General features: G+C 42.0%; 2 protein-coding genes, 2 non-coding genes and 1 pseudogene across 16 annotated transcripts; 3 read left to right on the top strand and 2 right to left on the bottom strand.

Annotated features, from left to right (window-relative positions):
* Positions 1-18,043: 18,043 nt before the first annotated feature.
* On the top strand, positions 18,044-18,116 carry TRNAK-UUU (transfer RNA lysine (anticodon UUU)). The gene has a single exon. It is a non-coding gene; the product is annotated as a tRNA-Lys (tRNA).
* Positions 18,117-29,219: 11,103 nt separating this feature from the next.
* On the bottom strand, positions 29,220-29,291 carry TRNAA-UGC (transfer RNA alanine (anticodon UGC)). Its single transcript has one exon. It is a non-coding gene; the product is annotated as a tRNA-Ala (tRNA).
* Positions 29,292-54,384: 25,093 nt separating this feature from the next.
* Positions 54,385-97,743, bottom strand: LOC129483175 (septin-7-like). Of its 10 annotated transcripts, XR_008657930.2 has the most exons (11): positions 97,422-97,743; positions 94,439-94,545; positions 92,697-92,831; positions 91,549-91,632; positions 86,521-86,636; positions 73,156-74,553; positions 68,054-68,364; positions 66,787-66,975; positions 65,239-65,336; positions 56,218-56,314; positions 54,385-55,448 (listed from the first exon to the last, which is right to left on the bottom strand). XR_008657930.2 is itself a non-coding variant. In XM_055280189.2 (8 exons), the coding sequence occupies exons 3-8, from the start codon at positions 92,779-92,781 to the stop codon at positions 55,249-55,251; spliced, it is 702 nt and encodes a 233-aa protein (XP_055136164.2). In that variant the 5' UTR covers positions 92,782-92,831; positions 94,439-94,545; positions 97,422-97,743; the 3' UTR covers positions 54,385-55,248. The 10 variants fall into 10 exon arrangements, 6 of the variants coding, with proteins under 6 accessions (XP_055136164.2, XP_055136165.2, XP_055136166.2 ...); XR_010121129.1 differs by lacking the exon at positions 73,156-74,553; XR_008657933.2 differs by lacking the exons at positions 68,054-68,364; positions 73,156-74,553.
* On the top strand, positions 62,497-63,685 carry LOC129483173 (pantothenate kinase 3-like; annotated as a pseudogene).
* Positions 97,744-97,821: 78 nt separating the features above from the next.
* On the top strand, positions 97,822-123,482 carry LOC129483176 (general transcription factor II-I-like). 4 transcript variants are annotated; one of them, XR_010121137.1, is made up of 7 exons: positions 97,822-98,158; positions 102,407-102,542; positions 104,239-104,297; positions 105,705-105,810; positions 115,027-115,211; positions 119,689-119,773; positions 122,178-123,482. XR_010121137.1 is itself a non-coding variant. In XM_063640398.1 (4 exons), exons 1-3 carry the CDS (start codon positions 98,115-98,117, stop codon positions 115,206-115,208), a joined length of 285 nt encoding a protein of 94 aa, XP_063496468.1. In that variant the 5' UTR covers positions 97,856-98,114; the 3' UTR covers positions 115,209-115,211; positions 119,170-119,280. The 4 variants fall into 4 exon arrangements, 1 of the variants encoding a protein (XP_063496468.1); XR_010121136.1 differs by lacking the exon at positions 105,705-105,810 and having other exon boundaries at positions 97,856-98,158; XR_010121138.1 differs by lacking the exons at positions 105,705-105,810; positions 115,027-115,211; positions 119,689-119,773; positions 122,178-123,482 and adding an exon at positions 104,923-105,021 and having other exon boundaries at positions 97,856-98,158.
* Positions 123,483-144,179: the final 20,697 nt, after the last annotated feature.

Raw genomic sequence — 144,179 nt, 5'->3', positions numbered from 1 at the left:
GGAATAGCTTACAGCCTACAGCAAGCGACCTACCAATAGGTTTTAAAAGTTAGGTCTTGGCTGGGCACGGTGGCTCATGCCTGCAATCCCAACACTTTGGGAGGCCTTGGCGGGTGGATCACTTCAGGTCTGGAGTTCGAGACCAGCCTGGCCAAAATGGTATAAACCTCTTCTCTACTAAAAATTTAAAAATTAGCCAGGCGTGGTGGCCAGCGCCTGTAATCCCAGCTACTCCGGAGGCTAGGCAGAAGAATCGCTTGAACCCGGGAGGTGGAGGTTGCGGTGAGCTGAGATCGCACCCCTCCAGCCTGGGCAACAAAGAGAGACTCCGTCTCAAAAAAAAAAAGAAAAAACTTAGGTCTTGGGTTTTGGCAGCAGTTATTTTTATTGCACGTTAAATCGACTTTCACAGGAAATGTACACAAAATATGTAATAGAAGACACCAGATAACTCCTCACTGTTCCCCTAACCAAAACATCTAGCTGAAGTAAAAATCTCAGAAGCATTGCCAAATAGCGTATTTAAATTCTTTGCCTTCTACATTTCCTCTATGAACTTCGGAGTTTTTTGTTCTTGAATCTTTAAACGAATTAATAATACTTCACACATCACTGTACCAAAGGTCCCAAAGGCCGGTGTGGCCAAAGGTGTGTGGATGAGGAATGGGACTAAAGTTGCTTGAATTTCTAGAAAGAAACACTTGTTAAAGCGTCAGTAAAAATCATGGTATATCATTGTTCTGCACTTTCTTTTCTGTACAAATCGTGTGTTGGTGAATGTATCAAAATCGATACCAGTTTTCTTTGTCAAAGCCTTTGCACGCTACCTTTTGTATTAGAAAATGATATTTTAAACGTGAAGTTGAAATTCCAAATATAGCGTCAAATTTCCTTCATTTGAAAACACTAAGAGCATGCTCCTCCTACTTCCTTAAGGAGCAGGAGAGGGAGCAGGGATGAATCACAAGTTCAGTTTTCTCTGAGACCCAAACCCAGGACAGAGGTTTTAACCAGCTAAGTCACAGAGTCCCCTGGCAGGGCTATCCCCATCAGGTATGTTACAGTCATGTTGCTGTCTGAATTATTTCTGGGCAAAGACAAAATGATAGACCTTCTTTCCCTTTGACCTTCATTTCCTTGACTCCTGATTGGCCCACAGAGTCACCAAATCAGTGAAAAACAGCTTGGATCACCTTCCATTTTGCCAAGCATGGATTCTCAGGGCATCTTTTACCTCTTGCTGTTTATAACCCCACAGTATTTGGTGTGGAGCCCTCAACACATCTCTCAGGCAGCTATCAAAAACCATGAAGGACAAAACATCCCCATGAAGTAGTAGAACTCTGGCCATTGTAATCCATGAGGAAATCCAAATTTTGGACACCCCTTTCCAAGAAAACAGAATAGCTAAGCCCTATGACCTCAAAGCTTCACCCACAAACAAACCTGGTCAACGTTAACTCACTTGGCTTCAGGCTGGAGCTCCAGTGTGTTTCTCTTTCTCCAGGTAGTCTCCACCCTATCACAGATTTCCTACACCATTGCACCAGGGCCCCTGAATTTTCACTGCTTCTGGCTGTCCACACAATTAGAAATGCTAGGAGGAGAGTACAAAAGAGCAGAACTCAGAAAGTTGTCTGGGGAAATCTAGATCCAGGTGGAAGAAGAAAACAAGTCCCAAATGAAAACCTATGTGTGCGTTTCCACGCTACCCACAGAGGGGTCTGTACGGCTTTGTTCTGGATTCCCATTGTAACTTGAAGGGAAACTTTCACAATGTCTGGAGCCCTTGATGCCCTGCAAATGAAGGAGGGGGATGTCCTTAAGTTCCTTGCAGCAAGAACCCTCTTAGGAGGCACCATTCTTTACTTCCAAATGGAACAGTACATCTATAAAAGGAAAAGTGATGGCATGTACGTCAGAAATCTGAAGAGGACCTGAGAGAAGCTTCTGCTGGCAGCTCATGCCATTGTTGCCATTGAAAACCCTGCTGATGTCAGTGTTATATCCTCCAGGAATACTGGCCAGAGGGCCATGCTGAAGTTTGCTGCTGCCACTGGAGCCACTTCAGTTGCTTCACTCCTGGAAACTTCACTAACCAGATCCAAGCAGCCTTCCAGGAAGCACAGCTTCTTGTGGTTACTGACCCCAGGGTTGACCACCAGCCTTTCACAGAGGCATCTTATGTTAACCTACCTACCATCGCTCTGTGTAACACAGATCCTCCTCTGCACTATGTGGACATTGCTATTCCATGCAAAAATAAAGGAGCTCACTCAGTGGGTTTGATGTGGTGGATGCTGGCCCCAGAAGTTCGGCACATACGTGGCACCATTTTCCGTGAACACCCATGGGAGGTTATGCCTGATCCCTGCTTCTACAGAGATCCTGAAGAGATTGAAAAAGAAGAGCAGGCTGCTGCTGAAAAGGCTGTGACCAAAGAGGAATTTCAGGGTGAATGGACTGCTCCAGCTCCTGAGTTCACTGCTACTCAGCCTGAGGTTGCAGACAGGTCTGAAGGCATGCAGGTGTCCTCTGCGTCTACCCAACAGTTATCTACTGAAGACTAGAGCACTAAGCCTGCCACAGAAGACTGGTCTGCAGCTCACACTGCTCAGGCCAATGAATGGGTAGAAGCAACCACTGAATGATCTTAAGCTGTTCTTGCACAGGCTCTTAGACAACATGGAAATAAGGTTGATGGAAAATAAACATCAGTTTCTAAAAGGAAAGGAAGAAAAAAGAAAGAAAGAGAAAGAAAGAAAAAGAAAAAAGAAAGAAAGAAAGAAAAGAAAAAGAAAGAAAGAAAGAGAAAGGAATGATGGAAAAGAAAAGTAAAGAAAAAAGAAGAGAAAAGAAAAAGAATAAAGAAAACCTAAGTGTATGCTGTCACAGTGACTGCTCTAGCAAACTCTTCAGTGGATCATCATGATCAGGAAACTCAGCAGCGACTTTGTCTCAGGGAAGCTGCAGTTCCGTTCCTGAGACCTACAAAGAAACACATAGGAGGCATTTAAGTTTAAGTGACTTAAACTTATGTTACAGCCTCCTTAGTCTTACCCCATGCTCCTGGAGAGATTCTGAAACCTCAACAATCACAATGCCACAAATAATAGACACTTTCCTCCTGTTGTTAAATTTTGGGGTGTCCAAATATGTCCACATAGATTTTAGGAGGTAATCCTAAACCTTTGTGTCTTCTCTTTTACTTTTAACTTTCGCTCTAATATTTTTCTTATTTGTGCAAAATCTGTATCTTCCTAAATATGTGAATAAATTATGTATCAACTTCTTGGTTCCTTCCCAACTTTTGTCTCCTGTCCCAACCCCCGCTAGAATTAAATGAGTGAGGCTCAGTTGGGGCTGGAAAGTCACTGAGATGGGCGTTTAGAGGCAAGGCGACATTTATAACATAGCCAACCAGAAACAACCTCCAATAAAGAGTCAAAAGGTTTCAGACTGGAATGCAGTGTTTCCTGAGCCTGAGGAACTGCCCTGAGAACTTGACTGGTGTAGCCGTTTGTAGCTTACAGCTCTATAGTGGACTGATAATCACCGGATAGGGGAAAGATGCGGATCTTTACAATTGAAAGGTCTCCCTCAGATGATTATCACCCAGGCTTGAGAACGCCAACCTAGAAAGTGAAGCTGCAGGAACTGTAGTGAGCTGAGTTCCGAGGGGAAACTTAGCTAGGAGGAAGCAGTGGAACCGAATCAACGGGAATGGGAGAAAGTGGAGGTGACGGTCACGAGAGATGGTGAAGAAAACGAGTGGGGAGATAGGAGGAGGCAGGTGGTTGCAGAAGAGGAAGGGACGAAGGAGAGAGCTTGAAGCCAGATCTTTACGGAGGCCTAAGATTTGGATGGCCCTGAAAGTGCCCACATTGCCAATGTCTCCTCGGCTCCTCTATAATGTTTTGTTTTGTTTTGAGACGGAGTGTCGCTCTGTCGCCCAGGCTACAGTGCAGTGGCGGAATCTCGACTCACTGCAATCTCCGCCTCCTGAGTAGCTGGGATTACAGGCGAGGGCCACCGTGCCCAGCTAATTTTCCTATTTGTAATAGAGACAGGGCTTCACCACGGTTTCAAGCTCCTGACCTCAGGTGATCTGCCCACCTCGGCCTCCCAATGTGCTGGGATTACAGGGGTGAGCCGCCGCGCCCGGCCCCTCGTCTCCTCTTTGGCTGTAGGAAACCAGAAGGTCTTTTCCTCCCAAGGGTGGTGAACAACAAGCTTCTGTTCCACAGGAAAACATAACCCTTTTTGTCCAAGACTGACACTGCTTTGAGAGCGACCAAGCGGCTTTTTCCATCTCTGAAAATAATTTTCTCAACTGTGGATTTTGAAAGCCTCGGAGTTTCGCCAGAAGCATCTTTCTTTCGAACAAAATTCTAAACATTCCTTCTTTACAGAAAGCTGGGATCACAGCGCTCCCATGACTAGAAATAGGACCCACCTTTTGCCGCCCAACCAAGATTCTGTTAGTGGTGGAAATGTAGGGGAGAATGAGAAAAGGAAAGTGGAAAGAAAATTTTCTCCAGAGTCTGTAGTCTGTCAGATATGGGTGAAGTGAGGGTGGCAGGGAGGAGAGAAATCTAACGGATGTTTTCCAAGGGCGACTTTTTTTTCTTCTCTTTCTTCTTTTCTCTCCCTGACTTCTGACTTTTTTTTTTTTTTTTTTTTTGAGACGGAGTCTTGCTCTGTCGCCCAGGCTGGAGTGCAGTGGCGTGGTCTTGGCTCCCTGCAAGCTCCGCCTCCCGGGTTCACACCGTTCTCCTGCCTCAGCCTCCCGAGTAGCTGGGACTACAGGCGCCCACCACCACACCCGGCTAATTTTTTGTATTTTCGGTAGAGATGGGGTTTCACCGTGTTAGCCAGGATGGTCTCCATCTCCTGACCTCGTGATCCACAAGCCTCAGCCTCCCAAAGTGCTGGGATTACAGGCATGAGCCACCTGACTTCTTTATAGTCATGAGAAAGGGCAGCAAAGGAGAACGAGTCTTCTATGGCCGGCATGACTGTTGCTTCACTGTCAGGGGATCTTGAATAAGCAGCTTCTCTATTTCAGTAAATGACTTAAAGCTGTGCTGAAGCAGTCAGCTTGGGAGGCAGAAGGACTGTTAGGACCCATAGTACAAATGAATGATTACCAAATGGCTTACCTCAGCTGTGAGTAGGAAAAACACAAGCTAGGGTATGCACAAAGAAAGAAGAAAAGACTGAAACAAAGTATTCAAAGACTGAAACGAAATGTTCAAAGATATATAGGAAAATGTTTGCGGAGGTGCTGGGGATCGAACCTAGGGCCTCATGAATGCTGAGCATGCACTCTACCATGGAGCTAAACCCCCACTTGGCGTTGACCTATTTTACTGATTTATTATATACTGTTGTCTAAAGGTGAGGGCTTAGGGCATGATAGGTTAAAGTCCGCTATGTTTAACTTCTGCTTCTGAAACTTCTGAGTGGAATCTTGTCTTGATGCTGTGTCAAGAGGAGAAAGGCATTCTGGACCGAAAGACCCTTGAATCCTCCCACAGCCATCATCTATTTCAAGGACTGCTTTTAGCCAACTGTCTGTGTCAGTTTCCGTCCACCTGGAGTGAAGTCCCAAGACTGAATCTTCTAGTATGTCCTCAGATTCTCTCCTTTTTTTTAAAAAAAAAACAAAAACCTTCTCTGCCTATGAAGCTGCCAACACTCACACCCACACACACACCCACACACACACACGGTAGTGCCGGAGAATATAAAGACTGGTTCTGTGAGTGCTGCAGAGGAAATGTAGATCCAGGTGAGGAGATAAGACGTTAATGCACAAAAGTCAACTAAAAACTAATTTAAAACTTAAACTTAAGCCCCTAAACTGTAAAATGTCTTGAAGAAAACAGGGGGAAATCTTCTTGACAGTGGTCTAGGCAATGATTTCTTGAGTACGACACCAAAAGCACAGGCAACAAAACCAAAAATGGACAAATGAGACTACAGCCAACTAAAAAGCTTCTTCATAGCAAAGAAAACAATCGACAGATGAGAAAGGCAATCTATGGAATGGGTGAAAATATTTGCAAATCATTTATCTGATAAGGGGTTAATCTACAAAATATTTTTTTAAACTGCTAGAAGTCAATAGCCAAACACACACACACAGATACACACAAACTTAAAATCCCAAATAACCTGATTTTAAAATGAGCACCTGAATAGACATATCTCCAAAGAAGACATACAGATAGCCACTAGATATGTGAAGAGGTTATCTTAACATCACTAATCATCAGGGAAATGCAAATCAAAACCACAATAGATACCACCTCACACCTGTTAAGATGTCTATTATTAAAAAAAAAAAACTCGAAAGATAAGTGTTAGCTAGCAAAGATGTGGAGAAATTGGAACCCTTCTACACTGTTGGTATGTAAAACGATGCCACCGCTATGGACATTAGTATGGAGTTTCCTCAAAAGATAAAAATAGAATTAACATATGATCCCGCAATCCCACTTCTGGGTATATGTCCCAAAAAAATCAAAACTAGAATCTCAGAGAAACATATGCACTCCCATGTTCGCTGCAGCATTATTCACAATAACCAAGGAAACAACCCAAATGTCCATTGACAGAGTGAACAAAGAAAATATGGTATCTACATACAATGGAATATTATTCAGCCTTTTATAAAAAAGAAATTCTGCCATTTGCACCAACATGAATGATTAACCTGGAGAACATTATGCTAAGTGAAATAAGCCAGTCACAGAAGGACAAATATTTCATGATTCCACTTGTACGAAGTATCTAAAATAGTCAAACTCATAAAAGCAGAGAACAGAATAGTGGTTGTCAGGGACCAGTGGCAGAGAGAAATGGGAAGTTGTTGCTCGGTGAGTTAAAATGTTAGTTATGAAACATGAATAAGTTCTGGAGATCTATTGCACACCATGGTGCCTTCAGTTAACAATACTATAATGTATACTTAAAAATTTGTTAAAAAGATAACTCTCACTTTTAAGTCTTCTTCCCACCCATGCTCATGAAAGAACACAAAGAAACTTGTGGAGTTGATAAATGTGTTTATTACCCTGATTGTGGAAATAGCATTATAAATGTATGCATATGTCCTCACTCATAAATTGCTTCCATTCAACACATGTAGGGGTTTTGCATATATCAACTGTACTTCAATAAAGTTGTTAATAACTCCTGAAAAACAATCAAACAAGCAAAGAGAAGACGTTAATTTGCAACACTTGACAAAAACAAAGAGTGGCAAACGTGGCAGTTTTGCACACGCTTGCGTCCAACATCTGGGTTTAGAAATGTGGCAGCGGCTTCATTGGCGACTCTATAGCTCTGTTTTTTTTTGTTTTTGATTTTTTATAGAGACGGGATGGGGGGAGGGGGGAGGGTCGGTCTTCTCACTATGTTGTCCAGGCTGGTCTTGAACTCCTGGGCTTAAGAGATCCTCCCACCTCGGCCTCCCAAAGTGCTCAGATCACAGGTGTTTGCTGCCAATCCTGGCTAGCTCTGGTTTTAAAGACAACACAAAAGAAGCCAAAGGCAGAGGACTCTTTCAGAGTAAATTTTTTTGAGCAAGGAGGAAAGCACAAAGAAAGCTGGGTTCAACCTAAGAAAAAAAAATTCGGCCATTGTGAAACCCTCCTTATACCCGCACAAGTGAGAAAATTTGATCAGTCCCTGAAGTTCAGAAAGTAGACTCTTCCCATCTTTAGCTAAAACGTGGTGCGACTGTTTAATCCAGATACGAATTTTGGAGAACACTGTAAACCCGGCAGGGGCATAAGGGAGAGTACGGAGAAGTTTATCCCTAATCTACAGGTTATGTTCTTACTATACTAGAAAGACAAGTGGCTGGGAACTGAAATGAGCTGAGGAGTGGACAGAAGCTGAGGAGTGGCTTTGAGAAGGAAGGAAGGGCTCTTGGCTCCGGAAAGGATGAAACTGGGTGGAGGGGAGAAGCAGCAGCGGAGAAGAAGGCAGACGAAAAATCGGGGATGTGTCTTTAAAGACGGATAGTACTGGGACAAGCGTGGAGGAAGAAAGCAGCCGAGCGCCGCGTCTCTTCCAAGCATTCTCTAGGCCCTGGGGTAGACAGAAGGCTCTAGGTGAGTGGTTTCAAAGTGTATATCCCACAAAAGGACACGACTCGTTGTTGCCCAAGATTTTGTGACTCTGAGAGTGCCACACTGCACTCTCCATTGCAGGAAACAGGCTGAGCATTTTCGAGGGCGTGTGGTTAAGTATTCCTGGAGCAGTAGCCCCTGGTATTGGAGGTTTGGGGAAAGTGAAGTTGTATCAGTTCTCAGGTGGGAGCAGCCTGCAGCTTTGATACAGGCAGCAACAGTTTTGTTTGTGCTTCTTTTTGTTTGTTTATTTTGGCGTGTTTGGGTTTAAAATACAAGAGAAAGAATGAGGAAGAAAGGTCAAGTAGTGACTGAACGTTTTGGGCTAGAGTGGATACCCACTAAAACCATCGTACTTATGGCTAGTTCAGCTGGAAATGCATCAGGCCCTTCATCCGGAAATTTAGGAATCACTGTCCTATTCTAATGTAGATACTTTCCATTTTCCCATGCTTCTTTTTGATTCATACTCAACAAGCTACTGAACCCAGCTTTCTCTTGGAGCAACCCGGAGAGTATTTGCGGTGCATTTTGCTACTTATATTCTCTCTTGTCTTAGCAGGTTTCTGAAGAGCAAGATTTGAAAGGGAAAAGTCGGATTTGCAGAGAGCTATTCATTCAAGACTCTTCCCTGCAGTACTGTCAAATGGACGAACAAAACACTGACTTAAGGTATGAGGAGGATCGCACAGTGTTGAGAGTGCAAAAAGTGTCAAGTCAAAACATAGACATATTTTGCTCATAATGCAGATAAATTATTTTGGTTGACATAAATTTTATTTTTTTGTTTAATTTAATTAATTTATTTATTTTGAGATGGACTCTCGCTCTGACGCCCAGGCTGGAGTACAGTGGCACAATCTCGGCTCACTGCAACCTCCACCTCCCGGCATCAAGCGATTCTACTGCCTCAGCCACCCAAGTAGCTGGGATTACAGGCCTCCGCCACTAAGCCTGGCTAATTTTTGTATTTTTAGTAGAGACAGAGTTTCACCATGTTAGTCGGCCTGATCTCAAACTCCTGACCCCAGGTGATCCGCCCACCTCGGTTTTCCAAAGTGCTGGGATTACAGGCGTGAGTCACGGTGCCTGGCCATAAATTTATTAATATAAAAAATTATTGGTCAGGAGAAGTGGCTCACACCTCAAATCCCAGCACTTTGGGAGGCCAAAGCAGGAGGATCAATTGAGTTCAGGAGTTGGGAGCCCAGCCTGGCTAACAGGGTGAGAGTCTGTCTCTACAAAAAAATAGAAAAATTAGCCAGGTATGGTGGTGCACACTTGTGGTCCCAGCTACACCAGAGGCTGAGGCCGGAGGATTGCTTGGGCCTAGGAGTTTGAGGCTGCAGTGACCCATGCTTGCAGTGCCACTTCACTCCAGCCTGGGTGACAGGGTGAGAGGTCAATTCAAAAAATAAATAAAATAAACTTTACTTTAAAAAAATTATTGAAGGGACAGCCAGAGTGACTCACGCCTGTAATCCTAGCATTTTGGGAGACCAGAACAGGAGAACTGAATCCAGGAGTTTGTGCTCAAGTAATAACAATACTATCAGCACTCAATCTTGGTATCTTAAAACTTGACATTTAAATGAAATTTTAATTTGAGTCAATTAAGAATAGAATATTCCACTTTTGCATAATTAACCATGAATTCACAGCAACAAATTGGAATTTATTTATTTTATTTTTATTATTATTTTTTGAGACAGTGTCTCACTCTGTCACCCAGGCTGGAGTGCAGTGGCCTGATCTCAGCTCACTGCAACCTCCACCTCCTGGGTTCAAGTGATTCTCCTGTCTCAGCCTCCTGAGCAGCTGGGATTACAGGTGCATGCCACCACACCCAGCTAATTCTTGTGTTTTTAGTAGAGAAAGGGTTTCACCATGTTGGCCGGGCTGCTCTTGACCTCCTGACCCCAGGTGATCCACCCATCTCGGCCTCCCAAAATGCTGGGATTACAGGCGTGAGCCACCATGCCCGGGCCAAATTGGAATTTAGCACCCACATTTATTTTAACTCAGTAGTTCCTAAGTGAAAGAGATTTGTAAGGCCGGGCATGGTGGCTCATGCCTGTAATCAGAGCACTTTGGGAGGCCGAGGTGGGAGGATCACAAAGTCAGGAGATAGAGAACATCCTGGCCAACATGGTGAAACCCCGTCTCTATAAAAATTACAAAAAAATTAGCTGGGTGTGCTGGCATGCACCTGTAGTCCCAGCTACTCAGGAAGCTAAGTAGGAGAATCGCTTGAATCCAGGAGGCAGAGGTTGCAGTCAGCTGAGATCACAGTTTGCACCATTGCACTCCAGCCTGGGCGACAGAGCGAGACATTTAAAAAAAAAAAAAAAAAAAGAGCTTTGTTTGTATGTCAATCTAGGAACAATTCACACCCGTCTCTACTTTGTACCACCCAAAAGGCTGATTTATGTGAATTTAATTTCACTTCAGAATTAAACTCCTATGCATATCCTGTCTTTTTGTTTTGTTTCTTGTTTTGTTTGTTTGCCAAGAGACTGCATTTCTGTTTGTAGTTCACCCCTGCTCAAGCAAGGCATACATTCAGTTTTGTTTTTTCAGATACGAGTAAATGCCACTTTTCCTCAGCAATATATGGGTCCTGTGAGATTTCTTAGAGGGCCCTGGCTCATTTTGCTGATAGGGTTGCTACACTCTTACTGTGATAATAGTGCATTCTTTGAGTACTTGGTTTTTGAATTCTGGACATCCTTCAAAACTATGAGCTTGAGTGAGTGTCCCAACCACATGAGTTCCAGGTTGTTGTAACTGAGCCTTTATCACGACATTTTCATGAAAGTTTTTTCTCCTAGGATTTGGATTTGTGACCTTCAGATTTTTGTGGAAATTTATTAACAAGGTTTGACTCTGGAGTTTTGAGAGCCCAAAGAAAGTTTTGGATAGAAACTTCCTTTTCTTGGTAATATACTTTCGTTGATTGTGACTTCTTCCTCTTTTTCTTCTTCTCTTTCTCCTTCACCTTCTCCTCCTCGTTCTCCTCCTTGTTTCTGCTTTTATTAACCAAGGTCTGGAACGATTTTATTTTTCTGTTTACTGTTTTATTTAAGATTGTGTGAGAGTAATAAGGAAATCGTAGAAATCAGAGAAAATGGCATAGGCCCTGTAAGTCATCATCATCTTTAACGTGGATATTAACCAGTACAAGAACCCTGTTAGAGTTACATTTGCTTTCTAGGGCAAAATCTTTGCTCTAAGTTTTTTAAATACATGACTGTGTATCTTTTAAAAAAATCATTTATATTTTATAAATAGAGTATAATTGTCGAACAGTCTTAGACTTACAGAAAAATTTAGAAGATATTAGAGTTCCCATATACCCTGCACCTAATACTCCTACTATTATGAGAGTCCTTACTATTAAGATGGTACTTTTCTGCCAGGTGCAGTGGCTCACGCCTGCAATCCCAGCACTTTGGGATGTCAAGGCGGGCAGACCACTTGAGGTCAGGAGTTCGAGACCAGCCTGGCCAACATGGTGAAACCCCTTCTCTACTAAAAATACAAAAATTAGGCCAGGCGCGGTGGCTCACGCTTGTAATCCCAGCACTTTGGGAGGCCGAGGCGGGCGGATCACGAGGTCAGGAGATCGAGACCATGGTGAAACCCCATCTCTACTAAAAATACAAAAAATTTAGCCAGGCGTGGTGGCGGGCGCCTGTAGTCCCAGCTACTCGGAGAGGCTGAGGCAGGAGAATGGCGTGAACCCGGAAGGCAGGGCTTGCAGTGAGCCGAGATTGTGCCACTGCACTCCAGCCTGGGCGACAGAGTGAGAATCCGTCTCAAAAAAAAAAAAAAAATACAAAAATTAGTCGGGCGTGGTGGCCTGTGCCTCCTAGCTACTCGGGAGGCTGAGGCAGGAGAATCGCTTGAACCCGGGAGGCGGAGATTGCAGTGAGCAGAGATTGTGCCATTGCACTCCAGCCTGGGAGACAGAGTGAGACTCAGAAAAAAATGAAAGGCGCGGTGGTTCAGGCCTGTAATCCCAGCACTTTGGGAGGCTGAGGTGGGCGGATCACCTGAGGTCAGGAGTTTGAGACCAATCTGGCCAATATGATGAAACCCCATCTCTACTAAAAAAAAAAATACAAAAATTAGCTGGTTTTTATGGCGGGCGCCTGTAATCCCAGCTACTTGGGAGGCTGAGGCAGGAGAATTGCTTGACCCAAAGAGGCCGAGTTTTCAATGAGCTGAAATCGTGCCACTGCACTCCTGCCTGGGTGACAGAGCAAGACTCTGTCTAAAAGAAAAAAAAAAAAAGGTACTTTTGTGTGTGTTTGTTAAATTCATGAAACAGGTAGGACAAGACCATAAATTGGAAAAAACAAGCCCATTCCAAATTACGAATGCCTCTGGTAGTACCCATGCCAGGTAGAAAGTGCACTTTAATAGTCAGTACACAGGTTGCTCACTGGGTTGGGTTCTTGCTTTTTGTCAACATTCTCTTCATTTCAAGTTTCCAAAGGCCTTTTTTTTTTTTTAACCAGCTTGTAGAAAGCTCAAGGAAACATGCAGAAAGTGAAGATGTTTCCTGACAATAGAGCAAGGACACGACCACGAGGGGACTCAAACCCTTACTCTTCTGATCTGGAATCAGACGCCTTATCCATTAGGCCACACTGGCCACACACAAATGCTGGATTTCAAATATGAATACGGAAGTGCAGTGAGGAAACTATGAGTTTCTGTTTTCAAACCTTTAACTTCTTAATTGGAGATTTAACAACTTGAAGAGGGGTGGGGAAAGGCGGGGGAGGAGGCACCCAGGAGGAATAAAACTCCATCTAAAATTCCTAATAGCAATTCTTTAGAATTATAAACTGCGAGATGATCAAAAGTGACACCTTTGCCTTCTTTGAATGCTCTCTTCTCTAAGTTACCATAAATTGATGGTACCATAAATTGATTACCATAATAATGATGATGCAAGTTCGGGTACAGAAATATGAGCCAAGAACTCAAGTCTGCAATGAAGGAGTGGACATGACAGCATAAGAGGGAACGTCGTTGTTTGATATATTTTGACCTTTTCCATCTTAAAGATACGATGGTGCTTCCCCCAGGGAGAAAATCCTGTAAGCTTAAGCAAGAGCTCCCCCGGGAAAAAAACACTGGCGACAGTAAGAGGTGGGAGGTAGGGAGGGGGGCAAGGATTGAAAAACTGCCTGTTGGGTATTATGCTCACTACCTGGGTGACAGGTTCAATCGTACCCCAGACATCAGCAACATGCAATACACCCTTGTCCCAAACCTGCACTGTACTACCTGAATCTAAAATGAAAGTTGAAATAATAAAAAAAAGCTCCCCTTTGTCAGAAAAGCCCCAAGTATTTTGCCTAAAGGTTGTTTGCTCTAAGTTCACCTTTGGATTCATCCAAAAACCATCCAGGGTGATTTTTTGTGACTCTTTCCCCAGCTATGTCCCGTGTATTGATAGGGTAGCAAAGATAAAAAAAAAAAAAAAAAAAAAAAACAAGTTTGTAAAGTAAACCAAATGAAGATTCCCCCAGTTTTCACATCTTCTTGGCTTCGTGGAAATGACGAGTTATTGGGAAGAAACTATTTCACTTTTCCAGTGCCCAGTCCTATTTCCTTTTCACAGAGGGATGCATCTCTCAGCCCTAAACTTCTCCTGGATCCTTTGTACACCATTTTCTCCAGCTTTCTCCACTCAAAATTCAAGATTTGTTTAGGCCATATTTTGGATGGTATATCCTATGTACACTAATTTATCAAGTAATGACCCATGTTTGAGACCACTGAACGCTAGTTCTGTGGCCGGACTAGATGGGTCTGGGTAGACCAAGGAAATGTCTTCCGCTGTTCCCTATGAAACTGATTTAGGTAGGTCGGTTTCTTTCTCAGAAAGCATCCTATGAGGAGCATTGGATTGAATAATGGTTTCTGGTGTGATCCAGTTTGGGGAGGCTACTTGCTCTAATCAATGCTGAAGAATCCAGCTCCACTTTGGGCAAGATGCCCTATCAGGACTTTTGTTCCAACAGACTCAAACTTATTCAGGTGTTTTGAGATTGTTCTCAGTTTTGGTTCCTCACCTTCTCGCTTGTGGATTTTGTGCCCAAAGAATAGCAATACAAAATCTCAAAATCTAAAAAATTTAAATAAACTGGCATTTTTTGTTCAGTCTGGAGGAGGAAAAGTTAACTGGCAGACATAGGCAGCAATTAGTAAAGTTGGCACAGTTAGTAAGGTTGGCAGACTGAGCAAAACCATCGAAATTTATTTATTTATTGTTATAGTTATTTATTTATTTTTACCCACTCTTTGCGGAGCAGGGCTACCCTATGCAAAGTATATCCAAAGTAGCCTGAATTTTCTTTCTTCAGGAGGATGCTAAAAAGGATTGGCACTGAGATTTGAAAGAATAATACTAAGAAGCTATTAAATTGTATAAAATGTTTGTTTATACCAGTGATACCATTTCCTCTCCAAAGCCTTTCAATATTTTCTCTGGTGACTTTTGATTTTTATCTGAAGTGTTCCAGGCAAGATTCCTTTAAACATTTTAAATATTTCTAACAAAAGTATTTTGTGAGGAATCCAAGAGATATTTGAAAGCATGACATTCTTAATCTCTCTATATCAGTCTGTCTAGATAATTTCACTGAGGAAATGGATGGAGGAGGGTGTCTGTAGATAAAGGCTTCTATAATTGAGCTTTGAAAAAAATAGCATTTATTTATTTATTTAGATAAAACCAGACAACATGCCAAGCCCTGAATCAAATTGGGGGATGTATTAGACTTTTAGACAAAGAATCTTCCAATGTAGCTACTTTAGCCATTTTACAAAAACCCGTAATAAAAACCCGCATGACCCTAATAATCTTCTTAACTTTAGAATTTGGAAAACTCAGCATTTCCTGTGAGGTGTGATCCAGTGTACAGCAAACGTTCACTCTCACACACAGAAAGAACTAAGGTTTGCAGCCCCTTATGGTCTGGTTATTAACCTGACGTGTGTGTGTGTGTGTGTGTGTGCATGTGTGTGTGTGTGTTGGGGTTGGGGGCTACTGTGAAAGGAAAGGATAAAGAAAACTCAGCAAATAAAGGTTTTCTACTCATATATCTATTTGCAATTCTTTTGTCTATGTGTCTTTTAAAAGAAGACATACAAATGGCAAATAGATGTATGAAAAGGTGCTCAACACCATTGATCATCAAATAAATGCAAATCAAAACTAAAATGAAATATTATTTCACCCAAGTTAAAATGACTTTCAACCAAAAGACAGGCAAGGATGTGGAGAAAGGGGAACCCTAGTACACTCTTGGTGGGAATGTAAATTAGTACAACCCCTGTGGAGAACAGTATGGAGGTTCCTCTGAAAAATAAAAATATTACCATATATTCCAGCAATGCCCTTGCTAGGCATGTACCCAAAAGAAAGGAAGTTTTTATACCAAAAAGATATCTACACTCTCATCTTTATTGCAGCACTATTCACAGTAGCCAAGATTGGGAATCATCCTAAGTGCCCATCAACAGATAAATGAATAAAGTAAATGTGGTATGTATACACAACGGGGTACTACTCAGCCATGAGAAGAATGAGATCTGGTCATTTGCAAAGTGGATGGAACTATGTTCTGTGCGGGAAACGCGAGGGGGGAGAAGAAAAGACACACACAATACCTTTAAGGGTAAATAACCTTTATCCCACATAAATGGCAATGCAGATATAATAAACAAATGATATAATAAGCAAATTGCAATGGGAATGGGAGAAGGGAAATATATATATATATATATATACACACTCACCAGACTATGAAAGATTCATCACCAGACCGGGAAGCAACAGCCCGGGTTCCAGAGTCGGCCACTCGTCTGTCCACAGAGGAAAAGAGGTCTCATGAAGCTTTGGTGCGGTCTGGGACCCTAGCTCTTATTGTAACAAGTTGTTTGGCATGAGGCCCAGTCACGAGGGCCTTTCGAGACTGGGCTCAAGGAACACAAAAAGGTCAGCTTTTTTTGCAATTGTCTGTTATTTTTCAATAACTAATAAATAGGAAGAGATTGAAATAGAGATTTCTCCACAACAGCACTGGATGAACACCTCAAGGGGCTCATACAACATGTTCCAGGATTTGGTGACCATTGTTTGTGTCCATGTTCAACTGAGTTCAAATTTAATATGTAACTTTTCCTCCACAAACTAGAGGATATTATGTTATGTAAAAGTCTATGCATGTTAAGGACATGCACAGAAAGTAAAACTTCACATATTCTCTCTCATTTGTGGAAGCCAAAAATAAAACAATTGAACTCATGGAGACAGAGAGTAGAAGGATGGTTACCAGAGCTGGAAAGGGCATTGGAGGGGGCAGTGAGATGGTTAATGGATACAAAAATAGAGTTAGCCTGAATAAGATCTACCATTTGATAGCACAACAGGGTGACTACAGTCAACAAAAATTTATTGTACCTTTAAAAATAACTTAAAAGATTATAACTGGAATGTCTGTAACACAAAGAAATGATAAGGTGTTGGCGGGGCTCGGTGGCTCACACCTGTAATCCCAGCTCTTTGGGAGGCTGAGGCAGGTGGATCACGAGGTCAGGAGATCGAGACCATCCTGGCTAACATGGTGAAACCCCGTCTCTACTAAAAATACAAAAAAATTAGCTGGGCGTGGTGGCGTGCACCTGTAGTCCCAGCTACTAGGGAGGCTGGGGCAGGAGAATGGCATGAACCTGGGAGGCGGAGCTTGCAGTGAGCCGAGATCCTGCCACTGCTCTCCAGCCTGGGTGACAGAGCGAGACTCTGTGTCAAAAAAAAAAAAAAGGAGAAGCAGAAGAAGAGGAAGAAAGAAGAAGAAGAAGAGGAAGAAAGAAGCAGCAGCAGCAGCAGCAGCAGCAGCAGCAGCAGAAGAAGAAGAAGAAGAAGAAGAAGAAGAAGAAGAAGAAGAAGAAGAAGAAGAAGAAGAAGAAGAAGAAGAAGAAGAAGAAGAAGAAGAAAATGATATGGTGTTGAGGTGATGGATGCTTCGTTTTTCCTAATATGATTATTACACATTGTATACCTGCATTAAAATATCCCATGTATCATATATATATATATACACACACACATATATTATACAACCATAAAAATTAAAAATTTTAAAAAGATCCATAGATGAAGAAAAAATATATTTAAAAATAAAACAAGGAAAAAAGAAAGAAAAGATCCATTATTAATTACTGCCTTTGTCTATCGGTGTTTGGAGAATGAATATCTGGCAGAAAAAGGCCTGCTGTGTTTAACATCACTATTTCTAAAACCTTCAGACTGTGACCAGCAAAAGTGGCACTGAATGCTGAACCAAAAGACACGCGGTTTTCCCTCTCTGGCCAGCCAGACCGCGGGTCTGAGGTCCACTTGCCAACGTGATGCCTGGCTGGCAGTTTCATCTACCAACAGAAAGGGGTCCATTATGGAATGTTCTCTTGCATCTTCAAACTCTTCTTCCTTCGTCTCTCTTCCCCTCTGCCTGCAAAGCCTGCAAGAAAGACCTAGAAGATAATACTGAGGGATACTAACAAAAGCAGCTCCACTATTGCCTCCAGAAGTTTAGGTTGCAGCTAATTGGCGAGAATGAAACCCTCTGTATCTAGCAACTCCGCAGTGCTTTACGTAGAAGACGCCCCATCTCAGGTTACGAAAATCTACAGAAAGGAGATGTTTAAAAAGAGAAAAGGAAAATGTTCCTAGCGATTATAATGTCTCTCTTAAACAGGGTCTTCGAAATGAGGAGAATTCAAGTAACATGATTTACAAATCCCAACATGAAACATAAAATGAACGGAACAAATGAAGAAATTTAGATTAGATACTCCGTGGAAAAAGATGAGCGAGTACCTGGATAGTTCAGTTGGTAGAGCATCAGACTTTTATTCTGAGGGTCCAGGGTTCAAGTCCCTGTTCAGGCGAACTCTTTATCTATTTTACTCTAGATCAGGAGTCCCCAACCTCCAGTACACAGACCAGGTACCGGGCAGCGTGGCAGGACAGCCAGTGAAGCCTCATCTGTACTTATACACCAACTCCCCATAGCTCTTATGACCACCTGAGCTCCCCTGCCTCCTAGGTAAGCGGAGGCATCACATTCTCATAGAAGCCCAAACCCTATTGTGAACTGCACATGAAAGGGATCTAGATTGTGGGCTCCTTATGAGAATCTAATGCTTGATGATCTGTCACTGTTTTCTATCACTGCCAGATGGGACCATCTAGTTGCAGGAAAACAAACTCAAGGCTTCCAGTGATTCTACATTACGGTGAGTTGGACACTTATTTCATTATATATTACAATGTAATAACAATATAAATAAAGTGCACAATAAATCTAATGTGCTTGAATCATCCCCAATCATCCCCCCAGGCCCTGCTCCCTCATCCATGGAAAAAATTGTCTTTCATGAAATGGTCTCTGGTGCCAAAAAGGTGGGGCACTGCCGCCCTAGATAGTTTATACCAATTAAGCACAGGAAGAGGTTCAGATACTTGTTTGTGCAGTGACTAAAACTTTATTACTTTATGCTTTACAAATGTGGAATGATTTACATCATGAAATTACCAGCCCTAAGGGATTGCCTTAGTGAACTTGTTTTCCAAACACCAGAATACAGAAATCTAAACTATTTTAGAGATTGTTGACCTGGAGATTTGCATTTTTATTTATTTTTTAGAGAAGAATCTCCTTCAACGGTTGACTGAAAACAAAATCAATCAAAATTTCTAAACTCTAAAAACAGATAAAGAGATATTAAAAGCAACAAAAGAGACAAAACACCTTACTATAAAGAAAACCAATTTGCCTAACAGTGGGTATCTTATCAGAAATCACAGAGGTCAGAAAGAGTGGCACAACAGTTTTCAAGGATGGAAAGAAAAGAATTGTTAATTCTGAATTCTATATCCAGAGAAAATATCCTTTAGAACTGAAGAAGAAATCAAGACATTTTCAGAGCAAAGAAAACTAAGATAATTAGCTGCTAGCAGAATTATCCTTTAAAAAATAGCTAAATTTCTCCAGACAGAAAAGAAATGATAAAAGAAGAAATCATTGACATCAGGAAAGAAGAAAGAACATGGTAAGCAAGAAAAAAATGGGTAAAAACAATAAATTTTCCTTTTTCTGTTGAGCTTTCTAAATTGTATTTAACAGTTGAAGCAAAAAGTGTAACATGACCAGGTGTGGTGGCTCATGCCTGTAATCTTACCACTTTGGGAGGCCAAGACAGGCAGATCACAAGGTGAGGAGATCAAGACCAGCCTGGCTAACATGGTGAAACCCCGTCTCTACTAAAAATACAAAAAGTTAGCCAGGTGTGGTGGCACATGCCTGTAGTCCCAGCTGCTCGGGAGGCTGAGGCAGGAGAATCACTTAAACCTGGGAGACAGAGGTTGCAGTGAGCCGAGATCGTGCCACTACACTCAGGCCTGGGCGACAGAGTGAGACACGGTCTCAAAAAAAAAAAAAAAAAAAGTATAACATGGTCCCGTGTGGTTCTAAATGTATGTAGAAGAAATAATTTAAGACAATTATATTACAAATGGGAGAAGAAAAGTGACAAAAAGGGAGGTAAATATGACACATGTCGCTTTAACTGATAAAATAATGACACCAGTACACAGTGATAAATTAAATAAATACCATGTAATACTTAGAAAAATCACTAAAAGAGTTATATAAAGAGATCATTTAAAAGCACTACAGATAGGATGGGCATGGCAGCTCATGCCTGTAATGCCAACACTTTGGGAGGCCAAGGGGATCACCTGAGGTCAAGTATTCGAGACCAGCCTGGCCAATATGGCGAAGCCCTGTCTCTACAAAAACTACAAAAATTAGCTGGGCATGGTGGCACATGACTGTAATCCCAGCTACTTGGGAGGCTGAGGCAGGAGAAAAAAAACACACACACAAAAAAAAACACTACAGATAAATGACAACGAAATTCTAAGAAGTATACAAGTAGTCCATAAAGAAGGCTTTAATACATACATACATACATACATGCATACATATCCCCACAAAATGGTAGTAACAGGGTACAAATAGAAAACAAACTGCTAGATTTAAGCCCTAACATATCAATAATTACATTCAATGTAAATGATCTAAAGGTACCAATTAAAAGACAGAGATTAAGAGTAGATTAGAAAATATGATCCAACTAAATGCTGTCTACAGGAAACTTATTTCAAATATAATTATACAGACAGTTTGAAATTAAGAGTATAAAAATGTATAACATTCAAATGCTAATTAAAAGAAAGCAAAAGTGAGTATATTAATATAATATGAACTTTATTTATTTATTTATTTTTTTAGATAGAGTTTCACTCTTGTCACTGAGGCTAGAGTACAATGGCGTGATCTCTGCTCACTGCAACCTCTGCCTCCAGGGTTCCAGTGATTCTCTTGCCTCAGCCTCCCAAGTAGCTGGAATTACAGGCATGTGCCACCACGACTGGCTAATTTTTGTATTTTTAGTAGTGACACAGTTTCGCCATGTTGGCCAGGCTGGTCTCGAACTCCTGATCTCAGGTGATCTATCTGCCTCAGCATCCCACAGTGCTGGGATTACAGGCGTGAGCTACCACGTCTGGCCTAAAATAAACTTTAGAACAAAGAAAGAAATTTAAAAATCCACCAAGAAGACATAACAATCCTTAATATGTATAAACCAAACAGAGTTGCAAAATATGTGAAGAAAAAAAGAATTTTAAAAAAATAGACAAATCCACAATTACATTAGAGACTTCAACACTTCTCTCAAAATAATTGGTAGAAGAACTAACAGAAAATCAGCAAAGATATTGAAGAACTCAAAATCATCTTCAGCTAACAGAATTCAGTCAACATTTAAAGAAGAGTCCACACAAGAAAAGCAGAACACACAGAACACAGGTCAAGATAGAACATATCCTGGGCCATAAAACAAACCTCAAATTTAAAAGCATTAATTCATACGGTATGATCCCTGACCACAATGAAATCAAACTAAAAGTCAATCACAGAAAGACAACAGAAAAATATCCAAAACTTGGAAAATGAACAACGCACTAGTAAATAGTACACAGGACAAAGAGAAAGCCTTAGTAGATATCAAAAAATAAATTAACCTGAATAAAAATGAAAGCACCATATATCAAAATTTTCAAGATAACCTAAATAAAAACACTGAGAGAGAAATGTATACCACTAACTGCATACATTAGAAAAAAAAAAGAGTCTCAAGCTCTTACTTGAAGAGCCCAGGTGGGAAAAAAGCAAAATAAACCCAAAGCAAATAGACAAAAGATAACAATAAAAATAAGAGCAAACTTCAATGAAACTGAACACACACAAAAAAAGAAAAACAAACAAAAAGCTAGTTCCTTTAGAAGATAAATAAAGGAAGACCTCCAGTAAAACTGAGAAATTTTAGGAAGAGAGATGACACAAGTTACCAATATCAGGAATAAAAAGGGGATACCACTATAGATACTGCTGACGTCAAAAGGATATGTTTTTGGATGACTTGCTTTGAAAAACTTAGCTGGGTGCGGTGGCTCACGCCTATAATACCAGCATTTAAAAAAACAATTACCTGGGCGTGGTGGTGGGTGCCTGTAATTCCAGCTGCTCAGGAGGCTGAGGCAGGAGAATCGCTTGAACCAGGAGGTGGAGGTTGCAATGAGCAGAGACAGCACCATTTCACTCCAGCCTGGGCAACAAGAGCGAAACTCTATCGCAGACCTTTTTCTCCCCCTTGTAAGGTCGGAGGCTTCCCAGGCAGGAAACAACATTTCTCTACTCTAGGTTTATCTGGCCTCACATCTCTCCCCAGTTGGGCCCAGACTCAGCCTATGCTGCAGAAATGTTTAAAGTCGAGCATGTGGAGAAGGAAAAAAAAAATGGAAAGTGATGTGGAAATTAAAATAACAGCTACATCTGAATCTCAACATAGTGCTTAAAATGTACATAAACGATACTAGGAGTGCCCTGCACTTTTGTGAAAAGTTCATTTAGAAATAAACAGGAGAGAAGGTGGAGAGGAGCCAAGCACCAGCTGTCAGGGAAAGGGAAGAGGGAAGCTAGGGTTAAAAAATTAGGAAAGAAAAGCATCCTCAAGATTATTAGGAATATATACATATAAAAAATATATTATATCATAATAATATATAAGGATATATTATATCCTAATAATATAAATAAATAATATATAATATAAATTGTTAATAAGTAAATATTTATAATTATGTTATTTATTATATAATATTAACATAATATATTATTAATGTAATATTTTATATATCATATGTAGTATGATATATTATATCCTAATATTATTTTTATATATTAGGATAAGAGAATACTACTGTTATGGTAAGCTGACGAACGGAGAGGCTGATATGGGAGAACAGTAGGATCTTTATTTTAAGGTATGAACCCGCTCAGTGGATTCACATCCAAAAAGCTGAGCACTGGCTGGGCCTGGTGGCTCACGCCTGTAATCCTAGCACTTTGGGAGGCCAAGGAGGGCAGATTACCTGAGGTCAGGAGTTCTAGACCAGCCTGGTCAATAAGGTGAAACCCCATCACTACTAAAAATACAAAAGTTAGCTGGGCATGGTGGCACACACCTGTAATCCCAGCTACTCGAGAGGCTGAGGTAGAATTGCTTAAGCCCAGGAGGCAGAGGTGGCAGTGAGCCGAGATCATGCCACTGCACCCCAGCCTGGCCGACAGAGGGAGACTCTGTCTCAAAACAAAGCAAACAAAAAAAGCTGAACATTGAACAAAGACAGAGAGGGAGTTTTTATAAGCAAAACAAAGGCAGTTAATCATACAGTGCGTAACTTGTGGCCTTGCAGCTGCATCAAAAGAAAAACAAGAACTGGCTAAATACAGACATTTGTAAAACATAGTTATGCTTAAGAAGCCAGGGAAAGGAGTAACACTAAAGGAATTTGTCTTTCTCTCTTTTTTTTCCCTTCAACCTTGCTCTTGGGGGGCAGGACAGGGGTTGCGTGTGTCTGGAACTCATTCCTTTGGCCTTGGCTTTTCGGACAGTGTTATAACTGTCCTTGAAATGAGCTGCTAAGCAGAGGAAAACTTGTTTCTTTTCTTTTTAACCTTTGTTTGCCTGTTACTTTTCTTGGAGTGAATGAATGCGTATTTATTTTTAAATTTCTGCCTCACTATGAATAACCCTTTACACACAAATTTGAAAATTTAGATGAGATACATTAATTTCTTGAAAAACAAAAATTAGCAAAACTAACTCAATATGCAATACATTTTTTATAACCCCGTAACTATTAAGGGAATTAATTTGTAACATAAATTTAAAAAATAATCAGGAATCTGGCTGGGCTCATGCCTGTAATCCCAGCACTTTGGGAGGCCGAGGCAGGTGGATCACGAGGTCAGGAGATTGAGACCATCCTGGCTAACATGGTGAAACCCGGTCTCTACTAAAAATACAAAAAATTAATGGGGCATAGTGGCAGGCACCTGCAATCCCAGCTACTCCGGAGACTGGGGCAGGAGAATGGCATGAACTCAGGAGGCAGAGCTTGCAGTGAGCCGAGATCATGCCACTGCACTCCAGCCTGGGCGACAGAGCGAGACTCCATCTCAAAAAAAAAAAGAAGTGCCTAAAGAATCAAAACAAGATCTACACAATCTATTCTGAAGAAAACAGAAGAGGACAGAAAACTTTCCATTTATTTATGAAGGTAATAGCATCCTGATGCCAAAACCAGGTAAATACGGTACAAAACAATGAGTATTGCATAAATACTTACCAAAATATTATTAAATGGAATTCAGCAATATATAAGAAGCATTATACACCATGACCAAGTGGGGTTTATTCCAGAGATGTAAGACTAGGTAAATTTAGAAACAATCATTGCAATCCACTATCAGGGGAACCAGCCCCCAATATTTCAATGTAGGTTATTTTCTATTTTTCCCTAAGTGTCGGCCTGTCTGAGAAATAAAGAGAAAAAGTACAAAGAGAGAAATTTTACTGCTGGGTCTCCGGGGGTGACATCACATATCGGCAGGTTCCGTGATGTCCACCTGAGCCACAAAACAAGCAAGTTTTTATTAGGGATTTCAAAAGGGGAGGGGTGTAAAAATAGGGAGTGGATCACAGGGATCACATGCTTCAAAGGGCAATAAAAGATCACAAGGCAAAAGGGCAGAGCAGGATCACAAGGCAAGGGTGAAATTAGAATTACTGGTGAGGGTCCATGTCCCACTGGGCATGCATTGTCTTGATAAACATCTTAATAGGAAACAGGGTTTAAGAGCAGACAACAAGTCTGACTAGAATTTACCAGGCTAGAATTTCCCAATCCTAGTAAGCCTGAGGGCACTGAAGGAGACCAGGGCATATTTCATCCCTTCTCTCAACCACATAAGACAGACACTCCCAGAGCAGTCGTCTATAGTCCTACCCCTGGGAATGCATTCCTTCCCCAGTGTTATCAATTATTAATATTCCTTGCTGGGAAAAGAATTCAGTGATATTTCTTGTACTCACACACCTGTCTATAGACTCCCTGCAAGAAGAAAAATATGGCTGCATTCTCCCCAACCCTGCAGGCAGTCAGACCTTATGGTTATCTTTCCTTTTTCCCAGAAAATTGCTGTTATTCTGTTCTTTTTCAGGGTGCCCTGATTTCATAGTGTTCAAACACCCATGTTTTACAATCAGATTTCATATTGTTCAAACACACATGTTTTACAAACAATTTGTACAGTTAACACAATCATCACAGGGTCTAGAGGCGACATACATCCTTAGTTTATGAAGATGATGAGATTAAGAGATTAAAGTAAAGACAGGCATAGGAAATTATAAGAGTATTGATTGAGGAAGTGATAAATGTCGATGAAATCTTCACAATTTATGTTCAGAGACTGCAGTAAAGATAGGCATAAGAAATTAAAAAGTATTAATTTTGGGAACCAATAAATGTTCCTGAAATCTTCACAATTTATGTTCCTCTGCTGCAGCGTCAGCTGGTGCCTCTGTTCGGATCCCTGACTTCCCGCAACAATCCATCACATTAACAGGCTGAAAAATAAAATCACACGATCATATTAAAGTAGAAAAAGCATTTGTCAAACTTCAATAGCTACTCATGAGAAAAAGTCTCAGAAAAATAGGAATAGAGAACAGCTAACAATGTACGTCATGAAAAAGACAGGATGTGTATTAGTCCGTTTTCACACTGCTATGACAACACTATCCGAGACTGGGTAATTTTGTCTTTTTTTTAGATGGAGTCTTGCACTGTCGCCCAGGCTGGAGTGCAGTGGCACACTTTCAACCTCTGCCTCCTGGGTTCAAGTGACTATTCTGCCTCAGTCTCCTGAGTAGATGGGACTACAGGTGCAGGCCACCACACCCGGCTAATTTTTGTATTTTTAGTGGAGACGAGGTTTCACCATATTGGTCAGGCTTGTCTGGAACTCCTGAACTCATGATCCGCCCGCCTCAGCCTCCCAAAGTGCTGGGATTACTGGCGTGAGCCACTGTGTTGGGCGAGACTGGGTAATTTATAAAGGAAATAGGTTTAATTGAGTGACAGTTTCACACAGCTGAGGAGGCTGCAGGAAACTTACAATCGTGGCAAAAGGGAAATGGGAAGCAAGGACCTTCTTTACATGACAGCAGGAGAAAGAACTATGAGCAAAAGAGGAACTTGCCAAACACTTATAAAACCGTCAGATCTCAGAGAACTCACTCACTGTCACCAGAACAGTATGGGGGAAGCCACCCCCAATGATCCAATTACCTCCCACCAGGTTTCTCCCACAAAGTCAAAGGAATTAGAATAATTATTTAAAATCTAGGAGGAACAAGCAGTCTACCTGATTTCAAGACTATTGTATTACATGGTTGTATTCTTGTACTATTGTATTATTACTACAGTAATTAAGACTGTATAGTATTGGCAAGGAGATGGGCATGTGGATTAATAGAGAGAATGGAAAAATAAACCCACACAAATATTCTCAACAGGTTTTTGACAAAATTGCATAAGTAGTAATTCCATGAAAGAAAAATAAGTCTCATGCCTTCACAAAAGTGAACTTAAAGTGGATCACAGATATGAATGTAAAATGTAGAACTATAAAACTTTAAGGAAAAAACATGGAAGATAATCTTTCCGAACTAGGGCTAGGCAAATAGTTTTACTGTTGACAGTGAAACATGACGCAGAGATCTTATAAAAGCTGGCTCATGTGTCCTCGTTTCATCTCCTGCTGTGTCAGTTGCTTTGGCTGGTACAGAGGCTGACCAAATAGAAATAGAAATAAGAGAGCACTAAAGGCAATGAATTGGGTCATGTTTTTACTTTTTATGTGACAAAGGAATGACAGAATCGGTGGCCAGGCACAGTGGCTCATGCCTGTAATGCCAGCACTTTGGGAGGCCAAGGGGGGCAGATCACCTGAGGTCAGGAATTCGAGACCAGCCTGGTCAACGTGGTGAAACCCCACCTCTATTAAAAATTAGCTGGGCATGGTGATGCACACCTATAATCCCAGCTACTCAGGAGGCTGAGCCAGGAGAATCACTTGAACCCAGGAGGCAGAGGTTGCAGTTAGCCGAGATCATTTCACTGCACTCCAGCCTGGGTGATAGAGTGAGACACTGCCTCCAAAAAAAAAAAAAAAGAAAGGAAAAAAAAAGAAATGAGAGGAAAGGAAAGAAAGGGAGAGAGAGAAAGAGAGAAAGAAAGAGATAAAGAGAGAAAGGAAAAGAAAAAAGAAATGAGGAAAAAGAAAGGGAGAGAGAGAAAGAGAAAAAGAAAAAGAAAAAAGGAAAGAAAGAAAAAGAAAGAGAAAGAGAAAGAAGAGAGAAAGAGAAGGGAGGGTAGAATGATAAGAAAGGAAAGAAATAAAGAAAATTGTCTTGAAAGAGTATCTTGGCTCACAAGAACTCTGGTGAGTTCTTCTACAGGAAAATCAGAGTCTCTTGTGTGTGACCACAAAAATCACCTAACATATTGACGGTGTCAAAGAGATAATAAATCCACCCCCATCCCTTATGTAAGGCAAATACAAACCTCATTGGCTTTCCTAGGTGGTTTGAGTTTTTGCTTGAGAATAGGCAGAGAACCCCGGGAACAACTCTTCCTCCTCAGCAGGTGCCTGGTCCTGGACCCCCTTCTTAAACCTCTAGAACAGTGCTTCCCAAACTTTAGCATCAGAGTCACTTGAGGGCTTATTCAAGCACAGGCGGCTGGGCCCCACCCTCAGCAATTCTGATTCAATAGATCTGAGGTTGGGCCTGGAATTTGGCCTTCTGCTTGTAGAACCCTAATCCCTCACCCCTTACTCTCCTATGCAGTGTCCACTGTGACTAACATGCTGCTATTTGCTTAAAGTGCCTGGAGAGAACCCGTCGATAGAAGGGAAAAAAAAAAGTATGAAATGAAAAGAAAATGTCTGCATTACCTTCCTTAAAAAAAAAATGTATCTTATAACAAACATATGATTGGCCCCTGGGGCACACAGCCAGTCTTAAGCTAAACAGGTTTCACTAGACAATATCCCTCCTGTATGCTTGTTATGGATATTTCCACTGAACAAAAGAATCAAGAAGTAAGGACAGCCTAGCCTGATAGAGTGTTAGACTGGTGGACTGATGACAAACGTCGTACTCTGTTGCCTCTCAAAGACACTTTTTATTCAGCAGCAAACATATACACAGAGGACAGCAGTTTTGAAACATGCAGCACTGGGAGCCCCTAAAATGTGTCATCAGTAGATAGGATTTCCTGGAGTTCCCTGGTCATACAAAGCAGATGTGATAGGAATAACAGAGAAAGAACTGAGAATTTTTTTTTTAAATCAGAAGAAGTGCCAACACACCTGCAATTTACTCACCTTTACTTTGCATCTATTTTCCATTGTGGCAGAAAAGCTTTCTCTGCTTTTTCATACAGGGCCTCTGTTTGCTGTTAACAGAGGTTTCCAGGCAATGTTTTATATTTTGTTCTGTTAGATTTTATTTTGAGACGGAGGTTCTCTCTTGTTGCCCAGGTTGGAGTGCAATGGCGAGATCTCAGCTCACTGCAACCTCCGCCTCCCGGGTTCAAACGATTCTCCCAACTCAGCCTCTTGAGTAGCTGGGATTGCAGGCATGCGTCACCACGCCGGGCTAATTTTGTATTTTAGTAGAGACGGAGTTTCTCCACGTTGGTCAGGCTGGTCTCGAACTCCCGACGTCAGGTGATCCCCCCTACCCGCCTCTGCCTCCCAAAGTGCTGGGATTACAGGCATGAGCCACCGCGACCGCACCCCAAGGTTTTATTTTAATGAGGAAAATGGAGTGACTGAGGAAATACAGGAAAATGAATCAATAGTATCGAATATCAGTAGGGAATGTGTTGATCCATGTTGATTTCCGCTCCTTCCGTGTTGAAGGCCTCTAATCCCCCGACAGTCTTCGTTCGGTTGTCCAGAGTCCTGCCACTCCCATCTCAAGCGGCTGGAGAGCCACAGCAGTCCTTTTCTCAGTATTGGATCGCACTTGTGGCTGTGCTGTCTGCGCAGGTCAGCAGGGAGAGAAATCAGTGGACAGATGCTTTGACTCTGGATTTGGCTCAGAAAACAAAAACAACGACAAAAACAGAATGCCTGCGGGGCACTTTTCTCCCCTTCTTCTTCTCAGTTAATCATAGTACAAAACTTCTCTTTAATCATAGTACAAAACTGCAGGCAAAGTGAGCCGCCTGTGGATGTGCACGCTTTTGTTTGCGTTCAAGAGACCCTGTTGGGACCTCATTCCTTTTTCCCCCTCATTTCTTTCTCCTCTTCCTTCTGCCATTGCAATCGCCTTAGGTGATGTCCAGGCTTACAGTATAGAGATGGGAGATAAGTGAAGGTAATCCATTGGATTACGTTTTTACTCTGTATACGTGCAGAAATAGGATAGAAAAAGGTGAAGAGGCCGAAGGCTATGTTGCTTGAGAATTAGCTTTGAGCATTGCCAGAGAAAACCACCATTTGGGGGTGCCGGGTATCGAACCGGGGGCCTCATACATGCAAAGCATGCACTCTACCTCTGAGCCACACCCCCTTCCTGAAGGGCCTTTTTGTAATAATTTTCAGGAGGTAACTTTCATTTTCTGAGACTGGCTCCGTGAGCATGCTGGAAGCAGTGGTATTATGGAGCGTCTGCTCTGAGAAGAGCTGCTCTGAGAAGAAGATAGTAGGTACTAATGAGAGGACACAGATTCTTTAGTATACTGTATAGGACTTGAAATTGAAAGCAAAATGTTAGAAAAGTGTCAGATAACCGCCACAAGAAGTTTCCATTGTGGCTTTAAAATGTTGACTTGTTAGGACCTCCTTCTTCTGCTATGCTTGGCAAGGAATCAAATTCTGGTTTTTCATTCTTTTGATTTCTTTCAGAGATGACACAAAGCTATTGAAATTCAGCTTTTTCTTACCTAAAATACTTCATATTTGTCGTTTACTCAGCTGGAATATTAAAGGTTAGATTTGATTGAGGAAAGTCACAGTCAGAAGAAAACCTGAGAGAGATGCACTCAGCATTTCATCATAAGGGTCTTTAGCTGGCATGGTGTCCTGCACCTGTACTCACAGCTCTTCCAGAGGCTGAGGCAGGAGGATCACTTGACCTCGGGAGCTGGAGGCTGCAGGGAGCTATGATCACACCACTGCACTCCAGCCTGGGTGATGGAGTGAGACCCTGTAACAGAAACAAAAAGAAAAGAAAAGAAAAATTCATAAGGTGTGAGGGAAACAACACCTCTGGGGATGACCAGAAGCGTTGAATTATGAGGGTGAGATCAAAAATAAGTAGAAACAGGATTTAAGAGGTACAGGGGGAAAGTGGTTTAGAAAAACAAGCAGGCTATTACCAAACAGAAGGAGGTGCAGAAAAGGGGAGTTTTTTAACAACTCTTTAAGTAATGGGAGAAAGATTGGATGATGAAGACGATAAGTTAGCTTGGCTCATGCTCAATTCAGTGTGTCTGTGGGGCACACTGTGAGGATGTTACACAGAGAACTCAGGCAATTGACTCTGTCTCCAGCCTGGGATTTGTATTAGTAGTAGTAGAAACATTGCACGGAGGGTGGATAAAGCCTAAAAAGGGTCCTTTCAGATTTGGGAATTACAAACCTATTCATGATATTTGTTAAAAAAAATTTGCTCCTCTATGTTCTTGAACCCTGGTATTTACCATTATTTATCATGATTAGGACTGTGTTCTTTGAACTACGTAAGAAGATGAGAAGAAAATCAATTTCCTGACAACAAATTTCTAGTGACTATTAACTCTTTCTCATTCTGATTTACCTATATATGAGCCTTTGCCAACATTCATAAAATAATGTTGATCCCTTTTTAAATTGGCAGAAAATAGCAGGTTACGTGGCAGGCTTGTCCTTTCGGTTGGCTGATGGAATTTCTAGAATAAAAATAGGAAGCACTGAATGCTAGGTTTCACTGAATAAGAGATAAGAGAAGTGTTACACACAAAACTGGTATGTGTGCATGTGTATTTGTCTGCCTGTCGGTGTGTGTGTGCATGTAAATGCTAGGGAGATTATCTTGACTCTTTGATGCTGTAGAAGTAATATTAGGACAGTTTGCAGAAACACTCCATCATTATGTCATGTTGCACAAAGAGAAACCTGGATGTCTACTGGATTCTTTGGAATTCATCATAACATGAAGGTGTGCTTTTTTGTTTGCCTCTTGAAAAGGGGAGAATTTTAAATACTTAAATATCTGTAGCTCTCTTCTGACTACCAACAACATGATTGAAACGCATTTTTGTGTGAAAACTGAAGGATGATCTCATTTAACACAGAATTCCTCTGAGGAATTAAACATTTAATTCTGAAGACAGAACACCCTCATGTGAAACATACTTAATTCAGAAAACCTAAAAATATATAAGGTATCTGTTTAAACCCGCACTGTCCAATATGGTTACCATTAACCACATTGGCTATTGAATACTTGAAACTGCCCAGTCCAAGTTAAGATGTGTTGTAAGTGTAAAGTATATATCAGATTTGGCCAGGTGCAGTGGCTCACGCTTGTAATCCCAGTACTTTGGGAGGCCGAGGTGGGTGGATCACAAGGTCAGGAGTTCAAAACCAACCTGACCAACATGGTGAAATCCTGTCTCTACTAAAAATACAAAAATCAGCCAGGTATGGTGGTGGACGCCTGTAATCCCAGCTACTTGGGAGCCTGAGGCAGGAGAATTTCTTGAACCCAGAAGGCAGAGGTTGCAGTGAGCCAAGATCATGCCACTGCAATCCAGCCTGGGTGACAGAGCAAGACTGCCTCTCAAAAAAAAAAAAAAAAAATATATATATATATATATATATATGCATCAGATTTCAAAGATGTGTAACATTATTTTTAAATATAAAATATCTCACTAATAATTTTATAATTGATAGCTTCTTAAAATAAGTTTTTGGATATACAAAGTGGTTTAAATATATTATTGAAACTGGACATAAAAGATGGCAACAACAAACACTGGGGACAATGGGGAGGGGTGGGAAGAAGGGCAGAAAGGCTTGAAAAGCTACTTCTTGGGTACTGTGCCTACTACCTGGGTGATGGGATCAATTGCACTCAAAACGTCATGCAATTTACCCAGCATCACGTAGTATACCCTTGTAACAAACCTTCACATGTACCCCCAAATCTAAAATAAAAATTGAAATGATATAAAAATATAAATACTGTTTTTTTTTTTTAATGTGACTACTGCAATAGCTAACACTACAAAATGGCTGTCATTTATGACTTGTATTGTCTCTTGATTGGACAAAATTGTCTAGAGATGATGTTATCTATTTAGGTGCTGTTCTGGGAGAATCCCAGAGGCAAGGAACATGGAGCATGATCTGCCAGTAATTAAGTTTCATACCATCAGTGAACTTGACGGAATGCATTTCTATGCATGATCTCCTTTGATCTTTACAACATCCCATCTTACAAAATCATTATTAACCTCATTTTTAAGCCATTGAATGGCAGACAAATCATGCTTGGAATTACACTAGGCCTTCCATTTCAACAGAATGTAAAGGACTCATTGCTGCATTAAGCAAGAAAACATTCAATGTTACTCTTTGTCTAGTCAAATATTTCTTAATGAAATAAAACACAAGCTTCTGAGTTGAGAAAGCCTCAGTGACCTAAAGGATAAAGTATCTGATTCCCAGTTTCTGTAGTCAATGTCCCTACCCTGAGGTTGCTTCTCATTTGGTACTAATTTTCCTTTTGCAACTTGCTGCAGTTCTCATGGTGGAGTACTGCAGATTATTTTCTCCTCACAGGGTATGCAGAAGTTAGGGAAAAGCAACACTGAAACTGAAGCAGTAATTTGAAAGAAAAAAAATCAAAATGACCAAAAAAAGATCTATTATCCCAACACAGAATTTCAAGAGAGGAGTTGAAGTGAAAAAGGGAAAATAGGGCATATGCACCTGAGTCTTGATGACTTTGCTGCCCATTTGTTTTCATTTTCAGTATTCTAGGGCCCCTCGTGAATGTTTGATAGAATAATTCATATAGAAATACATATATTTCTTTTTTCATGGATACAAAGATGGAAACAGCTTAAGATTTGGAAATTCCAGAAAAGGTTGCCAGGCTGAAGAAATGTCTTCTCAGCCAGAAAATTTAGAATGTTCTTGTAACTGGGCCTGGTGCAATGGCTCCCACCTGTAATCCAAGCACTTTGGGAGGCCTAGGCAGGTGGATTGCTTAAACCCAGGATTTCAAGACCAGCGTGGGCAATATGGTGAAACCCAGTGTCTACAAAAAAATACCAAAAAAAAAAAAAAAATTAGCCAGGGATGGTAGTGCTTGCCTGTAGTCCCACCTACTCAGGCTGCTGACATGGGGAGCCACTTGAGCCCAGGGAGGTTGAGGCTGTAGTGAGCTCTGATCGTATAACTGCACTCCAGCCTGGATGACAGAGTGAGACCCTGCCTAAAAAAAAAGAAAGAAAAAAAAGTTCTTTTTCCAGCAGTTTAATGATGGAGTTGACTCAAGACACAAACCTGGGTTTTTCTAATTTCAAAGTGTTTCTTGCATACAGCACATTCCCATATATATGCTCATACAGTATAATAGTTACTTCATTGTATGTTTCTTTTTTTTATATTTCTCGTGTTTTAAAAATACCCCCACCCAATACATATAAATAATATCAAATCAAAAGTGACTTGTAAATGCCACAGCGTATAACACATTGGAATTTCTTAGGTTTTAAAATTAATAACTTCCTAAGTTTAAGACTTAAATAAGGCCGGGCCCAGTGGCTCACGCCGGAAATCCCAGCACTTTTGGAGGCCGAGGCGGGTGGATCACCTGAGGTCAGGAGTTCAAGACCAACCTGACCAACATGGCAAAACCCCGTCCCTACTAAAAATACAAAAATTAGCTGGGCATGGTTGCGGGGGCCTGTAATCTCAGCTTACTTGGGAGGCTGAGACACAAGAACAGCTTGAACTCGGGAGGCAGAGGTTGCAGTGAACCGAGATCACGCCGTTGCACTCCAGCCTGGGCGACAGAGCAAGATTCTCTCTAAAGTCTTTTTTTTTTAAATAATTTACGTAATGGCAGCACTTCGTGGAAGACATCAGTGGAATATACAAAGAAGAGAGTGATACAAACATGTACACTACCTTTATCAGACTTTCAAAAACCCCTAAAAATTGGATATACGTATGCTTCTGGGATTGGCGTGCAAGTATTGTATAAGGGAGTGATAACTAGGCAGAACGCAAAATATACTGGTTGAAACCTAGAGTTGAACCAGGGACCTTTAAGATCTTCAGTCTAACGCTCTCTCAACTGAGCTATTATGGCTACTCTAAGCACACACCCTTAGTCATTTCTTCAAAATATAAAAACCGTCATTTGTAGAGTGAGTGTATTTTCTTTCTTTCTTTCTTTCTTTCTTTCTTTCTTTCTTTCTTTCTTTCTTTCTTTCTTTCTTCTTTCTTTCTTTCTTTCTTTTTTTAATGAGACAGAGTCTGGCTGTGTTGCCCAGGCTGGAGTGCAGTGGTGCGATCTCCGTTCACTGCAACCTCTGCCTCCCGGGTTCATGACATTCTCCTGCCTCAGCCTCCTGAGTAGCTGGGACTGCAGGCGCCCGCCACCAGGCTGGCTAATTTTTTGTATTTTTATTAGAAATAGGGTTTCACCGTGTTAGCCAGGATGGTCTCGATCTCCTGACCTCATGATCCGCCCGTCTCGGCCTCCCAAAGTGCTGGGATTACAGGCATGAGCCACCGCGCCCGGCCTAAGTGTATTTTCTAATGCCTAATTCTGTTTTGTTCAATATCAGTACAAAAATTAGCCAGGGGTGGTGGCGCGCGCCTGTAATCCCATCTACTAGGGAGGCTGAGGCAGGAGAATTGCTTGAACCCGGGAGGTGGAGGTTGCAGTAAGCCGAGATCACGCCACTGCACTCCAGCCTGGGTGATAGAGCGAGAGTGTCTTAAAAAAAAAAAAATTAAATGACAACAAAAGGAAGAATAAAAGGATCTCTATATCCTCCAGTACATTCTGTCTCTTCCGCAGTGTTTTTTTTTTTTCTTTTTGAGATGGAGTCTCGCTCTATTCGCAGGCTGGAGTGCAGTGGTGCGATGGCGGCTCACTGCAACCTCCACCTCCCAAATTCAAGCAATTCTCCTGCCTCAGGCTCCTGAGTAGCTGGGACTACAGGTGCGCAGCACCACGCCCAGCTAATTTTTGTATTTTTACTAGAGACGGGGTTTCACCATGTTGGCCAGGATGGTCTCGATCTCTTGACCTCGTGATCCGCCTGCCTCAGCCTCCCAAAGTGCTGTGATTACAGTCGTAAGCCACCCCTCCTGGCCTCTTCCTTAGAGCTTTTAAAATTGTGGTCTGCCCACTGGTGCATAACAACTCTTTGTTGTTGTTATTTTCGAGACAGGGTACCGCTCTGTTGCCCTAGGCTGGAGTGCAGTGGTGCAATCTCGGCTCGCTGCAACCTCGGCCTCCCCGGCTCAATCGATTCTCACTTCAACAGAGCGAGATGGAGTCTCTCTCTGTCGCCCAGGCTGGAGTACAGCGGGGTGGAGTAGCTGGGATTACAGGCGCGCGCCACCACCCCTGGCTAATTTTTGTATTGATATTGAACAAAAAAGAATTAGGCATTAGAAAATGCACTCACCCTACAAATGACAGTTTTTATATTTTGAAGAAATGTCCAATGGTGCGTGCTTAGAGTAGCTGAAATAGCTCAGTTGGGAGAGTGTTAGACTGAAGATCTAAAGGTCTCAGCAGATTTTTTTTTTGAGTTCTGCCTAATTATCACTCCCTTATACACTTGCACGCCAATCCCAGAAGTGTGTCTATCTCAATATAAGAAATTCTTACGTTAAGTCAAAAGTGGAAAAACACTGGACTTCTCTGTTTAGACACAGAAACAAATTCAGACGTTTACAGAATTTCAGAAACACCCTCTCTGGAATGAGGAAATTGCTGAGGCCGACGATGACTTGCAGACTGAATTTTAATAAAACCCCTTCTATGTCTTCACAGTTTTCAAACTCAATCTCCTATTCTGAGAGTCGAGGCTTTCTATTTTTAGCCAACATACGATGGGAGGGTCAACTAGGATATGTTTTCCGATGACTTCCTCAAAAAATGTTTTAGATTCTCTTACAGATTTTTTTCTCCGCTTGTAAGGTCCGAGCCTTCTCAGACAGGAAACAACATTCCTCTGCTCTAGGTTTATCCCCACCACACGTGTCTCCCCAGCTGGGCACAGCCTCAGCCTATGCTGCAAAAATGTTTAAAGCTGAGCACATAGAGAAGGAAAAAGAAAGAAAGAAAGAAAAAATGTAGGGAGACTGAGGCAGGAGAATCGCTTGATCCCAGGAAGTGGAGGTTGCAGTGAACCGAGATTGCGCCACTTCACTCCAGCCTGAGCGACAGAGCGAGACTCCGTCTCCAGAAAAAAAAAAAAAAAAAAAGTAAACGGGAGGAGCCGAGCGCCAGCTGGCGGGGAGAGGGAAGAGGCGGGGTGCGGTGAAGTGGAGGAAGATAAGGAAAAAAGGGAGAGGGGCTAGTGGGCAAGGAAAAGCATCCTCAAGATTATTAGTACTTGGGTGGACTGGATGGTAGAGTGAGTCTAAGCGCCACATCTCTCCGTCGCTTCCTCTGGATATGAGGGAAGAGAGGTTCCTTTTTTCCCTAGGGAGGTCGGCTAGACCAGGAAGGGGACCTGGTGCATTTCGCCCAGGCTGTCATGGCTTCAAGAGCGCCTCGCCGCTCTTTCCGTTGCTAGACAGACTAGCTGAGCTGTTTGGGTACGCGCATAAGGTCGCATTTTTATTTTCGGTTCAGGAAATGCTGATACTGGAGCTTCCCAGTGAGCTGCAGTGATTTCCCGGTTTCCTGAGTGCCTGTGTGGAGAGCTAGAAGCGGAATCTACTGGCAGCTTTGAGACTAAGCATGACGGTGGAAACATATAATTTTATTAGCATTTGCCTGAAATGCAAAAGATGAGAAAGACAGTTCCCGCTTGTTTGCTCCACATATTTCTCTTAGAAGCCTATGGAAAGCCAACTTTCGCCCTGAAGAAACTCCTCCTGGCATTTGCAAGGAGCTCCTTTACTCCTCTTGTCCAGCTCTTGGCTCAGAAGGACTCTGTAGAGCCGGACAGCGGCTGAGGAAAGGTGAAGTTGAGGTACAATCGGTGTTAACTACGTGTGCAGCCACCGTTTTCTTAGTCCTATTAATGAAGGAAATAATGTATACAGTGGTCCATTTCCAAGACAAAGTACCTTGAATCGGCTTAGGTCAGCAAAGTACAGAACAAACAGGATATACTAGGCCCCTGCTTGGATAGCGGATGCCTGCTTGTCAGCATCCCCTTTCCTCCCCCTTCCCCCGCCCCATCCTTAGTTGCCCTCACCCAAACCAAAACAGTTTCCTCTAAGATATAAGTTTACTAGTCTGCAAAATAGCTCACTTCGTCTGTTCTTATCAGCCTGCCCAACTACTTATGTCATAACTCAAATACTTAAAGAGCCCCTGAGCTAACCAGGATTGCAATGCATTGTGGGCTGCAACAAAATACTACTTGCTTCTATAGTGAGTGATCCGCCTTAGTAATTTGTGGAACTACTTAGTAGGTGGATAATCCTAAGCAACAAATAACTGTAAGTGAGTGAACACGAATTACCCCCCTGTATGACAGAGAAATGCAGAGGCCAACACAATTCACTTTGAATAGGTGGAGAATATCATGGAGAACTTCCTATCATGGCCTACAGGAAAAAAAGAGTGGAAATACTAGAAATTGAATCCAGGACTTCACGCATGCTAAACAAGCGCTCTACCCCTGAGCCATACCCCCTCGCAAGATCAGGGGCTTGGGAAAATGCTTTGGTGATCGCCATTGTCTGAGTCTCCGCTCTATGTCATCAAGATAATCACTATGTTTCCAATTCCACTGTTTACGAATTCCCAACACTAAGCACTCTCTCTCGGGCATGGCTACACCTGGAGAAAGATATCTTAGTGGTAAAAAGAAAGGTATTGTTCCTGATTTGTGGTCAGTCCAAGATCAATTCACCCCAAAGTGGTCTCCCCATCGTATTAGACTTTCTGGAGCATACTTCCATTCTATCCCTTGAGTGACCCCCGGCATTCAACATTCTCTTGCAAATTTTCTGATGATAACTTTTTTCTTTTGACTCTGGGAAGCATGTTAGTGTTTCACATAGTCAAAAAATAAAACTCAGGTGTGTGTGAAAATATCCTAAAATTCAGTACAAATAGAGGCAAATTAACTGCATTTCAAAAGAATAACGTAACGACATTGAAGAGGAGAGAACTGATCTAAGAAAATGGTTTACACAGATTGTTGTTCTAATTGTAAGATCAAAAGAACACCAAACAAATCTTAAACTCTATGTAACAGGATTCTTTTTTGTAGAGGGAAGGCTGTAGCAATTCTGATATTTTGTTTGAATTCTAGGATTGGGAAACCAAGTGTCTGTTGTTGGAACCAGATTCTCACTATGGGAGAAGAAGGAAGGTAAAGAATAGTCCTGTTGATATTGATGGGAATTAGAGGCATCAGTACGAAATTGCACATATGAAATTGTAAAATTTCCCCACATATCTATCTGCTAACTGGGACCAGAAGAAATGATACCTGAGAAGGAATGAGCAAAGATAATTCTGTATCTTGATTTTCAAATACCATTCCCTACTAAAAGGAACCAGAGATACTAACAGAAAGTAGCTACTAGTGTCAACTACACTGTCTCTAGGACTGTACCAGGGAAACTACAAGATGAACCTAAGATATCTTGCTGTGCCAGAATGTAAGTGCTCAGAAATGATGGGGGTGACTTAAGAGGGCACAGAAGCCAGCTTGAAGGGAATCTCACTGGCCAAATCTGACACACTGTGAGCATCAATGATGACAATAACTGACTGTCAATCTTGGGAATTTAAACAAATAAATGTGGAAGATGGGACGATTTTCCTTACAGTCGTTTGCCAAATGATAAATGTGAAAGTGAGGATAAAATTTTACAATCCCCATTTAAACAACACCATCAGAATGATGATAGATGCAGGCAAACTTTGTAAGTCAATGTCAAAGTATAGGTAAAATTTTGATGAGGATCAGGATATTTATGTAGTCTCAAAGTATCTCCCTGTGGATTGCTTGTTAATTACAATGAGGAAAATGATAATCTTTCAAGGAAGAAACAGTAATTACGAACTTAAAATCAAGTGATCAAGCTAACTTTAGTCAGCTCATGCCTCTTGGTGTGAGAGAGGGTAATAACGTCATTTCTGTGACATTTCTCCCAATTTCCATAACCCGATGTAATCTTATCATGACTAATACAGATTAAGAGATGTTACACAAAACCACTGGAAAAACTCTTCAAAAACCTGTCACTATTGTGAAAGACAAGATTAAGAAACTGTTCCAAATTAAAGGGCACTAAAGAGTCAAGACAACTTGATTCATACATGATTCTGAAATGGATCCTAGCTTGGGAGAGAAATTTCTATAAAAGTTTTTATTGGTACAATTAGACAATTTTTAATAGACTTTACATTAGACTATATTAACATTTATCAATTTTTTTTTTTTTTTTTTTTTTGAGATGGAGTCTTGCTCTGTCACCCAGGCTGGAGTGCAGTGGCGCGATCTCGGCTCACTGCAAGCTCCGCCTCCCGGGTTCACGCCATTCTCCTGCCTCAGCCTCTCCGAGTAGCTGGGACTACAGGCGCCCGCCACCACGCCCGGCCAATTTTTTGTATTTTTAGTAGAGACGGGGTTTCACCGTGGTCTGGATCTCCTGACCTCGTGATCCGCCCGCCTCGGCCTCCCAAAATGCTGGGATTACAAGCGTGAGCCACCGCGCCCGGCCAACATTTATCAATGTTAAATTTACTGAACTTGATAATTGTGCTGTGTTAAGGAATTGACCTTGTTCTTAAGAAATACACATTGAAGTATTTAAGAATAAAAAGATGCAATGTCTGAAAATCATTATCAAATAGTTTAGAGAAATAATCTGTGTCTGATATATATATATATTATATATATATTATATATATATGATATGTATTCCAGTGTTGTTGATTGGTTATTGAGGAAAAGGTGTTCTGAAATTATCCCAAGATTTGAATAATATATGCTTCTCAGATGGTTCCCATTTCATTTTAAATGTTCCTAGTCAGAAACAAAGATACAAATTTCTCAATTTGTATTAGAATTTAGAAGGTGTTTTATTCTTTTTTTTTTTTTTTTTTTTTTTGAGACAGAGTCTCCCTCTGCAGCCCAGGCTGGAGTACAGTGGCGTGATCTCGGGTCACTGCAAGCTCTGCCTCCCAGGTTCACGCCATTCTCCTGCCTCAGCCTCCGGAATAGCTGGGACTACAGGCGCCCACCACCACGACTGGCTAATTTTTTGTATTTTTAGTAGAGATGGGGTTTCACCGTGTTAGCCAGGATAGAAGGTGTTTTATTCTATTTTCCAGGCGTGGTGGCCTGCATCTATAGTCCCAGCTACAGCTACTCAGGAGGCTGAGGAGGAGGCAGGAAAACAGCTTGAGGTCAAGAGTTGGAAGCCCCAGTGCTCTAGGATTTCCCTGGTGAATAGCCACTGCACTCCAGTCTGCTCAACAGAACAAGATTCCGTCTACTAAAAATAGAAAGAAAATAAAGGAAGAAAGAAAAGAAAGGAAGGACGAAAGAAAAGAAAGGAAGGAAGAAAGAAAGAAGGAGTGAGAGAGAAAGAAAGGAAGGAAAGCGAGAGGGCAAAAGGAAGAAAGGAGTGGAAGGAGGGAGAGATTGACAGAACAGATTACAAAACATAATCCAACTATACACTGTCTAAAAGAAACTCATTTCAAATATAATTATGCAAGCAGGCTGAAATTAAGGGGAAAAATATATTACATGCAAATGTTTATCAAAAGAAAGCAAAAGTGACTATATTAATATAAACATCAGAACAAAGAAAATCTACCAAGAAGGCTTAACAATCCTAAATATGTATATACCAAACAGCAGAGCTGAAACATATGTAAAGCAAAAAAAAAGAAAGCGACTGGGCGCGGTGGCTCATGCCTGTAATCCCAGCACTTTGGGAGGCCAAGGCATGTGGATTATGAGGTCAGGAGTTCAAGACCAGCCTGGCCAAAAAAAAAAAAAAAGAAAAGAAAAGAAAAAGTCTCAAGTCAGTCCTCTAAGCTGTTACTTGAAGAACTCAGGTGGGGAAAAGGGCAAAATAACCCAAAGCAAATAGAAGAAAGGAAATTAGCCAAAATCAATGAAACTGAACACACACACACAAAAACAGAAAAACAAACAAAAAGCTAGTTCCTTTAAAAGACAAGTAAAAGAAGACCTCTAGGAGGACCGATAATTTTTAAGAAGAGAGATGACACAAATTACCAACATCAAGAATAAAAAGAGGAGTATATCACTATAGACTCTGCTGACATCAAAAGGGTAAAGGAATACTATGAACAACACTTTACACACAAATTTGAAAACTTAGATGAGATGGACTAATTCCTTGAAAATCACAAACTACCACAACTCACTCAATATGAAATATATTTTTCTATAACCTTGGAACTACTAAGGGAATTAAATTTGTAATATAAAAACTTAAAAACAAAACAAAACAAACAAAACAGACTCTTCAGGTTCAAGAAAGTTTCACTGTATAATTTTTTTTTTCTCCCTCGAGAAGGAGTCTTGCTCTGTCGCCCAGGATGGAGTCCAGTGGTGCGATCTCAGCTCACTGCAACATCCGCCTCCTGGATTCAAGCGATTCTCCTGCCTCAGCCTCCTGAGTAGCTGGGATTACAGGCACATGTCACCACACCCGGCTAATTTTTGTATGTTTAGTAGAGATGGGGTTTCACCATGTTGGGCAGGCTGGTTTCCAACTCCTGGCCTCAGGTGATCCACGTGCTTCGGCCTCTCAAAGTGCTGGGATTGCAGGCATGAGCCACCGTGCCTGGCCAATGTAGGCATATCTTAAAAGGATACATGATCTGGGGATATTTTGAGTATTGAGATTAATTAATTTTTAAAGAACAGCCAGGCACTATGGTGGCTCAGGCCTGTAATGCCAACACTGTGAGAGGCTGAGGCAGGCTGATAGCTTGAGCCCAGGAGTTTGAGACCAGTCTGGGCAACATGGCAAAACCCAGTCCCTACAAAAAATACAAAAATTATCTGGGTGTGGTTGTACGGCCTGTAGTCCCAGCTACTGGGGAAGCTAAAGTGAGAAACCCTTGAATATGGGAGGCAGAGGCTGCAGTGAGCCAAGATCGTGCCACTGCACTCCACCCTGGGTGACAGAGTGAAACCCTGTTTCAAAAATAAAATAATAACAATAATAATAATAAGTAGATTTCAATTCATTGAATAAAAAAGATTGAGTCATTACTATTAGTAAATAAATTACTGAAGAGGAACGTGGGGGATATGTTACTGCACCATGGTATACCAACTAATAAATGTAGAAGAAATGATATATTTAAAATATCGTGATATCAACACAGTAATGATTAATTAAGGCAAAATTCATCGATCAACCCATAAAACTATGAGTAAAAGTTTGATGAAGACTGGAATATTTGCATGTCCTCAAATATTTCCTTACAGATTACATACTAGTTACATGGGGAGGAAATTATGACTTTACATTTAGTTAACATCACCAAAAATGGAGGAAAATATCCTTATGTGATGTACTAAAAACACAACATCGCTTATGTTATATTCTTGCCAAATGTGCATAACCTGAATCTAATCATGAGGAAACATCAGAAAACTCAAACTGAAGGACATTCTACTGACAACTGGCTTGAATTCTTCAAAATTAATATTATAAAATACAAAAGAAAGGTTGGGAAACCACTTCAGATCAAAGGATACTAAAGAAATAGGAAAGGAGATGTTAGGCCAGGCGCAGTGGCTCACACCTGTAACCCCAGCACTTTGGGAGGCCAAGGCATGTGGATCACAAGGTCAAGAGATCGAGACCATGCTGGCCAACATGGTGAAACGCTATCTTTACTAAAAATACAAAAAAATTAGCTGGGCATGGTGGGGCATGCCTGTAGTCCCAGCTACTCAGGAGGCTGAGGCAGGAGAATCTCTTGAACCTGGGAGGTGGAGGTTGCAGTGAGCCCAGATCATGCCACTGCACTCCAGCCTGGTGACAGGCGAGACTCTGTCTCATAAAAAAAGAAAGAAAGAAAGAAAAGATATGTTGGAATTATTGGTGAAATTTAGGTATATACTGCATATTATATAATAGTATTGTATTAATGTTTAATTTTCTGACTTTGAAAATTTACTGTGGTTTACAAGAGAATGTTCTTTCTCGTAGGAAGTACACATTGAATTTCTAGAGGTAAAAATACATGATGTATGCAAGCTGTAAAAAACAGATCGGGAAAAATAATGTGTGTGTGTTTATATTTGTAGAGACAGATAAAGGAAGAAGAACCAATGTGGTAAAATATTTGAAATTGCTAAATCTGTGTAACGAGTGTATGGTAGTTCTTTGTATTATTTTTGCAACTTTTCTATAGGCTTGAAATAATTTCAAACTAGTTTTTATTTTTTTAATTCTCCTTCTTACATCTTCTTTTCCTTCTGCCTTCAAGGGCTGTCACATGAAGAATAACGTAGACGGATACAAAAACAGAAGAGTCAGTACCGCCTGGGGGGATTTAGGTCCAGGTGAAGAGGTGAGAAAGTGGAATTCCCAGCTCTTAGAAATGAAGACCCAGGAGCGTGGGTCGCTGCCCGTCCTTACCCTCCCAGCCCCTGGGCGGGCACCGTGGCTGAAACCCAGCATGGATTTCATCTTGGGGACGCTGTGGCTCTAATTCTGAGACTCAAGAAAGGACGGATGGAGAGGAGAAGAAGACTACCTGAGAAAAGAGCTCGAGGAGGGAAGCAGGGACGCGGTGGGGTGCGCACCTGCGGCTGCGGCAGCAAAGGCGGAGGAGGCGCGAAGTGGGCGAGTGCCCGAGGCTGCCAGAGGATCTGGGTGGGCCGGGAGGCGGGGGCAGCCCGGGTGCCCATCTCCGCTGCGTTTCCTCGGTGTCCGCGGTAAGCGAGAGGGCTCATTCCCTGTAGGAGAGGTGAACTGAAAACACTTTCCCTCAAGATTTCCCTCGTTTTGCTCAAGGCAGTTGCAGCGTTGAGAATACCTCTCAGCTCCTTTACTGGCTGGGGCGCTGGGGAGCATGGGTACCCTTGAGTTTTGGTAGAGGCGGGTGGTATTGGTGGCTTCCAAGGAAACAACAGAGAAGCTGCCTATTTCCAATCCCTACAGTTCGTGAGGGAGAGAGTGTTGAACCAGGTAGAGAGACCCTCCTGCTTAAACACCTTTGTTATAGGTAGGAGAGTGTTTTCTGTTTTCATTTTTGAGTGTGGGTGTGTGTTTGTGTGTGTGTGTGTTTAGCTCCTTGAGGTTAGAATATGTCATGAAAAACAAGAAAGGTCAGGGAGTCTCAGTATATTTTAAACTTAAATTGGTTTTCAGAGATACTTCTACCTTGTTCCTAAGGAATTCAGGGTGTCCAGATTTCAGCCTACCTAGCAGTGTGCAGCTCTATGAGTCAAATATCCTAGGCTTTCTTCCACATCAGCAAGCGTCTGAAATTTAGGTTTCTTTCTGGACAATATCACCTACACTTTGGCAGTGGGCTTCTACATTGCCTACATCCAACTCTTGGAAGCAAGAAGAGTGGGGAAAGCCAAGGCCACCACACAAAAGAATATCCCTACACGAGATAAGTGGAAATAAAGCACTAGCTTAGGTGTGGACAGGGAGAGAGAAATGTGAAAACACAGAAGGTGGACAGACAGAGAACGTCTTCCAAGGAGGAAGAGGAACAGTCTGCTAACAACAAGGAACTCTCTACTTAATGCTGCGAAGATATTTTAATTACATTTTATGCATTAGGCTGCGTTTTTTTTTGTTTTTGATGGCGTTTCGCTCTGTCACCAGGCTTGAGTGCAGCGGTGCGATCTCGGCTCACTGCAATCTATGCCTCTCAGGTTCAAGGTATTCTCCTACCTCAGCCTCCCCATAGCTGGAACTACAGGCACGGCAACCATGCCCAGCTAATTTTTTATTCTCCTGCCTCAGCCTCCCTGGCCACCATGCCCAGCTATTTTTGTATTTTTAGTAGAGACGGGGTTTCACCATGTTGGCCAGGATGGTCTCAATCTCTTGACCTCGTGATTTGCCCGCCTTGGCTTCCCAAAGTGCTGGGATTGCAGGCATGAGCCACCGCCCTCAGCCACATAGACTGGGTTTTAACAACTTGATCTTAGACCAGAACATTGGCAGAATTGGTGGGGGCTGGAGAGACAGCAGGGTGAATCTCAACTCTGAGAGTGGAGAAAGAATGATTGCAGTTTCTTCCTTAGGGCTTAGAAACTTCCAAGCCTGGGTTTCAAATTGAAAGGCCAAAATAGCTTGAGAGGGCTCCAGGTATTTTGGCTGGAAAGAGCCTCCTGGCTCTAAAGAACTCCTGTGAGTTCTTCTTCAGGAAAATCAAAGGCTCTTGTGTGTGACCTCCAGTTGTCTAAAATATTGAAGGTCTCAAAGAGATAATAAATCCACTGTCAGCCCTGATGTAAGGGAAATATAAACCTCACTGGCTTTCCTAGGAGGTTTGAGTTTTCTATTGAGAATAGGCAGGGAACCCTGGGAGCAACTCTTTCTCCTCAGCAAGCGTCTGGCCCTGGGACCTCCTTCTGAAACTTCTAGAGCAGTGCTTCTCAAACTTTAGCATCAGAGTCACTGGAGGGCTTATTCAACACAGGCGGCTGGGCCCCACTGTCATCAATTCTGATTCTGTAGAGCTGAGGTTGGGCCTGGAATTTGGCATTCTGCAGGTAGCTCCCTAATCCCTCACCCCTTGCTCTCCTGGGCAGCATCCTTTAAACATGACACTGTTTCCTTAAAGTGCCTGGAGAGAACCAGTAGATAGCAGGGGGAAAAAAGTAAGAAGTGAAAAGAAAATATATGGCATGTCTTCATTACCTCTCTCCAAAAAATGCATCTTAAAACAAACATATGATTGGCCTTGGGGCACACAGTCAATACTCAGCTAAGCCGGTTTCACCAGACAGTATCCCTCCTGGAGGCTGGTTATGGATATTTTCACAGGATAAAAGAATCAAGAAGTAAGGACGTCCCAGCCTGATAAAGTTTTAGACTGGTGGATGGTGACAAACATCATACTCTGTTGCCTCTCAAAGATGCTTTGATTCAAGCCGGGCAGAGACACAACCAAAAAAGAGAATTTTAGACCAATATCCTTAATGAACATTGATGCAAAAATCCTCAATAAAATACTGGCAAACCGAATCCAGCAGCACATCAAAAAGGTTATCCACCATAATCAGGTGGGTTTCATCCCTGGGATGCAAGGCTGGTTCAACATACGCAAATCAATAAATGTAATCCAGCATATAAACAGAACCAGACAAAAACCGCATGATTATCTCAATAGATGCAGAAAAGACCTTTGACAAAATTCAACAATGCTTCATGCTAAAAACTCTCAATAAATTAGGTATTGATGGGACATATCTCAAAATAATAAGAGCTATCTATGACAAACCCACAGCCAATATCATACTGAATGGGCAAAAACTGGAAGCATTCCCTTTGAAAACTGGCACAAGACAGGGATGCCCTCTCTCACCACTCCTATTCAACATAGTGTTGGAAGTTCTGGCCAGGGCAATCAGGCAGGAGAAGGAAATAAAGGGTACTCAATTAGGAAAAGAGGAAGTCAAATTGTCCCTGTTTGCAGATGACATGATTGTATATCTAGAAAACCCCATCGTCTCAGCCTAAAATCTCCTTAAGCTGATAAGCAACTTCAGCAAAGTCTCAGGATACAAAATCAATGTGCAAAAATCACAAGCATTCTTACACACCAATCACAGACAAACAGAGAGCCAAATCATGAGTGAACTCCCATTCACAATTGCTTCAAAGAGAATAAAATACCTAGGAATCCAACTTACAGGGATGTGAAGGACCTCTTCAAGGAGAACTACAAACCACTGCTCAATGAAGTAAAAGAGGATACAAACAAATGGAAGAACATTCCATGCTCATGGGTAGGAAGAATCAATATTGTGAAAATGGCCATACTGCCCAAGGTAATTTATAGTTTCAATGCCATCCCCATCAAGCTACCAATGACTTTCTTCACAGAATTGGAAAAAACCACTTTAAAGTTCATATGGAACCAAAAAAGAGCCTGCATTGCCAAGTCAATCAGAAGCCAAAAGAACAAAGCTGGAGGCATCATGCTACCTGACTTCAAACTATACTCTAAGGCTACAGTAACCAAAACAGCATGGTACTGGTACCAAAACACAGATATAGACCAATGGAACAAAACAGAGCCCTCAGAAATAATGCCGCATATCTACAACTATCTGATCTTTGACAAACCTGACAAAAACAAGAAATGCGGAAACGATACCCTATTTAATAAATGGTGCTGGGAAAACTGGCTAGCCATATGGAGAAAGCTGAAACTGGATCCCTTCCTTACACCTTATACAAAAATTAATTCAAGATGGATTAAAGACTTACATGTTAGACCTAAAACCATAAAAACTCTCGAAGAAAACCTAGGCATTACCATTCAGGACATAGGCATGGGCAAGAACTTCATGTCCAAAACATCAAAAGCAATGGCAACAAAAGCCAAAATTGACAAATGGGATCTGATTAAACTAAAGAGCTTCTGCACAGCAAGAGAAACTACCATCAGAGTGAACAGGCAACCTACAGAATGGGAGAAAATGTTCACAACCTACTCATCTGACAAAGGGCTAATATCCAGAATGTACAACGAACTCAAACAAATTTACAAGAATAAAACAACTCCATCAAAAAGTGGGCAAAGGACATGAACAGACACTTCTCAAAAGAAGACATTTATGCAGCCAAAAAACACATGCAAAAACGCTCATCATCACTGGCCATCAGATAAATGTAAATCAAAACCACAATGAGATACCATCTCACACCAGTTAGAATGGCAATCATTAAAAAGTCAGGAAACAACAGGTGCTGGAGAGGATGTGGAGAAACAGGAACACTTTTACACTGTTGGTGGGATTGTAAACTAGTTCAACCATTGTGGAAGTCAGTGTGGCAATTCCTCAGGGATCTAGAACTAGAAATACCATTTGACCCAGCCATCCCATTACTGGGTATATACCCAAAGCACTATAAATCATGCTGCTATAAAGACACATGCACACGTATGTTTATTGTGGCACTATTCACAATAGCAAAGACTTGGAACCAAGCCAAATGTCCAACAAAGATAGACTGGATTAAGAAAATGTGGCACATATACACCATGGAATACTATGCAGCCATAAAAAATGATGAGTTTATGTCCTTTGAGGGACATGGATGAAACTGGAAATCATCATCCTCAGTAAACTATTGCAAAGACAAAAAGCCAAACACAGCATGTTCTCACTCATAGGTGGGAATTGAACAATGAGAACGCATGGACACAGGAAGGGGAATATCACATTCTGGGGACTGTTGTGGGGTGGGGGGAGGGGGGAGGAATAGCATTAGGAGATATACCTAATGCTAAGTGACGAGTTAATGGGTGCAGCACACCAACATGGCACATATATACATATGTAACTAACCTGCACATTGTGCACATGTACCCTAAAACTTAAAGTGTAATAATAATAAAATAAAATAAAAACAAAGAGAAATTAAGTAACTTGCCCATAAGTAAAACCAAGATTCAGATTAAGCTACATAGGCCTTTCTGAATAAAGAAAAGTGAACCAAAAAAAAAAAAGATGCTTTGATTCAATAGCAAACAGGTACACAGAGGACAGCAATTTTGAAACATACAGCATTGGAAACACCTAAAAGTTATCATCAGTGGATAGGATTTCCTGGGATTTTCCTCGTCATGCAATGTAGTTGTGATGGAATTGACAGAGAAAGAACAAAAAAAAGTTTGTTTTGTTTTTACCTGAGGAAGTGCTCAACACACCTGCGATCCACTCACCTTTTACTTTGCGTCTGTTTTCCATTGTGACAGAAAAACTTTTCCTACTTTTTCACATGAGTCCTCTGCTGGCTGTTTTTTGGATTGTTTTGTTTTTTGTTGCTGTTGTTGAGACAGAGTCTTGCTCTGTCGCCCAGGTGGGAGTGCAGTGGCGCGATCTCGGCTCACTGCCAGCTCCGCCTCCTGGTTCACGCCATTTTCCTGCATCAGCCGCCCGAGTAGCTGGGACTACAGGAGCCCGCCAACATGCCTGGCTAATTTTTTGTATTTTTAGTAGAGACGGTGTTTCACCGTGTTAGCCAGGATGGTCTCGATCTCCTGACCTCGTGATCCGCCCGTCTTGGCCTCCCAAAGTGCTGGAATTACAGGCGTGAGCCACCGCGCCTGGCCCATTGGCTGTTAAGAGAGGTTTCCAGGCAATGTTTTATTTTAACAAGGGAAATGGAATGGCTGAGGAAATGCAGGAAAATGAATCAATTTTATGGAATATCAGTAAGGAATGTTGATCCGTATTGGTTTCTGCTCGTCGCATGTTGAAGGCCTCTAATTCCCCAACAGTCTTTGTTCGGTCATCCAGCGTCCTTTCACTTCCATCTCAAGAGGCTAGAAAGCCACAGCAGTCTTGTCTCAGTATTGGATCACACTTGTGGCTGTGCTCTCTGAGCAGGCTGACAGGGAGAGACTGGAGGATAAATTAGCGGACAGATACTTTCGCTCTGTTCTTTGGCCCAGAAAACAAAACTAATGTAAAAAAAAAAAAAAAAGAAAGAAAACAAAGATGATGCCAGGAGCGGTGGCTCACGCCTGTAATCCCAGCAATTTGGGAAACTGTGGCAGGTGGATCACCTGAGCTCTGGAGTTCGACACCAGCGTGGCCAACATGGTGAAACCCCGTCTCTGCAAAAAGTACAAAAATTACTCAGGCCTGATGGCACGCGCCAGTAATCTCAGCTGCTGAGGCAGGAGAATCGCTTGAACCCGGGAGGCAGCGGTTGTAGTGAGCCGAGATCGCGCCACTGCACTCCAGCCTGGGCTACAGAGCGAGACTCCGTCTCCAAAATAAATAAATAAATAAATAAATAAATAAATAAATAAATAAATAAATCGAATGCCCTCGGGGCACTTTTCCACCTTCTTCTTTGTCTTTCCTTCTCTTTAATCATAGTACAAAATGAGAGTGAATGTGAACCGCCCGTGGATGTGCACAATTTTGTTTGGGTTCAAGAGACCCTGTTGGGATCCCATTCTTCATTCTTCCTCATTTCTTTTTCACCTTCCTTTTGCCGTCGCAATCGCCTTCGGTGATGTTGAAGCTCACAGCATTGAGATGGGTTATAAATGGAGGCAACCCATTGGGTTACGTCTTTACTGTCTATATGTGCAGAAATAGGATAGAAAAAGGTGTGGAGGCAGAAGTCTATGTTGCTTAAAAATTAGGTTTGAGCACTGCCAGAGCAAAACCACCCTTTGGAGGTACCGGGGATCGAACCTGGGGCCTCATTCATGCAAAACATGCGAGCTACCACCGAGCTAACTCCCCTTCCTGAAAAGCCCTTTTTGTAATAATTTTCAGGAGGTAACTTTCTTTTTCTGGGTATTATGGAGCGTCTGCAACTGTTTTGAGTAGAAGATACTTGGTACTAATGGGGGATACAAATTATTTAGAATACTGTATACGACTTGAAATGGAAGGCGCCTGTAATCCCAGCTACTGGGGAGGCTGAGGCAGGAGAATCTTTGAACCTGGGAGGCAGAGGTTGCAGTGAGCCGAGATCACGCCACTGCACTCCAGCCGGGGAGTCGGAGTGAAACTCAATCTCAATCTCAATAAAATAAAATAAAATAACTTCCTAGGTTTAAGACCTTAAATAATTTATTTAATGTCAGCACTTCATGGAAGACTTCAGTGGAATATGCAACCAAAGGAGAGAGTGATGCATATATATGTGTGTGTGTGTGTGTGAGTGTGAGTGTGTGTGTGTTTATTACCTTTATCGGATTTTCAACAGCAAAAAATTGGAGTTCTGTACACTCTTCTGGGATTGGCATGCAAGGGTTGTATAAGGGTTGTATTAGCTGGGCGCTGTGACTTATGTCTGTAATCCCAGCACTTTGGAAGGCTGAGGGAGGTGGATCACCTGAGGTCAGGAGTTCGAGACTAGTCTGACCAACATGGAGAAACTCTGTCCTACTAAAAATACAAAATTAGCCAGGCACGGTGGCACATGCCTGTAATCCCAGCTACTCGGGAGACTGACGCAGGTAAATCGCTTGAGCTCAGGAGGTGGATGTTGGGGTGAGCTGAGTTCGCTGCATTGCACTCCAGCCTGGGCAACAAGAGTGAAACTCCATAAAAAAAATAAATAAATAAAAATAAGGGTTCTATCAGACAAAACTGAAAAAAAGACCTACTGAAACCAGGAACCTTTAGATCTTCAGTCTAACGCTCTCCCAACTGAGCTATTTCGGCTGCTCTGAACCTATTCTTCTAGCTATTTCTTCAAAATATAAAAACTGTCATTTGTAGGGTCAGTATATCTTCCAATTCTGTTGTCTTCAGTATCACCTGTCATTCACTCACCCCTTCACCCCAAAAATACAGATTCTTCTCCAATTTATGTCTCAAAATAGGACTCAATTTTAAGGACAATGAATGGGTTAGCAAAAGTCGGGGAAAGAAAAGGCAAAGGTGAAGAATAGATCAAAGCAAGAACATGCTTCCCTACATGGTCACTGCTCAGAAAACCAAGGGAATTCAAAAGAAAATTTGCTAGCCTTCTCCTTTTCTCTGGGCTCTTGTTTTTCTGTCTTGCTCTTCAACAATATGGCAAAAAGGAACAGAGGATTATTGGGCACATTAATATGGTGGTGGGTTTATAGCTTCCAACTAAAGAAATCCTGAGCGAGAAAATTCATTTTCGCTATTCCCTTCCTTTCACTGGTCTCGTGCTGGCACATCCACCTTGGGTGATACAGAGACCTAGGGAGTGGAAATGGAAAGTTTGTTTATTTTAGTGTGACCATGCGAAACATGTTTTTAAAAGGAGAAAAGTATAGAATGGTGAGAATTGTGAAAAACAGATGAACGTGTACGCTTTTGAACCCTATGCAAGCCAAGGACACACTACTACTGAGCCACGCCTCTCGCTACAGAAACGTGTGAAGATCTTTTTTGACACATTAGTCATATTTCTGAGAGGTCTTCAAAGACATGATAAGTTGGCCGCATAGAAAATCCACTGTCTCGTATCTCACTATTTCTTACCTCTAAATTATATCCCTTGAAGCTGCTAGGAGAAATGTAAGAGAATCACAGACCAAATCACACTGTTTCTGCTTCTAGAACATTTCTTCCCATCAGTTTTATTCTGAGGTTTCCTCTCCAGCAAACTGCCTGGGGGCATTTTCTCCCACAGCCAACAGGTAAGATGTCCAGATGGAACTTTCTCTGGGGTCTTCAACCTGTCTGTCTCCATTTCTTCTCTTTCATCTGCTTACAAAGTTTTTCAAGCCCCATCCTCTTTAAGTACAGATGATGAGCCACAGTCTAGGAGAAGATATTTCAATACTTATATTTTACTAAGGATCTTTATCTGGAATATGCTAAGAACTTCTACAAAGCACTAAGAAAAAGACTAAAACTTCAATAAGAAAGAGCAAATTAATATACACTTCACAAAAAATTGCTATTGAGTAATAGAAAATATGCTTGACATCTTTTGCTATAAAGGAAATGCAAATTAAAAACACAACAAGGCTGGGCACGGTGGCTCACACCTATACTCCAGCACTTTGGAAGGTCAAGTCGGGTGGATCACCTGAAGCCAGGATTTCAAGACCAGCCTGGCCAACTTGGTCTCTACTACAAATACAAAAATTTATACGGCCGCGTGCCCCAACTACTCAGGAGGCTGAGTATCTCATGAGATTATCATGAGAATATCATATCATGAAAACCTCTTGATCCTGGGAGGCAAAGGCTACAGTGAGCCGAGATTGTGCCATTGCACTCCAGCCTGGACAGCAGAGAAAGACACCATCAAAAAATAAACAAACAAACAAAAAACCACACACAAAATAATACTGCTATTCATCAGAATCATTTAACCTAAAAAGTGGATAATATCAAGTGTTGCTGAGTATGTGAAGCAATTGGAACATGCATACATGGCTGATGAGACTGTAAACTGCTATATCTACACTGGGAAACTATCTGAAAATATCAACTAAAACCGAATATATATATATATATATATAAAACCTATGACCCCAAAACTAGACAGTTACATTTATACCCAAGAGAAGTGCATGAGCACTTCCCTTGAAGGACATGTATAAGAACATTTACAGCAGGATTAGACATTTCAGCCAAAAACTAGGGGTGCTGCAAATGTACTTGGACAATAAAATGAATTACCAAATCATGATGTACAGTATTCAGATAACGGAATACTCTAGAGCAATAGAAAATAACTATTGCTACTAGCAACAATATATAGAAAATGAATCTAATTTTTTTTTACAAAAATTCAGTGAAAGAATCCATACCCGAATACAGATTTGCTATGGTTTGAAAGTGTCCCCTCCAAAGCTTGGGTGTCGCCATGTGATAATTATCAAGAGATAGGGCCTTTAAGAAGATTAAGCCATGAGGGTTCCTTCCTCATGAATAATATCAGGTACCCTTATAATAAGACTTGACAAAGGAAGTTCATTTCTCTATTGCCCTCAGTTTTCTGCCATGTGAGGACAAAACAAAAAGACCATTACGAGACACTAGAGCCATTGCCTTGATTTTGGACTTCTCAGCCTCCAGAACTGTAAGAAAATAAGTTTATGGGCCAGGGGCCATGGCCCTCTCCCGTAATCACAGTATTTTGGGAGGCCATGGTGGATGGATCACCTGAGTTCAGGAGTTCAAGACCAGCCTGGCAAACATGGTGAAACCCCATCTCTACCAAAAATACAGAAAAATTAGCCAGGCGTGGTGGCACTCGCTTGTAATCCCAGCTATCCAGGAGGCCGAGACAGGAGAATTGCTTGAACCCAGGAGGCAGAGGTTGCAGTGAGCCAAGATCACACCACTGTACTCCAGCCTGGGCAACAAGAGTGAAAGTCTGTCAAGAAGAAGGAAAGAAAGAAAGAATGAGAGAGCGAGAATGAGAGAAAGAGAGAGAGAGAAAAAGAGAGAGAAGAACGAAGGAAGGAAGGAAGGAAGGAAGGAAGGAAGGAAGGAAGGAAGGAAGGAAGGAAGGAAGGGAGGGAAGGAAGGGAGGAAGGAGGGAAGGAAGGGAGGAAGGAAGCAAGTTTTCGTTCGTTACAATATACCAGTCTTGAGTGATTTTGTAGCAGCCCCAAATAGACTACCATCATTTGATATGATCCATTTAAAACATAAGAAAAATAATCCATAGAGGTGGAGGTCAGATTTAGGATAATTGAGATGAGGCAAAAGGCAGCTGTTGGTTGCTGAAAAATTCAGTATCTTGGTCATATATATAATAAGCCATAAGCTGAATAGGTTTCATGCGTTTTATTTTATATAAATGAAGGCTTAAATTTAAATACAAGAAAAAAAAAAAAGAAGGCTCTCCTAGATACTTCCTATCCTCCAGTACATTCTCTCTCTTCCTTAGAGTTGTTTTGTTTTTGAGACGGAGTCTCGCTCTGTTGCATCTTGAAGATTATTAGGACTTCGATGGACTGGATGGTAGAGTGAGTCTAAGCGCCACATCCCTCTGTTGCTTCCTCTGGGTATGAGGGAAGAGAGGTACGTTTCTTGTCCCTAGGGAGGTAGGCTCGACCAGGAGGGGACCTGGTTCATTTCGGCCAGGCTGTCATGGCTTCCAGAGCACCTCGCCGCTATTTCCGTCTCTCAACAGAAAGGCTGAGCTCTTTGGAGGAGTACGCGATGTTGGGTTTTGGCTTGTGCTTCAGGAACTGCTGATACTGTAGCTTCTGAGGGAGCTGCAGGGATTTCCCGATTTCCTGCGTGCCTGTGTTAAAAGTTAGAAGCGGGATCTGTTGGCATCTTTGAGACTGAGCCTGACAGTGGAAACATCTAATTTTATTATTAGTTTTTGCTTGAAATGCAAAAGATGAGAAAAAAAGTTCCTGTTTACTCCACATATTTCTCTTAGAATGAAGCCAATTGAAAGTTAAGTTAACCCTGAAGAAATTCCCCCTGGCGTTTGCAAAGAGCTCCTTTATGCCTCACGTCCAGCTTGGCTCAAAAGGATTCTAAAGAGCCGGAGAGCTGCTGCAGAAAGGCGGAGTCACAGTACAGTCGGTGTTAACTACGTGTGCAGCCACCGTCTCCTTAGTCATATTACAGGTGCAGAGGCAGTATAGGTGGATCCCTCACAAGTTGAGTGGGTTGACCTCAGATTGACTTTAGAGATGGTTTGTGACCACCTGATAGATGGTAGCCGTTACAGCATTTAGAAAGTGAGTAAAAGAAAGGATGCATACGGAGGCCCACACTCTTGCTTGGCTTCTGCAGATGGAGAGAGAGAGGTCGCTTTTCTGCCTTCTGGGTGTTGAGTAACTTTTTTTTTTTTCCTTTGTTGGCATGAAATAGAGCTGAGAATAAAAGCAGACTTTCTTTTAACAAGATAGTATTAACATACTTGCAGATTATTTCCCTGTGGATTTCTTCTTAGCATGGTGATACCACAAAGAGCTCTAATCTGGAGGTACGGGTTGTTCCCTAGCTTAGAAGGAGGTCAATCCTGGAGAGTAAGTACAGTGAGGTAGAAAAGGATCCTTTGGGATTGGAAGAATAAGCGTTCATTACTTTTATTTATGTAAAACAACAAAATGAACTTTCTCCTATACTGACTGACCTTGGCCCCTGGAGTTCAGAGTGTTTGCATCTCACACCAGAAGCTTCCTCGGAGGACCCAAAGAAGTACTTTTTACTTCCACCAAATTTCAGCTGAGGTGACTGCTATCTTTTCATCATTTGCTGTGTGTTTGTAGTTAAATCATTTAAGTTTCAGAGTTTGCGGATCTCCAATGGAAAAAGTGACCACCAGCACATCAAATAGTCAACCCCTGGCAGTGTAATCTTTTAGTGAAAGCTTGTAGGACTTCTGCAACCTGGTTAGGGAGAGTTAGAAAAGGAAACAGAAAAGGACTTGAGCCTTTTAGCTTCCGATCTGAAATCAGACTTGGGCCACACAGTTCTATGGTTTCTGATGATTTCATTTGCAGCTAGAAATAGGCTGGATGGCCAGGCTACTTGCTTCCCCCATGCGTGGTCCATGTTAGTGGTTGGTGGGACTGCTTAGAAAGAATAGGTGGATAATCCTAAGCAGCAAATAACCTCAAGTGAATAAACATGAGTCACCTCTGTGTATGAGAGAGAAATGCGGAGGCCAACACAATTCACCTTGACAGAAAATTCCAAAGTTGGGGAATATCATGGACCGCTTCTTCCTGGCGTCCTGGGGAAGAAAACAAAACCTGGCGGTACTGGGTATTGAGCCCAGGGCCTCATGCATGCTCCACCACTGAGCTCTAACCCCTCGGCAACCTAGATCCTTCAGAAAACCTTTTGGTGACTGCCAATATCTGAGACTGCCCTCTGTGTCAGGATAATCACGATGTTTCCAATTCTGCTGTTAATTCCCTACATGAAGCGCTTCCTCTTTTAGGCACGGCTATACCAAAAGAAAGGTAGCTTAGCCCGGCACGGTGGTTTATGCCTATAATCAGAACTTTGGGAGGCTGAGGCGGGTGGATCACAAGGTCAGGAGTTCAAGACAAGCCTGGACAAGATAATGAAACCCTGTCTCTACAGAAAATATGAAAATTAGCCAGGCGTGGTGGCAGGTGCATGTAATCCCAGCTACTCGGGAGGCTGAAGTACAGAATTGCTTAAATCCAGGAGGCAGAGGTTGCAGTGAGCCGAGATCATGCCGCTGCACTCCAGCCTGGGTGACAGAGTGAGACTCTGTCTCAAAAAACAACAAGAACAACAACAAAATGTAGCTTAGTGGTAAAAATAAAGGCACTGTTCCTGATTTGTGGTCAGCCCAAGATCAACTCACCCCAAGGTGGGCTCTCCATCATGTTAGACTTCCTGGAGCATACTTCCATTCTATCATTTGAGTGTGTCCTGGTATACGACATTCTCTTGCAAATTTTCTGATCATAATTTTCTGTAATCTTTTGACCCTTGGAAGCATGTTGCTGTTTCATATAGTCAAAAAATAAACCTGACTCAAGTGTGTGTGAAAATACCCTAAAATTGAATACAAATAGAGGCAAACTAAAATTGCATTGTGAAACAATAACATAATCTAACTGAAAAGTAACGAACTGATCTATGAAAATGGTTTATACAGTTTGTTGTTCTAATTGTAAGATTAAAAAGAATTGCAAACAAATCTTGAACTCTGTATCAGGGCTATTTTTGTAGAGCTAGAGTGGTAAGAATTCTGAGATTTTGTGTGAATTTCAGGATTGGGAAAATGAGTGTGTGTGAGCAGGTGTGTTGTTGGAACCAGACTGTCACTGTAAGAGAAAGAAGGTAAAGAATAGTCCTGTTGGTGTTGATGGGAATTGGAGGCATCAGTATGAAATTATACATATGTAATTTTATAGGCTGGGCACGGTGGCTCACGCTTGTAATCCCAACACTTTGGGAGGCCGAGACGGGCAGCTCCCTTGAGGTCAGGAGTTCGAGAACAGCCTGGGCAACATGGTGAAACCCCGTCTCTACTAAAAATACAAAAATTAGCCAGATGTGGTGGTGTGTGCCTGTAGTCCCAGCTACTCGGAAGCCTGAGGCAGGAGAATCACTTGAACTTGGGAGGCGGACATTGCAGTCAGCCAAGATCCCACCACTGAACTGCAGCCTGGGCAACTTAGCGTTTTCTCAAAAAACAAAAAAAAAGTAAAATTTCCCTGCAGATCTGTCTGCTAACTAGGTCTAGAAGAAATACCTTAGAAACTATGAACAAAGATAATAATATTTTGATTTTCAAATACCATTCCCTACTAAAAGGCACCAGAGATACTAATAGAAAGTAGCCACTAGTGTCAACTACACTGACTCCAGGATTGGGCCAGGGAAACTACAAGGTGATCCTAAGATATCTTGCTGTGCCAGAATGATGGAGATGATTGAAAAGAACACAGAAGTGGGCTTGAAGGGAATCTCATTGACCAAATCTGACACACTTTGAGCATTAATGATGATAATAAATGATTATCAATCTTGGGAACTTAAATAAATAAATATGGAAGATGGGAAGATTTTCCTTAGAGTGGTATGCCAGCTAATAAATGTGGAAGGAAGGATAAAATTTGAAAATCTCCATTAGAAAATTAGAAAATCTGGACACCATCAGAATGCTGATAAGTGCAGACATAATTTATAAGTCAATACTAAAAGTATAGGTAAAATTTTGATGAGGATCAGGATATTTATATAGTCTCAGAGTATTTCCCTAGAGCTTACTTATTGATTACAATGGGGAAGATGATACTTTTGCAGGGAAGAAATAGCAGCTACAAACTTAACCAAATGATCAAAGTTAACTTCACTAATAATGGGGAAAACTGACATCACATACCTCTTGGCGTGATAGAGGATAACATGATTTTTGTGACATTTCTCCCAGTTTCCATAACCTTAAACTTATCATAAGTAGCACAAATTAAGAAACATTCCATAAAACCACTAGCATATACTCTTCAAAAACATCAATGTTGTGAAAGACATGATTGAGCAACTGTTCTAAATTAAAGGAGACTAAAGAGTCAAGACAATTAGATTCATATGTGTCTGTGAAAGGGATCCTAGCTTGGGAGAGAAATTTCTATAAAAGATTGTATTGACACAATTAGTTAAATTTTTAAAGATTGTGTATTAGATAATACTATTTTATCAATGTTAAGTTTACTGAATTTGATATTGTGCTGTGTTAAGGAATTGATCTTGTTTTAAGAAATACACATTGATGAATTTAGGGATTAAAAAGATATAATGTCTGAAAATCATTATCAAATAGTTTATAGAAATAATCTTTGAGATATATATATCTCAAAGTATGTATATATATACTTATATATATATGTGTGTGTGTGGGTGTGTGTGTGTATATATAAATCTATGTGTATGTGTGTATATTCCTGTTGGGAGCAAGCCCCCAAAATCTGGCCATAAACTGGCCCCAAAACTGGCCATAAACCAAACCTCTGCAGCACTGTCACATGTTCATAATGGCCCTAATGCCCAAGCTGGAGGGTTGTAGGTTTACAGGAATGAGGGCAAGGAACACCTGGCCCACCCAGGGTGGAAAATCACTTAAAGGCATTCTTAAGCCACAAACAATAGCATGAGCGATCTGTGCCTTAAGGACATGCTTCTGCTGCAGTTAACTAGCCCAACCTATTCCTTTAATTCGGCCCATCCCTTCATTGCCCATAAGGTATACTTTTAGTTAATTTAATATCTATAGAAACAATGCTAATGACTGGCTTGCTGTTAATAAATATGTGAGTAAATCTCTGTTCAGGGCTCTCAGCTCTGAAGGCTGTGAGACCCCTGATTTCCCAGTTCCCACCTCTATATTTCTCTGTGTGTCTTTAATTCCTGTAGTGCCACTGGGTTAGGGTCTCCCTGACTGAGCTGGTCTCAGCATATTCCACTGTTGCTCATTGTTTGGTTGAAGGGGGAAGATGTTTGGAAATGATCCCAAGATGTGGACAATATGTGCTTCTCAGGTGGTTCCCATTCCATTTTAAATGTTTCCAGGCAGGGACAAAGATACAAATTTCTCAGTATGTATTCAAATCTACCAGGTGTTTTATTCTATTTTCCTGCTTACACTCCCTGTTTGTGAGTCAATCAACTAAGGACATCTGAAGGAGACAGAATTTAATTCTCAGAGTCAGGAAGTGATGAGAGACTGCTTTGGTAGGGAAAGTAATAGGAAACTTGTTCTTTCTTGCATAAATAAAGAAGAAAAAGAAAGAAGAGACAGAGACAGGGAAAGAAATAGAAGGCATAACAATCCTAAATATGTATCCACCAAACAGCAGAGCTGCAACATATGTAAAGAGAAAAAAACAGTTAACTTTAAAAAAAAATAGACAAATCCAGGCCGGGCGCGGTGGCTCAAGCCTGTAATCCCAGCACTTTGGGAGGCCGAGGCGGGCGGATCACAAGGTCAGGAGATCGAGACCATCCTGGCTAACACAGTGAAACCCCATCTCTACTAAAAATACAAAAAATTAGCCGGACGTGTTGGCGGGCGCCTGTAGTCCCAGCTACTCGGGAGGCTGAGGCAGGAGAATGGCATGAACCCAGGAGGCGGAGCTTGCAGTGAGCCGAGATCGCGCCACTGCACTCCCGCCTGGGAGACAGAGCAAGACTCCGTCTCAAAAAAAAAAAAAAAAAAAAAAAAAAAAAAAAAAAAAAAAATAGACAAATCCACAATTACTTTGGAGACTTCAAAACTTCTCTCATAATGATTGATAGAACAACTAAACAGAAAATCAGCAAGAATGTTGAAGAACTAGGCGGGGTGTGGTGGCTCACGCCTGTAATCCCAGCACTTTGGGAGTCTGGGGCAGGGGAATCATGAGGTCAGAAGATCAAGATCAACCTGGCTAACATGGTGAAACCCAGTCTCTACTAAAAAATACAAAAAAATTAGCCAGGCATGGTGGCGGGTACCTATAGTGCCAGCTACTCAGGAGGCTGAGGCAGGAGAATGGTATGAAACCAGGAGGCAGAGCTTGCAGTGAGCTGAGATCACAGCACTGCATTCCAGCCTGGGCAACAGAGTGGGACTCCATCTCAAAAAAAAAAAAAAAAAAGAATGCTGAAAACTCAAACTCAAAATCATCTTCAGCCACCAGAATTCAGTTAATATTTATAAAACAGTCCACACAAGAAGAGCAGAACAGACATGTCAAATCCACACAGATTATAGGTCAAGGTAAAACATATCCTAGGCCATAAAACAAACCTCAACAAATTTAAAAGAATTAACCAATATGGTATGATCCCTGACCACAATGAAATTAAACTAAAAATCGGTCACAAAAAGACGACAGAAAAATATCCAAATGCTTGGAAAATGAACAACACACTACTAAACAGTTCATAAGACAAAGAGAAAGCCTTAGAAGACATCAAAAAATAAGTTAACCTGAATGAAACTGAAAATACAATATATTAAAAATTCCAAGACATCCTAAAGGAGTGCTGAGAGAGAAATATACAGCACTAAGTGCACATATTAGAAAAGAAAAAAGTCCCAAATCAGTCCTCTAAACTTTTACTTGAAGAAACCAGGTAGGAAAAAGAGCAAAATAACACAAAGCAAATAGAAGAAAAGAAATAATAAAAAATAAAAGCAGAAATCAATGAAATGGAACACACGCACACACACAAAAAATAGAAAAACAAACAAAAAGCTAGTTCCTTTCAAGGATCAATAAAAGAAGAACTCTAGCAAGATAGAAATTTTCAGCAGAGAGACGACACAGTTTACCAACATCAGGAATAAAAAGAAGAGATCAAATTAGCCGGGCGCGGTGGCGGGCGCCTGTAGTCCCAGCTACTCGGAGAGGCTGAGGCAGGAGAATGGCGTGAACCCGGGAGGCGGAGCTTGCAGTGAGCAGAGATTGCGCCACTGCACTCTAGCCTGGGCGACAGAGCGAGACTCCGTCTCAAAAAAAATAAAGAAGAGATCACTGTAGACTCAGATGACATCAAAAGCATAAGGGAGGCTGGGCGTGGTGGCCCACGCCTGTAATCCCAGCACTTTGGGAGGCTGAGGTGGGTGGATCATTTGAGTCCAGGAGTTCCAGAGCAGCCATGGCCAACATGGCAAAACCCCATCTCTATTAAAATGTCAAAAATTAACCAACCATGGTGGCGCATGCCTGTAATCTCAGCTACTTGGAAGGGTGAAGCATGAGAATCACTTAAACCCGGGAGACAGAGGTTGCAGTGAGCAGAGATGGCAGCACTGCACTCCAGCCTCGGCAAAGAATGAGACCCTGTCTCACCAAACACAAATAAAAAAACAAACAAAAACCTCTATGAGGGGAGGGGAGGAGACCTCTTAGAACTAAAAGTGTAATACAGCAAGGTCACAGGATAAAAGTCTACAGAAATAAATTATATCTCCAAATAACGGCAATGAACATGTGGAGAGTGAAATTTAAAATGTAATACCCTGTATTTCCTAATAGCTAGAAGAGAAAATTTGGAATATTCCCAATGCAAAGAAATGAGAACTTTCTGAGGCGATGGATTTGCTAATTCCCCATATTTAATTATTATACATTGTATGCATCAAAACACCTCTCTGTGCCTCACAAATATGTGCAATTATTATGTGTCAAGTAAACATAATTTAAAAAATATAATTTTTAGGGCGGCGGTGGCGGCTCCCGGGACCGTGGCCTTTTGTTTGGAGTGGCTGCATGTTTGTGTGTTGGCGGGGGCCGGAGCCACCAGGTAGTCGGCCTTCCCAAACTTGCTCCCTCCCAGCCGCCCCTCGCTGGGGTGGGGGACCGCCCTGTGGGCCGGGCATCCCCTCAGGCGCTGCCGCCCAGCCCAGCCTGAGGGGAGGAACCCGCCGGGCCTCACCTAGCAGCCCAGCCACCTCTGGAGTTGCAGCCTCTGCTCTCAGTGCTCCAGACCCGACGCTGTCCCTTGCCCCTCAGGCCGAGGCCATGAAGATCAAAGATGCCAAGAAACCCTCTCTCCCATGGTTTGGCATGGACATTGAGAGAACTCTAGTAAAACTCTCGTACTTTGAAACTATTGCTATCACAGCACAGGAAGAACAAGAAGAAGTTGAGAGTTTAAAAAGTATTGGAAAATATTTGATTTCTAATGTAGCATATGGATCCACCGGCATTAGGGATGTACACCTTGAACTGAAAGATTTCACACTTTTTGGCCAAAGAGGGAACTTGCACTTTATCAGGTTTCCAACCCAGGACCTGCCTACTTTTATCCAAATGGGAAGAGATAAAAGCTTCTCAAGATTGCAAACGGTGCTATGTGCTACAGGAGGTGGTGCCTACAAGTTTGAAAAAGATTTTCGCGCAATTGGAAACCTCCACCTGCACAAACTGGATGAACTTGACTGCCTTGTAAAGGGCTTGCTGTATATAGACTGTTGGTTTCAATGGACATGCGGAGTGCTATTGTTTAGCTAATGCCGCAGAACCTCAGCAATGCCAAAAGATGCCTTTTAACCTGGATGATCCCTACCCACTGCGTGTAGTGAACATTGGCTCAGGAGTCAGTATTTTAGCAGTCCATTCCAAAGACATCTATAAACGAATGACTGGGACAAGCCTTGGGGAGGGTACATTTCTGGGTTTATGCAGTTTATTGAATGGCTGTGAAAGTTTTGAAGAGGCTCTTGAAATGGCATTCCAAAGGTGACAGCACACAAGCTGACAAGCTGGCCCATGATATTTCTGGAGGAGATCATGAAAGATTTGGTTTGCCAGGTTGGGCTGTAGCATCTAGTTTTAGGAATATGATTTATAAGGAGAAGCGAGAATCTGTTAGTAAAGAAGATCTGTCAAGAGCTACTTTAGTTACTATCACCAATAACTTCGGTTCTGTGGCATGAATGTGTGCTGTTAATGAGAAAGTAAACAGAGTTGTCTTTGTTGGAAACGTTTTATGTGTCAATACCCTGTCAATGAAACTTTTGGCATATGCACCGGATTTTTGGTCAAAAGATCAACTGAAAGCCTTGTTTCTAGAACATGAGGGATACTTTGGAGCAGTTAGTGCACTTCTTGGGCTGCCAAATTTCAGCTAAAGCACCACGTCTCTCTCTCAGCTAATAAATGTCATCCAAGAGGAACTGAAACCAGAAGCATTATTACTGCATTGTTTGTCATTGGCAACCAAAGGATAAAAGAGTAGCATAAGCTGCTGAATGTTGCCATATTAAGGGAGAGAATTTATTAACGTGAAAAAAAAATAATTTTAAAAAGACAGTAACTGTATAATCTCTGACAAAAGGGAAATACTTAGACGTAAATCTAACAAAATCTGAATAATGCTGAAAAAGACACAATGCAATGTAAGGCGGGCGTGGTGCCTCCAGCCTGTAATCCCAGCACTTTGTGAGGCCGAGGCAGGTGGATCACCTGAGGTCAGGAGTTCAAGACCAGCCTGGTCAACATGGTGAAACCCCATCTCTACAGAAATACAAAACTTAGCCAGGTATGATGGCAGATGCCTGTAATCTCAGCAATTCAGGAGGCTGAGGCGGGAGAATTGCTTGAACCCGGGAAGCAGAGATTGCAGTGAGCCGAACTGCACCATTGCACTCCAGCCTGGGTGATAAAGCAAGACTCTGTTAAAAAAAAAAGAAACTTACACGATGTAATGTACACAATGCTGAAGAAATAAGTTTAAAAAAACCAAAAATACAAAAAAAAAAACCTAAATAAATGGAGAGATGTACAGTGTTAACAGTTTGCAAAACTCAACATGGTAAAGATGGCAGTTCTTCTCAAATTGACATATAGGTTCAATGAAATTCCTATCAAAATCCAAGCAAGATTATTATTCTAAAATTTATGTAGGAAGTTAAAGGAATTAGAATAGCTAAAATAATCATTAAGAATAAAAATATAAGGGGAAGAACCAGTCAACTTGACTTCAAGACTATTGTATTACATTGTTGTATGTTGTATCATTGTATATAAAGGCAGGAAGCAAGTCTGGGCCCCCTGGCTCATGCCTGTATCCTCGACAACACTTTGGAAGACTGAGGCGGGAGGATTGCTTGAGCCCAGGAGTTGCAGATCAGCCTGAGCAAAAAAGGGTGATCCTGACTCTACCAAAAATAAAAGAAAAAAAAAACAAAGCTGGTCACAGTGGGCTTGCGCCTGTGGTTCCAGATACTCAGGGAGGCTGAGGTGGGAGGGTCACTGGGTCCCTAGATGTTGAGACTGCAGTGAGCAGTGATACTACCACTGCACTGCAGCCTGGACTACAGAACAAGACTCTGTCTCAAAATTTTGTTTTTTTGTTTTTGAGACGGAGTCTTGCTTTGTCGCCCAGGCTGGAGTGCAATGGCGCGATTTCGGCTCACTGAAATCTCTGCCACCTCCCGGTTTCAAGTGATTCTCCTGCCTCAGCCTCCCGAGTAGCTGGGATTACAGGCACCTGCCACCACACCCAGCTATCAATAAAAAAATTTTTTAATAAAAAAATTAAAAGAATGTCAACATTATGTCTTATACAAAAATGAACTCAAAATGGATCAAGGGTGTAAACATAAAATGTAAATGTATAAAACTTTTGGGAAAAAACATGGAAGAAAATCTTTTGGATCTAGGACAAGGCAAAGAATTTTACAGTTGGCATGGAAACATGATCCAGAGATCTTGTAAAGCTGGTTCTTCTCTTCCTCCTTCTCTCTCCTGCTGTGTCATTTCCTTTGGGTGATGCTGAGGCTGGAAACAGGAAATGCAAATAGGATAGCATTAAAGGCAACTAATTGGGTCGTGTCTTTAGTTTTTTTTTTTTTTTTTTCAGACGGAGTTTCTTCCCTCTTGTTGCCCAGGTTGGAATGCAATGGTGCAATCTCGGCTCACTGCAAACACCGCCTCCTGAGTTTAAGCAATTCTCCTGCCTCAGCCTCCCAAGTAGCTGGGATTACATGCATGTGACACCATGCCCAGCTAACTATTTGTATTTAGTAGAGACAGGGTTTCACCTTGTTGGTCAGGCTAGTCTCGAACTCCTGACCTCAGTTGATCCACCTGCCTCTGCCTCCCAAAGTGCTGGGATTACAGGCGTGCACCACCGCGCCAGGCCTGTTTTTACTTTTTATTTGATCAAGAAATGAGATAAAAAGAAAGAAAAAAGAGAGAGAAAGAGAGAAGAAAGAGAGAATGGAGAAGAGAGAAGAAATGAAAGAAAGAAAATTGGAAGAGTTGAATCATAGTTCTTTGAGGAGTGGATTTGAGGAGTGAGTCAGAGAAAAGTAAAAAATAAAAGTACACAGAGTTGAACCCAGGGCCTCAAAAATGCAAAACACAAGCTCCTCTATCACTGTCATATACAGAAAAATCCAAGCTAAAATAAGAAGAGACAACGTCAAAAGAAAGACTATTGCAATAGGAGAACACTCAGAAATCTATGCATCTCAAAATCAAACAGAAAACGCTTTTCTTTTCTTTTCCTTTTTTTTTTTTTTTTTTTTTTTTGAGATGGAGTCTTGCTCTGTCACCCAGGCTGGAGTGCAACGGCACGATCTTGGCTCACTGCAGCCTCTGCCTCCTGGGTTCAAGCGATTCTCCTAACTCAGCCTCCTGAGTAGCTGGGATTATAGACGCAACACCACGCCTGGCTAATTTTTGTATTTTTAGTAGAGACGGGGTTTCACCATGTTGGTCAGGCTGGTCTCTAACTCCTGACCTCGTGATCCACTCGCCTTGGCCTCCTAAAGTACTGGGATTACAGGGGTGATCCCACCATGCCGGCCTATGCTTTTCCTTTATAGGTAGGGAGGGCTAGGCAAAACTTTAGCAAAACTTTTAAAGGAAATAGGTCAAGGAAGGGGGATAGGACTAGCAGGGTCTGACACCGCGTGTCTCCCTTGTGGTCAGCCAAAGAGAATAAGGAGATAAGGGGCAGGGTCTGCTTTTTAGTGTTTACCCAGGCTTGGGCAAGCAGATTTCAGGAGCCTGCAAGGAGAACAGTAGAAGAATGGAAGCAGTTTAGGGGCCTGACTAAAGTTTGGTTAAAACACAGCAGAAAATAAGAAATGGTTTCCCCTTGGCCAGCACTTGGTCATCACTAAGCTACACACCTAACTCTTCACTGAGAGCACTTTGATTTTCTGAAGCCTTGAATCCTTCATGATTTGTTATTCATGTTAACTGTAAAAGATGGACTTACCACTTTTTTTTCTGCATAGGGCTTGTGATGGAAGAAAAGTAGTGGAAATAAAAATCAGGTAATAGCTGCGTGCAGTTTACATTGCAGTTCTAAGCAGATTAATTGTTAAAGCTTCAGTCTTCTCTTATGAGTAATAAGAATCAAGTCTTGATTTGGGGCGTTTCTGATTTCCTTCAGAAATTTCTTACCCTAGGAGGCAAGGATATTACAAGTAAGGTTTTCCCTGGCTAAATACTTTGTGTTTTTTTTGCTCAACAAGATTTGACAAGATTTGTTGGCAAAAACTGACATTGGGGGAGACAAAGAGAAACTCATTTAGCATTTTCTTAAGAAGGGTCTCCTTTCCGGGAGCGATGGCTCATGCCTGTAATTCCAGCACTTTGGGAGGCTGAGGTGGGCAGATCACTTGAGGTCAGGAGTTTGAGACCAGCCTGACCAGCATGTCAAAACCCCGTCTCTACTAAAAATACAATTTTATTATTTTCAGTATTTTAGTACAAATACTAAAAATACAATTTTTGTATTAGCTGGGCATGGTGGCTGGCGCCTGTTACCCAGCTACTCAGGAGACTGAGGCAGGAGAATCGCTTGAACCCAGGAGACAGAGGTTGCAGTGAGCCGAGATTGCAACACTGCACTCCATCCTGGGTGACAGAGTAAGATTCCCTCTCAAAAAAACAAAACAAAACAAAAACAAACAAACAAAGCGATGGTAAATCCAACCCCACCCCCGACATAATGCAACTACAAACCTCACTGGCTTTCCTAGGTGGTTTAAGTTTTTGAGTGAGAATAGGCAAGGAACCCCAGGAACAACTCTTCCCCCTCAGCAGGTGCCTGACCCTGGGACCTCCTGAAACTTCTAGAGCAGTGCTTTGCAAACTTTAGCATCAGAGTCACTTGAGGGCTTATTTAAACACAGGAGCCTGAGCCACAGACTCAGCAGTTCTGATTCAACAGACCTAAGGTTGGGTCTGAAATTTATTATTCTGCTTGCAGCACCCTAATCCCCCACCCCTTGCTCTCCTGTGCAGTGTCCACTGTGGCTAATATGCCACCATTTGCCTGGAGAGAACCAATGGATACCAGGAAATTAAAGAAGAAAAAGTATGAAACAAAAAGAAAATACATGACATGTGTGTATTAACCTTCCTCCAAAAAATGTATCTCAAAACAGTTGTAATCAGATGGATCGAGAAAGAACATGAAATGTTTGTTCGGTTTTTTCGAGCAGAGGAAGTGCCCAACACAACTGTGATCTACTTACCTTTTACTCTGCATGTATTTTCCATTGTGACAAAACCTTTTCCTGTTTTTTTCATATGGGGCCTGGGTTTGCTGTTACCAGAAGTTCCCAGGCAATATTGGAGTGACTGAGGAAATACAGGAATATGAATATGAATCAGTCTTATGGAATATCCGTAGGGAATGTTGATCCGTATTGGTTTCTGCTTCTCGCATGTTGAAGACCTCTAATTCCCCGACAGTCTTCGGCCATCCAGCGTCCTGCCACTCCCATCTCAAGCGACTAGAGAGCCACAGCTGTCCTTGTCTCAGTATTGGATCACACTTGTGTCCCTGTGCAGGTCGACAGGGAGAGACTGGTGGAGAAATCAGCAGACAGATGCTTTCACTCTACTCCTTTGCCTAGAAAACAAAAATAACTAAAAAGAAAAAAAGATGCCCACGGGCATTTTTCTCCCTTCTTCGTCTTTGTGTCTCTTTAATCACTGTACAAAATGGAGGGCCTGGCGCGGTGGTTCATGCCTGTAATCCTAGCACTTTGGGAGGCCGAGGCGGGTGGATCACGAGGTCAGCAGTTCGAGATCAGCCTGACCAACATGGTGAAACCCCATCTCTACTAAAAATACAAAAAAATTAGCTGGGCGTGGTGGTGGACGCCTGTAATCCCAGCTGCTTGGCAGGCTGAGGCAGCAGAATCGCTTAAAAATGGAAGGCAGAGGTTGCAGTGAGCCGAGATTGCGCCACTGCACTCTAGCCTTGGCAACGAGAGCAAAACTCCGTCTCAAAAAAAAAAAAAAAAAAAGGGAGCGAACGTAAACCTCCTGTGCACGCTTTTGTTTGGGGTCAAGAGACCCCAGTTGTGATCCCATTCTTCTTTCCCCCTCGTTACTTTTTTGTCTTCCTTCTGCTGTCGCAATCGCCTTATGTGATGTTGAGGCTCACAGCATAGAGGTTGGGGATAGTTCAAGGCAATGCATTGGAGTACATTTTTACTCTCTATAAGTGCAGAAATAGGATAGAAAAATGTGAGGAGGCAGAGAACTGCCAGAGTAAAACCATTACTTGGACGTGCCGGGGATCAAACCCGAGGCCTCACACGTGCAAAGCATCCGCTGTACCACTGAACTACACCCCCTTCCTAAAAGGCCTCTTTGTAATAATTTTCAGGAGGTAACTTTCATTTCCTGAGACTCTCTGTGAGCATGCTGGTAGTACTGGTCAGAACTGTAGAGCACGGAGAGCTACTCTGAGCAGGAGATATTTGAAACTAATGGGGGATACAGATTCTTTAGAATACTGTGTAGGACTTGAAATGAAAAAAGATTAGAAAAGTGTCAGATAATAACCACAAAACGTTTCCATTGTGGCTTCAAGACGTTGAGTTCTTAGTGTCTCTTTCTATTATGCTTGGCAAGAATCAAGTTCTGGTTTTCGTTTCTTTTGATTTCTTCCAGATATGACACAAAGCCATTGAAATTCAGCCTTTCCCTACCTAAAATGCTTCATATTTGTTGTTTACTCAATTGGAATATCAAGGGTAAGATTTGATGGAGGAAAGCAATAATCAGAACAAAACCTGAGAGTGGTGCACTCAGCATTTTTTCATAAGGGTCCCTAGCTGGCATGGTGTCTTACGCCTGTACTCACAGCTATTCCGGAGGCTGGGGCACGAGGATCGCTTGAGCTTGGGAGTTGGTGGTTGTAGGGAGCTATGATTGTAATACTACCCTCGAGCCTGGGCAACGTCATGAGAAAAGCAAGCAAGTAAACAAGACAAAGTGGGATTAAGGGAGTGAGGGAGGGAAGAAGGGAAAGAGGGAAGGAAGGAAGAAGAAAGAGAGAGGGAGGGAGGGAAGGGGGGAAGGAAGGAAAGGGGAGAGAGAGAGAAAAGGAGACGGGAGGGAATTCATAAGGCATAAATGAAAAACAGCTTTGGGGGTGGAGAGGAGGGTTGAATTATGAGAGTAAGACGAAAGATAAATAGAAACAGGATTGAAAAGTAGTTCAGAAAAACAAACATGCTATTGCCAAAGACAAGCAGGTACAGAAAAGGCGAGGTTTTAACAACTTTTAGGAATGGGAGAAAGATTGAAAGATGGAGAATATGAGTTAGTTTGGCTCACGCTGAATTTAAAATATCTCTGGGGCACGCTTGTGAAGATATTACACAGAGAACTCAAGCAATTAACTCCGTCTCCAGCCTGGGATTTGTAAGCATTAGTAGTAGGAGACACATGACATGCAGGTGGATAAAGACTAAAAAGTATATTTTGAGATATGGGAATTACAAACCTATTCGTAATATTTGCAGGCAACAAACAAGTTTGCTCCTAAATAGTTCTCGAATCTTGGGACTTATCGCGTTGAGACCGGGTTCTTTGAACTATATAAGATGAGAAGAAAACCCATTTCCTGGAACCAAATTTCTAGTGACTGTTAACTCTTTCTCATTCTGGTTTGCCCACATATGAGCCTTTGCCAATGTTAATAAAATAACAGTGATCCATTTTAAAAATGGCAGATTGCAAGTTGTATGCCAGACTTTTCAGTTGGCTGATGGGATTTCTAGAATAAAAGTAGGAAACACTGAGTAATAGGTTTCACTGAAGGAGAGACTAGAGAAGCTTTACACACAAAATTGATGTGTATTCATGTGTGTGTGTGTCTGCCTGTGTCTGTGTGCATGTGCATGTAAATGCTGGGGAGGATTATCTTGACTCTTTGATGCCTTAAAGCAATATTAGTAGTTTGCAGAAACACTCCTTCGTCCTTATGTCATGTCACACCCAGAGAATCCTGGCTGTCTATCAGATTCTTGGGAATTCACAATAAGAAAGTATGCTTTTTTGTTTGCCACATAAAAGGGGGAATTTAAAATAACTAAATATCCATATCTATCTTCAGACTATCTACCAACATGATTGAAACACTTTTTTTTTTGTGTGTGTATAATCTGTAGGATAAGCTCATTTAACACAGCATTCTTCTGAGGAATTAAACATTTAATTTTGAAGACAAAACACCCTCATGTCATACATACTCAGTTTTGAAAACCTAAAAATATATAAAGTATCTCTTTAAATCTGCACTGTCCAATATGGTTACCATTACCACATTGGCTATTGAATGCTTCAAATTGCCCAGTCCAAGGTAAGATGTGTTGTAAGTATAAAATACATACCAGATTTCAAAGATGAAATATCAATTTTTAATATAAAATAACTCACATAATTTTAAGATGGATTAGTTAAAATAATTTTTTTGTTATACAAGGCGATTTACATATATTATTAAAACTGGACACAAAAGATGGAAACAGTAAACACCGGGGACTACTAGGGAGTAGCCAGGAAGGGGAAAGCCTTGAAAAGCTAACTATTGGATACTATGCTCACTACCTGGGTGATGGGATTAATCCCACCCCAACCCCAGCATCATGCAATATACCCATGTAACAATCCTGCACATGTATTCTTTTGACTCTCGGAAGCATGTTAGTCTCACATAGTCAAAAAATAAAACTGACTCAAGCGTGTGTGAAAATACCCTAAAATTCAATACAAATAGAGGCAAATTAAAACTGCATTGTGAAAGAATAACATAACCCCATTGAAATAACTGATTTAAGAAAATGCTTTACACAGTTCGTTGTTCTAATTTTGTAAGTACAAAAAGAAGAGGAAACAAATCTTAAACTATGTGAATGAGGGTTATTTTTTGTACAACTAAGGCTGTAGGAATTCTGAGATTTTGTGAGAATTTTAGGATTGGGAAAATGAGTGTGTGAGAGTAAGCAGGCTGTCACTGTAAGAGCAAGAAGGTAAAGAATAGTCCTGTTGGTGTTTATGGGAATTGGAGGCATCAGTAAGAAATTATACATATGTAATTGTATAGGCCAGGCACGGTGGCTCACGCTTACAATCTCAGCACTTTGGGAGGCTGAGAGATGTGTGGATCACTTCAGGTCAGGAATGGAGAACACCCTGGCCAACATGGCGAAACCCTGCCTCTACTAAAAATACAAAAATTATCGGGTGTGGTGGCCACGCCTGTAGTCCCAGCTATTCGGGAGGCTGAGGCAGGATAATCGCTTGAATTTGGGAGGCGGACGTTGCAACGAGCCAAGATCGCACCACTGCACTCCAGCCTGGGGTACTGAGTGAGGCTCTGTCTAAAAAAAAAAAAAAAAAAAAAAAAAAAAAAAAAAAAAATACATTTTCCCTACAGATCTGTCTGCTAACTGAGCCTGGAAGAAATACCTCAGAAACAACGAGCAAGATAACTCTATATTTTGATTTTCAAATACCATTCTCTACTAAAAGGAACCAGAGATACTAATAGAAAGTAGCTACTAGTGTTAACTACAGTGACTCCAGCAGGACTGTGGCAGGGAAACTACAAGATGAACTTAAGATATCTTGCTGTGGCAGAATGATGGGGATGATTTAAAAGAACCCAGAAGCGCCGGGGTGGCTCACGCCTGTAATCCCAGCACTTTGGGAGACCTAGGCGGGCGGATCACCTGAGGTTAGGAGTTCCAGACCCGTCTGGCCAATATGGTGAAGCCCCGTCTCTACTAAAAATACAAAGACTGGCCTGGCGTGGTGGCGCATGCCTCTAATCCCAGCTACTTGAGAAGCAGAGGCAAGAAAATCACTTGAACCCGGGAGGCGGAGGTTGCAGTGAGCCGAGATTGCACCACTGCACTCCAGCCTGGAAAACAGGGTGACACCCGTCTCAATAAATAAATAAATATATAATAAAGTCCATAAGAAAAATCATTGTGTGTTTAGGCGTAAAGAGAGGAGAATCATTGTGGCAAAATATTGGGAATTGCTAAACCTGAGTAACGTGTGTACAGTAGTTCTTTGTATTATTTTTGCAACTTTTCTGTAGGCTTGAAATAATTTCAAACTAAAAGTTTTTTAATTCTCCCTTCTCAAATTTCTTTTCCCTCTTCCTTCAAGGACTGTACTCTTCCATCAAGAGTAACGTAGATGGATACTAAAACAGAAGGGTCAGTACCACCTCGGGGGATTTAGATCCAGGTGAGGAGGTGAGAAAGTGGAATTTCCAACTCTTAGAAATGAAGACCCAGGAGCGTGGGTCGCTGCCCATCCTTACCCTTGCTGGCGCCTGGGCCAGCACCGTGGTCGCAAAACCCAGCATGGATTTCATCTTGGGGATGCTGTGGTTCCAGTTCTGACACTCAAGAAACAACGGACAGAGAGGAGAATGAGGACCACCTGCGAAAAGAGCTCGAGAGGGAAGCAGGGACGTGGTGGGGTGTGCACCTGCTGCAGTGGCAGCAAAGGCGGAGGACAAGCGAAGTGGGTGAGTGCCCGAGGCTGCCAGAGGATCTGGGTGGGCCGGGAGGCTGAGTGCAGCCCCGAAGCCCATCGCTGCCTTTCCTCGGTGTCCGCGATAAACGAGAGGGCTCATTCCCTGTAGAAGTGAGCTGAAAACACTTTCCCGCAAGATCTCCCTCGTTTTCCTCAAGGCAGTGGTGGCGTTGAGAACGCGTCACAGCTCCTTTACTGGCTGGGGCACTGGGGAGCACAGGTACCCTTGAGTTTTGCTACAGACGAGTGGTATTGGTGGCTTCCGAGGAAACGACAGAGAAATCACCTATTTCCAATCCCTACTGTTCCTGAGGGAGTGTTGAACCGGGAAGAGAGACCACCCTCCTGCTTAAGCACCTTTGTTACAGATAGGAAGTGTTCTTTGCCTTTGTTTTAGCTTTTCAAGCTTGGAATACAACTTATGAAAAACAAGAAAGGTAAGGCAGTCCCAGTATATTTTAAACTTCAGATGGTTTTCAGACGTACTATCTTGTTTTTATGGAAGTCACAGTGTCCAGATTTCAACCTACCTAGCAGAGTGAAGCTCTACAAGTCTAATATCTTGGCTTTCTTCCACATCAGCAAGCCTCTGAAATTCAGGTTTCTTTCTGGACAGTATCACCTACACTTTTGCAGTGGGCTCCTATATTGCCTACATCCAACTCGTGGAAGCATGAACAGTGGGAAAAGCCAAGGTTACCACATAAAAAAAGATCCTTACATGAGACATGTGGAAATAAAGCAGCAGCTGAGGTGTGTGTAGAGGAAGAGACAAACGTGAAAAGGTAGAAAGTGCATAGAGATTTTTTTCCAAGGAGGAAGAGGAATTGTCTGCTCACAACAAGGAACACTCTGCTTAGTGCTGCAAAGATACTTTTATTACATTTCATGCATACACTGGATTTTAACAACCAGAACATGGTGTAATTGGTGGGGGCTTGAGAGACAGCAGTCACTCCCAACCCTGAGTGTGAGTCCCCACCCTGAGGGTGAAGAGAAAATGATTACAGTCTCTGCCATAGGGCTTAGAATCGTCCAAACCTGGGTTTCAAATTGAAAGGCCCAAACAGCTAGAGAGGGCTCCAGGTATTTCAGCTCAAAACAGTCTCCTGGTTCAAGAGAACTCCTGTGAGGTCTTCCACAGGAAAATCAGTCTGTTGTGTGTGAACTGAAAAGTTACCTAAAATATGAAGGAGTCAAAGAAATGGTAAATCCAACCCCACCCCTGACGTAAGGCGAATACAAACCTCTCTGGCTTTCCTAAGTTTGAGTTTTTGATTGAGAATAGGCAGAGAATCCCAGGAACAACTCTTCCTCCTCAGCAGATGCCTGACCCTGGGACCTCCTGAAACTTCTAGAGCAGTGCTTTGCAAACTTTAGCATCAGAGTCACTTGAGGGCTTATGTAAACACAGGAGCCTGAGCCCCATACTCAGCAGTTCTGATTCAACAGACATAAGGTTGGGCCTGAAATTTATTATTCTGCTTGCAGCACCCTAATCTCCCACCCCTTGCTCTGCTGTGCAGTGTCCACTGTGGCTAACATGCCACCGATTGCCTGGAGAGAACCAATGGATACAAGGAAATTAAAGAAGAAAAAGTATGAAACAAAAAGAAAATACATGGCCTGTATTAACCTTCCTCCGAAAAATGTATCTCAAAACAAACATATGATTGGTCTGGAGGCACACACACAGCCAGTCCTCAGCTATGCAGGTTTCACCGCCAGTATCCCTCCTGGATGCTGGTTATAGATATTTTCACTGGACAAAAGAATCAAGTAAGGGCCCGTCAGCCTCATAGAGTGTATCTATCATGCCAGCCTGATAGGCTGGTGGACTAGGAACGAACAACATACTCTCTTGCCTCTCAAAGACACATTAATTCAACAGGAAGTAAGTACAGAAAGAACAGCAGTTTTGAAACCATACACCATTGGAATCCCTAAAAGGTATCTTGAGTGCATAGGATTTCTTGGGAGTTTGTTGTGGGAAGTCAGGGACACCAAATGGAAGGACCAGCTGGAGCCGTGGCAGAGAAACATAAATTGTCAAGATTTTATTTTAATATGGACATTTATCAATTCCTAAATAATACTTTCATAATTTATTACACCTGTAATCTCTTAATCCTGTTATCTTCATATGCTGAGGATGTACATCACCCCAGGACCACTGTGATAACTGTGTTAACTGTAAAGATTGACTGTAAAACCTATGTGTTTGAACAATATGAAATGAGTGCACCTTGAAAAAGAACAGAATAACAGCCATTTTTAGGGAAGAAGGGAAGACAACCATAAGGTCTGACTGCCTGCGGGGTTGGGCAAAAAGAACCATATTTTTCTTCTTGCAGAGAGCCTACAAACAGCCTTGCAAGTAGGGAAGATATCGCTAAATTCTTTTCCTAGCAAGGAATATTGATATTAATACTCTGGGAAAGGAATGCATTCCTGGGGGGGAAGTCTATAAACAGACGTTCTGGGAATGTCTGTCCTATGTGGTTGAGATAAGGACTGAGATGCCCTGGTCTCCTGCAGTACCCTCAGGCTTACTAGGATTGGGAAACTCTACCCTATTAAATTTGTGGTCAGACCGGTTCTCTGCTCTCAAATCCTGTTTTCTGTTAAGATGTTTATCAAGGCAATACGTGCACTGCTGAACATAGACCCTTATCAGAAGTTCTGCCTTTTGCCCTTTGTCCTGTTTCCTCAGAAGCATGTGAACTTTGTTATGCTTTTTGCCCTTTGAAGCGTGTGATCTTTGTACCTACCTACACCCTGTTCATACACACCCTCCCCTTTTGAAATCCTTAATAAAAACTTGCTGGTTTTGAGGCTCGGGTGGGCATCACAGTCCTACCGATATGTGATGTCACCCCTGGTGGCCCAGCTGTAAAATTCCTCTCTTAGTACTCTTTCTCTTTCTTTCTCAGCTGGCTGACACTTATGGAAAACAGAAAAAACCTATGTTGAAGTATTGGGGGTGGGTTCCCCCGATATTTTTTTCATTTTTTTTTGATACAGGGTCTCGCTTTGTCGCCCAGGCTGGATGGTGTGCGGTGGTACAATCTCAGCTCACTACAACCTCTGCCTTTCATGCTCAAACCATCTTCCCGCCTCAGCCTCCTGAGTAGCTGAGACTACAGGCATGCATCAACACGCCCAACTATTTTTTGTATTTTTAGTAGAGATGAGGTTTTGCCATGTTGTTCAGGCCAGTCTTGAACTCCTGAGCTGAAGCAATTCTCCCATCTTGGCCTCCCAAAGCACTGGGATTATGGGTGTGAGCCACTGTGCCTGGCCTAATTTTAATTATTATATATTACATGCATCACTGAAAAATCATTAAAGGTTCTAAGGAAGAATACTTACATGAAATGAAATGTTTGCATCAATGTGTAAAATAAAAGTAAGGTGAATATACTAACTGTTAAGCTATTTTTGTTAGTCTCATCTAACATTTCAGATAATGATTTTCCCTTTCACTAAAATCACTTTCACTTCTATATGACTACATAATTCTGATTTTTCCAGGTTATAAAAGTCTTGATTTCCATTTAATTAAATATGCTTTATCCTTTTATGATTCAACCCACTCCTCCATTCTCAAAATAATTTGGTAATTAGCAATACAGTTTCCCCAGTTTCAGGAATTTGTCTCTTCCATTTCCCATCGCTGATACCGTAACTCTCTTCTCCTCTTGCTTTGTTTCCCTATTTGATTTCTGAAACACCCATCTCCACACCCCAAAAATATTTGTATAGTTTTCCTCCTTTCCATTGTCTTCCTTGGTTTACCTGGAGTAAGTCTCTTAATTAGCAAAAACTTCTTTGAACTTGCCTCTTTCTTAGAAGAAAGCACTATTCCTTTGACCTGCAAAATTTCAATTACTTGGGATTTACAGACATCTATCTGCAATACTGGTATTGTATTTCCTTCCAAGTATTTATTAAATATCCACTAGATGCCTTTGTCATAAAGACATGAGCTAAATTAAATATACACCTTTTTAATAATATATAACTTTAGAATTTTTAGGCATAAAAGTCTTGCTGATCTGCTGTATTAATTCTTCCTGCAGGCATGGTCAGTTTGCTCTGGAATGCTTACACTAGGGAGGCCCCTCACTAGCTGCCAGGCTGTGAACTTTTGAATATTCAAAGTAGCCTCTGGGCCGGGTTGGCGTGGTAGCTCATGCCTGTAATCCCAGTACTGTGGGAGGCCAAGGCAGGTGGCTCACTTGAGGTCAGGAGTTTGAGACCAGCCTGGCCAACATGGTGAAATCTCATCTCTACTAAAAATACAAAAATTAGCCAGGTGTGGTGGTTCATGCCTGTAATCCCAGCTACTCGGGAGGCTGAGGCAGGAGAATTGCTTGAACCCGAGAGGTGGAGGTTGCAGTGAGCCAAAATCATGCCACTGCACTCCAGCCTGGGAAACAGAGCGAGACTCCTCCTCAATAAAGTAGCCTCTGGCTCAGTAGATTTCCCCTCTACGGCGTTTTAGGTATGTAGGAAATTATTGACTGTATACTTTTAAAATACACAAGAGAAAGTTATAGAAAACCACCGTGGCAAGCACTGGGCAAGTACGATAGAAGATTTAAAAACAAGAGGAATGCAATGGCAATTAGGATTTATTAAACATTATCTACTTATATACTGTCATAGCAGATTATATTATTAATAGTTATTCTTTTGAAGTCACACCTTAAGAATGGAAGAGGAAGCGAATAGTTCATAATAGAGCCTGAAGTTGTATTCTCAAAACCCAGAGGATGACCTTCTCACGCATTTGCTCTTCTCTATTAAGTGAGGCCTGGTGACCCCAACTGCTGAATCAATCCTATCATGTAGTTCCTACCAAAAACACCTGCTCCTTTGAAAATAAAGATAACTACATGCCAATTTCTTTAATTTCAAAATTCACTCTCATCTCTACTGTATTTCTTAAGGTAGCAGTTTGACTCTCTTAAAATTTCCCCCTCACTTCTCACTTGTGAGAATGACCTTCTTCTTGTTCCACAATTTCCAATTATTATCCAGATTTATGTTACTACCTTTCTTTACACAGCTAAAGAGATTCTTATGTTTTGGGAAAGGGGGTAGAGGTATGAAAATGAATAGACATCAACTTAAGACAGACATCTAAAGCTAAAGGAAAAAGAGAGTATGTGGTAAAGATGTAGAGAAGCAAGAGAGAGAAGTGGGAAATGAGGAGTGAGGTAGGGAGAGGAAGGAATGTGTCTCAACATGAAAACACTGAGGATTATTTTGATGCCCTTTCTGTTCCTTACCTACTAACATCTCTAGTCCTATTACACTATTTCTTCATGATTTCCTCTCTGCTGCTGCTTTTCTAATTCATTAGTAAGAGATCCTCTTTACTAGTCCTGGTCCTCTAATCAGGATGGCCTAAGTGTCCTGTTCCCGTAGGCTTTCCGTCTCTTTTTCAGCAGGTGTGCAAGACACAATTTAGGCATTTTTTTTCTCACCTGGTAGGAAGACTGATTTTGTTTGCTATGTTCCGGTACATAAAATGTGCTCTACTCACCAGCTACCAGGCCGTGCAACTTTTAACATTCAAATTCTAGCTTTTGACTCAAAAACTAGCATTCTCTTATATAGTTTTCACACATTTTTTACATTAAGAGTCTCTTCTATTTCACTTTCCATAGTTATTTCAGTATTAGACCTCAATAGAAAGTATAATGATAAAGTACAGAGACTAATTTTCCTATGTATCCCTAGACACACAAATTATTTTGTAACTTTTGCTCATGACTTCAAAACCTTGGAGAAAGAATCATCTACATGTAATGCCTACTTCATTACTAGACTGATGATATAAATTTAAATTAGCTACATTTATAGTAGGCAAAAAGTAAATCTGTCCAACTCTTATTTAGGGAAAGAAAATCTTATGCTATTTCCATCATTGCTTGCACTTACCTTATCAAAGTATTTCTTAGAATTGTAAAATAACAATGTTCACCGTGTTCAACTGTAAGAAAAAAATAGACCACATATATTTCCACTAAGCCCAGTCTTTTCAAAAAATATTTCACCAGAACTTGGGGGGTAAAAACAAGGAGAGGAAATGCAAAACAGCTTAGATCAATTTTTTTGACATTTAACACAAACATACTACTCAATGTAAGGGCGTGACAGAGAAGTTTACTATATTATTGCCTTATTGTAGTTTAATCCTCAGAAATAGATACATAAACCTAACAAATGAGCTCTCCGGAAACAATTTTGAAATTCTGTAAGGGGAAACCATGTATTTTCTCATTATTGGTAAAAAAAAATATATTTATTCTATCATACATTTAAAAAATTCAGTGGTGTAAATGAAGGGAGAATCACTTTAGAAAAAATCTTAAGGTAACCAAAATGAAACAGGGAGCCAAGAACTTTAAGGTTCTTTACTTTTATTTTTAAAGAATGTATCACAAATACGAATATTACTTGAGAGTAGAGGGGTAAACTACAAAAGAGAGATGGAAATCAATTTCTCCGTTTCCTGTTTTTAAGCAGTATGTAAGTTCTAAAGCCTCAGCTCAGCAACTGAAAGTGGCCTGGTCATAGCAGAGGGAGCTGGGAACAAGGTACAGGGGTCACTGGTGGGAAAATTGCCAATAAGGACAGTAACTTGAAACAATATCCTAAAAATTAAAGAACTGTACAAAATAAACCAGGGGCAGTGGTGTGTGCCTATAGTGACGTGATAAGGGAGGAGCATGACGTGGGAAGATCACTTTGAGCTCAGGAGTTTGAGGCCAGTTGGGCAACATAGCAAGACCTTGTCTCTTAAAAAAAAAAAAAAAAGTTCAAAGATAATAGCAACAAACAAAACAATCATGTCTCAATTTTGGTTTCAGCTTACTGTAATGCAGAAGATTAAATAGATTAAACAAACACAATAAACCTATTGCCAAGAGGAAGGACTTCTGAGGTTTGGTGTTATAACTAAGATTTTATTGGTATTTAAAACTCCTTACTTAATGCTTAATAATTTAAGATAGCAAGTTAAGAAACAAAAAACTCCTTACAAAACTAGTAAAAAGGATTTCTTACTAATGAAATTTTTTTACTCTAAATATGCAATGTCAAAAAGGGCAACTTTTGCACTGACGAAAGGATACTGTGAATGTTTTAACTGGGCTTATACATTTTTAAAATAATTCTTGAGGGTCCATGACCCATCTGACATTCCGATAAAAGTGACTGGCCTTCTCTCCAAAATGTTTGATTCCAGAAGGTTCATTAGATTCCCCGGGAGCAAACTTTGGGCCCAAGGTAAGGAACCCCTGAATTTTACGTTATGTTTTCAAATAAGAAAACAGAAATAGACTTAATGATGAGGCAGGGATGCCAACCTGGGTGGGGCAAGTTGATTATCTCTTATTTGAAATGCTTGGGACCAGAAGTGTTTTGAATTTTTTTGGAATTCTGGAATATCCGTGTTACACTTACTGGTTGAGCATCCTTAATCCAAAAATCCAAAATTCAGAACGCTCCAGTGAGCATTTCCTTTGAGCGGCATGTCAGTGCTCAAAACGTTTTAGATTTTGGAGCAATTTACATTTTGAATTTTCTCTTTAAGAATGTTCAACCTAGGTGGGGTGAGGTGGCTCACGCCTGTAATCCCAGCACTTTGGGAGGCTGAGGCAGGCGGATCATAAGGTCAGGAGTCTGAGACCAGCCTGGCCAATATGGTGAAACCCTGTCGCTACTAAAAATACCAAAATTAGCCAGGTGTGGTGGTGTGCGCCTAAAGTCCCAGCTACTCAGGAGGCTGAGGCAGAAGTATCATTTGAACTCGGGAGGCAGAGGTTGCAGTGAACTGAGATCATGCCACTGCAATCCAGCCTGGGTGACAGAGCGAGACTCCATCTCAAAAAAAAAAAAAAATGTTCAACCTATACTACAACTTTAGGACTTAACACATATTTACCTGACTTAGTAGGATATAGGTTTGAAAAATATGAATATACTTAAGAGGAAAATGAGACTATAAGAACCTGAAATCAATACTGTCCTTGAAATCTAGGCTATATCAATACAGTATGCGTACCATACTACTTACTATAAATGCAAATTTTTAATCACAGTCTTGAGATCTTATAGAAAGTCATTCACTGAAGAAAACCTTACCTTCAGCAACACTCCAAGGATACTGCCTTCCTCTGACCCTTTTGCCATTAACTTCAATGATAGTATTACTACCCACCACAGCAAGAGGTAAACGGTGCTATATAACAAAGTAATCTTGTTCAAATACATCTCTGTAGTCCTAAATTCAAGAATAAAAAGTTACATTACTTAACAGATTAGCCAAAAAAACAATTTTGATAGAAACTTAGTTTCTGCATTAGTTTCTATAGGCCACTTAACAAATATTTAGTAAAATGACATCACATGATATTACTGACAAGGTAAACAATAAATAAAATTAAATTTTCTCTCTCTTTTTTTTTGATATGGAGTCTCACTCTGTCGCCCAGGCTGGAGTGCAGTGGCGCGATCTCAGCTCACTGCAAGCTCCGCCTCCCAGGTTCACGCCATTCTCCCACCTCAGTCTCCCCAGCAGCTGGGACTACAGGCAGACGCCGCCACGCCCGGCTAATTTTTTGTATTTTTGGTAGAGACGGGATTTCGCCGTGTTAGCCAGGATGGTCTCGATCTCTTGACCTCGTGATCCGCCTGCCTTGTCCTCTCAAAGTGCTGGGATTACAGGCATGTGCCACCGCGCCTTGCCAAATTTCCTCTTTAAAGTTAAGAATATTCAAGAATATACTGGGCAAATTATTTACTAAATATCACTACAGAAAGTTGTCACATACTTGGGAGGAAAAAGGTAAAAAATATATTAGCATTGGCTGGGCGCGGTGGCTCACGCTTGTAATCCCAGCACTTTGGGAGGCCGAGGTGGGTGGATCACGAAGTCAGGAGATCGAGACCATCCTGGCTAACATGGTGAAACCCCGTCTCCACTAAACATACAAAAAATTAGCCGGGTGTGGCGGCGGGCAAATGTAGTCCCAGCTACTCAGGAGGCTGAGGCAGAAGACTGGCGTGAACCCGGGAGGCAGAGCTTACAGTGAGCCAAGATGTGCCACTTCACTCCAGCCTGGGCGACAGAGCAAGACTCTGTCTCCAAAAGAAAAAAAATATGTGTGTGTGTGTGTGTGTGTGTGTATATATACACATATATATAGAAAAGCATTTGGGGATAAAAAAAAAGGAGGCTAATGACTAGCCTGCCTACTTAATCATGAACCAACTATAACAGTACCCAAAGCAGGGAACAGTATATTTGCTAAGCTCTAACCATGAATTTCAAATCCAGGTGACTGGATTTGTATTCATCCATGCATAGCCCTTCACAATTCTGTGGCTCCCGGAAATATATAACCAGCCATTTCATACAACTGCAGAAATTCTTCACTGGCGAGGTATAAGCATTTCATTATTCCAAGGTATTTGCCTACATAATGCCATTATTCAGTATACCATTTTTAGGGCCAAAGTACTTAGAAAACCATGATAAATTAAACTACAGAAAATTATTTTGATGTAAATTTTTGGTTGGTTTTTATTATTTTTAATTGAAACATAATTGTACATATTTGTGGGGTACAGTATGGTATTCTGATACCTGTATACAAATATGTAATGATCAAATTAGAGTAATTTGCACATTTATCAACTCACACTTATTTTTCAGTATTGGGAACATTCATAATCCTCTGTTCTAGCTATTTGAAAATAGAGACTAAATTACTGTTAATTACAGCCACCCTACAATGCTACAGAATGCTAGAACTTATTCCTCCTATCTAGCTGTAATTTTGGTTGGCTTTTATAAAGACAAAAGAAATATATTTTTGTCTGGCAATTAAAACATAACAGAAGGAATTCTCTCCTTTCCTTTCTCATCACTTATTTCTTAGGAGGGAAAAAATTAAATAATATGAAAGCCAGTTAATTAAAAACAATTTGAAATAAGGATTGGGTTATTCACCTCAGTAGTTTATACAATTCCTTATTATATATACTAGCTAATCTTCAAAGTTAACTATAAAGTTGAATTCAACATTAAATCTCCCTAGGCATTTTGTAAGCCAACTGCTTAAAACACTGATACTTTTGATCTTTCCTGTGGACGTTGTAGTATGTTTTTAAGGTCTCAGATTACTTTAGTGTATGTACAGGGATGAACCTACCTTTATCTTTTTAACAAGTTTATTTTCTTCTTCATCATCTGTTTCTGGAAATTCATATATTTTAATTTTATGTTCTTGGATTTCTTTCATTATGTAAAATGGAAGAAGCAGCCAAAGAGCACCATACGTAATTAGTACATTAATAATTAGTACATTAGTCTTATGTTTATTACATGCTTCTTAGATTCCTACATGGCCCCTTGTTTCCAGATCCTTTACTGTTTTTTAATGATGCAAAATTATAACCTAAAATCAAAGTACTATGCTGGTCTTTTTTTTTAAAACTGTAAAGTTGATATATAAACACCAAATCCAATTACTTCAGAAGTGTTAAAGTCATATAGCTATCATACCAAAAGAGTTCCAAAAAAGATGTAAAACTCCAGAAAGGGATTTCTCGGATTGATTTCCACAATAATGTTTAGGTCATTTATTTACAATGACTGAGATTTTTCCTTTAGATATAAATCCCCAAGTGTCTTATTTAGTTGAATAAACAGGGCTAAACTCACCTAAAATTTTCAGTAGAATCTGGCAAAAGTAAAGTAAACTAAGTACACCACTGCTCCCTGCACATTCATCAGAAAAATCCTTGCGTGTACATGTGCATACACACAAACTGAGGAGCAACAGTTACAAGATTAGGGAAGGACACAGGGAGAAAACACACCCTAGAAATCAAGAATTAATAAGGAGAATGCACAAAACTAAAGAAGACAACTTAATAATAACATCAGGAAGGATCTAGTTCAAATTAAATTATCATGTCCAAAATCACTCCAAATTGTAAACAGAATATAGACATCCAAATAATTTCCAACTACCTATCCTTCTTTGGGCCCATAACAAACCAATGGCTAATACACCTAAAACTAGCTTCCCTGCCTATACTTATATTTTGGTGCAATTTTCATGGCAAAGATTCCCAGTAGCTATAAAAGGACCCTGAAAAAATTATGTTACATGGTTACTATACTAGATAGAAGCAAACAGAAATAAAATTGTCACTGAAAAAAAAATAGAACCACATATAATTTACAATTAGGGTATGTACCTACCTATATATATTAAAAAAAAAAAAAAATAAAACAGAATAAATGAGGTGAAAATACATGATGAGAAAAACGAATAATAGGAGCTGGCTCTAAAACCAGTGGTTTTAGTCAGAGGTTGTGTATTAAATGACCTGAGTACAACCACCAGAATATGACCAATTTGAAAGAAGAGGTCACTTCATATTCATCTTTTTTATTTTATCAGTAAAAATCCAAATTGAAATACATAATAAAAGAAGAGAAATGTATTACATGATAGTATTTGAAACTTAGCACATTACAAACTAGAAATGGAAATGGGTAAGTGTAAAACAGAAAAATGCTAGATACAGTAAAAACGTACTCAAACATTCTGAAAATTTATATGAATTTAGCATAACTTCAAAGCAAATTTTAACGGGCTTTTCATAACAGGTTTCAAGGTATTCTGAAATTCATATTGAAAAAGGTGAAAAACAAAATATTTTGTTACAACAGTACTATATGGACAATAGAGACAATTACAATCTATTTTTAAATATTATACAAAGTTGCTGTGGTTTAAACAATATACTACTGGCCAAAAATAAAGACTACTGGAAGAGAGAAAGGTTCCAGAATTGACCCTACATTTCATAAAATGTAATATATAATGAACCAAACACAATTAAATTAGAAATATGTGTGACCGTATAACTCAATATTACTGAGACAACTAGACATGAGTCTAGAGAAACAGTTTAGCGGTCTTCCAGCTAGCTCAGTCATACAGCATGAGACTCTTAATTTTAGGGTCATGGGTTTGAACAATAACTTAAACTATAAATATCCTACAAAGTGCACTGAAAACAAAAATAGGATATAAGCAGCAAAAGAAAAAACATAAAAAATACAGTGAAAGAGAGAACTAAATACCCAGAATAAAAAGAACCCATATCAATAAATACGGGCAATACCAAGTACTACTGGTCAAAAAGACGAAGGATTTGAACAGGTGTTTACAAAACGGGGAAAAGAAAACTTTGTTTTTAAAATGTTCATCCTTTCTGGAAAATAAAAGGAAAAGATAAAGAAATGATTAGGTACCACTTCATTCCCAAAAGGTTTTCAAAATAAAAATAACAAACAATGCTGGCAAAGTCACAGTGAAACAGATGTACGCTTTATAAAATGAATTTGTTTTAGTGGGGAAGCACCATGACACAATGGGGAGAGGGGGAGATAAAGACCCATAAAAATAATTACAGCCTTTGAAAGAATAATCCACTTCCTGGGAATTCATTTTAAGAAAATAATTCTAAAAAGTATGGGGAGAAATTGTCTGTGTGGAGGTGTTACTAAAGAACACTTAAGGTCGGGCGCGGTGGCTCAGGCCTGTAATCCCAGCACTTTGGGAGGCCAAGGCAGGTGGATCACGAGGTCAGGAGATCGAGACCATCCTGGCTAACACGGTGAAACCCCGTCTCTACTAAAAATACAAAAAATTAGCCGGGCATGGTGGCAGGTGCCTGTAAGTCCCAGCTACTTGGGAGGCTGACGCAGGAGAATGGTGTGAACCCGGCAGGCAGAGCTTGCAGTGAGCCGAGATCACACCACTGCACTCCAACCTGGGCAACAGAGTGAGACTCCATCTCAAAAAAAGAAAAAAGAAAACACTTAATCATATTTAAAACTGACAAAGGATAAGGATACTATGATAATGGGTAAGAACTTTGAGGGGAAAACTAAGGCAGAAGATTCAAGAGTTATTTTTAATACAGCATAAATGAAAATACAGTAAAGCAGTAAGAGGAATGGATTGCAACACATTATACTAAAAATAGTAAAAACTGCAAATTATGAGAATGGTATAAGAAACCTGAGTTAACACATCCTGCTCACCTGTTTTTTAAACTGTTGGCATTCCTCTGGTGTGAGTGTGCCTGCTTTGACAATAAGTGGGATGATATTCACTTTTACATGCAAACGCTTCATAAACTCAATATCCAATGGTTTGTCTGAAATACACAGTATTTAATAAGACTGAATTGATCAGTTTGGGAGAACAAGATTCTTCACATCCCCAATTAGATTTCATTTATCTTCAATTGGTCAACTGACTCTCAAATCTTCATACACACCCCATATCTCACTGTTACGTTCCAGATTTGTGTTTGCCCAGTGGATATGCTACCCGGGTGTTCCATGGGCTCCTTAAAATCAAAAGCTCATCTGAACCTCATTTTCTCTCTTCTATGCTTCCTATCTCAGTGAATGGGACTAGTCTACCCAATTACTCAAGTGTGAAACCTAGGATTCCTCCCCTCCTCTAATCCTCTTCCCATATATATAGTATGTGTATAGATGTATATATATATGTATGTATATCTCCATTTCCATTACTTTAGTCTAGGCCACCAAGACCTTTGGAATGAATAACTGTAATACAAACCATCCATACTGAAGTCAGAGTGGTCTTTCTAAATCCAAATCTTATTAAGTTATGCCCTGACCAAAAATCTTATTAAAGACCAGATGCCTTAACTAGTATGGCCTATGAGGCTTGTGAAGACGTAGATTCTCCAGCTGACCTCATCTCTTAGCATTCCTAGCTTTTCCTTTGCCTCCTACTTCCAATGTGCCAACCTTTTTGAACTTCTTACAATTCCTTGAAAGCACCATACTTTGACATCTGGCCACAGGCTACTACCTTGGCTGAAACACCCTCCATTATCATCCTGCTTCTCCTTGGCCTGGCTAATTCCTATTCATCCTCAAGACACTGGTTTATGATCCAATTTCCACTGGGAATCCTTCTCCAATCTAAGACTAGGCATATTTCTATGTGGTCACAACGCTTAATGTGCTGTACAGTAACTGCCTGCCTGCATACAGATGCTTCCTCACTAACTATGATTGCACTTAACAATTTTTCAAATTTTTGATAGTGTGCAAGCAATACGCATTGAATAGAAACCATACAACCATTCTGTTTTTTACTTTCAGTATAGTATTCAATAAATTACATGAGATATTCAAAACATTATCACAAAATAGGCTTTATGTTAGATGATTTGTCCAACCATAGGCTACGCTATAATGTTTAGTAGGCAATGTGTATCAAACGTATCTTCAACTTACAATGGGTTAATGTAACCCTGTCCCAAGTCGAGGAGCGTGTGTATTTGTTTCTCCCATCTTCTCACTGAAATACTCTTTGCAGTGAGGGCCTTGTCTCCTTCATCTGTATCCTCAGGACCTAGCATGGTATCTAACACTCGTGAAGGTGCCCAAATATTTGCTGAGAAGAAAGTAAGCTGCTGCGATTTTCCTTACGTCCTTTAGCAATTCTAAATGAGAACCAAAGTCCTCAAATCTAGAATACACTGTGGACTAAAATTTTATGTTTCACAAGAATAAATGAAGACACTGGAAATATTTTGAAAAGGACTACCATTCTAAAGTGGTATTCCTTAATTTTTATAAAAACATGAGAAAAATGAAATACAGGTCTCATTCTGTTATTAACTGTATTGACTAATACTAATAATTGAATTGACTGACATTTTAAAATGAAGAAAGAGAAACATATATATAAAAATTGGGGGGATCAGAGTCCTAAGACTAATAAGATAGTCCAGTCTTTTCACTAACAAAGATTACTGTATGTACTTCACTGTGGTAGTAAGGCTGACAGGCAGAAAGAGACAGTGAGGGGGAGAGAGCAAACATGGAGAATTAAGATAGTTGCCTATTCTAATTCTCCTTGTCTTAAATCCCTTGAAATTTGACACTGGCATTCAGAGAATAGGGAGAACAATGAAAAACAGTGTGTGGATGGAATAACACTGTTTATATTATCTATAAACTGTGTTCTTGCCTCACTAGTGTTAACTAAACGAACCTATCCATTTCTATTTACTTTTTTGACAGGGTCTTGCTCTGTCACCCAGGCTGGAGTGCAGTGGTGTAGTCATAGCTCACCATAGCCTCCAATTCTTCCACTTTCGACTCCTAAGTAGCTAGGACTACAGGAGTGTGCCTCCATGCCCAACTAATTTTTTTTTTTTTTAGTTTCACCCTTATTGCCCAGTCTGGAGTGCAGTGATACAATCTTGGCTCATGGTAACCTCTGCCTCCCAAGTTCAAGCGATTCTCCTGCCTCAGCCTCCCAAGTAGCTGGGATTACAGGCATCCGCCACCACGCCCAGCTAATTTTTGTATTTTTAGTAGAGACAAGGTTTCACTATGTTGGCCAGGCTGGTCTTGAACTCCTGACCTCGGGTGATCTCCCTGCCTCAGCCTTCCAAAGTGCTAGGATTACAGGTGTGAGCCACTGCGCCCAGCTCCAACTAATTTTTTTATGTTTTGTAGAGACAGGATGTCAGTATGTTGCCTAGTCTGAGGCCTGAAGCAATCCTCCTGCCTTGGTCCTCAAAGTGCTGGGATTACAGGTGTAAGCCACTGCATCTGGCCTGAACCTATCCATCTTTGAAAAAAAAATTAAGTTTTGCTTCTTTTTATTAATCATTATATAAAACACTAAATAGAAATGACATGAATTATTCAATCTCAGATTTCTAAATTATAGTTTTTCAATTTATACTCATGACTAATTTAAATTGCCACTGCTTTATTAAGCTATTATGTCAGATACAAGCCTGCTTATTAATCCAGTGACAAAAAAGTAGAGTTCAGTTAATCTAAAATTTTAATAAATCTTAAAGGCATTTAATATAAAGTATTAAAATCCAAATAACAAGATTTCCTATTTAAACGCAAATCAATACTTGCTGAATACTTATTATAATATCCCAACTTTTAAAGAGAAAGATATTTAAAAATAAACATGATAAGGAAATTAGAGAAGTCAACTTCTTAAATATAATCAAAGGGAAAAACAAACATTGAAGTCAGTTTAAAAATTAAACTGTAGGGAGAAAAGGTAAACCTTGTAAAAGTCTCATTAAATTCCAGAAGCCTACAAAACGTCAGCAACAAAAAACATTTAGTTCACATGTATATTACATTCTGGTTGAATTTTTTTCTTCTTTCCATTTAGTTTTATATTGGCTGGTCTTTTCATCAACAAATTTAGTTTTTAAACCTTGTTTTTAAGCAATAGAAAATCCTTTATCATTTCTAGAAGATAAACCCACACTAGAGAGAAAAGAGTATTTAACCTCAAAGTCTACAGCATAATAAACAACTACAGGGTAAATGATAAATTTTTTTGTATGTATGTATGTATGTATTTCTAAGGGAAAAAAATCCTGTATAAAACTCACTGGATGATATCAATTTTTCTAAAAGTGGTAATTAATACTTGAAGGATAAAACACTATTTTAAAATTCATGTTCCAAGTCAGTTTTTTACTTTAATAATAGTTACAAAATAGGGAACAATGCACATGAAGGAATAATAACTGAAATAATAAATTAGCCATGCATGCAGTTCATACTTTGTAGAGGGAGGTAGGAGGCACTGAAAGTACACGGTTGGACCAATTTATAATTACTCTAAAAACAAATCTCTCTAAAAAGGGAACCTAGGGACTACCCAGACAAGATGGAAAGGCTCTGATTAATGTATTAGACTGCATGGAATTTCAGTCTGTAGTGAGCAGGGTATCTGGAACTCTATACATAAAATTCTGTGTCATATTCTTTTTTTTGAGGAGGAGAAGTTTCACTCTTGTTGCCCAGGCTGGAGTGCAATGGTGTGATCTCGGGTCACTGCAACCTCCGCCTCCCAGGTTCAAGCGATTGTCCTGACTCAGCCTCCCTAGTAGCTCGGATTACAGACATGGGCCACCATGGTCAGCCAATTTTGTATTTTTAGTAGACACGGGGTTTCTCCACGTTGGTCAGTCTGGTCTCAAACTCTCGACCTCAGGTGATCCGCCCGCCTCAGCCTCCCAAAGTGCTGGGATTACAGGCGTGAGCCACTGTGCCCAGCCTCATATTCTTTCACTTAATCCACAATATCATGTACCAATGGGCAAAACTTTGCTCCATTTCTAAAAATAGTTAAAACTGAGAAATTATTCAAAGGTACATTTTATATATAAGATATAGCAATTTTAAACATCTTACCCCTTGTGACAAATAAGAAATGGTGCAAAGCCACTAGATATCATTTGAATATAAAAATTTTTTTCTTTTAAAAAAGCTCTCATTTCCCATGCAATTTTAAGAAATAAAATTTTCCCCAAAGGGATGGGAGGAATGTGATTTCATGAGAATTACTAAACTTGGAGAGAGTCCAGATCTAAAATAATAAAATTGGTTATAAGCTGACAAATTTTATTGACTTAACTGCAGGTTAAGATTTCACTCAGCTGGCTTTCAGGAAAAGGCCCTGACAAGTTAAATGAGAAAGATTTAAAAATATAAATTCAAGAAGCTACATAAATACTCATAAAAGGTTATAGAGTGTGCTGTATTTTTTAGATTACTTTTTTTGAGCCTTTTAAGTCAGTTTAGTGATTTAAATATGTAAACTGAGAACACCGTTAAATGATAGACTGGATTAAGAAAATGTGGCACATATACACCATGGAATACTATGCAGCCATAAGAAAAGATGAGCTGATGTCCCTTGTAGGGACATGGATGAAGCTGGAAACCATCATTCTGAGCAAAGTATCACAAGGACAAAAAACCAAACACTGCATGTTCTCACTCATAGGTGGGAATTGAATAATGAGAACACTTTGACAGAGGGTGGGGAACATCACACATCGGGGCCTGTCATGGGGTGCGGGGATGGGGGAGGGACAGCATTAGGAGAAATACCTAATGTAAATGACGAGTTAATGGGTGCAGCAAACCAACACGGCACATGTATACATATGTAAGAAACCTGCACGTTGTGCACATGTACCCTAGAACTTAAAGTATAATAATAATAATAAAAACTGAAATTACCTCAACACAAGGCAATGTGAAGTAGTTACAAACATGTACTACGCAATCCTGCTTGAAGGTGGGAGTCTTCAGCTATGTAATGGTCTAGGGCACAGCAAAAAGAATAAATAAATAAAAAAAGAGTATTAAACATAAAAGAAGAAACATTTTTACCCACTCCAATCTGACAGTGCAAACATGTAAGTATATAATTAAGGCTCCCTTATCCATCTAGAGTGATAATGGGCATTGACCCATCTACAAAAAAAAAAAAAAAAAAAAAGAGAGAGAAGCCAAAAATAGAAGAGAAAGGTATACTTGAAGGAATTGGTTTACACTACTACTGTAATGTGAGTGTTAGATAACTTAATGCTGTTTAGCCTGATGCTACTACAGTTCTTTCAGTGGAGATATGGTGGAGTTATAATTATCAGGTGGCTGAATTATGTATGCTGAGTTACTTACCCAAAGGAAAAGACTGAGGAAGAATAATTGGAAAAATCTGCAGTTGTCAATGACACATATATGTACTCAATAAAAAGGGGAAGTACAAAGAACAAAAAAAAGGATTACAGGCTAACTATAACAGAACAATCACATCAGATTAATGTCTAGATTCCTAGGTCTTATGCCCTAATAAACAAAAAGTTAGTAATGACAATATGATACCTAAACAACATGTCTATGACAGCTAAGGTGAAACAGAAGCCAAAAAGATTTATAGTAGAAAGAAATGGCACAAGAAAACACTGGCATGCAAGTGCTTTTGATAACCATCTCTTACGAGACTTATAATAAATAGCGTCTTTGATTCTGAGTAGGTCTAACTGGTATGGCTGCTTCTCTTCATTTGGTCGTTCAATTAGTAGCAGAGTGGTCAACATGAAAGCTAAATTTGCCACATTGAGACCTCAAACCATGGTGGCAACACTGTTTATTTCCACGAAGCAGGGAAAATCCTTATGAATAAAGAACTAAGGAGTAAAATCACTTAGCTTATATAGGACTTAAAAACGCTTTTCAACTAAGACATTTCTACATGAAATTTGGTACTTCGTAATGGGTATAGCTGTATGTACTTCACAAACTTAAAGATTACTAAAATATGCACATACAGGTAACAGTAAGCAACAACAACAAAAAGGAATCAGAAGTATCAAGGTACTGACCGATGTCCTGAAGAAGCAATGAAGGATAAACAACACTGCACCCTGTTATCAGGCATCTGATGTCTGTTCGTGCATGATTCTGCATTTGGGTAGTCCTCAAATTTACTATCAATGTAATCGATAACAGGCTGCCAGCTATAGAATGCAAATAAACAAACAAGTTGCAATTCTACATATGAATTAACTGATGACTGTTAACGGACAATAATCGATATTTTCAAATAGGCAAAATGAATTTACCAGTGGAAGATATGTCCACTTATTCTATACAAAGATTCAAAAATATAAATTATGTTGAATAAATCTTTATTCATTACTTCAAAACGTTCCAAATGAAAGAAAATAAACTATTTATTGTTGAAACACAGCTAAATTATTAGCATATTATTTGCACTAAGTGTATTAATAACACACTTCCTAATATGAAAACAATTATATTCAGTTTTAAATTTCAAATGAGAGATTACTTTAAATAATATAAAAACTTCATGATGAACTTAGGAGTTTTAATAGTTGACAGAAAAATACCTCAAAAACAATGTGAATTCAAACAAAAATAAAAATATTATTTATAAAATACTAAGATAATTACTTCAGACTAAAATTTCATAGTCGTTTTCTTCACTTAGGACTTACGGAAAAACTGAAGGTCTAAATATCAGGTTTAAATTAGGATTGAGATAGAATTTATACAAATGGATAAAATTAAGGCAAACAGTTTTAAATTTCTTACAATACTGAGAATTCTATCTAGCTACATTATTTTAGAGTATGTCTTAAAAACAATTTTATGATAGGTATTATCTCCATTTTATAGAAAAGTAAATGGGTTTAAAGAAGTTAAACAACTTTATCAAATAAGTGGCAAAGTTCGTATACGAACCCAAGTCATGTTACTTGAAGTTAGGTGACCTTTGCTAAGATGAGAAGTGGCTACAGGCTGCTGTAACATTTAATAAGAAGTGCACATCTACAGTCTAACCCCTTGCTCTATAAAGTGTGATCTACCATCTAGCAGCATCAGTATCACCTGGGATCTTGTTAGAAATGTAGAAATACAGCCCATCTCAGACCTACTAGAACAATTAAATTTAACAGGATACCCAGGATTGGAATGCATAGCAAAGACTGAGAAGCAGTAAATTAGATCATATATACCTTGGGAGTCTTAGAGAATTGCTATTGCCATTTAACTATGATATGGTATTATCCCACTGACTAATATAGAACACTGTATTTAAATAACAGTAGCTTTTCTATAAAACATGTTTTCTCTAAATCGTCCAACGCAATTTTCTGCAATGATGAAAATCTTCATATATGTGCTGCACAAAATGGCAGCCACTTGCCACATGTGGCTGTTGAGCACTTGAAATGTATCTGGAGCAAATGAGAAATTGCATTTTTAATTTAATTAATTTTAACTGATTTATACATATGGCAAATGACTGTCATACTAGATAGCACAACTCCAGGCGAATTGGTTACTATGTCACAGTGTCATCTCTAGGAGAGTCCTTAGGACAAATTTGGAAAGTTCTAGTCAAGATAATTCTTCTGATTAACTGTACTTCTTCTCCTTTTTTTTTTTAATTTGATGAAGTCATATTTACCATCTTACACTAGCTAAGGGCAAGTTTGCATCTTACCTCCAAGGAAGCATAATAAAAGTTACAACATGTGCTTTGTGTGTATTAATATTATTCCAGCTTATCATCAATTAACAGTACTAATATCCATACCTGTACAGTCTTTTTAATTCTGCGAGAAGGACCTGGATACTCTGCAGAATACAAATCTATGAGGAATAATGAGTTGATTAACGTCGACTTTCCCAATGCACATTCGCCTAAAAGAAATAAGGGAAAATATCTGTTAAACTCACCCACTTTACTCAACCTTAAATATTCAACAGGTGCTAGAATCGAACTGGTTTTATGCAAGTACTTCTTGGTGAGACAATGAAATGACTTTAGAAAATATGCTAGAAAGAATAAGTATCTTGTCCTCAGTTTCTTAGCTATCAAATTAAACTAATGTTTCCAAGGATTCTTTGCAGCCTTCTAATTATACCACTTATATTCATTAAAAATAATGTATCTAATAATCTACATCTTTAACAGTAATGTATTCCCAAAGAAAAAAGTCAGTCATTATTAAAAAACCCAACTTGGATTATATATCGCTGTTTCTGTGAAATAAAGTTTTTGTTTATTAATAGACAACAATGAATGAATAATAAACAAGAAATCATGTAGCTATAAAAAGCAAAAATCTGCTAATACAAAGAATAGTTAATCATAATGAACATCTCCCTATAAAATTCTAAACCACAAAAAATACTTTCTAATTTAGCCACCCATCAGCCTAAATATAAGGGTGCTTCTCCACAAACCAGAATCCAAAAAATCTTAGGTAATTACTTTTTCTACTGCTTCTACTTGAGGTAGGAGGTAGACACGAAGGAAGCTAGGGCATGATTTCTACTCTGATCACATACTCTTTTTTGACTCTCCATGTCTAGTCCAATACACATAGTCTAGTGCATAGTAACCATTAAAAGTATACGAAAATATAAATGGCTTCAAGGTACATATAACCTAAGGTTAAAACAAATCGTAAATCATATTATGATAATTAACATGGCACAGAGTTAAAGTATTTACTGTTAATAATTCACTTAGCATAATAGGCATGTTTAGCCTAAGTAACTGATGTCACAATGCTTATATCTAGGGGGAATTCTTTTTATATTAGCTCTCAAGAGAGATAAGATCCTTTCCACGTGGTTTGGGCTTGCCCCTTTGACTGAGAGCATGCCACCTTTTACTAGAGGTTGATGTATGACTCAACTCAGAGTTGAGGATGGAAAGTGGGGCTAATAGCACCTGCCTGTACCCTGGTACAGATCATATGATGTTGACTTCTTTACTTGTGGAGTCAGGGTCTCGCTCTGTTGCCCAAGCTGGAGTGCAGTGGCACGATCATGGCTCACTGCAGCCTTGAACTCCTGGTGTGGTGGTGCGCACCTGTAGTCCCAGCTACTCGGGAGGCTGAGGCAGAAGAATCGCTTGAACCCAGGAGGCAGAGGTTGCAGTGAGCCAAGATCACGCCACTGCACTCTAGCCTGGCGACAAAGCAAGACTCCATCTCAGGAAAAAAAAAAAAAAATTAAATTGAAAAGTTCTAGTATCTAAAATGAGCACAATCACCGGGCACAGTGGGTCACACTTGTAATCCCAGCACTTTGGGATGCCAAGGTGGGTGGACCATCTGAAGTTAGGAGTTTGAGACCAGCCTGCAGTGAGCCAAGATTGCATCACTGCACTCCAGCCTGGGAGACAGAGTGATACTCCATGTCAAAAAAAGAATTAGCTAAGTGTGGTAGCATGCACCTGTAGTACTAGCTACTGGGGAGGCTAACGGGGAAGGATTCCTTGAGCCCGAAGGTCAAGGCTGCAGTGAGCTATGGTTGCACCACCTCACTCCAGCCAGGGCAATAGAGCAAGATCCTGTCTCAAAAAAGAAAAAACACACACACACACATACACGCAAACAAAACACATAACAGGACAGAACAGCATCATTTCCTTATCATTAGTTTGAAGAAGTGAATTGCCTGTAAAAGTTTCCATTTTCAAAAAAAGCATTAAAATATAGTGTAAGGCCAGGCATGATGGCTCGTTCCTGTAATCCCAGCACTTTGGGAGGCTGAAATGGATTGCCTGAGCCCAGGAGGTGGAGGCTGCAGCGAGAATCGAGGCTCAAGCGATCCTCCCGCCTCAGCTCCACAAGCAGCAGGAACTACAAGGGCGTGCCACCACGCCCAGCTAATTTTTTGTATTTTTGTAGAGACAGGGTTTCACCATGTTGCCCAAGCTAGTCTGAACACCTGAGCTCAAGCGATCCGCCGGCCTCGGCCCCCAAAAGTGCTAGGATTAAGGGCGTGAGCCACGGGTCCTGGCCCAATTACTTTCTTCAATCTGAGCAGGAGCGCTGGAAGAAAAGCTCTCACTTACATATAATTTTTTAGAGATAGAGTCTCCCTCTGTCACACAGACTGGAGTGCAATGGCACAATTTCCGCTCACTGTAACCTCAACCTCCCGTGCTTGATTGCCTGTATAATCTCGGCTCACTTAATCTCAACCTCTCAGGCTCGATCGCATATATATAAATACATACATATATTTGTTTGTTTAGACGTTATCTCAGTCTGTCCAACAGGCTGGAGTGCAGTGGTGTGATCTCGGCTCACAGAAACCTCTGCCTCCCGGGTTCAAACAATTCTCTGCCTCAGCCTCCGGAGTAGCTGGGATTACAGGCGCCCGCCACCACGCCCGGCTAATTTTTGTGTTTTTAGTAGAGACGGGGTTTCACCATGCTGGCCAGGCTGGTCTTGAACTCCTGACCTCGTGATCCACCCGCCTCAGCCTCCCAAAGTGCTGGGATTGCAGGCGTGGGCCACCGCGCCCCGCTGATCGCTTATATTTTTTAAAAGATGTTTTCTTCGTTTTCTAGCCCCTTCTAACCCGCTATAAAGTTTCAAAGACTTAATGCTATGGCAAAGGGCCTTCAGAGGTCAAGCTCGGGGGTGCAGCTCCCTAGTGAGGGGCAGCCTCAGAGGGGACCGACCCCGCCCAGGATGAGCGGCGCCAGGTAGCGGGGGCACGCTCCCGGGGGTCCCCGGGCCCTGGCTGGGGGAGGTGTTGTGGGGCGGACGTACCCAAGCTCAGGCGAGGCGAGTGCGCGGCCGCTGCTGCAGCTGGCGCTGACCATTGAGGAGCTTCTGCGCCACCGTGCGATGGTGCCCGCCAGGTGCCGGCCGGTTGGCGCGTGGCGCCTGTTCGCGCAAAGTCTGGCCTTTGCTGCGCCCGGCCAAGTCGTAAAGCTCCTCCTCGTAGCTTATAGGCGACAGCGGCCAGGCCGAAGCCTCCGGACACAAAAGCGCCAGTCCAGCGGCGGGTTCCAGCCCGCCGGGCCGCCTGCAGCCAGCCGTCCGCACATGCGCACTCCTGGAAGCCCCCAGCAGCCCCTCCGCGAGTTCCGATTGGCTCCGCGTGAGAGGCGGTCCTTGGTGACGCCATAGAGGTGGGCCTTCGGCGACGTCACAGGCGCGGGCGCTCGGTGACGTCACTGGGGCGGTAGGGTCCTTGCAGCTGGGCAGTCTTCTCAGCGTGTAGCCTGGTAACCACGACCTCTCCGCCAGGTCCTGTGTGTTGCTGGCTGGAGAAGGGTAGTTGAAAACTCAGACCAAGCACAGTGTTTATTTTGGTCAAAACTGGAAGACTATGTCCAGGCGCGGCCGAGGCTGGAGGATCCCTTCAGGCCAAGAGCAGTCTAGCAATATGGCGCGACCGGATCTCTGTAGTCCTACCTCAGCCCCCCAGCTACTTGAACCCCAAAGTTCGAGGCTCCAATGAGCTATGATCCCACCACAGCATTGCAGCCTGCCAGACTGAGGTAAACCCTGTCTAAAAAAATAGAAAAAAAAAAAAAAAAAAAAACTATCCAAGTGTGCAACAGGGAGGGACCGCTTAAATAAAACATGAGGCTGGCTGGGCCCTGTAATCCCAGCATTTTGGGAGGCCGAGGCGGGAGGATGGATGGCTTGGGCTCAGGAGTTCGAGACCAGCCTGGGCAACATGACGAAACCCAGTCTCTACAAAAGATACAAAAATTAGCCAGGCGCGGTGCGCACCTGGCCAAATTTTTGTACCTTTTGTAGAGATGGGGGTCTGGTTATGTTGCCCAGGCCCGTTTCGAACAACTGGGTTTAAGCGATCTTCTCACCTTGGCCATGAGAGTTGTCGGGATTGCAGGCATGAGGGACCACGCCCTGCTTGGGTTAGGCTATTTAATAACATAAAGTGCTCGTCCCGGCTAGTTGGCTGACGCCTGTAATCCCAGCACTTTGGGAGGCCGAGGCGGGTGGATCACCTGAGGTCAGGAGTTCGAGACTAGCCTGGCCATGGTGAAACTCAGTCTCTACAAAAAATACAAAAATTAGCCATATGTGGTGGTGCATGCCTGAAGTCCCAGCTACTCAGGAGGCTGATACAGGAGAATAGCTTGATCCCAGGAAGCGAAGGTTGCAGTGAGCCAAGATCGCACCACTGCACGGCAGCCTGGCGGACACAGCGAGACTCCAGTTTGACACCAGCCTGGGCAATGTAGTGAAACCCTATCTCTATAAAACAAACAAAAAATCGAGGTGTAAATGTGTCCACCTGTGGCCCTAACTACTAAGGAGGCTGAGGAAGGAGGATCACTTGAGGCCAGGAGCTCAAGGCTGCAGTGAGCTATGATCATCCCACTGCTGTCCATCCTCAGCAATAGAATGAAAGCCTGTCTCTAGATAGCTAGCTAGCTGGATAATTGACACGTAGTTTTCTTTCTTTCTTCCTCTTTCTTCCTTTCTCCTTCCTTCCTTCCTTCCTTTCTTTTTTTTTTTTTGAGACAGAGTCTTGTTCTGTCACCTAGGCTGGGGTGCAGATCTTGGCTCACTGGCTCACTGCAACCTCTGCCTCCTGGGTTCAAGCGATTCTGCTGCCTCAGCCTCCTGAGTAGCTGGGAATTATAGGCACATGCCACCATGCCCGGCTAACTTTTTGTATCTTTATAGAGATGGAGTTTCACCATGTTGGTCAGGTTGCTCTGGATCTCCTGACCTCGTGATCTGCCCGCCTTAGCCTCCCAAAGTGCTGGGATTACAGGCATGAGCCACCTCGCCCAGCTGATATGTAGTTTTCTATCAGAAATTTTTTTCCTAGATTTGAACATGTTTTTCTAAAGTAGCATTCAACACATCAGCATTTTACAGTGTTATTAGTTGTTTATATGATTATGTTTTTCTGAAATACAGTATCCTTTACAAAAGCAGTTTTGTCTTTCAAAGCACATAGATAGGTCCTCAGGTGAATTTGTCTGATGTTGACGACCTTGGTACCCTTTTGTCCACTTGATTGGAAGAGTTAGTAATTTCAGGTCACTATTGGCCTTAGAGGAAGAGCCCAAAGGCAACAAACAAGGGCGCTGGTGTCCAGTTGCCTTCTAGAAGCATTTTCACCTTCCCTTCAGGTTTCCCTTGATGAACATAGAAGTACTGTATGTGGAATTGACCTAGTGCTGCCTTGGAAACTGTATATTAGGCCAAATTTACGTTTCTTACCTTTATGAGAGGCACCCTGGTAGGCTAGTGGAGTTACACATGAAGTCTGATCTCAGCTGCACTGTCCGGAAATGCAACATGGTCCAATCAAATAGCATTCTCTGAACCGATTTCTTTAGCTGTAAAATAAGAATAACAAATATACTCATCTAAAAAGACAGCTTATTTTATCTGAGTGGTCTTTTATTTTCTATGAAACTTTAACACAGTATTTTCATTGCCATACCACGTTTTTTGTTTTATTTATTTTTATTTATTTATTTATTTATTTTTGAGATGGAATCTGTTTTTGTTTTTGCGATGGAGTCTCACTGCTGTCACCCAGGCTGGATTGCAGTGGCATGATCTCGGCTCACTGCAACCTCTGTCTCCCAGGTTCAAGTGATTCTGCTGCCTCAGCCCCCTGAAAAGCTGGGATTACAGGTGCCCAACACCACATCCAGCTAATATATATATATATATATCAGTAGAAATGGGGTTACATCATGTTGCCCAGGCTGGTCTCAAACTCCTGACCTCAAGTGATCCACCCACCTCGGCCTCCCAAATTGCTGGGATTTTCGGCATGAGCCACTGAGCCCAGCTCGTTTTTAAAAAAGGATTTCTTGACCAGTCTCAGTGGCTCACACCTGTAATCCCAACATTTTGGGAGGGAGAGGTGGGTGGATCAACTGAGGTCAGGAGTTCGAGACCAGCCTGACCAACGTGGAGAAACCCTGTCTCTACTAAAAATACAAAATTAGCCAGGCATGGTGGTGCTTGCCTGTAATCCCAGCTACTTGGGCCTGGTAATTGAACCCCTCAGACCTGAGGATGAGAAACCTTGCCTCAGTTCTTCCCCAGGTGATCAGCCCAGGGGTAAGGAAGGAGAGACCGGAAAAGAGGACCCATGAGAAGGGCCCCCTCCTGGAGTTTGAGGCCCACTCCCTCCTGCCCTGGCCTCTCCTCTGTCTAGGACTCCTCCCTGCTCTGCCTCACTCCTGGAGACATGATTCATGGGAGGCTGCGTTTAAGTACACGCCTCAGCGGCATCCCTAAGCCCAAAGTGGGCAGGCTCACCTGCAGGGGATCAGAGTAACATGGCAGGAAGGGAGGGTGAAGGCCACCCTGGAACCGCACCTCTCTGCCTCACATCACTCGGGTGCATTCCTCCCTCACCTCACTCATGCAGCGACATGAGTTCAATAGGAATGATGCCCTGCTCCCTCTGCTGCCTCTTTTTAGTCTTGGGGCTACCATAACACTTTCCCTTCCCCAGCACTGCCAACCTGCTGGGACATTGGGCTTCCCTCTCCCAGGGTCCTGGGGACAGGCCCATCCCGTATCATACCTGCAGAGAGACACTTTTTTTCCCAGATCAGCCAGGTTTCATGAGTTAAATGCAGACCTGAATCATACCAAGCTGAGATTGGGGTACACACTCTCCTCTACTGAAAAGTAGTGAGGGATTCCAACTTGGTGAGAGGGAGAGTGGGGCAGAACCAGACCAGACAAGAGTGCTCACCTGGAAAAAGCCTGCTATCAAAGGCCTTGGTGAGTGCTGGGTGTGGTGGCTCACTCCTCAGCACTTTGGGAGGCTGAGATAGGTGGATCACTTGAGGCGAGGAGTTTGAGCCCAGCCTGGGGAACATGGCAGAATCCCATCTCTACTAAAAATACAAAAATTAGCTAGGCATGCTATGCTCCTGTAATCACTGCTACTCAGGAGGCTGAGGCAGGAGAATCGCTTGAACTGGGGAGGCAGAGGTCGAAGTGAGCCAAGATTGTGTCACTGCACTCCAGTCTGGGAGACAGAGTGAAACTGTGTCTCAAAAAAAAAAAAAAAGAAAATGGCCGTGGCAGAAGGACCGGCCTGGCAGTGCCTTCCCTTGAATTTCTCCTGGGTAGGCCCCTGCCATGAGGAGGCGCTTCCTTCTTCCTGTCCATGGCCCATAGCAAAGGAATGTGTGCTTCTAAGGGGTTTGGTGGGGCACTGTTGACAGAACTGAAAACCTTCTTCAAGTGGGTTTTTTTTTTGTTTTTGTTGTTGTTGTTGAGATGGAGCCTCGCTCTGTCACCCAGGGTGGGGTGCAGTGGCACAATCTTGGCTCACTGCAACCTCTGCCCCACCCTGGGTTCAAACAGTTCCCATGTCTCAGCCTCCTGAGTAGCTGAGATTATAGGCATGTGCCACCACGCCTGGCTAATTTTTGTATTTTTTTTTAGAAATGGGGTTTCACCATGTTGGCAAGGCTGGTCTCGAATTCCTGACCTCAAGTGATCCACCCACCTTGGCCTCCCAAAGTACTGGGATTACAGGCATGAGCTACCATGCCCAGCCCCTTCAGGTGGGTTTTGAGGCTTCACTACAATACTAGTTTCCCGTGGTTGCTGCAACAAATTACCGCACACTAAATGTCAGTGCTTTTTATAAGGTGAAACAGATTAGCTTGTGGGGCTTTTGTTGTGATGGTGATTTATTAGATTATTTAAAGACAGTAATGCTCAAGTGTTGTAAAATTATAAAAACAATCTTCACATTTCATAATTTTTTTTTTCAGACAAAGTTTCACACTTGTTGTTCAGGCTGGAGTTGCAATCTCGGCTTACCACTAGTTCTGTCTCCCAGATTCAAGAGATTCTCCTGCCTCAGCCTCCCAAGTAGCTGGGACTATAGGTGTTCGTCACCCCACCCAGGTAATTTTTGTACTTTAGTAGAGACGGGGTTTCACCATGTTGACCAGGATGGTCTTGATCTCTTGACCTCGTGATCTGCCTGCCTCGGACTCCCACAGTGCTGGGATTACAGGTGTGAGCCACCCCTCAGCCCACATTTTATAACTTTAAAGCAGTATTAATGGTAACTGCCTTGGGGAAAGATACTTTTGTTGTGATATATAAATATGATATTCAACTATATTGTACAGCAAAGGACATTAAACCTAAGTCAGCACTAATGTGTTATATGGTACACTTAAAACTTTAATACAAATATTAATGTTTAGCAAATTGACCTTGACACATAATGATAGCAAAAAAATGGAGCTGTTCTGATGATAGACCATTGGTTCTGTCTGATTTTAATACTCCCAATGCTCTTGACTTTTTCTTTTTTTCTTTGAAACAATCTTGCTCTCTCACCCAGGCTGGAGTGCAGTGGTGCGATCTTAGCTCACTGCAACCTCCACTACTCAGGTTCATGTGATCCTCCCACCACAGCCTCCCTAGTAGCTTGGACTACAGGCGATTGCCACCACGCCTGGCTAATTTTTATATTTTTAGTAGAGGTGGGGTTTCACCATGTTGGCCAGGCTGGTCTCAAACTCCTGACCTCAGGTGATTCACCTGCCTCGGCCTCCCAAAGTGTTTGGGTTACAGGCATGAGCCACTGCACCTGGCTACCTCTTGCCTTTTTATAGCGGTTATATTATTTTCATCTTAAGTAAATAAATGTTAGCTGAAATGATACAGTTCAGGAGAATCTTCTGCTTCTGTTACTAAAAAAAAATATTTTTATAAGTCCAATAAAGTTACGCTAATGTTTATGTTTGGAAAATATTACCTTTTCTGGCCAGGCCTGGTAGCTCATGCCTGTAATACTAGCACTTTGGGAGGCCGAGGTGGACGGATCTCCTGAGGTCAGGAGTTCAAGACCAGCCTGACCAACATGGTGAAACCCTGTCTCTACAAAAATACAAAAATTAGTAGGGCATGGTGGCAGGTGCCTGTAGTCCCAGCTACTCGGGAGGCTGAGACAGGAGAATTGCTTGGACCCAGGAGGCGACGGTTGCAGTGAGCTGAGATCCTGCCACCGCACTCCATCCTGGGTGACAGAGTGGGATGCCATCTCAAGAAAAAAAAATGTACCTCTTCCATTTAGTATTATCTGTATTAAATAATATTAGCTGGTATGTTTTTCTGGCTTTGTAATGTGGTTCAGATTTCTGTAGAAATTCTGGCTGTATCTACATTGCCTTAAAGTAATGGGATATTTCTTTTGTTTTTTTCAGCTGGAGTTTCACTTTTGTCGCCCATGCTGGAGTATGATCCTGGCTCACTGCAATCTCTGCCTCCCAGGTTCAAGCGATTCTCCTAGCTCAGCCTCCTGAGCAGCTGGGATGACAGGCACCTGCCACAACGCCTGGCTAATTTTTGTATGTTTAGTAGAGATGGGGTTTCACCATGTTGGCCAGGCTGGTCTTGAACTCCTGACTTCATGATCTATCTGCCTCAGCCTTCCAAAATGTTGAGATTACAGGTGTGAGCCACCATGGCCAGCCTTTCTTTTCTTTTCAAAGCCACCCTTTGTGATGAAATGTAAAATATGCACCAGTGAATATTACTTTGCTGAATATTGCCTAGTGAATATTAAGTATTTATTCTCACCTTTCAGACATGAACTTATGAATTCAACACATGAAGACTTACAACTTGATAAACCAGCTTTAGGAGGTAGGTCTTCAGTCTTAAATCAGATTAGAAGATTATGTGAAATAATTATTTAATGCTTAACAATGATTTTTTTAATGGTAGCTTTCACATGAAATAAGATCCCTCTTACTTTTAATTATGTTCCAGGACAGGAGAATTCATGTGATCAAAATTCTAATACTCTTTAGAACAATAAACTCATTTTCTTTTTATTAACCACTTATAAATACATGTAAATGTTGCATTTATGGGTAGACATAACTAAAAGCACAATAGTTGTCCTACATTTGACATGCAAGATTTATCTGGCATAATGCATTGAACAGTTTATTATTGAAGTCTACACTAGTCAACTGAACAAGCATTCATCAAATGTCCACGATACCCAGGACATAAGAAGGTTCCTTTTAGAGTATGGAGCCATGCATATCATCTCTTAATTGTTAGATGTGTTTTGAAAGAAATAGAAATATAATTGATTTTCTTACTTGTTTTGGCTCTGGAGTGGAGTGCAGATAAAAAAGAATGGAATCACACTGTTTAGATTTACTAAAATGGAAGGATTGTCAGCAAGATCATATCCCTAGTCTCCACATAGCAAATGGCACTTGCTAACTGTTCACTGTTTTTTTTTTTTTTTTTTGAGATGACGTTTTCCTCTGTTGCCCATGCTGGAGTGCAGTGGTATGATCTCAGCTCACTGCAGGCTCCACCTCCTGGGTTCAAGCAGTTCTGCCTACCTCAGCCTCCCAAGTAGCTGGGATTACAGGCACCTGCCACCATGCCTGCCTAAGTTTTTTATTTGCAGTAGAGTTTGGGTTTCACCATGTTGACCAGGCTGGTCTGGAACTGCTGACCTCAGGTGATCTGCCTGCCTTAGCCTCCCAAAGTACTGGGATTATAGGCATGAGACAGCCTGTGCTGCCTGCTAGTTGTTCTTGAGCACACAGTTCTGCTTTTTCCTAGCTTTAACGAATGTCTGGTTCTTCCTTTTTTTGTGCAGTGTATGTCAGCATTGTTTCAGTAATAAATACAATCTGGATCTTAGAAATAATATTAGTCACAGGTGCCAGGTGCAGTGGCTCACGCCTGTAATCCCAGCACTTTGGGAGGCTGAGGTTGGTGGAGCACGAGGTTAGGAGATCGAGACCATCCTAGCTAACACGGTGAAACCCCTTCTCTACTAAAAATACAAAAAATTAGCCAGGTGTGTGTAGTCCCAGCTACTCGGGAGGCTGAGGCAGGAGAATGGCATGAACCCAGGAGGCGGAGCTTGCAGCGAGCCGAGATTGTGCCACTGCACTCCAGCCTGGGCGACAGAGCGGGACTCCATGTCAAAAAAAAAAAAAAAAAATTAGTCACAGGAAAGAAAATTACTGCTATTTTATAATAATAATATTTAATAACCTAAGTTATTAAACCCATTAGATTGAGAAAACTTGTATTCCTGTGATTTCGATAGCGAAGGAAGTATGGTATACCAGAATCACTAAATTATGAAAGATGGTGGATCAGCTTTTTGCAAAAAAATTTGGTAAGTCTGTTTTTTCCCCTTCAATTAAATTATATTACTGAGTAATGTTTTTTATAATGATGTTTTATTTAGGAAAGTAAATACAATGAGTAGTACTCAGCTCCAGTTTTCTCTTACTGTTTTGTTTTTGAGACAGAGTTTCATTCATGTTACCCAGGCTAGAGTGCAGTGGCGTGGTCTCGGATCACTGCAACTTCCACCTCCCAGGTTCAAGCTATTGTCCTGCCTCAGCCTCCCAAGTAGGTGGGATTACTGGCACCTGCCACCGTGCCCAGCTAATTTTTGTATTTTTAATAGAGATGGGGTTTCACCATGTTGGTCAGGCTGGTCTCGAACTCCTGATCTCAGGTGATCCACCCACCTCAGCCTCCCAAACTGCTGGGATTATAGGCCTGAACCACCACGCCCGGGCTCTCATACTGTTTTTTTTTTTTTTTTTTTTTTCGAGATGGAGTCCAGGCTGGAGTGCAATGGTGAGATCTTGGCTCACTGCAACCTCTACCTCCTGGGTTCAAGCGATTCTCCTGTGTCAGCCTCCTGAATAGCTGGGATCACAGGCATGTACCACCACACCTAACTAATTTTTTTTTTGTACTTTTTGTAGAGATGGGGTTTCACTATGTTGGCCAGGCTGGTCTTAAACTCCTCACCTCAGGTGATCTACCCGCCTTGGCCTTCCAGAGTGCTGAGATTATAGGTGAGAGCCACCGAACTCTGCCAGGAGTGGATTATTTTTATGGTTCACCTTTTAGACCATAGAGAATAACTTCCTGATGTTGCCATGGCATTTGTAAACTGCCATGGCGTTGGTGGGAGTGTAGCAGTGAGGATGACCAGAGGTCACTTTCGTCGTTATCTTGGTTTTGGCTGGCTTTTTTACTGCAACTCATTTTATCAGCAAGGTCTTTATGACCTGTATATTTTGCTGACCTCCTCCATCACTCTGTGACTTAGAAAGACTTAACCATCTGGGAATGCAGCTCAGTAGGTCTCAGCCTCATTTTACCCAGCTCCTATTTAAAATCAAGTTGCTCTCATTCAAATGCCTACGACAGTATTGCTGCTTTCTTTAAGGTTCCTGAAAGGGAGAGAGGAAATATTAGATTTTTCATGGCTGTGAACTACTGCAAATATTGAGGAAATATTTACTACTTCCAGCCTCATAATCCTGCAGTCATTTGGCACCTGTGAGTCAGGTGCCGGGTGTGGGGGGAGGGGGAACTGCCCCATACATTCTGGAGCATTCAATCTGGTGGGGAAAGGTGTAGTAAGTAGGAGATATTTACTACATAAGGTGTTAAGGTCTGGGATAGAATTAAGTAGAATAAGGGGATGGGGAGGCAGGGGGTGTGATTGGGGCAGCCTTGATGATACGTGAGGAGCACATTCTGCATTTGGCCTCACCTCTTTCTGAAACTTCCACTTTTTTCACTCTCAACTTCAACAATTGGTTCTTTTTTATTTTATAGAAAGTTTGTTAGAATCAGGTTTATATATTTTCTTGTTGAATTAACAGAATAATTTTATTTAACATCACTCTCTAGTGTGATTGAAAGCCTCTAATCCTTTACTGTTCTTTGTTTATGGGCATATTTGTTTTTACAGCTATGATAATTATTTTATTTTGTGTGGTTTCTCAAAAACACGTGTTTCTTATATCAAAGAGTCTGTATACTAGAGTCTTTCAGATTTGGTGCTAATACCATTAAGTAAGAATTTAAGACAAGTCTTGAGATGTTAGAGGAAAGCCAGTCTAAGAACAAATAAATTAATTATTATTTATTTTGAATTGACATTTAAGTTGAGGTGTGGAGGTGGAGGAGACAGTTGGTTAAATGAGTTTAGAAGTAAGGAGAAAGATCTGGGAATAGATATAATTTTTGATTTTATAGTGGTGTTTTGATAGCAATTGTTGATATCGCCAAAATAATTCATCAATGAGCTCCCTGACAGCTCCCCGACCTTTCTTTTTAAAGAAACAGGGTTGGCCGGGTGCGGTGGCCCATGCCTGTAATCCCAGCATTTTGGAAGGCGGATCACCTGAGGTCAGGAGTTTGAGACCAGCCTGACCAACATGGAGAAACCCCATCTCTACTAAAAATACAAAATTAGCTGGGTGTGGTGGTGTGTGCCTGTAATCGCAGCTACTTGGGAGGCTGAGGCAGGAGAACTGCTTGAGTCCAGCAGCCGGAGGTTGCAGTGAGCCGAGATCACACCATTACACTCCAGCCTGGGCAACAAGAGTGAAACTCGATCTCAAAAAAAAAAAAAAAAAGAAAAGAAACAGGGTCTTCTTATGTTGTCTGGGCTGGACTAGAACTCCTATGCTCACGTTATCCTCCTGCCTCAGTCTCCAAGTAGCTGGGGCTACAGGCACATGCCAGCATGTCCAGCTTTGAGCGACTCCCACCCATCATGTTGCAAAATATTTAAATGTTACATACAGAGGTGCGAGGGAGATGTGCGTATAAGCAGCACCATGTAAATTGCTTGAATCTTTTTTTAGAGTTCTGTTTGGATGTGGCTTCAGAGCAGGGATTAATCAATTCATTTTTACTTTCTTTTCTTTTCTTTTTTTTTTTTTGAGGTGGATTCTCACTCTGTCACCCAGGCTGGAGTGCAGTGGCAAAATCTCAGCTCACTTCAGCCTCTGCCTCCTGGATTCTCTTGCCTCAGCCCCCTGAGTAGCTGGGATTACAGGTGCCTGCCACCATGCCTGGCTGATTTTTTGTTTGTTTGTTTGTTTTTTGTATTTTTGGTAGAGGCAGGCTTTCACCATGTTGACCAGGCTGGTCTCGAAATCCTGACTCATTTGATCCACCTGCCTCAGCCTCCCAAAGTGCTGGGATTACAGGTATGAGTCACAGCACCCGGCTGTTTTATTTTACATTTTTAAATCACAATTTTTATACCTATTCAAAAGTAGAGAAAATAGTACAATGACCACTAAAATACCCATTCCTCAATTTCTGTGATCTTTAAGATTGTCTCACCTTTTGTTCTATTCCTTTACCTCCCTTTGCAGGAATATTGCAAAGCACATCAGTCATCACATCATTTTATCTGTTCAGTGTGCATCCCCGAATAGCATTTACGTATTCCTACACAGCCAGTATCTCATCACATCTGACAAAATTGACAATGATTTTTTTGGTGTCAGCTCATATGCAGCCCTTAGTTGAGTTTCCTCACTCTTCTCTTTTCTTTTTCTTTTTTTTTTTTTTGAGACAGAGTCTTGTACTGTCACCCAGGCTGGAGTACAATGGCGTAATCTCGGCTCACTGCAGCCTCTGCCCCCTGTGCTCCAGCGATTCTCCTGCCTCAGCCTCCTGAGTAGCTGGGATTACAGGCACATGCCACCACGCCTGGCTAATTTTTCTATTTTTAGTAGAGACGGGGTTTTGCCATATTTGCCAAGCTGGTCTTGAACTCCTGACCTCAGGTGATCCTCCCACCTCAGCCTCCCAAAGTGCTGGGATTACAGGCGTGAGCCACCACACCCAGCCAAGTTTCTCACTCTTACATGGACAGTATCTCATTTTCTCATTATCTGAAAAATTATGCTTTAAATCTGGATCCAAAAAATCTTCATGTGCTAACTTTGGTTGTTATGCTTCTTGTAATCTAAACTGGCCTCTGCTTACTTTTTTTATTTCCCAGTCCATGAATTCTGTGTGCACAGTTTTATATATATATATCTTGCTCACAAGGTTGAAGGGGGTAAAGAACATTGATCTTGTTGTTTCAGTGTAGATGAAAGTTTAGCCTGAAATGTGCCAGTTTGCAGCAGCAAATGGAGGAGGGTTATTACAGTCATGAACAGTTCGTAGCAAAAGGCTGCTTCCAAATAGTATTTGCAGGCCGGGTGCAGTGGCTCATGCCTGTAATCCCAGCCCTTTAGGAGGCAGAGATGGGTGGATCACTTGAGGTTAGGAATTTGAGACCAGCCTGGCCAACATAGTGAAACCCCGACTCTACTGAAAAGTACAAAAGTTAGCCAGGCATGGTGGTGGGCACCTGTAATTTTAGCTACTCAGGAGGCTGAGGCAGGAGAATCACTTGAACCCAGGAGGCAGAGGTTGGAATGAACCAAGATCATGCTACTGCACTCCAATCTGGGTGACGGAGCAAGACTCCATCTCAAAAAAGAAAAAAAAATAGTATTTAGGTTGTATTCTTTATTGTCTATAATGATTTTCTTTCTCTCTCTTCTTCCCAAGGATACTGAAAAATAGAGTTCAATCTTTTAAGATCTTAGAGTTATTTTGTCTTGGGACCAGGGCACTTAAATTTGCCAAAATCAGGCTGTTAATGATGGGTAATTTTTATTTATTTATTTATTTATTTATTTATTTATTTATCTATCTGTTTATTTATTTTTGAGATGGAGTCTCGCTCTGTCACCCAGACTGTAGTGCAGTGGCGCGATCTCTGCTCACTGCAAGCTCTGCCTCCCAGGTTCATGCCATTCTCCTGCCTCAGCTTTCTGAGTAGCTGAAACTACAGGTGCCCGCCACCACACCCAGCTAATTTTTTGTATTTTTAGGAGAGATGGGGTTTCACCGTGTTAGCCAAGATGGTCTCAATCTCCTGACTTCATGATCTGCCTGCCTTGCCCTCCCAAAGTTTTGGGATTACAGGCATGAGCCACTGTGCATGGCTATTCTTCTTATTATTATTTTAGTTTTTAAAATTTTTATTTCTCAGCCTTGGGATTCTGATACATAAAAATGCAAGTATCTTCAAAGATAGAAAACATTTACAGTTATCATTAAAATGGGAGAACTCAGAATACACAATCATGGAGCAGTGCCCTCCCCCAGCCCCCCAGCTAACTACAGCTGCAAGCATGATTCTCATGCTCTCTTGTACCTAGTGTTCAACTAGTGACACAGCTTCTTCGCTCATGGGGAAGGGCCATCAGCAAATGGCACTCAAGCATGGGGGCTTGAGAAAGATCCCACACACTCGAGGCCATGTTGGAGACGTTTCATTTAAAGATTAGGTGGGTTACCCCTGGCTTTCTGCTCCAGAGTTTATCAAGACTGATATTAAAGTAAATGCATTGTAACCCACACATACAAGTTGTGGAGTGAAATAAACTGAGTGATTTTTTTGTTTGTCCTGTTTTATAGACTTTAATTAAATTGTGGCCTTGGATTGGGAGTAGGATTTTGTGATTATTATTATTTTTATTATACTTGAAGTTCTGGCGTACATGTGCAGAACGTGCCGTTTTGTTACATAGCTATACACACGTGTCATGGTTGTTTGCTGCACCCACCAACCCCTCATCTACATTAGGTATTTCTCCTAATGCTATCCCTTCTTTAGCCCCCAACCCCCTGACAGGCCCTGATGTGTGATGTTCCCCTCCCCGTGTCCATGTGTTCTCATTGTTCAACTCCCACTTATGAGTGAGAACATGCAGTTTTTGATTTTCTGTTCTTGTGTTAGTTTGCTAAGAATGATGGTTTCCAGCTTCATCCATGTTCCTGCAAAGGACATGAACTCATCTTTTTTATGCCTGCATAGTATTCCATGGTGTATATGTGCCACATGTTCTTTTTCTGGTCTATCATTGATGAACTTTTGGGCTAGTTCCAAGTTTTTGCTATTGTGAATAGTGCCACAATGAACATACTTGCATATGTGTCTTTATAGTAGAATGATTTATAATCCTTTAGGTATATGCCCAGTAATGGGATTGCTGGATCAAATGGTATTTCTCGTTCTAGATCCTTGAGGAATCGCTACACTGTCTTTCACAATGGTTAACCTAATTTACACTCACAACAACTGTGTAAAAGTGTTCCTATTTCTCCACATCCCCTCCAGCATCTTCTGTTTACTGACTGTTTAATGATCACCATTCTAACTGGAGTGATTTTGATTTGCATTTCTCTAATGACCATTGATGATGAGCTTTTTTTTCATATGTTCTTTCGCTGCATGAATGTCTTCTTTTGAGAAGTGTCTGTTCATATCCTTTGCCCACTTTTGATGGGGTTGTTTTTTTCTTGTAAATTTGTTTAAGTTCTTTGTAGATTCTGGAAATTAGCCCTTTGTCAGATAGACAGATTGCACAAATTTTGTCCCATTCTGTGGTTTGTCCCATTCTGTAGGTTTCTTGTTCACTCTGTTGATAGTTTCTTTTGCTGTGCTGTGCTCTTTAGTTTAATTAGATCCCATTTGTCAATTTTGGCTTTTGTTGCCATTTCTTTTGGTGTTTTAGTCATGAAGTCTGCCCATGCCTATGCCCTGAATGGTATTGCCTAGGTTTTCTTCTAGGGTTTTTATGGTTTTAGGTCTTACGTTTAAATCTTTAATCCATCTTGGGCTAATTTTTGTATAAGGTGTAAGGAAGGGGTCCAGTTTCAGTTTCTGCATATGGCTCAAGCAGTTTTCCCAACACCATTTATTAAATAGGGAATCCTTTCCCCATTGCTTGTTTTTGTCAGGTTTGTCAAAGATCAGACAGTTGTAGATGTGTGATGTCATTTCCGAGGCCTCTGTTCTGTTCTATTGGTCTATATACCTGTTTTAGTACCAGTACCATGCTGTTTTGGTTACTGTAGCCTTGTAGTATAGTTTGAAGTCAGGTAGAGTGATACCTCCAGCTTTGTGCTTTTTGCTTAGGATTGTCTTGCCTATGCAGGCTCTTTTTTGGTTCCATATGAAATTTAAAGTAGTTTTTTCCAATTCTGTCAAGAAAGTCAATGGTAGCTTGATAGGGATAGCATTGAATCTACAAATTACTTTGGGCAGTATGGCCATTTTTACAATATTGCTTCTTCCTATCCATGAGCATGGAATGTTTTTCCATTTATTTGTGTCTTCTCTTATTTCCTTGGGCAGTGGTTTGTAGTTCTCCTTGAAGAGGTCCTTTACATCCCTTGTAAGTTGTATTCCTAGGCATTTTATTCTCTTTGTAGCAGTTGTGAATGGTAGTTCACTCATGATTTGGCTCTCTGTCTATTATTGGTGTATAGGGATGCTTGTGATTTATGCACATTGATTTTGTATCCTGAGACTTTGCTGAAGTTGATTATCAGCTTAAGGCGATTTGGGGCTGAGACGATGGGGTTTTCTAAATAAACAATCATGTCATCTGGAAACAGAAATTTGACTTCCTCTCTTCCAAATTGAATACCCTTTATTTCTTTCTCTTGCCTGATTACCCTGGCCAGAACTTCCAATACTATGTTGAATAGGAGTGGTGAGAGAGGGCATCCTTGTGGTGCCAGTTTTCAAAGGGAATGCTTCCAGTTTTTGCACATTCAGCATGATGTTGGCTGTGGGTTTGTCATAAATAGCTCTTATTATTTTGAGATATGTTTCATCAATATCTAGTTTATTGAGAGTCTTTAGCATGAAGGGTGTTGAAATTTGTCAAAGGCCTTTTCTGCATCTATTGAGATAATCCTATGGTTTTTATCATTGGTTCTGTTTATGTGATGGATTACATTTGTTCATTTGTTTATGTTGAACCAGGCTTGCATCCCAGGTATGAAGCTGACTTGATTGTGGTTGATGAGCTTTTTGATGTGTTGCTGGATTTGATTTGTCAGTATTTTTTATTTATTTTTTATTTTTTTGAGATGGAGTCTTCCTCTGTCGCCCAGGCTGGAGTGCAGTGGCGCAATCTCGGCTCACTGCAAGCTCCGCCTCCCGGGTTCATGCCATTCTCCTGCCTCAGCCTCCCGAGTAGCTGGGACTACAGGCGCCCGCCACCACGCCCAGCTAATTTTTTGTATCTTTGGTGGAGACGGGGTTTCACCGTGGTCGTGGTCTCGATCTCCTGACCTCGTGATCTGCCTGCCTCGGCCTCCCAAAGTGCTGGGATTACAAGCGTGAGCCACCGTGCCCGGCCGTCAGTATTTTATTGAGGATTTTCACATCGATGTTCATCAGGGATATTGGCCTGAAATTTTCTTTTTTGTTGTGTCTCTGCCAGGTTTTATCTGGGTGATGCTGGCCTCATAAAATGAGTTAGGGAAGAGTCCCTCTTTTTCTATTGTTTAGAATAGTTTCAGAAGGAATGGTACCAGCTCCACTTTGTACTTCTGCTGGAATTCAGCTGTGAATCTGTCTGGTCCTGGACTTCTTTTGGTTGGTAGGCTATTAATTACTGCCTCAATTTCAGGACTTGTTACTGGTCTGTTCAGGGATTTGACTTCTTCCCGGTTTAGACTTGGGAGGGTGTATGTGTCCAGGAATTTATCCATTTCTTCTACATTTTCTAGTTTATTTGCATAGAGATGTTTATAGTATTCCCTGATAGTAGTTGGTATTTCTGTGGGATCAGTGTTGGTAGCCCTTTTATCATTTTTTTATTGCATCTATTTGATTCTTGTCTTTTCTTCTTTGTTATTCTGGCTAGTGGTCTACCTATTTTGTTGATCTTTTCGAAAAATCAGCTCCTGGATTCATTGAATTTTTGAAGAGTTTTTCTTGTCTCCTTCAGTTCTGCCCTGATCTTAGTTATTTCTTGTCTTCTGTTAGCTTTTGAATTTGTTTCTTCTTGCTTCTCTAATTCTTTTAATCTTGATGTTAGAGTGTCAGTTTTAAATCTTTCCTGCTTTCTCTTGTGGGCCTTGAGTGTTATAAATTTCTCTCTAAACACTGTTTTAAATATGTCCCAGAGATTCTGGTATGTTGTGTCTTTGTTCTCTTTGGTTTTGAAGAACATCTTTATTTCTGCCTTAATTTTGTTATTTACCCACTAGTCATTCAGGAGCCTGTTGTTCAGTTTCCATGTAGTTGTGTGGTTTTGAGTGAGTTTCTTAATCTTGAGTTCTAATTTAATTGCACTGTGGTCTGAGAGACTGTTTGTTATTATTTCCATTATTTTGCATTTGCTGAGGAGTGTTTTACTTCCAATTATGTGATCAATTTTAGAATAAGTGCGATGAAGTGCTGAGAAGAATGTATATTCTGTGGATTTGGGTGGAGAGTTCTCTAGATGTCTATTAGGTCTGCTTTGTCGAGAACTGAGTTCAAGTCCTTCATATCCTTGTTAATTTTCTGTCTCGTTGATCTGTCTAATGATGGATCATTTATAGTTGCCTTTGCTTTAAGTCTGTTTCAATAGTTAGTAAATATGTTTCTAGAGTTTTTCCAATTAAAAAAAATTGACTTGCACCTTGCTTTGGATTGTACTAAAATCTGATTTCAACACAAACATAATCTTCTGAATTACTTTGGTTTTTTCAGCTGAAGCCTTGGGGAGCACTGAAGCCAAGGCGGTACCATACCAAAAATTTGAAACACATGTGAATGAGCTGAATGTGGAAGGACTACCAGAAAACATTCCTTTCAGAAGCCCCTCATTAACATGGAATCCTAAGGCTCGAAAACATCTTTCAAGTGGGCAATCGAATGAAGTTTGTTATTAAGAGGTAAGATGATAATCTGCAGAAACAAATCCATTGTCTTCCCCAAGGAAAGATTAATTTCACCAAGATGGGCCTTTTGTTCCCCTCTTATCATGACTTCTTTATATTAAAATTAACATTTAGATTCCTTTATTGAACAAACATTTATTTAGTATGAGCATCAGATGTGCAAAATTGGTTCTAGCAAGAACCCTGTCCTTGGGAGTCTTAATACTCAGAAAAATGCAATGAAGAGTTATTGAGCATTTTTTGGGGAGAAGGCAAGGATGGCACACCCAGATCAGTCACTTGTGCATCCAGAAGGGAGGCAGTGTGCTTCAAATATGAGTAAAGGCAGAGAGGAGTCAAATATGCTCACATATTCACATACATTGCCCATTCTGTGTGGAGTGAGGAGTGCCATGTGGGCATAGTGGGATTGCTTAGATAGACTTTTGTGGCCAAATGGAGGAAGGCCTTGGCTCCTACAAAAGCAGTGGCAGTCATTAAATGGTCTCATAGCAGTTTCCTCTTAAAATAATTTGGATCTGCCCTTTAGAAAAGTTATTCTGGCTTGATTTTGAAGGGTAACACGTGAGTAGTTTGAGTGTTGGGGGGTAGGAAGAGAAAGCCTCTCTCTACTCATGGAAGGAATGTTGAAGTGGGTAGAGTCTTGCTTACTGATTGAGGTTGTGTGTCTCTGTATATTCGTTGGGACTGAGTTATAAGGGAGAGGAAAGTTCTAAGATGATACAGCAAGCTGCTTCTGGCTGTGCTGTGGGACAGTTCATCTAAGATTCAGAAATATAATTGGGCTGGTTTGGGGGAAAAGTGACTTTTGCATATTTATCTTACAAAAAAGATGACTTTGGAGACATCCAGGTGGTCTCACCTGAATGTCTGAAAATTGCTATTTTCAAAATTCAAGTCACCAAAATGATTTTTTTCACTGTAAAATGAAGGCAGAATGGATTATGTTTAAAAATTGGCTGGGCGCAGTGGCTCATGCTTGTAATCCCAGCACTTTGGGAGGCTGAGGCAGGTGGATTACCTGAGGCCAGGAATTCAAGACCAGTCTGGCCAACATGGCAAAACCCTGTGTCTACTAAAAGTACAAAAATCAGCCAGGTGTGGTAGTGTGAACTTGCGGTCCCGGCTACTCGGGAGGCTGAGGCAGGAGAATAGCTTGAACCTGGGAGGCGGAGGTTGCAGTGAGTCAAGATTGTGCCACTGCACGCCAGCCTGGACGACACAATGAGACTCCATCTCAGATAATAATAATAATATTTAGCAGTGCAAAGCTGTGTGAGAAAGACCTGTAAATATCTTCTAAATGTTTTATTATAATATTAATATCAACTGTTTTTCACAGACCAAAACTTCTTACTCACAATACAACTGAACTTACTCAGCCAAGAACAAATACAACAAGTGAAATAGCTGTGAAATCCTTTTTAAAAGCACAGATTAATCTTCAAGCTTTTAAAAATTAATCTTTTACATGATGGAACTGCTCCTTCCTTCACCTCCCCAAAAAATCTTTTGCAGAAGCTCAATATAGGCACTCTGTGATTTATCAATATGAACAGATGCAGTGTAGGGATAACCCAAGGTTTTTCTTTTTTTGATACAGAGTCTCACGCTGTCACCCAGGCTGGAGTGCAGTGGTGTGATCTCAGCTCACTGCAACCAGGCTCAAGCAATTCTCCTGCCTCAGCCTTCCGAGTAGCTGGGATTACAGGCTAAGTTAGCCATGCCTGGTTGAGTTTTTTATTTTGTGTAGAGACGAGTTTTCACCATATTGGCCAGGCTGGATTCAGGTGATCCTTCTGCCTGAGCCTCCCAAAGTGCTAGGATTACCTATGTGAGTCACCGCACCTGGCATTAAGCTTTGAATTTTGACCGGTGGTATCCAACAGAAATACAATATGTGCTGCAAAGGCAAGCCACATACATAATTTTATATTTTCGAGTTCAACCTGAAATGATTATAAATACACAATGAAGTATTTCACATTCTTCATTTGCGTATATTCTTTTTGTTGACAATTGGTGTGTCTTTCATACTCACAGCATATTTCAGTTTGAAGTAGCCACATTTCAGCTGTTCAGGGATAGCAGTTACTGTTTGCCTTTAGACCTTAATGTTTATTCATGTGTGCCCTGTTCCTAAAATGACAAATACTGTAATTCTGGCCTGCACACGAATATCACAGCCTAACAGAAAAAGATCCAATAAGTCTCTGTTGAACAAATAATGTTATTTTCTTTTTGCGGGGAATGAAGTTTTGCTCTTGTTGCTCAGACTAGAGTACAATGGTGCGTTCTTTGCTGACCGCTACCTCCGCCTCCCAGGTTCAAGTGATCCTCCTGCCTCAGCCTTCCGAGTAGCTGGGATTCTAGGTGCATGCCACCATGCCTGACTAAATTTTGTATTTTTAGTAGAGATGGGGTTTTGCCACGTTGGCCAGGCTGGTATCGAACCCCTGTCTTCAAGTGATCCGCCCACCACGGCCTCCCAAAGTGTTAGGATTACAGGTGTGAGCCACGGTGCCCAGCCTAGTTTCTTTATTACAGCTCTAAGTGTACCTTTCCTTGCCATCTTTTTGTTTGCCATTGTGCATTGTCAGAGTAAGTGACCACAATTTGTAGATCATCCATTACCTTAGGAACTTATGTTGCCAGGAACTAATAAATGGCTATTTAGTTTGAACTTTTGTATTGTCAGGAAATAAGTGTTGGGAATCAAGTATGAATTATGTGTGTATATTAGGTGTTTACAAATTTGTGCAGTTAATCATTCTCATGAATGCTAAGGTGAATACATGTTCTCAAGTTGGGTTAATGGGTGTATCCTGAAATACGGCTCCTTCAGCTTTCAAAGTACCTTGGGGCAATTACTTAAGGTCAGTCAATGTGCCAAATAGATTTTGTGTGGATTATGGCATGGAAAGTGGTTGAGAAATTCTGTAGTAGCGTAAGAAAATTATCCTTGTCCAAGAGTTCTGCAATGGAGAAGACAAAACTCAGTGCTTAACTCATAGGTTAAGCATGGTTTTCATTTTTTTTTTTTTTTTTTTTTTGAGACAGAGTCTCGCTTGGTCACCCAGGCTGGAGTGCAGTGGCATGATTTCAGCTCACTGCAACATTTGCCTTCCGGGTTCTAGCAATTCTCCTGCCTCATCCTCCTGAGTAGCTGGGATTACGGGTGCATGCCACCATGCCTGGCCAATTTTTGTATTTTTAGAAGAAATGGGATTTCACCATGTTGGCCAGGTTGGTCTCAAACTCCTGACCTTGTGATCCACCCACTTCGGCCTCCCGAAGTGCTGGGATTACAGGTGTGAACCACCACACCTTGCCCTCAGCATGCTTTTGATTTAGCCAAAGAATCAAAGCATTGGTGAAGAATTGAAGATTGAAAGTTACACATTTCTTTCTAAGGGAAGTAATAGAGAAAGAAAAATATTCCTGGAGGTAGATCTTCAGTTTGCATTAGTCTGAAGATGATGAAACCTGTAGAAAACTTCATTTCTGAAGACAAAGCTCAAATTCAAGGTTGTGAGGAGTGCAGTCACCATTTTTGTTAGGGGCAGTTGTGACAGTTATTGCAGAAAGTGAGAATGCGAAACCTGTACTATATAAAGAATGTGTAAGTGTCGTAGAAGACACTGCAAGGATTGGGTGCTGGAGCAGTGCTGGACTTGCCATCATCACCAGAGTACAGCAGGTGTCACCAGAAGGAGAATCTTCTTCTTGCCATCACTAACAGCACTTGACTCTGTCCCACTCATAAAAGATCTTGGAAGGAATTAAAGGTGCTTGGTGGTTCCTCATTTTAACATAACCTTACTTGGCCTGACTGTGGACCATGCATTAGTGTTTGGACAGGACAATTAAAATCACAGAGCACATGACAAAAGAATTTTGTGGCCATCAGAACTGTCTCCTTAAACACACCATGGGTGCACTCTGTCCTCAGCTTGGTGAAAGGTAGATGTCGTACATGAGAAGGCGGTGGAGCCAGGCACATGATGGAGCCTCGAAGAGTGGGAGGTGGCACCTGGCTGTGTGAGGGGGGCGTGAATTCATCCATGGGAGGAACAGCTGCCAGTAAAGGAGGTGAGGATGTGCAGAAGAGGAGGCTGAGCAGCAAGCGAATAGAAGCGCTCAACCTCAGAGGAGGAGAGTCCCATGTCTTTATTGGTAGTATTCTAATGTGTTCATACTGGAGTTATTTTCTGTGGCTGAATGGCTCAACTACTGAAATGGGTGTGGGGTGGGGAACAACTCCTACTAAACCTTTGAGATGCTGAGTTTTCTTTTAAAGTAAAGGAAATATTATAAGATTTTCTGAAATTGCCGACCTTTAGCAATATTTTCAGACCTTCTCCAACATTTTCCTTTGTCAGCAATCAGAGATGACCTCCACACTGAGGCGAATCTTCCACTCCCCTTACCCTTTTCCTTTTGTCTCTCTTTCCCTCCTTTCTTCATCCAGTAACTCCAGTTAGCCTCCATTGTCTCCAAGCTGCCTTTCATCCTCATCCACAACTCCTCCACACAAGCTCTGAACACCTGTCCATGTAAGTGGCATCCTGTATGCCTTTATTTTTATTTTACTTTATTTTTGAGACAGAGTCTTGCTCTGTTGCCCAGGCTGGAGTGCAATGGTATGATCTCGGCTTTCTGCAACCTCTGCCTCCCAGGTTCAAGGGATTCTCATGCCTCAGCCTCACAAGTAGCTAGGACTATAGGTACGCACCACCACACACACCTGATTTTTGTAGTTTTTGGTAGAGATGGGGTTTCACCATGTTGGCCAGGCTGGTCTTGAACTCCTGACCGCAGGTGACCACCCACCTCAGCCTCCCAAAGTGCTGGGATTACAGGTGTGAGCCACAGTACCTGGCACATGTTTTACTATTTATAAGAACATGAGCTTACTACTTGTATAATATTTATCCCTGTATTTTAGTTGGAAGTTACTGAGGTGGCATGAGGTTTGGTGACTACATCTGGCCTCTCAGGGAAATGGCCAAGTTGTTCAGATTTTCAACTGTATTATATGAAGTTGCTTGTCAGCTTCATTGCTTATTACTGTGAAATAAGTTATAAAGGGAATTTTTTTTATAAAAAGAAATAGATTCAGGCTGAGTGTGGTAGCTCATGCCTGTAATCCTAGCACTTTGGGAGGCCAAAGTAGGTGGATTACCTGAGCTCAGGAGTTTGAGACAGCCCTCAGCAACATGGTGAAGCCCCGTCTCTACTAAAATACAAAAAAAAAAAAAATAAGCTGGGAATGGTGGTGGGCGCCTATAATCCCAGCTACTGGGGTGGCTGAGGCATGGGAACTGCTTGATCCTGGGAGATGGAGGTTGCAGTGAGCTAACATTGTGCCACTGCCAGCCTGGGTGACAGAGCAAGACTCTCAAAAAAAAAAAAAAAATGAGAAATAAGTTTACTCAGGGGAGAGAATCCATTGTTCCATTGTTAGTAAAACATGTCTAGTACCACATGCTTTTTGGTTTCCTAATAACCTATCAAACTACAGGGCTTTTGGCTTTGTAATATATTCAGTTCCACATTTATTCATTCAAGAATTGAAGACATTTTATATCTCCATTATATGCCAAGCACTGGGTGGGGACAATAGGTGACAGAGATGAACAAATCCCTGAACCCAGGATTTCACAGTGGATGTTGGAATTTAGTGCCATTTAGCTTCATTCGATTCTGCAGTAGTCCCAAGATTTTCCAAGATCATCCTGTCCTCCAGTGCCTGGTTGATTCAACTTCAGTATATATCCCAGAGTCTGTCCTTCTTCACTCCTCACTGCTGCCACCCTGGACCTATCTGCCATCATCTCTCACCTGGATTATCTCCACAGTCTCCTAACTGGTTTCCTTGTTTCCATGCTTGCCTCTTTCAGTCTGCTGTCTCTCTCTCTCTTTTTTTTTTGAGATGGAGTTTTGCTTTGTCACCAAGGCTGGAGTACAATGTTGTGATCTTGGCTCACTGCAACCCTCACCTCCTGGGTTCAAGTGATTCTCCTGCCTCAGTTTCGCTAATAGCTGGGATTACAGGCATGAGCCACCAGGCCTGACTATTTTTTTTTTTTTGTATTTTTAGTAGAGACAGAGTTTTGCCCTGTTGGCCAGGCTGGTCTTGAACTCCTGGCCTCTAGTAATCTACCTGCCTCGGCCTCTCAATGTTGGGATGACAGGCATGAGCCACCGCACCCACCCAGTCTATTCTCAGTACAACAGCTAGAACAATCCTTTTACAGTGGAATTCAGATCATGTTTACCCCTCGGTTGAAATTCTCCAGTGGCTTTGTTTTCTACATTATCTGGTCCCCTACTACCTATCTCACTGTGCTTCCTGCTACTCTCCTGCTCTTACTCCTCTTTATAAACACTGAGCTCATGGTGTTTCCTTTAACATGCCAGGCATGCTTGACCTTGTCCTGTCTCTGGGCCTTGCTGTTCCCTCTGCCTGGAACATTCTTCCCCTTATGTCTGCATGGCTCACTCTCACTGCTTTGGATTTTGGCTCAAAAGTCACCTTATCAAGGGCCTCCAGGCTGCTCTGCATAAAATATATCCTCAACTCATATTTCCTATTTGATACTTGACTCCTCTTCCTCTTTCACTAAAATGTAAGCTCCATGAGGGAATGGATTTTTGTCTGTTTTGCTCTGTTGTATACCTAAATACCTAGAAAGTGCTCAGTAAATATTTTTTGGTTGAATGACTTAGTCTATTATTGAATCAGTCAATGTCCTCTGTAGCAAGGACTTCTCATATCAGTAGTGCATATCTGTATGATAGCTGGTGTAGGGAGGGACATGGTCAGAATGGCTCTGTGTGGAGTAATTTTGCATAGCATAATCCCAGCAGGCTCCAATTGGGGTTCAGCCACAGTTTTAGCCTTACTAGTATCACTTTTCTTTTTTTTTGAGGTGGATTTTTGTTCTTGTTGCTCAGGCTGGAGTGCAATGGTGCGATCTTGGCTAACCACAACATCTGCCTCCCGGATTCAAGCAATTCTCATCCCTCAGCCTCCAGAGTAGCTGGGATTACAGGCATGCACCACCACACCTGGCTAATTCTGTAAAAATAGTAGAGACAGAGTTTCTTCATGTTGGTCAGGCTGGTCTCAAACTCCCCACCTCAGGTGATCTGGTCACCTCGGCCTCCCAAAGTGCTGGGATTACAGGCGTGAGCCACTGCACCCAGTGAGTATCACTCTTTAATCATAAAGTCAGAGTATGTTAAGATTGGAAGGGATATGGGAGACTATTTGGTTCACTTTTCTCATTGATGAGAGAATAACAGAGCATTGAAAAGTAAGGTAATTATTCACAATCTTAAAGCTATATGGGTCAATCTGAAATTAGCCTTCTTACATCAGATTCTGTAGCCTTTCCTACATGTGTTCTCCCCAGACTGAGACAGTTCATGGACCTTCAGGTTTGACAGTTTTCTCTCCAGTCTCCAAACAGGAGCTTTTATCTGGAGGTTCTAGGTTAGCATAGATGGACGATGACCCTGCAATGTGTAGAAAATCCCAAAGGTTGACCACTGTCAGTGGGAACCACCCCAGATGTGTCAGGAGCACCACAGGCATGCTCACTCCTCCATTCACTGGAGCTGTGTAGGGTGGAAAGGAAACCCAAATCAAGACCTGCTGCTGCTTTAGTTCTTTTATTGCATGTCACAATCCAATGTGTCTCCATTTAAATTCAGATTTTTTGATAGATGGTCAGACCAGCTGCAGGCCCTTTGGGCCAGAAGTCTCGATCTTTTATTATAATTTTATTATTATTATACTTTAAGTTTTAGGGTACATGTGCACAATGTGCAGGTTTGTTACATATGTATACATGTGTCACGTTGGTGTGCTGCACCCGTTAACTCGTCATTTAGCGTTAGGTATATCTTGTAATGCTATCCCTCCCCTCTTCCCCCACCCCACAACTGTCCCCGGTGTGTGATGTTCCCCTTCCTGTGTCCATGTGTTCTCATTGTTCAGTTCTCAGCTATGAGTGAGAACATGAGGTGTTTGTTTTTTTGTCCTTGTGTTAGTTTGCTGAGAATGATGGTTTCCAGCTTCATCCATGTCCCTACAAAGACATGAACTCATCATTTTTTATGGCTTCATAGTATTCCATGGTGTGTATGAGCCACATTTTCTTAATCCAGTCTATCATTATTGGATATTTGGGTTGGTTCCAAGTCTTTGCTATTGTGAATAGTGCTGCAATAAACATACATGTGCATGTGTCTTTATAGCTGCATGATTTATAATCCTTTGGATATATACCCAGTAATGGGATGGCTGAGTCAAATGGTATTTCTAGTTCTATGTCCCTGAGGAATCTCCACACTGGCTTCCACAATGGTTGCAGTAGTTTACAATCTCACCAATGGTGTAAAAGTGTTCCTGTTTCTCCACATCCTCTCCAGCACCTGTTGTTTCCTGACTTTATAATGATCGCCATTCTAACTGGTGTAAGATGGTATCTCATTGTGGTATTGATTTGCATTTCTCTGATGGCCAGTGATGAGCATTTTTTCATGTGCCTTTTGGCTGCATAAATGTCTTCTTTTGAGAAGTGTCTGTTCATATCCTTCACCCACTTTTTGATGGGGTTGTTTTTTTCTTGTAAATTTGTTTGAGTTCATTTCCTGTTCACTCTGATGGTAGTTTCTTTTGCTGTGAAGAAGCTCTTTAGTTTAATTAGATCCCATTTGTCAATTTTGGCTTTTGTTGCCATTGCTTTTGGTGTTTTAGACATGAAGTCCTTGCCCATGCCTATGTCCTGAATGGTATTGCCTAGGTTTCCTTCTAGTGTTTTTATGGTTTTAGGCCTAACATGTAAGTCTTTAATCCATCTTGAATTAATTTTTGTATAAGGTGTAAGGAAGGGATCCAGTTTCAGCTTTCTACATATGGCTAGCCAGTTTTCCCAGCACCATTTATTAAATAGGGAATCCTTTCCCCATTGCTTGTTTTTGTCAGTTTTGTCAAATATCAGATAGTTGTAGATGTGCAGCATTATTTCTGAGGGCTCTGTTATGTTCCATTGGTCTGTATCTCTGTTTTGGTACCAGTACCATGCTGTTTTGGTTACTGTAGCCTTGTAGTATAGTTTGAAGTCTGGTAGCGTGATGCCTCCAGCTTTGTTCTTTTGGCTTCGGATTGACTTGGCAATGCAGGCTCTTTTTTGGTTCCGTATAAACTTTAAAGTCGTTTTTTCCAATTCTGTGAAGAAAGTAATTGCTAGCTTGATGGGGATGGCATTGAATCTATAAATTACTTTGGGCAGTATGGCCATTTTCATGGTATTGATTCTTCCTATCCATGAGCATGGAATGTTCTTCCTTTTGTTTGTGTCCTCTTCTATTTCGTTGAGCAGTGGTTTGTAGTTCTCCTTGATGAGGTCCTTCACATCCCTTGTAAGTTGGATTCCTAGGTATTTTATTCTCTTTGAAGCAGTTGTGAATGGGAGTTCACTCATGATTTGGCTCTCTGTTTGTCTGTTATTGGTGTATAAGAATGCTTGTGATTTTTGAACATTGATTTTGTATCCTGAGACTTTGCCGAAGTTGCTAATCAGCTTAAGGAGATTTTAGGCTAAGACAATGGAGTTTTCTAGGTATACAATCATGTCATCTGCGAACAGGGATAATTTGACTTCCTCTTTTCCTAATTGAATACTCTTTTCTTCTTTCTCCTGCCTGATTGTCCTGGCCAGAACTTCCAACACTATGTTCAATAGGAGTGGTGAGAGAGGGCACCCCTGTCTTGTGCCAGTTTTCAAAGGGAATGCTTCCAGTTTTTGCCCATTCAATATGATATTGGCTGTGGGTTTGTCATAGATAGCTCTTATTATTTTGAGATATGTCCCATCAATTCCTAATTTATTGAGAGTTTATAGCATGAAGGGTTGTTGAATTTTGACAAAGGCCTTTTCTGCATCTATTGAGATAATCATGTGGTTTTTGTCTTTGGTTCTGTTTATATGCTGGATTACATTTATTGATTTGCGTATGTTGAAACAACCTTGCATTCCAGAGATGATGCCCACTTGATCATGGTGGATAAGCTTTTTGATGTGTTGCTGGATTTGGTGTGCCAGCATTTTATTGAGGATTTTTACATCGATGTTCATCAGGGATATTGGTCTAATATTCTCTTTTTTTGGTTGTGTCTCTGCCAGGCTTTGGTATCAGGATGATGCTGGCCTCATAAAATGAGTTAGGGAGGATTCCCTCTTTTTCTATTGATTGGAATAGTTTCAGAAGTAATGGGACCAGCTCCTCCTTATACCTCTGGTAGAATTGTGCTGTGAATCCGTCTGGTACTGAACTTTTTTTGGTTGGTAGGCTATTAATTATTGCTTCAATTTCAGAGTCTGTTACTGGTCTATTCAGAGATTCAACTTCTTCCTGGTTTAGTCTTGGGAGGGTGTATGTGTCCAGGAATTTATCCATTTCTTCTAGATTTTCTATTTTATTTGCATATAGGTGTTTACAGTATTCTCTGATGATAGCTTGTATTTCTGTGGGATCAGTTATGATAGCCCGTTTATCTTTTTTTTGCACCTATTTGACTCTTCTTTGTTATCTTCTTTATTAGTCTTGCTGGTGATGTATCAATTTTGTTGATGTTTTCAAAACACCAGCTCCTGGATTCATTGATTTTTTTAAGGTTTTTTTGTGGCTCTATATCCTTCAGTTCTGCTCTGATCTTTGTTATTTCTTGCCGTCTGCTAGCTTTTGAATGTGTTTGCTCTTGCTTCTCTATTTCTTTACATTGTGATGTTATGGTGTCCATTTTTTATCTTTCCTGCTTTCTGTTGTGGGCATTTAGTGGTATAAATTTCCCTCTACACACTGCTTTGAATGTGTCCCAGAGATTCTGTTATGTTGTGTCTTTGTTCTCACTGATTTCAAAGAACATCTTTATTTCTGCCTTCATTTCATTATGTACCCAGTAGTCATTCAGGAGCAGGTTGTTCAGTTTCCATTTATAATTTCTATTATTTTCCATTTGCTGAGGAGTGCTTTGCTTCCAACTATGTGGTCAATTTTTGAATAAGTGCGATCTGTTGCTGAGAAGAATGTATATTCTGTTGATTTGTGGTGGAGAGTTCTGTAGCTGTTTATTAGGTCCACTTGGTGCAGAGGTGAGTTCAAATCCTGGATATCCTTGTTAACTTTCTGTCTCATTGGTGTGTCTAATGTTGACAGTGGGGTGTTAAGGTCTCCCATTATTATTGTGTTGGAGTCTAAGTCTCTTTGTAGGTCTCTAAGGACTTGCTTTAGGAATCTGGGTGCTCCTGTATTGGGTGCATACGTAGTTAGGATAGTTAGCTCTTCTTGTTGAATTGATCCCTTTACCATTATGTAATGGCCTTCTTTGTCTCTTTTGATCTTCGTTGGTTTAAAGTCTGTTTTATCAGAGACTACGATTGCAACACCTGCCTTTTTTTGTTTTCCATTTGCTTGGTAGATCTTCCTCTGTCCCTTTATTTTGAGCCTATGTGTGTCTCTGCTCGTGAGATGGGTCTCCTGAATACAGCAGACTGATGGGTCTTGACTCTTTATCCAATTTGCCAGTCTGTGTCTTTTAATTGGAGCATTTAGCCCATTTACATTTAAGGTTAATATTGTTATGTGTGAATTTGATACCATCATTATGATGTTAACTGGTTATTTTGCTCATTAGTTGATGCAGTTTCTCCCTAGCATTGATGCACTTTCCAATTTGGCATGTTTTTGCAGTGGCTGGTACCGGTTGTTCCTTTCCATATTTAGCGCTTCCTTCAGGAGCTCTTTTAGGGAAGGCCTGGTAGTGACAAAATCTCTCAGCCTTTGCTTGTCTGTAAAGTATTTATTTCTCCTTCACTTATGAAGCTTAGTTTAGCTGGATATGAAATTCTGGGTTGAAAATTCTCTTCTTTAAGAATGTTGAATATTGGCCCCCACTCTCTTCTGGCTTGTAGTTTCTGCGGAGAGATCAGCTGTTAGTCTTATGGGCTTCCCTTTGTGGGTAACTTGAGCTTTCTCTCTGGCTGTCCTTAACATTTTTTCCTTCATTTCAACTTTGTTGAATCTCACCATTATGTGTCTCGGAGTTGCTCTTCTCGAAGAGTATCTTTGTGGTGTTCTCTGTATTTCCTGAATCTGAATGTTGGCCTGCCTTGCTAGGTTGGGGAAGTTCTCCTGGATAATATCCTGCAAAGTGTTTTCCAACTTGGTTCCATTCTCCTCATCACTTTCAGGTACACCAATCAGATGTAGATTTGATCTTTTCACATAGTCCCATATTTCTTGGAGGCTTTGTTTATTTCTTTTTACTCTTTTTTCTCTAAACTTCTCTTATCACTTCATTTCGTTCATTTGATCTTCTGTCACTAATGTCCTTTCTTCCAGTTGATCAAATCAGCTACTGAAGCATGTGCATTCATCATGTAGTTCTCGTTCCATGGTTTTCAGCTCCATCAGGTCCATCAGTGTAGAGAATTTAAGGACTTGTCTACACTAGTTATTCGAGTTAGCCATTCATCTAATCTTTTTTCAAGGTTTTTAGCTTCTTTGTGATGGGTTTGAACTTCCTCCTGTAGCTCGGAGAAGTTTGATCATCTGATGCTGTCTTCTCTCAACTCATCAAAGTCGTTCTCTGTCCAGCTTTGTTCCATTGCTGGTGAGGAGCTGCATTCCTTTGTAGGAGGAGAGGTGCTCCAATTTTTAGAATTTTCAGCTGTTCTGCTCTCTTTTTTCCCCACCTTTGTGGTTTTATCTACCTTTGATCTTTGATGATGGTGACGTACACATGGGATTTTGGTGTGGATGTCTTTTCTGTTTGTTAGTTTTCCTTCCAACAGTCAGTACACTCAGCTGCAGGTCTGTTGGAGTTTGCCAGAGGTCCATTCCAGACCCTGTTTGCCTGGGTATCAGCAGTGAAGGCTGCTGAAAAGCTAATATTGCTGAACAGCAAATGTTGCTGCCTGATTGTTTCTCTGGAATTTTCATCTCAGATGGGTATCTGATCATATGAAGTGTCAGCCCCTACTGGGGGTGCCTCCCAGTTAGGCTACTCAGGATTCAGGGACCCACTTGAGGAGGGAGTCTGTCTGTTCTCAGATCTCAAACTCCATGCTGGGAGAAGCACTTCTCTCTTCAAAGCTGTCAGACAGGGACATTTAAATCTGCAGAGGTTTCTGCTGCCTTTTGTTCGGCTATGCCGTGCCCCCAGAGGTGGAGTCTACAGGGGCAGGCAGGCTTCCTTGGGCTGTGGTGGGCTGAACCCAATTTGAGCTTCCCAGTCACTTTATTTACCTACTTAAGCCTCAACAATGGCGGGTGACCCTCTCCCAGCCTCACTGCTGCCTTGCAGATCGATCTCAGACTGCTGTGCTAGCTATGAGCGAGGCTCTGTGGGCTTGGGACCCTCTGAGACAGGCGTGGGATATAATCTCCTGGTGTGCCGTTTGCTAAGACCATTGGAAAAGCACAATATTAGGGTGGAAGTGACCCGATTTTCCAGGTGCTGTCTGTCACACCTTTGCTTGGCTAGGAAAGGGAATTCCCTGACCCCTTTCACTTCCTAGGTGAGGCAATGCCTCACCCTGCTTTGGCTGACACTTGGTGCATTGCACCCACTGTCCTGCACCCACTGTCTGACAATCCCCAGTGAGATGAACCCTGTACCTCAGTTGGAAATGCAGAAATCACCCATCTTCTGTGTCACTCATGCTGCAATCTGTAGACTGGAGCTGTTCCTGTTCAGCCATCTTGGAACCACTGCCCACATTATTTTTGTTTTGTTTTGAGTTGGAGTCTCGCTCTGTCACCCAGGCTGGAGTGCAGTGTTATGATCTTGGCTCACTGCAAGCTCTGCCTCCTGGGTTCATGTCATTCTCCTGCCTCAGCCTCCCAAGCAGCTGGGACTACAGGCACCTGCCGCCACGCCTGGCTAATTTTTTGTATTTTTAGTAGAGATGGCATTTCACTGTGTTAGCCAGGATGGTCTCGATCTCCTGACCTCATGATCCAGCCACCTCAGCCTCCCAAAGTGCTGGGATTACAGGCGTGAGCCACCACACCTGGCCAATGAAACATTATTATTGGAATAATATAGTTCATAGATTTTAATGATAAATTTGGGGGATGTGTTAGTTGCTATCATATTCAGGTGAGTAGAACACATACGTGGAAACAAAAATTGAAGAAGCTTGAAATGAGGCAGAAATGTATATCTTCTTTACATCAAAGAATTCTGGATGTAGGTAGTCCAGTATGGAGGGAATAATTCCCTACTCACCAAGGACCCAAACTCTCCGTATCTTTACACTCTACAATGTTATTATATGTCCTCAATTCTTAACATTGCTTCATGTTCCAAAATGGCTGCTGAATCTACAGCCTTTATATCTGCTTTGCAGGCAGGAAGAAGAGGGAAAAACAAAAGGAAACACCTCTTAGCTGAGTCAGCATTACTTGTAGAAACTTCCTAGAAGAAACACCCTACTAGCTAGATACATGGAGCATGGAAAATGTAGTCTTTTAACTAGACAGCCTAACCAAAATATTGGTGGGAATTACATCCTAACCAACATGTTGTTTCAGGAATGTGGCTATTGATTAGGCAGCTTCAGCCTCTGTCAAAGGAGTAAAGTAGTATTTTTATGAAGCCAGAGAGGAGACACTTTGAAGTCTGTTGGCCTCTTTCAGTCATTGTCTTTTTCTTACATAAATAGTTTCTTAATGCAAATACTTGGTTCTTTTTATGTTATGAGAGAATCATCCTATGAACAAGTAATATGTCGTGCAAGATGACATATTGCTGGCTTCTGATAAAATGGTACTGCTACCCTCAACATGGGTAGTGAGGTTGAATGGACACTGGGAAGGCTCATCAGACCAAAACCACTCATAATGTATTGCCTGAAGTGTCCATCGTAAAAGTTATTGCTTCTGCATCAAGATGATGTGCTTTTAAAAAAACTCACTTAAACTGAGTATGTCTTAACCATTATGCCATTCAATTCCATTAATCCATTTATCTGTATTAGTTTATCAAATATCGTCATGGAAAATATAGTGCGAGGCTCTGAGGGAATAGAAACGGGTTAAGTACATTTCCAAGAGGTAGATGGGAGAGACGTTGAAGGCAGGGTGTGAAAACAAGAGTGAATTTGGGAGAATCCACCTAGCGAGACAGAGTGTGTAATAATAATTTCATTTCTGAATAAATGAATGAATGAAATAAAAATACGTGCACAGAATAAATTCTCAATAAACTTTTCTGGTCGACTCTCAGATAAATGCACGAAGAGACAGATGAATGTATGAATAAATCCTCAAAGGTGAATTTTATCAATGATGATTCTTTTATTTCTTCATGCCACTATCCTTGCTGGTATGTGTGCTTCCTATAGCCATCGTTGAGAGTTACTGATTATGCTAAATATTAGTGTAACAAATACAAAAAGGACACTCAGAACCATAGATCACATCCCAAACTAAGGGATGGAATCTCCCATGAGGCTGGCCAGAGAAGTAACCATTGGGTTATTACTATCAGCTTTAACATGTAATTCTTTCATCCAGCACTGAAACAGAGAGACACTCAAAATATAAACACTCAGCATAAGACTAACAAAGACTTTCCTCTCTTGACTATGATCAAATGGGTGTTTTCAACTTAACTGTGCAGTATATCATAACTTTGAGTAGGACTTCCTTTTGTGTCCTGGAGGCTGCATAGAATAATAGTTAAACACGTAAGTTATGGTTTCAGGAAAATTTGAATTCAAATGCTGCATCTCCACTTACTAGTTCCACAGCCTTGAGCAAGTTACTTAACTGTTTCACATCTAAGCTCCCCCATCTTTAAAATGGGAGGAATGCTATTGCCTACCTTGTAAGTAATTGTGAGGATTAGTTGAGGACTCAATGATATCAGCCACAGTTATTAGTCATTATGTGCGGGGATCATGAGGGACTGTATAAGCCAGAGTTCTTCTGAGAAACAGAACCATTAGGAGACATATATGAGAGAGAGACTTATTTCAAGGAATTAGCTTATGCAACCGTGGGAGCTAACCAGTCTACATCCGTAGGGCAAGCTGGCAGGCTGGAAATTCAGTTGTGTTGGTGTTGCAGTCTTGAGTCGGTAGGCTGGGAACTTGGGCGGGATTTGTATGTTGCAGTCGTGAGTCAGCATTGCTGCTTTCTTGGGAAATCTTCAGTTTTGGCTCTAAAAGCCTTCAACTGATTGAATGAGGCCTACCCACATTATGGACACAAATATGCTCTACTTAAAGTCAACTGATTTAAATATTAATCACATCTAAAAATATTTTCATAGCAACATATACACTGGCGTTTGATGAAACAACTAGGTGTCATACCCTCACCAAGTTGACACATAAAATTGACTATCACAGGGACACAATAAATATGCCCATCCACACCCACGTTCTTCGCACAGAAACAAGACACAAGAGCTGCAGATTGGAAAGTGCAACTCTAAACTGTATGCCAGATAAAGACTAGAATGGAAGCTGTGGTTTGTATTTGCAGGATTCAACGGTTTCATGTACTCCCACCCTCAACCCTCTGGCAGGTAGATTCACAATCAACCCAGGCAGTGGTGCCACATAAGACTTACAGCATGGAGAAGCTGGCAAGAACTCACATTTCTGCTGATGAGTTAACATCAGTAGAGGACAAAAAGAAAGAGCTAGTATTTTTTTCTGAAATTTTCCAACCAGATAAGGCCCTCTCCTTGCTAAGGTAGAGAAAGTGATGCCACAGGTGAAGCCCCACTGTTTCTGTCAATTGCACCCTTTCACAGAAAGGAACTATCATGAGCCAAGAAGAAACATTTCCCTCAGTATCCTCCTCTCCTCACTACCGTCATTGTTTTTATCACCAGCAGGCTGTACTTTTTATATTTCTTGTTGGGACCCTCAAAGACTTAGCCTCTGAAATTGAAACTCTGGAGGGTTCTGAGGCTTCCAAAACCTAAGGAAATTTTCCAAGACATATTGAGAAGTACAATACTATATTCAACCAACAGCATATTTCCCCTATCCTAGAAATCACCCTCCTTCCTCATCCCCACAAAACTTCAGTTGGGAACCAGCTGGAGTTTATAGCACCAGGCTTAGTGTGGATCTCTTGACACCTCTGAAACAAGTTCCCCGTCACATGGGAAAACTGCTCTGTCCTTCCACACCAGTCCTTGGAGCCGCTGCCAGCTTGATGCTGAAGAAGCCAGACATCCCCCAGGTAGGGGACAGCTGAGACTCCCAGAAGCTTCATCATCATCAGGATGGTGAGCCCCAGCATATTCATCATCGGGGTGGTGATAACCAAAAGATTCATCATCGGGGTGGTGACTCCCAGAAGCTTCATAATCGGGGTGGTGATTCTCAGAGGCTTCATCATCGGGTTGGTGATTCCCAGAAGCTTCATCATTGGGGTGGTGAATCCCAGAAGCTTCATCATCAGGGTGGTGTCTTCCAGAAGCTTAGTCATTGTGGTGGTGATTCCTAGAATCTTCATCATCGTTGTGGTGACACCCAGAAGCTTCATCATCATGGTGGTGAATCCCAGAAGCTTCATCATCGGGGTTGTGACTCCCAGAAGCTTAATCATCGGTGTGGTGATTCCCAGAAAGTTCATCCTCGGGGTGGGGACTTCCAGAATCTTCATCATCATTGGGGTGGTGACTCCCAGAAGGTTCATCATCATCGTGGTGGTGACTCCCAGAAGCTTCATCTTCATCGCCGTGGTGACTCCCAGGAGCTTCATCATCATCCAGATGGTGACTCCCAGAGGATTCATCATCATCGGGGTGGTGACTCCCAGAAGCATCATCATCGGGGTGGTCCTTCCCAAAATCTTCATCATCAGGGTGGCGACTCCTAGAAGTTTCATCATCAGGGTGTTCATTCCCAGAGTCTTCATCATCGGGGTGGTGAATTCCAGAAGCTTTATCATCGCGGTGGTGACTCCCAGAAGCTTCATCATCGGGATTTTGACTCCCATAGGCTTCACCGTCGGGTTTGTGATTCCCAGAAGCTTCATCATCCCGGTGGCGAATCCCAGAAACTTTATCATCGTGGTGGTGACTCTCAGAAACTTCATCATCGGGTTGGTGATATCCAGAAGCTTCGAAATCAGCGTGGTGACTCCCAGAAGCTTCATAGTCGGGTTGGTGACTCCCAGGAACTTCATAATCAGGGTGGTGATTCTCAGAAGTTTCATCATCGTGGTGGTGACTCCCGGAAGCTTCATCATCAGGGTGGTGACTCCCAGAAGCTTTATCATCATCAGGGTGGTGAATCTCAGAAAATTCATCATCATTGTGGTGGTGAATACCAGCAGCCCCATCATCGGGGTGCCGATTACCTGAAGCTTAATCATCAGCGTGGTGACACCCAGGAGCTTCATCATCACGGCGGTGAATCTCAGAAGCTTCCGCATCGGGGTTGTGACTCTCAGAAGCTTCATCATCATCGGGTTGGTGACTCCCTGAAGCTTCATCATCAGGGTGGTGATTCTCAGAAGCTTCATAATCGTTATGGTGTCTCCCAGAAGCTTCATCATCGGGGTGGTGACTCTCAGAAGCTTCATCATCGGGGTGGTGATTCCCAGAAAGTTCATCATTGGGGTGGTGACTCTCAGAAGCTTCATCATCATCTGCGTGGTGACTCCCAGAAGCTTCCTCATCATTGGGGTGGTGACTCCCAGAAGCATCATCATCATCGGGGAGGTGACTCCCATGAGATTCATCATCATCGGGGTGGTGACTCCCAGAAGATTTATCATCGGGGTGCTGACTCCCAGAAGCATCATCATCGTGGTGGTGTTTCCCAAATCTTCCTCGTTGGGGTGGCGACTCCCAGAAGTTTCATCGTCAGGGTGTTGATTCCCAGAAGCTTCATAATCGGGTAGTGACTCCCAGAAGTTTCATCATCAGAGTTTTGATTCCCAGAAGCTTCATCATTGGGATGGTGAATTGTAGAATCTTCATCATTGGGGTGGTGAATCCCAGAAGTTTTATCATCGCGGTGGGGACTCTCAGAAGCCTTATCTTTGGGGTGGTGACTCCCAGAAGCTTCATCATCATCGGGGTGGTGACTCCCAGAAGCTTCGTCATCAGGGTGGTGACTCACTGAAGCTTCATCATCTGGGTGGTGACTCTCAGAAGCTTCATCATCATCGGGATGGTGATTCCCAGAAGCTACATCATCACCATGGTGGTGAGTCCCAGAATCTTCATCATCGGGGTTGTGAATCCCAGAAGTTTCATCATCAGGTTGGGGACTCCCAGAAGCCTTATCATCGGGGTGGTGACTCTCAAAACCACCATCTTCAGAGTGGTGATTCCCAGAAGCTTCATCATCAGGGTCGTGACTCCCAGAAGCTTTATCATCGGGGTGGTGAATCCCTATACCTTCATCATTGGGGTGGTGATTCCCAGAAGCTTCATAATCGGGGTGGTGTTTCCCAGAAGTTTCATCACCATGGTGGTGAATCCCAAAAGCTTCATCATTGGGGTGGTGATTCTCAGAAGCCTCATCATCATGGGGGTGGAGACTTCCTGAAGCTTCATTATCAGGGTGGTGATTTCCCGAAGCTTCATCATCGTTGCGGTGATTCCCAGAAACTTCGTCATTGGGTTGGTGACTCCCAGAAGCTGCATCATCAGGGTGTTGACTCCCAGAAGCTTAATCATCAGGGTGGTGATTCCCAGAAAGTCCATCCTCAGGGTGGGGTCTCCCAGAATCTTCGTCATCCTCGGGGTGGTGACTCCCAGAAGCTTCATCTTCATCACCGTATGACTCCCAGAAGCTTCATCATCATCGGGGTGGTGACTCCCAAAAGATTCATCATCATCGTAGTGGTGATTCGCAGAAGCTTCATCATCAGGGTGGTGACTCCCAGAGGCTTCATCATCAAGATGTTGACTCCCAGAAGCTTCATCATCGGGGTGGTGACTCCCAGAAGCTTCATTATTGGAGTGGTGACTCTCTGAAGCTTCATCATTGGGGTGGTGACTCCCAGAAGCTTCATCATCATCGTGGTGGTGACTGCCAGAAGTTTCATCATCATCGGAGAGGTGACTCCCAGAAGCTTCATCATCATAGGGGTGGTGATTCCCAGAAGATTCATGATCATCGGGGTGGTGACTCCCAGAAGTTTCATCATCGGGGTGGTGAATCCCAGAATCTTCATGATCGGGGAGGTGATTCCCAGAAGCTTCATCATCAGTGTGGGGACTCCGAGAAGCCTTATCATCAGGGTGGTGACTCCCAGAAGCTTCATCATCATCGTGGTGGTGACTGCCAGAAGTTTCATCATCATCATGGAGGTCACTCCCAGAAGCTTCATCATCATAGGGGTGGTGATTCCCAGAAGATTCATAATCATCGGGGTGGTGACTCCCAGAAGCATTATGATCATGGTGGTGCTTCACAAAATATTCATTATCGGAGTTGCGACTCCCAGAAGTTTCATCATCAGGGTGGTGATTCCCAGAAGATTCATCATCGGGTAGGTGTCTCCCAGAAGCTTCATCATCGGGGATTTGACTCCCAGCAGCTTCATCATAAGGGTGGTGAATCCCAGAATCTTCATCATCAGGGAGGTGATTCCCAGAAGCTTCATCGTCCGTGTGGGGACTCCCAGAAGCCTCATCATCAGGGTGGTGACTTTCAGAAGCTTCACCATCATCGGGATGGTGACTCCCAGAAGCTTCGTCATCTGGGTGGTGACTCACAGAACCTTCATCATTGGGGTGCTGTCTCCTAGATGTTTCATCATCATCATGGGGTGACTCCTAAAAGCTTCATTATTATCAGTGTGGTGACTCCCAGAAGCTTCATGATCATCAGGGTGGTGACTCCCAGAAGATTCATCATCATCGGGGTGGTGACTCCCAGAAGCATCATAAGCAGGGTGGTGCTTCCCAAAATCTTCATCATTGGGGTGATGACTCCCAGAAATTTCATCATCGGGGTGGTGATTCCCAGAAGCTTCATAATCGGGGTGTTGACTCCCAGAAACTTCATCATCTTTGTGGTGACTGCCAGAAGCTTCGTCATCTGGGTGGTGACTCACAGAACCTTCATCATTGGGGTGCTGTCTCCTAGATGTTTCATCATCATCATGGGGTGACTCCTAAAAGCTTCATTATTATCAGTGTGGTGACTCCCAGAAGCTTCATGATCATCAGGGTGGTGGATCCCAGAAGATTCATCATCATCGGGGTGGTGACTCCCAGAAGCATCATAAGCAGGGTGGTGCTTCCCAAAATCTTCATCATTGGGGTGATGACTCCCAGAAATTTCATCATCGGGGTGGTGATTCCCAGAAGCTTCATAATCGGGGTGTTGACTCCCAGAAGCTTCATCATCTTTGTGGTGACTCCCAGAATCTTTGTCATCAGGGTGGAGACTCACGGAATCATCATCATTGGGATGTTGTCTCCCAGAAGCTTCATCATCATCGTGGGGGTGACTCCTAAAAGCTTCATCATCATCGGGGTTGTGACTACCAGAAGCTTCATCATCATTGCATAGGTGACTCCCAGATTATTCATCATCTGGGTGGTGTATCCTAGACGTTTTATCATGGGGGTGATGAATCCCAGGAGCTTCATCATCGGGTTGTTGACTCCCAGAAGCTTCATCATCTGGGTGGTGACTCCCAGATGCTCCGTAATCGCGGTGGTGATTCCCAGAATCTTCATCATTGGGGTGGTGATTCCCAAAATCTTCATCATCGGAGTGGTGACTCCCAGAAACTTCATCATTGGGGTGGTGACTCTCAGAGGCTACATCATCAGGTTGTTGACTCCCAGAAGCTTCATCATTTGAGTGGTGACTCCCAGAAGATTCATCATCATCTTGGTGACTGCCAGAAGTCTCGTCATCATCGGGGTGGTGACTCCCAGAAGCTACATCATCATCGGGATGGTGAGTCCCAGAAGCTTCATCATAATCAGGGTGGTGACTCCCAGAAGCTTCATCATCATCAGAGTGGTGACTCCCAGAAGCTTCCTCATCATCAGGCTGGTGACTCCCAGTAGATTCATCATCATCGAGGTGGTGACTGCCAGAAGCATCATGATATAGGTGGTGCTTCCCTAAATCTTCATCAACGGGGTGGCGACTCCCAGAAATTTCATCATCAGGGTGATGATTCCCAGAAGCTTCATCATCAGGATGGTGACTTCCAGAAAGTTTGTCATCGGAGTGGTGACGCACAGAACCATCATCATTGGGGTGGTGTCTCCCAGAAGCTTCATTATCATCTGGGGAGTGACTCCTAAAAGCTTCATCATCATCAGGGTTGTGACTCCAAGAAGCTTCATCATCATCAGGGTGGTGACTCCCAGAATCTTCATCATCATCGCTTTGGAGACTCCCAGAATATTCATCATTGGGGTGGTGAATCCTAGAAGTTTCATCATCGCGGAGATGAATCCCAGAAGCTTCATCATCGGGTTGGTGACTCCCAGAAGCTTCATCGTCGAGATGTTGAATCCCAGAAGCTTTGTCTTCAGGGTGGTGACTCTCAGAAGCTTCATCTTCAGGGTGGTGACTCTCAGAAGCTTCATCATCATCGAGGTGGAGACTCCCAGAAGTTTCGTCATTGGGGTGGTGATTCCAGAAACTTCATCATCGTTGTGGTGACTCCCAGAAGCCTCATCATCAGTGTGGTGACTCCCAAAAGCTTCATCATCGCATTGGTGAATCCCAGAAACTTCAACATCCAGGTGGTGACGCCAACAAGCTTCATCATCATCGGAGTGGTCACTCTCAGAAGCTTTGTCATCATCGCGGTGGTGACTCCCAGAAGATTTATCATCATTGGGGTGGTGACTCCCAGGAGCATCATGATCAGGGTGGTGATTCCCAAGATCTTCATCATCAGGGTGTCGACTTCCAGAAGCTTCAACATCGGGGTGGTGATTCCCAGAAGCTTCATCATCAGGGTGGTGACTCCCAGAATCTTCATCATCTGTGTGTTGACCACCAGAAGCTTCATCTTCGGGATGGTGAATCCGAGAATCTTCATCATTGGGGTGGTGACTCCCAGAAGCTTCATCATCGGTGTGGGGACTCCCAGAAGCCTCATCATTGGGGCCGTGACTCCCAGAAGGTTCATCATCATCGGGATGGTGACTCCCAGAAGCTTCGTCATCGGGGTGGTGACTCACTGAACCTTCATCATTTGGGTATTGTCTCCCAGAAGCTTCGTCATCACTGGGGAGGTGACTCCTAGAAGCTTTATCATCATCAGGGCGTTGACTCCCAGAAACTTCATCATTATCTGCATGGATAGTCCTAGAATCTTCATCATCATCGTGGTGGTGACTCCCACAATCTTCGTCATGGGATTGGTGAATCCTAGAAGTTTCATCATCGGGGTGAGGAATCCCAGAAGCTTCATCATCGGGTTGATGACTCCCATAGGCTTCATCATCGGGGTGGTGAATCCCAGAAGCTTCATCATCGCAGTGGTGATTCCCAGAAACTTCATCATTGGGGTGATGATTCCGAGAAGTTTCATCATTGGGGTTTGGACTCCCAGAAGCTTCTTCATCGTTGGGTTGGTGATTCCCAGAAGCTTCATCATCATCGTGGTGGTTACTCCCAGAAGCTTCATCATCATCAGGGTGTTAAGTCCCAGAAGCTTCATCATCATCTTGCTGGTGACTCCCAGAATCTTCATCATCATTGGGATGGTGACCCCCAGAAGCTTCATCTTCGTGGTTGTGACTCCCAGAAGATTCAACATCATTGTGGTGGTGACTCCCAGAAGCATCATGATCAGGGTGGTGCTTCCCAAAATCTTCATCATCGGGGTGGTTACTCCCAGAAGGTTCATCGTCGGGTTGGTGATTCCAAGATGCTTCATCATTGGGGTGGTGACTCCCAGAAGTTTTATCATCAGTGTGTTGACTCCCAGAAGCTTCATCATCGGGATGGTGAATCCCAGAATCTTCATCATCGGGGTGGTGACTCCTGGAAGCTTCATCATCGGTTTTGGGATGCCCTGAAGCTTCATCATCGGGATGGTGAATCCCAGAAGCTTCGTCATTGGGGTGGTGACTCACAGAACCTTTTTCACTGGGGTGGTGTCTCCCAGAAGGTTCGCCATCATTTGGGGGCTGATTCCAAGAAGCTCCATCATCATCTGGGTTTTGACTCCTGGAAACTTCATAATCATAGGGGTAGACACTCACAGAATCTTCATCATCAACACGGTGGTGACTCCCATAAACATCATGGGATTGCTGAATCCTAGAACTTTCATCATCAGGGTGATGTATCACAGAAGATCCTTCATCAGGTTGGTGACTCCCAGAGGCTTCATCTTTGGGGTGGTGAATTCCAGAGGCTTCATCATCGGGATGCTGACTCACAGAAGCTTCATCATCACGATGGAGACTCCCAGAAGCTTCATCATCTGGGTGGTGATTCCCAGATGGTGACTCCAGGAAGCTTCGTCATCATCAGGGTGGTGACTCCCAGAATCTTCATCATCATAGGGGTGGTGACTCCCAGAAGCTTCATCATCATCAGGCTGGTGACTCCCAGTAGATTCATTTTCATCGAGGTGGTGACTCCCAGAAGCATCATAATCAGGGTGGTGCTTCCCTAAATCTTCATCATCGGGATGGCAACTCCCAGAAATTTCATCATCAGGGTGATGATTCCCCGAAGCTTCATATTCGGGGTGGTGACACCCAGAAGCTTCATCATCAGGGTGTTGACTCCCAGAAACTTTGTCATCAGAGTGGTGGCTCACGTAACCATCATCACTGGGGTCGTGTCTCCCAGAAGCTTCATGATCATCTGGGGAGTGACTCCTAAAAGCTTCATCATCATCACAGTTGTGACTCCAAGAAGCTTCATCATCATCAGGGTGGTGACTCCCAGAACATTCGTCATCATCACGTTGGAGACCCCCAGAATATTCGTCATCCGGGTGGTGAATCCTAGAAGTTTCATCATCGCGGAGATGTATCCCAGAAGCTTCATCATCGGGTTGGTGACTCCCAGAAGCTTCTTCGTCGAGATATTGAATCCCAGAAGCTTCATCTTCGGGGTGGTGACTCTCGGAAGCTTCATCATCATCGCGGTGGAGACTCCCAGAAGTTTCATCATTGGGGTGGTGATTCCAGAAACTTCATCATCGTTGTGGTGACTCCCAGAAGCCTCATCATCCATGCGGTGACTCCCAAATGCTTCATCATCACGTTGGTGAATCCCAGAAACTTCAGCATTCGGGTGGTGATGCCGAGTAGCTTCATCATCATCGGGGTGGTGACTCCCAGAAGCTTCATCATCGTCAGGAGGGTGACTCCCAGAAGATTCATCTTCATCGGGGTGGGGACTCCCAGGAGCATCATGATCAGGGTGCTGCTTCCCAAAATCTTCATCATCAGGGTGTTGACTCCCAGAAGCTTCAACATCAGGGTGATGATTCCCAGAAGCTTCATCATCGGGGTGGTGACTCCCAGAATCTTCATCATCTGTGTGTTGACCACCAGAAGCTTCATCATTGTGATGGTGAATCCCAGAATCTTCATCATTGGGGTGGTGACCCCCAGAAGCTTCCTCATCGGTGTGGGGACTCCCAGAAGCCTCATCATCGGGGCCATGACTCCCAGAAGGTTCATCATCATCGGGATGGTGACTCCCAGAAGTTTTGTCATCGGGGTGGTGACTCACTGAACCTTCATCATTTGGGTGGTGTCTCCCAGAAGCTTCGTCATCATTGGGGAGGTGACTCCTAGAAGCTTCAACATCATCAGGGCGTTGACTCCCAGAAACTTCATCATCATCTGCGTGGATAGTCCCAGAATCTTCATCATCATCGTGGTGGTGACTCCCACAATCTTCATCATGGGATTGATGAATCCTAGAAGTTTCATCATCGGGGTGAGGAATCCCAGCAACTTCATCATCAGGTTGGTGACTCCCAGAGGCTTCATCGGGGTGGTGAATCCCAGAATGTTCATCATCGCAGTGGTGATTCCCACAAACTTCATCATTGAGGTGATGATTCCAAGAAGTTTCATCATTGGGGTTTGGACTCCCAGAAGCTTCTTCATCGTCAGGTTGGTGACTCCCAGAAGCTTCATCATCATCGTGGTGGTTACTCCCAGAAGCTTCATCATCTTCAGGGTGTTAAGTCCCAGAAGCTTCATCATCGTCGGGTTGGTGGCTCCGAGAATCTTCATAATCATTGGATGGTGACTCACAGAAGCTTCATCATCAGGGTGGTGACTCCCAGAAGTTTCATGATTGGGGCAGTGACTCCCCGAAGTTTCAGCATCGGGGTAGTGAACTCCAGAAGATTCATCATCATCAGGGTGGTGACTCACAGAAGCTTCATTATCGGGTTGGTGACTCCCAGAAGCTGCATCGTCATCAGGATGGTGACTCCCAGAAGCTTCGTCATCATCAGGGTGTTAAGTCCCAGAAGCTTCATCATCGTGTTGGTGACTCCCAGAATCTTCTTCATCATTGGGATGGTGACTCCAAGGAGCTTCATCATCATCATGATTGTGACTCCCAGAAGATTCAACATCTTCGGGGTGGTGACTCCCAGAAGCATCATGATCAGGGTGGTGCTTCCCAAAATCTTCGTCATCGTGGTGGTGACTCCCAGAAGTTTCATCATCGGGTTGGTGATTCCCAGACGCTTCATCGGGGTGGTGACTCCCAGAAGTTTCATCATCGGTGTGTTGACTCCCAGAAGCTTCAATATTGGGATGTTGAATCCCAGAATCTTCATCATCGGGGTACTGACTCCTAGAAGCTTCATCATCGCTTTTGGGATGCCCTGAAGCCTCGTCATTGGGGTGGTGAATCCCAGAAGCTTCGTCACTGGGATGGTGACTGACAGAACCTTTTTCACTAGGGTGGTGTCTCCCAGAAGCTTTGACATCATTTGGGGGGTGACTCCAAGAAGCTTCATCATCATCGGCGTTTTGACTCCCGGAAACTTCATAATCATAGGGGTTGACACTCACAGAATCTTCGTCATGAACGCAGTGGTGACTCCCATAATCTTCATCATGGGATTACTGAATCCTAGAACTTTCATCATCAGGGTGATGTATCCCAGAAGATGCTTCATCAGGTTGGTGAATCCCAGAGGCTTCATCTTCGGGGTGGTGAATTCCAGAGGCTTCATCATCGGGGTGCTGACTCTCGGAAGCTTCATCATCATCACGATGGAGACGCCCGGAAGCTTCATGAGCAGGGTGGTGATTCCCAGAAGCTTCATAATAACGGTGGTGACTCCCAGAAGCGTCATCATCGGGGTGGTGACTAACAGAAGCTTCATCATCATTGGGATGGTGACTCCCAGAAGCTTCATCATCATCGGGGTAGTGACTCCCAGAAGCTTCATCATCATCGGGGTGGTTACTCCCAGAAGCTTCATCATCATCAGGCTGGTGACTCCCAGTAGATTCATCATCATCGAGGTAGTGACTCCCAGAAGCATCATGATCAGGGTGGTGCTTCCCAAAGTCTTCATCATCAGGGTGGTGACTCCCAGAAGCATCATGATCAGGGTGGTGCTTCCCAAGGTCTTCATCATCAGGGTGATGATTCCCCGAAGCTTCTTAATCGTGGTGGTGACTCCCAGAAGCTTCATCATCAGGGTGGTGACTCCCAGAAACTTTGTCATCACAGTGGTGACTCACATAACCATCATCCTTGGGGTGGTGTCTCCCAGAAGCTTCATCATCATCTGGGGAGTGACTCCTAAAAGCTTCATCATCATCAGAGTTGTGACTCCAAGAAGCTTCATCATCATCAGGGTGGTGACTCCCAGAACATTCATCATCATCGCTTTGGAGACTCCCAGAATTTTCATCATCCGGTTGGTGAATCCTAGATGTTTCATCATCACGGAGATGTATCCCAGAAGCTTCATCATCGGGTTGCTGACTCCTAGAAGCTTCATCGTCGAGATGTTTTATCCCAGAAGCTTCGTCTTCGGGGTGGTGACTCTCAGAAGCTTAATCATCATCGCGGTGGAGACTCCCAGAAGTTTCATCGGGGTGGTGATTCCAGAAACTTCATCATCGTTGTAGTGACTCCCAGAAGCCTCATCGTCAGTGTGGTGACTCCTAAGAGCTTCATCATCGCGTTATTGAATCCCAGAAACCTAAGCATCCGGGTGGTGATGCCGAGAAGCTTCATCATCATCAGGGTGGTGACTTCCCGAAGCTTCATCATCATCACGGTGGTGACTCCCAGAAGATTCATCATCATCGGGGTGGTGACTCCCAGGAGCATCATCATCAGGGTGGTGCTTCCCAAAATCTTCATCATCGTGGTATCAACTCCCAGAAGCTTCAACATCGGGGTGGTGATTCCCAGAAGTTTCATCATCAGGGTGGTGACTCTCAGAATCTTCATCATCTGTGTGTTGACCACCGGAAGCTTCAACATCGGGATGGTGAATCCCAGAATCTTCATCATTGGGGTGGTGACTCCCAGAAGCTTCATCATCGGTGTGGGGACTCCCAGAAGCCTCATCATCGGGGCCATGACTCCCAGAAGGTTCATCATCATCGGGATGGTGACTCCCAGAAGCTTCGTCATCGGGGTGGTGACTCACTGAACCTTCGTCATTTGGGTGGTGTCTCCCAGAGGTTTCATCATCATTGGGGAGGTGACTCCTAGAAGCTTCATCATCATCAGGGCGTTGACTCCCAGAACCTTCATCATCTGGGTGGATAGTCCCAGAATCTTCATCATTATCGTGGTGGTGACTCCTACAATCTTCATCATGGGATTGGTGAATCCTAGAAGTTTCATCATCGAGGTGAGGAATCCCAGCAACTTCATCATCGGGTTGGTGACTCCCAGAGGCTTCATCATCGGGGTGGTGAATCCCAGAATCTTCATCATGGCAGTGGTG

The sequence above is a fragment of the Symphalangus syndactylus genome, chromosome 5 (genome assembly GCF_028878055.3).
Source record: "Symphalangus syndactylus isolate Jambi chromosome 5, NHGRI_mSymSyn1-v2.1_pri, whole genome shotgun sequence".
In the NCBI taxonomy this organism is placed as follows: Eukaryota; Metazoa; Chordata; class Mammalia; order Primates; family Hylobatidae; genus Symphalangus; species Symphalangus syndactylus.
This window is presented reverse-complemented; position numbering and strand designations above follow the sequence as displayed.

Coding starts and splice junctions, on each gene's coding strand:
- LOC129483175 (XM_055280189.2), bottom strand. CDS start 92,781: ATGCAGAATCATGCACGAACAGACATCAGATGCCTGATAACAGGGTGC. Junction 68,160..86,520: donor GCCAACAGTTTAAAAAACAG/GTGAGCAGGATG, acceptor GTATTTCCTCAG/TCACTCCAATATTGCCTGGG. Junction 55,449..56,217: donor TTTCTCTCTCATACACAGAG/GTGACTCATGTT, acceptor TTTTATTCTCAG/CTCTATTTCATGCCAACAAA.
- LOC129483176 (XM_063640398.1), top strand. CDS start 98,115: ATGAGCTATGATCCCACCACAGCATTGCAGCCTGCCAGACTGAG. Junction 98,159..104,238: donor TTGCAGCCTGCCAGACTGAG/GTAAACCCTGTC, acceptor CTCACCTTTCAG/ACATGAACTTATGAATTCAA. Junction 104,298..115,026: donor TGATAAACCAGCTTTAGGAG/GTAGGTCTTCAG, acceptor TGGTTTTTTCAG/CTGAAGCCTTGGGGAGCACT.